At 55.9% G+C, this 126,306-nt stretch overlaps 6 protein-coding genes across 12 annotated transcripts; 4 read left to right on the plus strand and 2 right to left on the minus strand.

The window, feature by feature from the left end:
* Nucleotides 1-3,414: 3,414 nt before the first annotated feature.
* DCAKD (dephospho-CoA kinase domain containing) lies at nt 3,415-31,654 on the minus strand. 2 transcript variants are annotated; one of them, XM_045836952.1, is made up of 5 exons: nt 31,409-31,654; nt 12,940-13,161; nt 12,308-12,511; nt 8,678-8,765; nt 3,415-4,740 (listed from the first exon to the last, which is right to left on the minus strand). In XM_045836952.1, exons 2-5 carry the CDS (start codon nt 13,049-13,051, stop codon nt 4,449-4,451), a joined length of 696 nt encoding a protein of 231 aa, XP_045692908.1. In that variant the 5' UTR covers nt 13,052-13,161; nt 31,409-31,654; the 3' UTR covers nt 3,415-4,448. The 2 variants fall into 2 exon arrangements, with proteins under 2 accessions (XP_045692908.1, XP_045692909.1); XM_045836953.1 differs by lacking the exon at nt 31,409-31,654 and adding an exon at nt 23,300-23,412.
* A 135-nt stretch (nt 31,655-31,789) lies between these two features.
* On the plus strand, nt 31,790-63,348 carry NMT1 (N-myristoyltransferase 1). Its single transcript, XM_045836951.1, has 12 exons — nt 31,790-31,962; nt 46,308-46,416; nt 49,448-49,592; nt 54,506-54,624; nt 55,151-55,242; nt 56,051-56,167; nt 56,931-57,101; nt 57,919-58,027; nt 60,290-60,460; nt 61,051-61,218; nt 62,261-62,398; nt 62,987-63,348. The coding sequence occupies exons 1-12, from the start codon at nt 31,832-31,834 to the stop codon at nt 63,005-63,007; spliced, it is 1,491 nt and encodes a 496-aa protein (XP_045692907.1). The 5' UTR covers nt 31,790-31,831; the 3' UTR covers nt 63,008-63,348.
* A 134-nt stretch (nt 63,349-63,482) lies between these two features.
* PLCD3 (phospholipase C delta 3) lies at nt 63,483-86,367 on the minus strand. 3 transcript variants are annotated; one of them, XR_006785399.1, is made up of 16 exons: nt 86,069-86,367; nt 76,228-76,389; nt 75,899-76,127; nt 75,468-75,597; nt 74,275-74,503; nt 73,759-73,960; nt 73,440-73,584; nt 72,638-72,790; nt 71,201-71,344; nt 70,944-71,094; nt 70,126-70,242; nt 69,010-69,176; nt 68,699-68,834; nt 68,452-68,601; nt 64,768-68,255; nt 63,483-64,676 (listed from the first exon to the last, which is right to left on the minus strand). XR_006785399.1 is itself a non-coding variant. In XM_045836949.1 (15 exons), exons 1-15 carry the CDS (start codon nt 86,223-86,225, stop codon nt 68,167-68,169), a joined length of 2,361 nt encoding a protein of 786 aa, XP_045692905.1. In that variant the 5' UTR covers nt 86,226-86,367; the 3' UTR covers nt 63,483-68,166. The 3 variants fall into 3 exon arrangements, 2 of the variants coding, with proteins under 2 accessions (XP_045692905.1, XP_045692906.1); XM_045836949.1 differs by having other exon boundaries at nt 63,483-68,255; XM_045836950.1 differs by lacking the exon at nt 86,069-86,367 and adding an exon at nt 82,367-82,451 and having other exon boundaries at nt 63,483-68,255.
* Nucleotides 86,368-87,894: 1,527 nt separating this feature from the next.
* On the plus strand, nt 87,895-94,395 carry ACBD4 (acyl-CoA binding domain containing 4). 4 transcript variants are annotated; one of them, XM_045836594.1, is made up of 11 exons: nt 87,895-88,002; nt 88,098-88,246; nt 88,365-88,500; nt 88,746-88,866; nt 88,937-89,021; nt 89,302-89,422; nt 89,674-89,760; nt 90,065-90,135; nt 90,227-90,302; nt 90,997-91,133; nt 93,629-94,395. In XM_045836594.1, exons 3-11 carry the CDS (start codon nt 88,407-88,409, stop codon nt 93,752-93,754), a joined length of 918 nt encoding a protein of 305 aa, XP_045692550.1. In that variant the 5' UTR covers nt 87,895-88,002; nt 88,098-88,246; nt 88,365-88,406; the 3' UTR covers nt 93,755-94,395. The 4 variants fall into 4 exon arrangements, with proteins under 4 accessions (XP_045692550.1, XP_045692551.1, XP_045692548.1 ...); XM_045836595.1 differs by having other exon boundaries at nt 93,632-94,395; XM_045836592.1 differs by lacking the exon at nt 93,629-94,395 and adding an exon at nt 92,301-92,843.
* Nucleotides 94,396-97,843: 3,448 nt separating this feature from the next.
* On the plus strand, nt 97,844-100,691 carry HEXIM1 (HEXIM P-TEFb complex subunit 1). The gene has a single exon (XM_045837160.1). The coding sequence runs from the start codon at nt 99,038-99,040 to the stop codon at nt 100,115-100,117; it is 1,080 nt and encodes a 359-aa protein (XP_045693116.1). The 5' UTR covers nt 97,844-99,037; the 3' UTR covers nt 100,118-100,691.
* Nucleotides 100,692-107,715: 7,024 nt separating this feature from the next.
* Nucleotides 107,716-112,569, plus strand: HEXIM2 (HEXIM P-TEFb complex subunit 2). The gene is made up of 4 exons (XM_045836749.1): nt 107,716-107,847; nt 107,985-108,033; nt 108,871-108,980; nt 111,390-112,569. The coding sequence occupies exons 1-4, from the start codon at nt 107,716-107,718 to the stop codon at nt 112,179-112,181; spliced, it is 1,083 nt and encodes a 360-aa protein (XP_045692705.1). The 3' UTR covers nt 112,182-112,569.
* The last annotated feature ends 13,737 nt before the right edge of the window (nt 112,570-126,306 follow it).

Consider the following 126,306-nt stretch of genomic DNA (forward strand, 5'->3'; position numbering starts at 1 on the left):
GGGCGGGCAGCTCGGTGGGTAGTTAGGACAGTTCTGAGAAGGATATGATGAGGGGTGGGGGAGGGCACGAGGCATCCAGGTGCAGACAGACAGGAAGTGGAGGGGTTTCATGAGGGTGGGAGTTGGGAAACGAGGCCGAAGGGCTGGGATGGTGAGTCAGGAGGCCGCTGTTTCCTCTCATGCCTCTGTGCCCACGGGCTGGAGTGAAAGAATGGCTTCCACGCTCACCCCCGCGCCACGGGAGGCTGCCGCCGGTGCACTCAGCTGCAGGCTGCAGCCCCTTCCTTCCCTCTCCCCCTTCGACCCGCTCTGCCCTCCCCCAGGGTCCCCTTGGTCCAGGGCCGGGTGTGGCAGCGCAGGTCATGCCCCAGAGTGCCCCAGCCTCCAGGTGATCGGACAGCCCTGCACAGCTCCTCTGGACCAGGGAGGCCTGAGGGCGCCCCCGTTCCAAACACAGGGCTCTGGGGGAGACTGGTCTCCCCTTTCTGCCCCCCTTCTACTTCCAGCGGTTGCCTCACAACCCCCCAACCTTCCTCACCAGCCCGCAGCCCCCACTTGTCTCTCTCTTTGTTGCTTGGGGCACCGGTTCGTCATCACAGGGAAGCTGGATCCGGGAGCCTCCCCGTCCACCACGACTCTCCCTCCCAGCTCCTCCCAGGGGCTGCCGCCTCGTTCCCGGCCTCAAGCCCCTTCCCAGCCTGCGAGCCGGGCGCCTGCTCCCTCACTTTCCCATCCTCCTTCCCGCCCTCCCCCCAGGCGCGGAGCTGTGGAGCAGAATGATTTCCTGTAATTGGCCAGCAATCTGGCTGCCCGACTTGTTCTATCGACATGCTGGTTAGCTGGAAATTGTATTGGAATCTGAGCGACAGGGCGGGGAGGGGCGGGTGGGGAGCAAAGAGAAGAGGCTCTTTGGGCCTCGGCTGGGTGCAGCCTCAGGTCCGTGGGTGGGACGGAGGAGCCACAGCCACACCACCCCTTTCTGGGAGGAGCAGGAATGCAGCCCACAGGGCTTCGTCCCTTCACTTTGCTCTTTCTCTCTCACCATCTCTGAGGTGGGGGCGGGGGGCGGGTGAGGGGGGTCTCCCCCACCCACCCCTCTGTGCCCTTTTGCCAGTCATCACTGCCACCCCATTCATTCCCACTCCAGGTTGTAGGACTGGTTCCTCCTGACCTGCAGTGTCTTAGCAAGAACTAGTGGTGGTGCCCAGCAGGCACGGCTCTCCCTCGCATCCGATTTCCAGCTACGGACGCTCATCATGGAGTGTCCCTAACTTCCCCCTGCCTGTCCCCAAGCAAAGAGAGGCTAGACACCCAGAGAGGTGAGTACTAGAGAGACAGGGTGTCACTACTGGGAGCAGTGCAGGCAGTGGGAGCACTGTATTGGGCGTCCAGGAGCTCTGGACCCCATGGATCAGCCTCTGAGCCTTTGCAAAATTCTAGCTCGGCCTCCTTCACAGAACCGGGAGATTTCAAGTGGATCACCACGTGAGCACGCTTTGTAAACTGTAAAGCTCTGAGAATTATCCTAGGACCAGTTGGGCCGGACGGGGGAGGAAGGCTGGCGTGGGGTGGTTTCAGGGCCTGCCTGCCCACTTTGTCCCCCGCAAAAGTCCAGTCTGCCTGCCACCCCACTGGAGTGTCCACTGCTCCACATCCGTGTCGGGGTGGTCAGGCCCCGAGTGGAGAACGGAGCGCAGTGCCCAAGCACGAGGCTGCAGGGTGAGAGGGTGGAGGCCCGGGGTCTCTCGTCCTGGGAAGGGGGGTGGGTAGGGCAGGATGGGGACACCACCCTCTGCCCCGCAGTGCTGGGTGAGCAACACGGCTTAGCGCCGGGGGGCCAGGCAGCCTGCACCCTTCCCCCAGCCGCTCGGTGGGGGATCCGAGGAGGCTCAGCCAAGAGGGAAGCAGCAGGACGCCACAGGGACTGAATAACCATTTCAACAGCTCCCACCACAGAGGTCGGACCCCCAGCCCGGGTGGGTGCTGCCACCTGCTGGCCAGAAGGGACGACGCCCTAGAGGGCGCGGGGCTGGGGCTCCCGTAGCAGCTTGGCGCTCGCTGCTCCCGGGGCTTCGCAGCCCCACAGGGGGCCTACCCATGGCGCCCCGCCCGGCGGGAAAGTCGGCCTTCTTCTAAGCCCGCCTTGGGCCACCGAGCCTGGGAAAGGGAGGCGGTGAGGAAGGCGGCCTGAGGAGGCAGAACGGGAGCTCCGGGGGACCGGGGCACCTGGGAGCGCAGGATCCCGATTTGGCCGTCCTCTGGCATTCTTGCGCCAGACACGGCAGACTGGGTCAGGAGAGAAATTCCTTGGACTTCTACCGTCTGCAGAAGGTTTTTACTGTCCTGCACGAGGTCCTTTGACGTGAGTGTCACGATGCCCACCTGGTGGAGGAAACGGGGGCCGGGACGCAATCCCAGATCTGCCGCTGCCGGGAGGGAGCTCGGGGGTGCAGTGGGCAGAACCCTGAAGCCTGGCTGACCCGAATCAGGTCCCCCCCAGCTCCCTGGGCCTGGGGCTGGAAGAACCGATGTTATGTCTCCTCTAGGGCAGCGATGTCCAGCTCTTCATCTCATGGAATGCACAGATTACTAAAATTCTCTGGCACACCAAAATACATTTTTTTGTCAACCTGACTAAAATTGGTTGTCATTTTTATGATTCATTCATACCAGACAAATTATTGTGTTGGCTGTTGCCATTTTCTCATTTGACCATCTAAGGGAAAAAAGGTCAGTGTCCCTGACTAAAACAGTCAGGTATTTATTTGCACGTTTTAAAAATTCTGGCAGCGCACCAGGGGAAAGCCGCTGCTCTGGGGTGTTACACACCCAGCAAAGTATCTGACACACCACAGGCATCCGTGAGGCCCTTTTCTCAGTGACTAGGGTAATAGGATGCCCTGTCACCTCAATGGGGGGCCATACCTTTCTTCCTTTCACCCTGCTCGCCAGGTCCTGCTAAACCTGGGAAGCAGCGGCCGGCCTTTCTGGTCCTGCCCTGGCCCCACCCCGAGGCCCACCCCAGGCCGGCACAGTCTTTGCACCTGGGGCTTGCAGGGAGTTAACGATCTGGTCTCTGAGGCACGTGAGCAGCTCTGGGAAAGGGGGCACTAACTACGGCCACCACAGCACTCACATCTGTCACACTCACTTCTGGCTTTAATAGGCTGCTGGCCACAGGACCGCCACATCAGCGCGTCTGCCGGCTCTGGGGGCGGGAGCTGGTGTCAGCCCTGGTCTAATTGGGCTGCGGAAGGAAGATGGACTACACGGGCGTGATGCTGCCCCAGCGCCTCCACCCGCCTCTCACAGGGGCACCTGCAACTCAGGGAGCCCGGGCTTCAGTGCGGGAGGAGGCCAAGTCTGCGGACTCGAATTGGTCCGCGGTGCTGGGGGAACAGCGGCAGCGCCAGGCCCTCCAGATCAACACACTTTATTATTAAGCACCGACGGCGATGCATGCTCTGCACCGGGAACAGACATAAATAAGACAGTCCCTGCCCTCAACGGGCGTCCAGTCTAGTGAGAGAGACCAGACCAGCGGTTTGGGGCTGATTTACTACACTGCGGACTCAGATAGAACAGGGGGACGGTGGTATCCCAGAGCACCTAGCCCAGCCTGGGGCTTCAGACCGTGCCTGAGCTGGGAGTCAGCCAGTCACAGGAGGGGAGAAAAGGGAAGAGCGTGGTGAAGGCACGGAGGTCAGAAACAGTCCGATGCACGTGGACTACCTACCAAGAGTTCAGGGCTAGGAGTCCGTGGAGGGGAAGGCAGAGAGGGTGGGAGGTGGCGAGCAGGGCGAGGGGAGTGCCGGACAAACGCCGAGGTGGGACAGGGGGTCCTCCCAGAAGGGGCCCGGCCTCTGCCCACCACTGCATCACCCGCAGGGAATCTCACTGTACCCTGGCCAAGGGCGTCAACCTAGGGAAGAGTCGGGTTTGGGGGTGGTAGCCCGTGGTCCAAAATGATCTGCCATGATTCACGAAGGAGGTTTTGCCCACAGTGGGGCGTGTGCTAGAGAGGGTCCAGGCCCAGGGAGCCTCCGGCTTTAAACACTGACGAGGGCCAGACAGACGTTACCCCCGCCCACGTGCAACAGTTTCCCATGATTGCTTCCATGCCTCATCGCGGACACTGTTCCATAGGTGGGCCCAGAGCGAGGGGTCCCGGGGAAGGTGAGAAGGTGGGAAGGAGTATCTACCGACAGCTGTCTCTTGGCCTCAAGAGAGAATGTGCTCCGAGAAAGGGGCAGCCCAGTGCAGGGCTCCAGCCGAGAGAGAGAGAGAGAGAGAGAGAGAGAGAGAGAGAGAGAGAGAGAGAGAGAGAGAAGGAGAAAGAGAGTGTGTTGAGGGGGTGAGTGGAAACGGGAGGCATTCGTCACCTAGCTTCAGCCTCCGAGGACACTGAGGCTGGGGCTCCCTGCCCCGCCCTGCCGTGCCCTGCCCAGCTAGGGGGAAGGCAGGAGGTAGCGGGTGAGCAGGTAGAGGAGGCTGGCGATGCCGGCCAGGCCTGTGAGGACCCCAAGCCGCAGCGGCAGGTACTCCAGAGAGCGCTCCAGCTCGGCGTGCAGAAGGATGACCTGGCGTTTGGTGATGCTCCACTCGCCCGAGTTGTCCAGGACGTGGCGGGCCATGCGGGCTTTGTCCTTCAGGGGCAGCTGCGCGTTGATGCGAGCCTCCGCGTCCTCGCGGTTCAGGTTGTTCCGCCGCATCAGCCGCGCCAGCTGTGTATCCCGGTCACTGCAGACAGGGCAAAAGGGCTCATCAGGTTTTGGACGCCCCAGCCTCCTCCGCCCCAGCAAGTTACAGGGGTGGGCATCCCCTTCTCTCAAACCAATTTAGGGTCCCACAGCAGGGAGGGAAGCCTGCTCCCACCTCACCCTGCTCTTGGAGGCCCCGGTAGCACGACGGGCTCAATGTGCAGGGGAGGCGGGGAGGCTGCAGAAGCCGCTTCCTGCCAGCTGGGAACTGTGCCTGGCCCCCAGACTGGAGACTTCCCAGTTACAGGACGGGAGGGTTTGATCGCCCGGAATCAGCTACACTCTGGATCCCTGGGTGCCTGACCTTTACCCAAAAAGGCCTGTGCCTGTAAGCTGCGTGCTGCCTGCACGCTCCCAGGGGCCCGGGGCCGCCGCATCAGAAACAGATTCCTGGGCCGCAAAGACCCTCTCCTGGCCTCCCCACTCTCACGTTTTAGAGCAAAAGGGTCATGATGAAATGGTGGCTGCTGTGCTTGAGGCCACCAATGAGGAGGGACAGGCAAGCCCCAGGATGCTTCTAGGGGAGCAAGGACTTGAGAACGGGGTCCCCTCGGTCCTGGGACAGGAGAAAGCCCTCCCCGCCCGAACGCTGAGCAACCCCCAGTCTCCCAGTTCCAAAGGAACCTCAAAGGGCGCCCCTTGGGCCCACTCCGGTATCACCGCCCGGGCCCTTCCTCTGGGAACTCCCTGTCCCGTCTACGTCCAGAGGAACTGCCCGCTGCGCTCCAGGACAGGGTCATGTCTAACTTTCCTCCAGCTCCGTGACCACCTAAGCCCCTCAATGGGAACAAGGGGAAAGGGCGGCAGGCGCCACTTTCTGCCATCGGGGCCCCTCTGCTTTGCTGCTGGGCCTGAGATTTCCCAGGTGTACGATGGAACGATAGATCCCTACCACCTGGTCCTCTTTAGGTGTGGCCTACACCTGAGGGACTCCTGGGATGTAAAGACAGACCTTCTAAAGGACAGACATAACCTGAACACCAGCTAGTTCCATTTCAGAACAAAATGCTGCGGAAAATCATTTCTGGCTGGCTAATCAGGGGAGACCTTTCAGAAGAGATGGCATTAGAAACGTGAGTAGGACTTCTGATTCCCTTTGTTACAGCGACAGCGTGCTGTGACGGCCACGGGCCAATCCCTGCCCGGCCGAGACAAGAACTGTCTCCAGCCTTAGGAACACCTCCGGCCTGGGGCTGGGGGAGCGGGCTGAGGGCGGAGGTGGCGCAGGGCTGCCCAAGGGTGCACTCCTCCGAGGGTGCAGCCTCGACCAGAGGGCCTCCGGGCTGCGCAGGCAGAGCGCTCCACCGGCCTTCCTGGGGCTCAGAAACAGGCCCGTGTGGCTGCTTAAAGCTTTGATGCTACTTATGGTAATGAGATTTTTAAAGATTTATTCATTCAAGCCCTGGCTGGCGTAGCTCAGTGGATTGAGTGCGGGCTGCGAACCAAAGTGTCCCAGGTTCGATTCCCAGCCAGGGTACATGCCTGGGTGGCAGGCCATAACCCCCAGCAACCGCACATTGATGTCTGTCTGTCTGTCTGTCTCTCCCTTCCTTCCTTCTCTAAAAATAAATAAAATCTTAAAAAAAAATATTTATTCATTCATTTCTAAGAGAGAGGAGGGGAGGAAGAGAAACATCCACATGTGAGAAAAACATTGATCGGTTGCCTCTCGCATGCCCCCAACCAGGCGGGGACCTGGCCCAAAACCCAGGCATGCGCCCTGACTGGGAATCGAACCAGAGACCTTTCAGTGTGCAGGCTGGCACTCAACCCACTGCAGGACACCAGCCAAGGCGGTAATGAGATTTTTATCAATCGCTTATTCCATAATTAGCACATTCCTCGAAAATACGAATTATCACATTTTGGTCTAATCATGCTTTAGTAAATGCCCCGTGTCATTTCAAAGGCACCGGGGGCAGTGCGCCAGTTACAGGAGCCCACGAGGAGAACCTCACTTCTGTCCAGTGCGGATCCCTTTTATGATGGGCGAATCCTCACTCACTCATGTCTCTGGCATCCCCCTGGAGTCACATACCCACACGTGCCAAAAGTGGGGAGAAAAACAGCAACCAGGACTTTGGCAAAGGTTCTCTGGCTGGTGGGCGGGGCTGGAGGGTCTGCCAGAGAAGGGGCAGATCCACGCAGCCCCACGCACGCATCTGCCGGGAGCCACGGCTCTCTGTGCCCCTGGCCACAGGCGGGCCTCGAGGGAGAGGGCCGGAAGGGGGAGGCGTGGGGTACGGGGGGACCGCAGATGCAGCCTGTTCCCTTCTGTCCTCTCCCCTCCACTCAAGACCCATTTTTCTGTCTGCATCCCTTGTTTCCAACTGCACTCAGACTCTGAAGACTCCAGGGCCAAGAGAATTCCAAGTCTTCACGGAGCGTGCTTGGCCTCAGGTCACAGTCTTTCACAAGCGGGGAACAAAGAACCCTGAGAGGCCGCAGTTTTACACGGAGACACGTGGGGCCGAGCGGGAGCCACAGGAAAGCCTGAATCTCTAGCCAGGCTCGGCAGACTAGGGCAGACTAGGTCGGTGTTTTTCTCTAGTCCTCACCTGAGGGCATTTTTAAATTGATGTGAGAGAGAGAGGAAGGGGAGGGAGGGGGAAGAAGGGGGAGGGAGGGAGAGAGAGGGAGAGAAGGGGAGAAACAGAGAGAAGGGGAGAAAGAGAGAGAGAGAGGGGGAGAGAGAGAGAGAAAGAGAGAGACAGAGGGAGGGGGGAGAGGGGGAGAGGGGGAGAGAGAAATCAAGAAATCGCCCCGACTGGGGCCGGGACCCACGGCCTTTCGGTCTAAGGGATGATGCTCCAACTGAGCCACACCAGGGCCAGACTGGGTTTTATTTTGTTTTAAAGATTTTATTTATTTTTAGAGGGAGGAAAAGAGGGAGAGAAACATTAGTGTGTGGCTGCCCCTTATGCGCCTCCTGCTGGGGACCTGGCCTGCAACCCAGGCATGTGCCCTGACTGGGAATCGAACCTGCGACCCTTTGGTTCGCAGGCAGGCGCTCAGCCCACTGAGCCACACCAGCCAGGGCCCGACTAGGTTTTAAATGACAGTTTATGACGGGGAGCTGGGGGGCAGGGCAGTGCTCAGGGCCCTGTGCGCCCGGGCCCCGTCTCCAGAGCGCCGGAAACCTCCCCTGCACCGTCTCCTGAGAGCCGCCAGCGCCACCTCTGAGCCTGCCGCGCTCGTGGGCGGCACCCGGGGAGCTTCCGGGAGGCAGACACACTGGTCCACGCTCTCACCCCGCTGGGACTGGGACTCATGTGCTCTGACAGTCTGATCCCCCTCTGTCAACCCTGGCTTCTGGTTTGCTCCATGCCCTCGGGGACTCCGAGAACAAAGTCCCTTCCTTAGCTGGGCTCTGACAGTCCCTCCCTGCAACCTTCCGTCCATAGGCGTTGCCAGCGGGAGACCCTGGACAAATTCGGTTACCTCTCCATCGGCCTGCCCCCCAATTTTCCCTTCTCTAGCTCAGGAGTATCAACCAATGACCGGAACACCTCATGTGGAAAGGTAAATTCGGCGAAGTAATAACAAGCGTGGAGCTGCCTGCAAAGCTGAGCAGTGCCAGAGCAGGGAGGGGGACCCAGCGAGTACAACACAGCAGCCCAGGGCAGGGCCGGGCAGGGCATCCGGGGCAGTGCCTCCAACAGCCAGCAGGCGGAGCCCTTCCCAAGCACTAGGGAAGCCTGGGGGTCGTCCCTTTCCACACCTGCACGGGGGCATATCTGGACGGGGCAGAGGGGGTGGTTTCTGCAGGCTCTGGGTGCTGCTGCCCCGACCCCCCCGTGCTTCCTGGCTGCCCTGTGGGGACAGGGCACAGCGGTGCGCGCCCTTTCTCAGGTGCGCGCCTTACTTCAGGGGTGGTCCTCTCCAGCCTGCCCAGCCAGCGAGTGCCGCTCACTCACCAGTAGACGACCACCGTGTGCTTCATGTATTTAAGCAGTTTCTTGGTCTCAAACAGCAGGGGGATATCCAGAATCACGTAGCGGTACCCTGGGGAAAAGCCGGGAAAGCCACAAGGTCAAGTCTGTGAGTGCAGTGAGGACTTAATCATGTGTTGGGCACGGGAGCAGAGTCGAGGCCACTGTCCCCACCCACTGAAAGCTCCCAGCGGAGGGGCAGACCTCCCCAGGGTAGGTGTGATTCCAACGCCAGGCAGAGGAGATTGCTGCAGAAAGCCCTGTTGGACTGGAGGAGCAGGTCAGGCCTTGTACAAGAAATGTCATTTCTACCGGCCTTGCAAGGCAGGCAGGCAGGACTCCTGACACCTGAAAACGAGTGGGTGAAAGGCAGGGTTTCAGGAACGGGGACCGGCGAGGTCCTACCGCTCTGGCTGAAGTGGGGGCCCTGGGCAGTGTGAGGTGAAACTGGTGAGCTGGGCAGGGGAGGCACAGAGCACTGAGTTCACCTTGACCTTGAACCCAAAGAGTTATTTCTTTCTTTTCTTTTAATTAGTTAATTTTTAGAGAGAGAGAGAGAAACATCAATGTGTGGTTGCCTCCCACGCATCCCCCCACTGGGGACCTGGCCCACAACCCAGGCACGTGCCCTAAGAATCGAACCGGCGACCCTTTGGTTTGCAGTCCGGCACTCAATCCACTGAGTCACCCAGCTAGGGCGAGAGTTGTTATTTCTGAGCAGGGGAATGACACAGCCCAAACTGTAGGAGACTGAGAAGAGTTTCCAGGAGTGAGGGCCCTTTCTGCCCTACCGCACCCACCTTTGCTTAAAAAAAAAAAAAAAAAAAGTCTCTCTCAAGAGCCAGTCCAAGCCCAAGCCCGACTCCCTGCTGGAGAAGAGTCCCGTTGGGCTGTCTGCACCAGCTCTCCACGAGGGGCTCCCATGGGTGGCAGCGGCAGCCGCAGCCCCAGCAGGAAAGCGCTGCTGCTTGGACAAGTGTGGGGGTGCCGTGGTCAGCATGACCGATACCAAACCACACTGGGGTCAGAGCGCTGGCCGCCCCCGCACGCGCTGTGAGCGGGCACATCCCTGGGCGGCCCGCCCGGGACTGCCGTGGGCCCCGCTCCCGGTTCCCTGACTGCCGGCGACCCCGAGCAGGTGCAGCCAGGCCGGCGGGGTCCCGGAGCAGGAGGAGGAAGGAGCGAGCGCCGCCCACGCCCAGGGACCCTGCCGGTCTGGCCTGGGTGGTGTCCACTGCCAACTCTCGGCCGCAGACCCAGACACACACGACACCGGCTCCAAGAGAGTCCCAGTGGAACGGGTGCCCTCGGTGATGCGGGGAACAGAGGTGCCAGCCCGAGCGGCGGGGTCCCCTGCTCCCCAGAACCTGTCGCCGAGGAAGCCTTCCGCTGAGCGAGGGGTCGAGAGAATGCGCCCTGACGACAACGACGACGGGCCTGGGCTTGCGGCCCCCATGTTCTCACCTGTGACTCGGGCCCCTGACAAGCCCCCTCCGTGCGAGTGAGGGCAAGGACTGCCTGCTGCCCAGGAGCACGGGTGGGGGGGGGGGGGACACGGACGGGACTGCATGGGTGAAGCCGGGCAGCCCACGCGCCGCCCCTCGCCCAGACCCTCACTAGGTGCTCCGTAAACGACGGTCGTTATTGCTGCTGGTCCCCGAGGAGGGAGCCTGCAGTGCCGGCACCCCTGCTCCCCCCACCCCCCCCAAACTCGGCGGTGCAGGGGCCAGGGCCGCATCCTCCCGGGGCCGCTTATCTCTCCTCCCGGCTCCGCTCCCGCCCCCTCCTCTGCCCTCACTGTCCTTTCTCCCGGCCCCTCTCGGGAGCCCGTGGCCAGCTCTTTGGTTCACCGGCAAAGGGTATTCGGCTGTCACATTCCTCCTGCCTGATAAGCTCTGCCAACTATCCCGACTCTATTAAGACATCCGTCTGCCTACACAGAGACCTCCCCAACAGCTGGTGATCTTATCTGACGTTTGATTATACCGACTCTGACAGTTGTATTTGTTCCAGTCATCAGGGAGAAACTGGGATTGTGGAAGCCACAGCTGTCGCCCCCATTTTTCACCTTATCGAGCTGAAAAGAGCTTGCTGGCTTTTATTTAAGTGGCGGTGGCTGGAGAGAGGGGAGGCTGGGCGGGCGACACTGCGGGAGAACTTTGGAGCGGTGACATTATCTGATGTTTAATTTCATACCGGGAGAGCCACGGTCGCCTCGAAGCCCTGCAGAGGTGCTTGCCGCTGGCCTGGGAGTGCGTGCGAAAGGGCGGGAGTGGAAGGCAGAAGGCTCTGCTCCCGGGCGGGCGGGGGGCAGGAGGGGCTTCTGGCACAGATACAAGGGGCAGGACAAAGGAGGAATCTACACTCTCCTTGAGGGAGGGAGCCCTGGGGAGGGAGGGAGCCCGGAGGCGCGGTGCTGAGACGCAGAGGAAAGCGTCCGGCAGGGAGGGTGCCTGGAGCCAGCCTCCACCCTGGCCAGAGCTGGGGGGAGGGGGGAGGGGGAAGGGGGGTCCCCGCATCATGGATGTCTATCAAGTCACCTCTCTCCATCTGGCGGAAGGGTCTGGCCAGAGCGGGTGGGGTTCCCCACTCTCTCTCTGAGAGCTTGGCACCCGAGGAAATAGGGGGTTTGGCCAGGACCGCAGAGCAAAAGCCCGAAGAAAGCCCAGAAGCCGTGCTCGTCCCCCCCCAGCAAGGAGAGGCTCAGCATCAGAGCGGAAGGAGGGGAGGCGAGCAGCCGGGCCTTCCATTCTGAGGCCCGGGCCGGAGGCCGCGCACACCCAAGGCTGCAGGGGCCCTCGGCCGGCCTCCCACCGGGCCCAGGCCACTGCCCTCCCCCAACCACTGCGGTGACGGGCCCCGTCATGGACAGTGACAGGTCAGCCCTGCCCAACGCCGTCCCGAGGAACAGGACCTGGACTGTGGCGCACGGCTTGGGAAGGGCAATGGCTGCAGAAGGTTCCTGCCAACTGACCGCAGACCCCAGCTGTTCACACTCTCCCCTTCGTGCAGCCCCGGCAAGGCCCCTGGCTGCCCCTGCGCGAGCCAGGCTGACTCCCCACTGAGCCCTGTCCGCGAACTCACCGTCCTGGGCGGCTCGACCAGCCAGACATGACTCTGACTGTGGTCTCTAGGTGTGGGGTGACGGACACTCACTGACGCGGACTCTCAGTCCCCCGACAATTCTGCAAGGCTGGCATTAGCAGCCTCACTACGCACGTGGGGACACGGACAGAGGGGTCTGGTGCCTGACGAGGTCCAAGAGTGAGAAGCTGTGAGGGCCAGGCCACAAACTCAGGTCCTGCAACCCCGTTCCCTACCAGCTGTTATCACTCCCACCCCTACTAGGAAAAGCACCTTACTTCCTGAGGATCACGGCCCAAAAGCCTCAAGTGTCTGTTCTCAATAAACTGTCAACCTCCTTGAAGAGTTGAGTGATACGTGCTTCTTTCTCTTGGGGCTGGTGAGACTCTGCGTGGGGGTGGGGGCAGGGGCCAACGAACCGTGTGAACTCTGTAGCCTGGCTGCCCAGCTCCCCGTCCACCCCCCGCCGGCCGTTCGGCAGAGAAGGGCCCTGGCCCTGGAAGGAGAGGGCTTTGCCCACCCCCGTCTTACCCCGAAGGAAGTACTTGAAGGTCTCCTTCATCATTTCCTTGCGGATCTCAGGGTGGGTGATGGTGTTGAGCAGATGTCGCCGGTCAGGCTGGTTAAATATCAGGTCCCCCAGGACCTTGCGGTTAATGTCACCGTTCTCCAGCAAGACCTCGGTGCCGAAGGCCTCCACGATGCGCCGGTGGGCGAGGCATCCCGGCTGGACAACTGTGGCGTGAGGAGGAGGCCGGGTCACTCTGCAGCCTCCCGGCCGGCCAGAGGACCCCAAGGGACTAGAAGCAAAAGGACAGAGGGACCCAGGGGCGCTCCTCTCAGTTGAAACGGAAATGGAACGAGGGGAGGGGAGGGGAAGCGGTTCAGGAAGAGAGCAGAGCGCACAGAGCCCCTCCCGTCGGTCATGGGGTGAAGTGAAGGAGGGAGACGTCGAATGGGAGGCGGCAGCAAAGAGCTGGACAGGCACGGGGCCGGGGGCATCAGACAGGGCGCAAAGGAAAGCCTTCCCACGCTCTGGGGCCTCGGGAGGCCTCACGAAAGCGGGGGAGTGGCCTCCTCTTCCTCGGGGAGACCTTAGAAAAGGAAGCACGGGCAGCCGCACACCCAAGCCCACGGCCTGACACCCCCCCCCCCCGACTGACCTTGCCGGGCGATGACGTCGACGTCGACCACCGCGCACCCCAGCTGCTGGAACACCTGGATCACGGAGCTCTTGCCTGAGGCGATGCCCCCCGTCAGGCCCACCAGGAACATCTTCCCAGGGAAAGGTGGTCAGGGAGACGGAGACCCAAAAGTTGGACAGTCCCTGGAGCAGGGCGGGCTCAGCCAACCAGGACGGGCCGCCGCAGGAACGCCAGGAGGACCTGCCGGTCGGACAAGAGCAGGCCCGATCAGTGCTGGGGAGTAAGGCAGAGGAAGGGCAGGGAGGCGGCACGGCCGGGCGGTCAAGGCCAGAGCCTGGGGAGCGCTGGGTCCATCCTGGAACAGAACACTCTCTCAGGAAAGGCCTCCAGCATTCTTTTAGAAACACCCATGCTGCCCTGGCCAGTGTGGCTCAGTGGATTCAGTGCCGGCCTGCAAACCACATGTCACCGGTTCGATTCCCAGTCAGGGCACATGCCTGGGTCACGGGCCAGGTCCCCAGTTGGGGGTGCGTGAGAGGCAACTGGTTAATGTTTCTCTCTCTCTTTTCCTTCCTTCCCCCTCTCTACAAATAAAATGTTAAAAAAAAAGATTTAATGTATTTATTTCAGACAGAGGGGAAAGCAGAGAGAAGGAGAGGAAGAGAAACAAAGTATGTGGTTGCCTCTTGCGCCTCAGACTGGAGACCTGGCCTGGCCCCCAACACAGGCATGAGCCCAACCGGGGAGTCTGGCTCACAGGCCAGCGCTCAATCCACTGAGCCACACGAGCCAGGGAAAATAAGTAAAATGTTAAAAAAGAAAAAACAAACAAAAAAAACCCCACTCGTAAAGAAGGCACACTAAGGCAGCCGGAACTCAGCAAGGTGCTGAGGAGGCAGAAGAGGTAAGGTGCCGTAAAGCAGAGCGTGCTTTCAGGAGGAGGCAGGAACGGACGCGGGCACGCTTCCATAGCAAGGGGACACCTGTCCCTCTGGTGAACCCGAGGCACTTTCCAGATGCCCACGGAAGCCACTCGCCCTCGCCAGCCTCCACGTCCTAGTGCGGGACACGGAGGCCCACAGGAAGACACGGCCTGCCCGGCCCACCGACGACCGGCATTAGGACTGAGCGGCTCGTCTTGAACAAGACGAGTAATCCCCCCCTCGTCAACCCAGAAGCGGGTCAGATGGGAGCCGAAATAGCTGGGGCGGGGTAGGCAGGGGGAACTCTGAGCCTGGTGCAACTTGTGGTTCTTGGACGGCGGCAGCAGCACAGCACAAAAGTCAGGTGCACACAGGTCAGGCGTACAAAGGTCAGGCACACGGACCTCTTCAAAGCCAGCTCCCCACTCACATGCTGTGCAACCCCAGGCAAGTCACCTCCTCTCCAAATCTCACTTTTCTCATCCTTAAGATGGGGATGACTGAATCTGCCTCATTCACAGGCTGTTGTGCAGACAGAGTGGGAAAATGCCCATGAAGTTCTTGGTGCACTGCCTGACCCAGCAAGGGAAGTGAGGGTGGAGGTAGGGGTGGAAGGAGGGAGCAGTCAGATTGCAAGAGAAAAAGATTTTTATGAAGTTATGTCCCCATTCCTGAAACCGAGACTATCCAACAGATTTTCTTTTCAACTCAGGTTGCATTACCTGGAGTAAACAGGGTTAGCATATCTTGAACTTTGCTCCCAGACTGAAAGAAATTTAAATGGAAGGCCAGGTCTTCCCATCCTTCCTCCGGCATCAAACCACGTCTCCAGGAGCTTGAAATCTGCCACAGGACCTTGTTGTCATCGTTGTTGCTAAGGAGCAGGTTTACTGTCCTAAACTACACTCTTCTAGAGCTCACACTGACATGACTTTGCTCCCGAGGCCACACCAAATGACGGGGGGAGGCAGCGGTTCAGATGTGAGCTGAGTGGATGGGTGGCCTAGAGCAGCGGAGGGACCACCCCTCAAGGTTTGGACTTGCCCAAGCTCATTCTCACCCGGGGAAGCCGGGGGCGGAGTGGGGAAAATATCCATCGGCTTCACCGTCCAAACAGAGACACCTAACTAAGTTATTAGCCCATTTACAAAGCACGGCTTCTTGCTCTGAGACTGGAGGCATCCCCAGGTGGTCCCCCCACTCCAGCTTAAAAAAAAGGAAGAGTTAAGGATAGGGTTCATCTGTCCAAAAGAAAAAATCATCTACTCTGCTGAAGTTTGCCATGGAGAAATCAGCAACAGTGTATTTGTTTATTTATTTATTATTTAAATTGATTTGAGGGAGGGGGAAGGGGGAGGGAGAGGAGGGGAGAGAGGGAGAGAGAAACACTGACTTATTGTTTCATTCATTTGTTGGTTCCTGTACTATCCTGACCAGGATTCAAACCTGCAACCCTTGAGCATCAGGACAACGCTCCAACCAGCTAAGCTACACGGCCAGGGTCTCTAGCAACAGAACTTTTCATTCCAGCTCCTTCCTGCTGTCTCCACATCAACGAGTCTGCTGCTACTCTTTTGCTGAGGCCCAATCTGGAACAACGGGAGTGGGACTTGAGAACAGGGTGTAAAGGGGCAAAGGCCAGTCCTCGTCCGGGCCCCAACCTCTCAACAGGGAAAGCAGGGCACTGTCACGGGCCCGTGGGGCTTTGCTAGAGTTGGCTGACAGGGCCTGGGGGGCCGTGTGGCTAAGACGTCACCCCCTGCCCACCCCCGGGACCAGGACACTCTCGAGACCTGCTGAGCCAGAACCCTGCGGATGGAGGCGCTCAGGCAGTTGTGCCACGACCACGGCTTGGGGCCGACTCCAACTCTTCCCTCACGGCAGCAGCGCTGCAGCTCGGAGAGGGGAAGGCACTTGGCCGGAGTCGCGGCTGTGAGCGGGGCCTGGATGGAATATAAGGCCCCCAACTCCGAGTCTAGACCCTGCCTTTCTGCACTGGGGAATGAAAACTAATTTACCTTTAGAACAGGACAAATAGGACAGGCAAATCAGTTCAGAGCCCAAGGAAAACGATCCTTGAGCACAACGGGATCCCCCAGCAGAACAAAGGTGGGGTCCCCCCGCAGGAGCAAACAGGGCACGGAGGAAAATCCAGGCTCAGTGCTGCCCCAGGCTCCGGGGGTAACCTAATGCGTGTCTTCCCTTCCGTGCGCCCTGCACGACCACCTGCGGACACAGACCAACAGCTGCTTGGCCTCCGCCGGGAGGGCCAAGGGGACGGAGCAGCACGGGTCCAGGGAGGCCCAGGGCCCCTGCTCACAGCGGCTGGACAAGCAACAGCTGCTCCCGTCCAGCAAGCCCTCCATAGCTCATTCCCTCCCCCACCTGCTGACCGAGCTCCTCTGGGCTTCGCAGCACGATGCCAGGGACCTCCCGAGCAATCGAAGGACGACACAGGTCTCGCCCCTCAACGGAACTGGAGAGACAGGCAGTAACAAGTGAAACCCGCTGACAGGTGAGCAAGAGGAGTCACCTGGTACTATTCCCGGGCCCGGGGGTGTGTGTGTGGTTTGTCCACCGATCTGCCCAGGAGGGAGCTACCACCAGCAAGAGCCCGGTGTCCCTCATAGCTTACCAAGAAGAAAACAAAGGCTTAGGTTCCAAGCTGCCTCCAAGCCCCACCCTACCCTGTCCCCACAGCTCCTCCCGAGGCACCCGTGGAGAGGTGGCCGCCTCTGCTAACCTTCCACGACCCTTTTCCTGCTCGGGCTCGAAAATCATCTCTCCAGAATCTGTTCCCTTCTCCTCGTTCTACCGCCATTTCCACACAGGCACTCCTATGCCCGGCTCTGATCTGAGCCTAGGAAACTCCAGAAAAGGTTCAGAAGCTCAGGCTGCGCCCCGGCCCACCGAATCCGAATCTAGGGTGGGACCTCGCACCCCAGCCAGCCAAGCACCGGAACCCCTGCTAAAAGGGGAAGTCATGGGCTGGAAGTGGAGAGACCTGGGTCCCAGTCTCTGAACTGGGCCACAGAGCTTCCTGCAGGACGTGGCCTCCCCAGCCTGGCCCAGGGTGGCAAGGTTGGGGTGAGCTGAGCCCCAAACATCTGCCCTTCTCTGAGCCTTGGTCTCCGCACCCATAAGCGAGGGAGGGACTGGACTTCCAGGGCTAATACCAGCATCAGCTCCTAGGGGAGGTAGAGTCACACTGGTGCCCTCTTTCTTGGAAAGTGCTCTTCCCAGAGCAATCAACAAGTGCTCGCTGGAGTAACCAAAGAATGGCATGGCCTTGGGGGCCCAGGAATCTCCCCACCAGCACCCAAAGGTGTTCAGAGAACTGGCTTGGCTGCGGGAGGAAGGACAACACCGAGCCCCGTGGTCAGAAAGAAAAGCTGATGCCCGGCGCAAGAAGAATGGCAGCCGTATTCCAGAGCCCTCCCCAGGCCTGGGATTCATCGGCCAAGCTGGGGCTCCAACCCCAGGGAGCCACGTGCAGTCCTTTCTCTCCCCTCATTCTCCACGTGCGGGGAGGGGCAGCAGGGCGCAAAGAAAGGGAAGGACTGGAGCCAGAAGCAGCATCTAGACTGTGAAGCTGGGCCCTCTGAATGAGCCCCTCCAAACTGCCTTTCGGGTTTCACCCCTTGGGCCCCAACAGCCTGGAGGAGACAAAGAAAACCCTTTCAGGGAAGAATGGTCTTTCTTAGAATCTCCCCTGGCCATGTTTCTTAGGGGAAAGCAAGAGTGGACGTGCCACGGGCTTCCAGACAAGCGCCCTGCCGCGCACCGTCTGCGGAGATCTACCCGCTAAGCGGAGCCACCAGCACCTCACGCCCCGCCCTCTGCAGTCTCCTGTGCCCTGACCCCCGGTCCCTGCCTGTTTCTCCCAAGGCAGCCGTGGTCTGGGCTTAAAGGACACCTGATCACGTCCCTCTCCTACGTAAAACCTTCACTGCGTTCTTCCTCCTCCACCTAGCCCCTCCCGGAGGTCTCTGGGCCCCACGTGACATGCCCTAAATCACTCCTGTGCTTGTCATGCACCTGCCTTCTGTCCCTGAAGGGGCAGGCTCTTTCGTCCCCCAGAGCCCCCTGCCCCCCACACTCACCATCCGGCTAACTCGCTTCGTTCCTTCCACCTGTCCGGCCCCAGAAACTGTTCAAAACAAGAGCGCCCGCCCCCCACAAAGCTTCTACCCTTCCGCCCAGGAGGGGTGGGAGGTGGTGCTAATGTGCGGGGGAGGGGAGGGGATGGGCGCCTCAGACGAGGGACAGGGGTCGCTCTCTGAGTGAGGCCCTAGAAGCGGCAGCGAGCAAGCCACGGCCCCTTCCAGGGCAGCCGCATCCTCCCTCCCTCCCGCCCAGACCAGGCCCCGACACCTCCCACCTCCTTTCTTTCCCGGGCACCCATCAGACTTTGCACACTGATAATACTTGTGTCACCGTTTCCAACACGGTGTATAAAACCAGCTCCGCGAGGCCACGAGCTGTGTCTGTTCTGCACCCCTTTGTCTCCAGCACCCAGCACAGCGTCCGCCGTCTGTGTGCCGCCTACCAGGTGAGAGACACTGGTTACGTTACCGCGCCTTTCTGCAGTTCAGGCTCTTCATCTGGGAGACGGAGCTCATGGCACCTACTCTCGGCTGCCGTGAAAAATAAATGGGTTAATACACGCCAAGTGCCTAGAACGGCACCTGGCACACTCTAAGCACTCAACCAATGTTCCCCATTAGCTCCGAGAGGGTGTTTGAGAACTACGGTAGAACGAATGACGGATGCCCAAGGAAGGAGAAGGGAAACACCTGGGTCACGTTCTCCTCTCCGGGGCACAGGGGAGGCCGGAAGCAAACCCCCGGCCTGCTCCTTCTCCCTGCAGTCCGGGCTGCTCGCTGCCAGTGAGTCCCTCCTGGGGGGCAGGGAAGGGAACCACACACAGAACCAGAACAAGGAATCAGCATTTGAATGGATCCTCTTTCTTTGCCCTCTTGGGACTTAGGTTGGAAGTGGTTCTGTGGCTTTGCACCCCCCGCAGCAGCACACACCTGTGGGCGCAGGAGCCGGGCCTGGCTCCCTCATTAGCCGGCGGCTGCCCTTCCTCCTCCTCCACGGCCTCTCAGGATCTCATACTGGGCACGTCTGACCAGCCCAGTGCTTCTCCTCTGAACTGCACTCCAAATGGGGGAGGTAGCCATTTTGCGCCAATGATCAATATAATCATTCATGAACAGAGTCACTCCCTGCCTTGGGACCCAATTATTTTCTTGTGGAAGCAGTGGTTGCAAAAATATATTGTTTTCCAGTTAACTAGTAAGCGCTATTTTTAGCTATGATCTCCCCACTCCTAATCCTGTATTATTGGTGAGAGGCTGCTGTTTAAACCCACGACCACGTCCCCTCGTCTGCTAAGTTTATTAAAAGTCACCCCCCTCTCCAGACTGCCCATTACTCGAAGGTGCTGGCAGGCAGTCTTCCTCTCCCTTCTCCCCTTGCCCACAGAGGGGCAGGGGAGGGACAGGTCTTTCTTCTGGAGCCCTCGGCGAGCACACACCAGCACGCCAGGGAGTGCTCGCAGGTGAGCGGGGAGGCTCACTGGCCGGACTACTATGCTACTATGCTGGCAGCATCAATACCGCAAAAGGGTCAAAGGGAATGCCATCTCTCAGGAGCTCTGAAGCCATCATCGGGGCCTTGGCTGCCACCTCAGCTCCATCCCTTGGACAGCCGTATGGCCTTGGGCAGCATGCCAGCACTGTGGGCTTCCGTGAACGTGCGTGTAAGATGGGATCAACCGTGACTACTCGCAGGGGTTTTGTCCAGAGCAAATGAGGTAACACACGTAACGGTCCCCTCATCTTCTGCAGCTCAGTGTGTGGTCGGTCTCTGAAGTCAACTCCATTTCCCCAAGTAACACCTCCATCCTTTCAATTGCTCAGGCCAAAAATGTGCGTGTCCTCCCGGCTCCTCCCTCAAACCCATCAGTGCCCCCGCCAGCTCTGCTCCCACCTTCACAACCAGGTCGGGCTGCCAGCCTGGTGCCACCTACCACTGCCATCTCGCTCCTGGATTGCTGCAGTAGCCTCTGCTCCCAACAGTTTGTTCATAAAACAGCAGCTGAGCTACTGTGACCCTTTAAAAAGGCAAGTCTGATCATGTGACTGCTATGCTCAAATCCCTCCAGTGGGTCCCCTATCATCACTCGGAGCACAAGCTAAGTCCTTCCAAGGTCCTATGGGGGCTTCGTGACAGCCGTGGGGACTTCCTCTGCAGGCATCTCCCGCCACTCTCCCCCTCCAGCGTGCCCCTCCTGACGCGCCAGCCGCCTTACTGCTCCCTGACCGTGCTGGTGCACGCCCACCTTGGGCCTGTGGACACGCTGTTCCCTCCGCGTGGAAAGCCCTTCCCCCAGGGGCCTGCGTGGCCAACCCCCTCCTGTGCCCCACTGTCACCACACCAGAGACTGTCCTGAACATATCAAACAGCACCCCCACTTTTCTCCTTTCTCCTTGTGTTCCACTTTTCCTCACAGCACCTCAGTTCCCCTCTGCCCAACACACTGAGCACCTGCACTTATTTACTGGAATCGGCCTCTCTCCCCAGAACCCGGGCACAGCTGCAGCCAAGGTGCTCAAAACAGGGCCTGCAAGTAGCAAGCCCTCGAAAGACCTGTTGAATACGTAAAGCCTGGAGCAAAATTTCCAGCTAATAGGTAGGCAGGAACTCAACATTCATTATTTTAATATATGGTTAGAAAACCCACTATGAGAATCGCAAAATCTTTTCACATCACTTCCCACCCACGCCTCCCTGGGCTGACAGTATCCTGGGCTCACAGATAAGGAAACTGAGGCAGAGTGCCTGGGAAGGTATACTTCCCACCAGGCAGGAACCAGAACAGCCACGCACGGAGTGCTCTCCATGTGTCGGGGACGTCCTTGACGCCACCTAATCAACAGAACCACCAATGAAGCCAGTTCTTCGATGTATTCCCATTCTAAAAGTGAAGAGACGCAAGTTCAAAGAAGTTAGGGATTTGCCCACAGTAGTTCCAGGTGGCCCTCATACCGGGGAATGAGAAGCCGGGATGCACTGAGATGTTGCAAGGGGCACAAATGCACAGCTTAAAAGGAATCAATTTCAACTCAGTTCCACACCTTCTTCCTATGGGAACAGACCAGCCATGGTTTTTGCCTGTAGGCTCTCCTTTCCCAGGCTCCCCATTCCTACTTACCCACCTCCTGCTGCTTCCAAAAAAAGGGGGGGGGGACATAACTACCCCCCCTAGGGCAAATCTTACTAAGGTGCTTTGTCCCACTGTGCAAAATACCCCTGGCCCCACACAGGGACAATTCAAAACATCAGTATTCAGGCAGAGACTGTGACTGCCTAGAGTGACGATGTCATAAATCCTCCTGCTGAGTCAGGTGGTTTCCAAACCTTTGCTTTCAATCAAGTTAAAGGAGGACCTAAAAACTGCCAGCTGACAAGTTGTTAATAAATGATTTCAATGATAGATCACTGTGATTTTTCTGGCCCATAACTCAGAAGGTGTCCAAAGAATTGAGTAATACTGCCACGGCAAAATGCCTTTAATTCCTGTGTATTTATTTACATGAACCAACTTTGTCTATGTGTACAGCTACAGAGTAAAAAAGTGGTGCTGATTCCAGCAAATACATACGCGTGAATGCGTGAACTAAAACAAGAAGTTCCACTCAGCGTAGGAAGAGAAGCATTTCATAGAAAACTTTTTATGCTTAAAAATGATCAAAACTAGTAATAGATTTGTTTTGATCAACTGTGTATTTTAAATTCTAAAACTCAATCTCAAGGAATATGTTTGCTATGACCACAACACAATTTTCAAAAATGTTTTAATTTTTGTAAGTATTTGTGTTGCAGATTAGTAGGGCGACAAATGAAAGGCTTTCAAGCCTAAAATCTATTCTACTAGAAAATATTCTATGGAGGAAATAAAGTGGAAATATGAGTTCAAGGGTGAAAAAGGAACAATGTAAACCTTCAAATGTTAAATAAAAACTGATCCATGGATTCCCCCCCCCTCCCAAAGAATGAGGGAAATCAAATCACTCTGGTGTTTAGGTTCCACTGAAGATTCCTGATGTAACAGTTCTATTTTTCAAATGTCAATATTTACAATTAACTGCAAGTCATGTCCTTTACAACTACTGAAACCTTCAGAGAAAAATTTTAGCTACCTAGAAAGGTGTAAGCGGGTAGTTTTCAAAACAAAGTCAAGTCCCCACCCCACCCCAGCATGCCTGCCTTCAGCTGTGAGCCCTAATATTTTCTTCTAATGGTCCAGGCAGAGAAAGGCTCTGAACCCTGGAAACATTGTATCCAAGGCAAATTCCGACTGCTCTAGATAGAAGAGGATTTGGTGGGAATTCAGGGCCCTGCTAAGATAAAACCACCCAAACTGGCCTGTCCACTTTCTCTTCATCTGCCGGCTCTCTCCAGCACTCCACCGGTTTTCCGGCCTGGGCTTGCAATCGCCAAATCAATCTGATTTGTTTACGTAAAATCAGCCCCCCCATCCCATATTCAAAGTCTCCCATTTCCTGAAGTTTAAAACTAGGACTTAATGTGAACATTAATTTGGGTGATGATTTCCCCATAAGTGGCCATAAGTGAGGTAGAAAGAAAAATATTTTAAAACTTCATGAACAAAGTCAACGCAAAAAAAAAAAAAAAAAAAAGTCCACGCCAGAGGTGCTAACGCCTCCATTCGGGAAGCTGGGAAAGGACGAGAGGCTGGCGGTTTGGCCGCCCTCTTCCTAGTCGCCAAGGGCGGGGGGGGTCTTCACTAAAACTTTGCAAGCAGTCTAGCCTGGGGGGGGCGGGAAGCGGAGGGGAGCCCGTTCTAAGAGCGAAGATGACCACTCAGCAAAACAGCACAGAACTTTGCATCCATGTGAACATTACCCGGAGACAGGTATCATTCTCATTTTTTTCAGATGAGTAAATTCAGAGTCGGAATGGTGCCCAAAGTCAGAGAACGGGGAAGGGCAGAGACTGGATTCAAAAATCAAGTTTAGGAATGACCAGAAAGCTCTACAATAAAATGGCTCTGGTCTGAAACTGGGTTTGAACCCACGTTTTGCGCCTCTTTCTGCTTGTAAACCTTTCTCCGCAGCTGTGAAACAGGGAAAAATAACACCCTGCTTAGCAGGGTTGCTGCTGTCAAGGCGGTGAGCCGTAGATGTAAAAGAGATCCAATGGCTGCTACATAGTAGGTGCTCAATAAATTGTAACCAAGGCTTGAAAAAAAAGGCGCGTACTCTAGACCCCACCACGACTGGGGCGCCCAGGGCCCGGCCCAGCAGCGGGACGCAGGCCAAGCGCGGGAGAAAACAAAGCAACCCCCGGGGCCGCCCGCCGGCCCGCCCACTTCCCGGGGCTCGGGCGCTATCACCCACACGCCCACGCGGCGCGCTACCTACCCGGGGCCTCTGACCCGACCTGGGCCGCCGCCGCTCTTCCAATCTTAGGAACGCTTACTGAATGACTACCGTGGGCAGGCGGGGCTTCGGGAGCACGCGCACCGGAAGTCCTGTCGGCGGAAGGGGCGGGACCTCTGGCAGCTGGGCGTGGTCGGGTAACAGTAATCCGAGACCTGGCCAGAGTGCGGACCTTGGAGTAATTCCTCCCTCGAAGCCAGAGGCTTCCCACGCGGGAAGCTAGGGGGCGACTTGGAGTGCACTAGCTTCAGGTCCAGGCCTGGCCATCGTTGGCTGCGCGGCCTCAGGCAAAGGTAATGAAAGCTATGGTCGTTAACCGAGCCCCCCTTACCTGGCAGATCCTAAGAGCCTACAGATTACCTACCGATTCTGTAGGAATCATCTCATTGAATTTCAACAGCCCTTGAGATGGATACTGTTACCATCCCCATGTTACACAAGAGGAAACTGATAATTTACAAATTAATCAGTTCGCTCAGTCTTACAAAGTCAGTTGGCTGCAGAACTCAGATTCTGTTCATAGAAGTCTATCAAGTCATTTAACGTCTCATCCCGTCTCCCGTAATAAACCGAGTAATTGCTGAGTCACTTGTTGAAAACAGTGGAAATACAGAAGCCCCCCTTTATCCGCGGTTTTGCTTCCGTGGTTTCAGTTGCCCATGGGCAACCTCAGTCTAAAAAGTATTAAAGGAAAAATTCCAGAAATAAATAATTCATGTTTTAAATTGCATGCCTGTAAGTAACGTGATGAAATCTCACGTCCTGCTCCATCCCACCCAGGTTGTGAATTATCCCTTTATAGTTTATCCACACTATCTACATGTAAGGCACTTAGTAGCCAACTCAGTATCAGATCAACCGTCATAGTATCACAGTGTTTGTGTTCACGTAATCCTTCTTTGTTTTTTTGCAGTGGAGAAATATTGGCTATTTTATTCTAAATGACACCATCCAGGAGAATGGGAAGCTAATGTTCAAAAGCCCAAAACTCCCCAGTGGTATATAGGTTGCAAATTATAAAGGGCAACAATCACAAGACACCTTAGGATAGGGGTTTGGGGTCATGTTGGGAGCTGATCAGTCTTAAGTAAGGGTAATAAATCATTCCTTTGGGTCTGGAGAACAGTTCTGACAGCTGTTCCAATGTTCCTCTGTCTGGTTTCATGGTAAAGTAGCCAGGGGTCATCCCACCTTAGGGCACAGGAGCTGAAACATAATTTAGGCCAAGATGTTATCTGTAGCCCTGGCTGGTGTGACTCAGTGGATTGAGTGCCAGCCTGAAAACCAAAAGGCCGCCAGTTTGATTCCCAGTCAAGGCACAAGCCTGGGTGGTGAGCCAGGTCCCCAGTGTGGGGGCGGGGGGTGGTGGTGCAAGAGCCAACCGCACATTGAAGTTTCTCTTCCTTTCCCGTCTCTCTAAAAATAAATAAGTAAAATCTTTTTTAAAAAGATGTTATCTTCAGCCTGACAGAGGTCTGGCCCTTGTGACCATTAGTCAGATCCAGGCACTGTCTTTTGCGGCCTAGGGGGTTGCTGATCAATCCCAGGGAAAGGCTAAATTTCTAAGGGGCATTGAGAGAGAGAGATAAGTGATTTCTAGAGCTATGATTTAAAGCTAAAATTAATCAGGTTTCAGGTTTGTCTAGTATGGAGCTGATCTGTTACTTCAAATGTTTAAAAGCTAGCACAAGGGTCAGAGCATGAGGAAGCTGAGGTGAAGCCATCAACTAGGATAGAGGAGGTGGTCTATCCTGGAATAGCGGAGGATCTCAGCTCTTCCTCTGCGGCAGCCTCACCACTGAGGTCTCTGCCGTCTGGCTTGCAGTTCAGTGATGCCCGCTGACTCCCACCTACGCCCTGTGCACCAGGCACTGAGCGTATTCCACATTCCCCCTTTGCTCCCAACTTGAGCTGTCTTTCTGCTTTGTCAGAGGATGTTCTTCAACTTTTATCTCCACATTTGTTTCCGTCTTAGATTTATAATAGAACCTATTCAATTTTCATTATCTGTTCTTTTGCCAAAATTTCCCAGTCATCTCTTAATTGGGTGAAACTTGACCCCTAGTAGAATCCTCAGCAAGAGTTCTTGAATAGAAAATGTCTTGAGAGCCCTGGCTGGCATAGTTCAGTGGATTGAGCGCGGGCTGAGAACCAAAGTGTCACAGGTTCGATTCCCAGTCAGGGTACGTGCCTGGGTTGCAGGCCACGGCCCCCAGCAACCGCACATTGATGTTTCTCTCTCTTTCTCTTTCTCTCTCCCTTCTCTCTCTAAAAAATAAATAAATAAAATCTTAAAAAGAAAAAAAATGTCTTGAGTTCTGAAAGTTTTAAACTGAAATTCTTAGCTCCGATTTTTTACTGGAGTCTTTAAAAATGTTTCTTCACTATGATCTTGTTGGTAGTCGATGCCACCTGATTTTCATTTTTTAAATAAGTTTTTATTTTTCAATTACGGTTTAAGTACAATATATTAGTTTCAGGTGTTCAACCCATATAAACGGTTAGACATTGACATAAATGATGAAGTGCTCACCCTGATAAATCTAGTACCCATCTGACACCATAATATTTAATAATTACTTAATAATGGCCCCAAAGCCCGAGAGTAGTGATGCTGGCCATTCAGATACACCAAAGAGAAGCTGTAAAGTGTTTCCTTTAAGCGAGAAGGTGTGTTACGTACAAGAAAAAACGTAGTGTTCTGGTGCTCTCTGAGGTTTCAGGCATCCGCTGGGAAGTGTCCCCCACAGATAAGGGGGGGCTACTACACATAAAAGCATCTGATGGTGCCTCACATACAGTAGGTGGTCCTTAATGAACTCCTGCCCTGACTCCTTTCCCTCTACCTAAACTGCACTTCTGTGCTCTGCTTCCTTTACGATAGGAATCATGTCTACCTTCACCCTCAGTATCCCCAGTGCCTAGCACAGTGCCCAGCGTGGTGGGGAGGGGCCCAACACACTGAGGAATGAAGTGATTCGACATCTTCCTCTGCTCACTTCAGTTACTGAGACCTTTCTCCTCGAAATCAACAGCACGGGCAGCACCACCCACTAAACAGGACTGCACCCCATGATCACAGGGCCCATTGGGTCCAAACACCTTTTCGGTGTTGGACTCCCCTCCACGTCATGGTTCCCGTCTGTGCTTGGATGCGTCCAGTGTTGGGAGGGAACCCCCTCGATGATTTTGGAGACCACTTCGTGCTGTCTTCGAAGTCCAGCCCTGTCAGAAAGCTCTGCCTTAGACCTTCCCTAGTTCTGACCCACGGGGCCCCGCGGAACAATTCTAACACCTGCCCCACAGAACCAGATGGAGCGGCTCGGCCCCCTCCCTGCATCACACAGCTCACACATAACCGAGGTGCGTGGTTCCGAACCTCTTCCCTGCTCCAGGCGTATCAGAGGGATACCCCGATTCCCATCGGTACTAGTGGGGGTTCCGTCTTCTCAGGAGGCATCCTCGTGGTCCAGTCTGTCCACGGCAGCTGCACGCGGCTCTGGGGCGGCCCCAGAGCTAAGGCTGCAGGGCTGCTGCGGGCGCTGCCACCACCGGGACCTTCTCAGCTGGCACACAGAGCCTCCATCAGTCGGGCCGCAACAGTGAACCCTGAGCTGGCTGTAGCTGCTCCCACGATCGCACTGCACCCTGACAATGACCTGCGTCTCGGTCACCTCTGTGTCCTGGGCCTCTAGCGTGATGCCCAGAATAGAGTGCTGCCCCCAGTGGCACGTGATGCGCAACCCTCTGCATCCAGGAGGGATGACTTCTTTGACTCCTGGTTCTTATAATTAAACTTACTTTTCGGATGTTTACTTTAAATAAATATTAATGTGCAATTAAACTTACACTGTACCTTACAAATACCATTAATATTTATCCTTTATTAAACAGCTTCAAAAAAAAAAAAACTCCTAAAGGTTGTCACCAACTAGAAGATAAAGTCCAAACTCCTCAGCCTGAAACCTAAGGCCTTCTATAACTCGGCCCCCGATCTCCGTGGATGTCTCCCCACGTTCCCCTTGGGAAAGGCCGAGGAGGATGGGAATCTAGTTTTTGCACCAGACTTCTTGCTCAAACATCGGGGTCGAGTCTGGACTCACGCTAAGTAGCCGTGAAACTTGGGGCAAACCATCGGACTCACTGTTTTCTCGTCGTAAAACAGGACTAACACCTGCCCTGCTCACTGCGGAGGGTCGGACAAGGCAGCTGGCGTCAGGGGTCACACAAGACCGTGCGTTAGTGCACGTTGTGGGCAGTGCAGCCTCGTGCAAACATCAGGGGCGACTACACGGTGTTCCGGCCTCGACCCTTTGCTTGCATCATTTCTGTCCGCTGAAGGTTCTACCCCTTCTTTCCCACCACTCACTCACTCACACACACACTCACACATTAATTAATCCAACAAAGACGGAGGGCCCACGGGGTGCTGGGTCAAGGGATTCAGGGGTGAGGAAAATCGTCTGTTCTCTGCCCCCACAGAACATAGGGTCTTGTGGGGGGAAATGGTTACAAACAAAAGTAAAGCTGTGACTTAAGCGTAGGAGCGGGTCCACAGGACCTGCCCTCAGAGACTATAATGGAGGGTCCAGCAATTAAGCTGCCTCCAAGGCCACGTTCAAAGTCTGCTTTCTCCAGGAAGCCTTTCCTGACAATGCTGCCCCAGAGAGCTGTGCCCCTTGCCCTGCCCCCAATTTCAATGAACTCATCTATCTAGCTCATTTCAGCATATCCCATCAGGCCTTGTTACAATACTTCCTTTTCAAGTGAGCCTGGTTGTCAGGATTTCACTGTAAGTGAAATTCTATGTCCCAGAATTCCCCTCTGGGCAGGGAAGGCGTGGCACACTCTCTCGCACAGGACAGGACAGCACGAGCAGAAGGCGGGACCCACTGTGCTCCAGGCTCAGGTGGCAGGGGATGTCATAGGAAGGAAGGGTACCCGGCCCGAAAACAAGCTGCAACAGAGACAGGACACCGCCGAAGACCATCCCCCCCCCCCCACTCATCTCGTGCCTGAGCCCACCAGCCCTGTTCTTCTTCAGAGGAGAAAAACTCTTGCCTAGGACATCCCGTCAGCTCCCTAGAGCACCATCTTCCTCCAACAAAAACGGGACCGTATCTGTCCCCAGCTAACAATCGTCCATGGTCCTAAGTCTTCAGGACGACGCCTGAACTCCTCAGCGTGGCACCCACGTGCCCTCAGGGTCTGATTTCTGGATACTCTCCAGCCTCAGCATCCAAAACGCTCCTCACCTGAAGCCCCAGTTGCAGCGTTCTTTTGCAGCGCCTCGAAAGCACCTTACGCTCAGGCAGACGGACTTTGCAGACCATCAGCCTAGAATATCCACTCCAGTTCGTCTGCTTTCCCTACGAAAACTCAGCTGTCTTTTCCTCCAGCACCCCTTTCTCCACATTAGGAGTCCCTCCTGCTACCTCCTGTGCCCCCCACTCTCCTACACACTCTTCTGTAACAGTCTGGGCACTGACCGACTCAGGGAATGGAGCCAGGGTGGGGACTGTGTTGTTCTAGCCCCGTTCTCCCGGTTCCGATGCTACGAGAGAGTTTTCCTCTGATTATTAACAGTAGTAATGCTGACTTCCTGGGAAGGGAAGTGATTCACAGGTATTGTGGGTCCCAGACACTTGATGAAGAGTTTTGTGTGCACTGTCTCGTTTTACAGATGACAGTATTCAGGCTCAGAGAGGTTCAATGACTTGCCTAAGGTCACTCATTAGGCAAAGGCAGAGCCAAGATTTGGAACCCAGGCAGCTCTCAGAATCACTCTAACCTACTGCGCCCAGGAACTACCGTGACGGGATAATGGAGGTGCCCTCACTAGGAGCCGATTCTTCCAGAATCTGCAGAGTTTCACAGGCGCATCCCTCCTTCTTACAACGCTCCTGCCAGAACAGGTGGGTAAGAGGTGGCTGGGGGACTCCTCAGAGCTAGGTGGGGGAATCCCGCTATTCTAGTGTGATGACATGCTCAGAAAGCTGGGAATGTTCACCTTGGAAAAAAATAAGAATTTTAGGGAAGCAGCTATTAACTGTAGAAAATGTAACAACTACCTACAAGGACATAGAATTATATGTTTCTACATAACCCCATAAAGCAGAACTTGGCCAATTTTCCACCAAGAAGAGCTGTCTGAAAGAGGAAGGCTGTCTTTTAGGAGGGAGTGGGGAAGGACACATATGAGAACTCTTGAAACCCCAAGAGAGCATTCATAGACCAAATGTAGGAAACTCTACATTGCACTGTGACTGTGAGCCCAACAACAAACTCAGGCACCAAAATCACATATGGTGATACTCAGTTACCAAGTGGTCATTAAATAAAAAAGTCACATACATTCATTTTTAAAAACAAAAAGTTTACATTTTATTGCAGAGACATCATGGATCCTACAACATTTGAGAAGATTCTAACCTGAAAAATCCTAAGAGAGAGGGAATGAGAGCCTCTCTTAGATCCCTTCCAATTCTGAGCTTCTCAGCGGTGCTGCATTCCAGGACTTTGGCCTTGTATTTGCATTCTGAGCTCAGTTAGGGTCCCACTGCCTGCTTGCTTGCCTGCCTGCCTCCCAGGAAAGGCTCACCACGGAGCAACGCCGGCTCAGTTTGCAGCAGCCACGCAAGGCAGACTGCCTCACTCAAGCTTCGAACCACGAGAATGGCAGAGTCCACAGAAACCAGCACCTTTATTCCTGCTGTCACGTGTCATTAGCCTTCATGTAACCTCTGTGTGTCTGTGAGAAAGGAAAACGCAGGTCTGGAAACTAGAACACCAGATGTTCTAGTTCTGGTTCTGCAACTAGATATCATTGCGATTTTTTTTCCCCCAAGCACAATTTTCTTCAAGTCCCATTCCCTACCTACTTCACAAGGTCACATGAGCTACAATAGGCGAAACTAACACATGGAAAGCTTTACTATGATCACCTCTGACCTCCTCCACTTGCCCGCAGCTGCAGGTAAGGAGGCAGGTAAGGAGTGTGGGGGATGGCTCTCAGCCTGAGCAGGTGTCTTTGACTGCCTTCCAAAGTCAAAGATAAATAATTGGAGATTACCTGATTTGAATCATATTTACTTCCACTCTGGCCACTGACATAAAAACTAAGAGTTGACAATACTTAGCTCTGTTTTATTTGTTTCCTTGAGGCAGAGGGGAGCTGTTTCTTACCATGGTGAACGTTTTTCCAAAGCAAAGATCATTTCCCTTTTTGGCCAAGAAGTTCTCTGAGGTTAAGAAGTTCCTTCCCTCATCACCCACTGCAACCCAACCTGAACAGGAAACTTCCTAGAACTGGAACCACGTCTTGGGGCTGTCTCCTCAAAACTCACGGTATCAGAGCACACTTTCGATTTTCAGCAGAAGCTGTGTTTCCCTGGGTTGCAAACTATTCATCTGAATCAAGTTTCTAAACAACCAAACAAAACTCAGGTGTGATTAGTCAATCACAGGGTGAGACCCAGGAGGCTGAAGCATTCAATCAGGGCTAAAAACAGATTAAGACGTTGCAATTACCTTCTAATTCCTGGTTTCCCCGGGTAGATGTATGAGACGATGGAATTTTTGTAGTGGTAAGGAATTAAGCAGGCCTAAGGGCAGATTAAGATTCATATACTGATCCTGTCACTTATTAGCTATGTGACTGCAATTTACCAACTAATCTGAGCCACGTTTCTTCGTCTGTAAAAAAAAAAAAAGGAACAGAGCCCACATGCTAGGTTTGTTGAGAAGATTAAAAAAGAAGCTCGAAAATCTTTACCACAGAGCCTGGTATATAAGGGCTCATTTAAGAGTAATAGTGGAGGGCTGCCGCGGAGAATGAAAGCAGCGCTGTGCGCGGAAGAGCTTCGTGGACCGATACCTGGAGGTCCAGAAGAGGGTAGGCTTGACGGGGCAGTCAAGTCTCCCGGGTCTGAATCAGGGCTCCGCACACCACCATCCACCATCTCGCGGGAGGCCTTAAGGAAGGCGGCCAGGAGCCAACCTGGGTTCTTGCAGGAAAGCCCCTCTAAGAAGGCCTGATGCATTCAGGCTGCCGGTGGGACACGCCCCCGGGTCTCAGGCTCTCTTACTTACCCGGAAATGCTAACAGTTCTTAACGGCAGTCAATAACGGCTCACCTACGGCCCAGGCACTAGCAAGGGCAGGCTGAGGTCAAAGCTCGGATTTTGGAGCCTCCACGGACGAAACCCAAAACGAGCATGGAACTACAAATCCCAGCATGCTATACGATTCACGGGGTCGCAAGGGTTAGCCTTTAAAGCGCGGCGGAACGCACCGGGCTTCCGAGCGCCGCGGGACCCCGACCCAAGACAGCCTCCCCTCGTAATTTCTGGGTATTGTAGTCCATCTTGTTCCGGTTTCCCGGGAATGAGCCGCGCCTACTTACGGCTCTCTTCGCCACAAAAACTACAAAACCCAGAATATAGCGCCAGTTTCCCTCGTCCAATAGGAGCCCCCCATGTAGCGAGGCTTGGAGGCCGGCCCTCGGAACAGAAGATGGCGGACGAGAGTGAGACAGCAGTGAAGTCGCCGGCCCCTCCGCGGCCGCAGATGATGGAAGGGAACGGAAACGGCCATGAGCACTGCAGCGACTGCGAGAACGAGGAGGACAACAGCTACAACCGGGGGTAAGGAGATTCTCGGAGTTCAATTCCTGTCCAGCTTCCCACAACCTGGTTCTCTGGGGTGCGGGGAAGTCACCGGGAGCTTAGTGTAACCCCGCCCCCATATTCTCATTGGCTGAGACATTGAGATCCTGCCCGGTGATTGGTGTTTGTCCTTGTCGTTTACCAGAGGTGGATGCCTAGTATATTAAGGGCCGGAGACATTCAATACTTTTATTATATAAAAGTTCTTCTGTGTGCGCTTCAGGCTCGTCCTGGGAAAAGAGCCTGTAGGATGGTGGTTTTAGATGGCACAACACAGGTCAGTATAACAGTACAGTTCAAAGGGAATGTTAACTTAGAGAGGTATTGTGCGAACAACGTGACCAGCAGTAAATGAGTAATAAAACGTTTCGCTGCAGTTCATCTTCAATGAGGAAATTCAGGCTATACAAACCATAATTATATTGTAAAATGTTGCTACCAGAGGATCTCAAGGTTTAAACTCACCTTATAAACCCTGCGTAATTACTATATGATAATGTTTCGAGGTATACAGTGCCTGTTGCTCCAAATCCATGTTTCCTGAACAATAGATAATTAGGTCTTCCAGCATATTGCTTCTGTTAAGTTTGCAAAGTAGCCTCAAGCTGCAAGAAATTGAGCGATGATACTTCTTGGAGCGTGTTTGGAGGTGGGTTTAGCACTGCATCTCCTGTACTATAGGGTGTTGCCTACTAGTAACTATTTGTTCCTTCCGCAGCAAAAATGTTTCGAGTGTTCGAGTGCTGAGCTCTGTTCCCAAATCAGTTTTCACTCTTGTGAGCCACACCCTATCATTCCTCTTTCTTCACATTGTTACAGTGGCTGAAGCTGGCGCTCACTTTCTCTATATGTGTTTTTTTTAAAGGTAAGGTCAGGAGAGACTGTTTTGTATGTATAACCTCTGCCCCGAATCTGTGGTCTGATTTTTGTAGCCATCTTGTCATTTGCGGTATTAATGGTATTCTGGAGGTAAGGTAGGGTTGAGACCTTTGGATAAACTTTCTAAAAAATCCTGCTGTCTTGTAGAGATGGGAGGACATAGGATTATTAAAGCGGTTTATAATCTTCCAGTGATGAACTCTTAGGTTAAAAGATCTTTTATGTCCTGGCTGGCGTAGCTCAGTGGATTGAGTGCAGGCTGCAAACCAAAGCATTGCAAGTTCAATTCCCAGTCAGGGCCCATGCCTGGGTTGCAGGCCACGGCCCCCAGCAACCGCACATTGATGTTTCTCTCTCTCTCTCCCTCCCTCTCTCTCTCTCTCTCTCTCTCTCTCTCTCTCCCCCCTCCCTCCCTCTCTCTCTCTCTCTCTCTCTCTCCCTCCCCCCCTTCCCTCTCTAAAAATAAATAAATAAAAAATTTAAAAAAGATCTTTTATGTTAATTAAAAAATTAATTTATTTTTTAATTTATTGATAGAGAAAGAAACATCCATTTGCTTTTCTAGTTATTTATGCATTCATTGGTTCATTCTTCTGTGTGCCCCAGGGAGATTAAACTGGCAACCTTGGCACATTGGCAGGACACTCTGATGGGAAGGTAGAGGAAAAGGAAGCTTGTCAAATTTGATTTCATGAGACTATGTTGTTTTGGTGTAAGTCACAACAGGTTTAATGCGGTAAAAGCCTAATTGTGAAGTTTGAAATTCCTAAGAAGGAAAAAACTGAGAAAGAGGAAGTAGGAGGAAGAGGAAGAAGGGAAAGTGTAGCCCTTCTGAATAGAGATCCCAGTCATAAATGGGAGTTGTTGAATTAGAAAGTCATTTCAGAAGTGAAAGTCCAGTTTCTTTGCTCTTTGTGTAGTTTTTTCTCCTGCTAAGCTGTTCTGACTAGTGTCTGTAGCTCTGTAATGGGTTCTGTTCTCTATAACCTGTGAATCATTTTGCAGAACTGCGTGGCAGAAAGTTCTGTTTTATTAAAGTACAACAACGTGGTAACCTTAGAAAACTGAAGGCGTTTCTTTTTTCAGTGATTTTTGTTTTGTGTGTGGTCGTGGTCTGGGTGAGCAGACCCTGAATCTGAGGGTCTTTCTGATAAAGGAGTTCGGAGGTGGCAGGTGGGAAACGGAGGACCCAGCCTAGAGTGCAGAGTCTAGTCCTGGCACTTAGGTCCCGAAGGGGAGTCGGCATGTTTCCATTGGTTGTCGGGGCACAGGGTGCTGGGGAGAAGCTGCGTGGCATGGTGGGGAGGCGCACACTGGGGAGTCATTCAAAGCCTGGTTCTGACACTGAGCAGTCCTGTGACCTTGGGAGAGTTGCTCAGCCTTCAGTTGTAGGGATTAAGTGAGATAAAGTCTGGAATGCAGTCTTCCCCTCCCTCCTAGTCTGTCTTCCGCTCTTCCCTGTCCTCCTCCCAACTCGCCTCCCTGCCCTTGTCACAGGCAGTGTGCTTCGGAGCTTCTGTCATGACACTAGTTCAGTGACACGGGGGTCCAGTCCTTGCCTCACCTGGCTGTAAGGTGCCTGAGAAGAGGGTGCATGTCTTTGCAATGCCTGGTACTTAGTTTGCATTAACAAGTGCTCGCTGGCTGGTTGAATGGCCAGTGTTAAAGTTCTTAGCCCAATGTTAGTGGAGTTTCATTTCTCCTCACCAGGGGGAAGGATGTCAGATTTTTCCTATACACTTTCTTTCCCCAAATAAATCTCATTGTAAACCTTACTACAGTTTTTGTGAAATACGTACAGAAATCAAAGATCCTTGAGTTTACTGTGGTATTCCAGTTTTCCACTGCATTTTGGCTTCTTGAACATTTTCTTGTCTTGTATTATTCGAAATGTTTTCAGAAAATGTTTTGAGTTCAATGAGAGCATCTCCTTTTGATGCGAATGACTCTCGAGTATAATAGGCAATTAGCTAATGATAGTCCAAACCAACCCTTACTCTCTCAGGCTTTTCTTTCAGGGTGGGCTCCCAGTGCTTTGTGCTAACGAAATGAGCTGCGTCCGTGCCCTGGAATAATAGAAAATGCAGCTGTGCCAGCTCCTTAGGTTCCTTCCTGTGTCTAAGTTTGGTTCTTGGCTTTTCTTGTCATGCGTTTCTCCCCTGACCAAACATTGGGTGAGTCTACATTTCATATGCGTGTGAGAACATAGGTGTGCACATGCGCACATACATAGCACGTGTGTGTATCGATGCGTCCGTCTGCAGTGTTTGTGTCAGCTGCTGTTTTAAAAATTCGCTCAGCAGAGGAAAGGAGCAGCATTTTCGCCGCGGTCACCTGCCTGACGTGGTCAGTCCCTGACAACTGAGAGGAGAGGCAGGCTGAGGTGACTTGTATGCCACATCCTCCTGCAGCTCCTGCTTCACCTGTCGGGTTTAATTTGCTTGCTTGTTTTCTGTGAAAGGCTTTCCAAGAAGTATCAACTACGGAATAAACCTTGTCAGCTGGCAGATTGTTTTTAACCTCTCTCTGTGGGGCTTGGTCTTATGACTTCCCCTGGCAAAGATTGTATCAGTCGGTTGGGGTGCACCCGGGAAAACAAGCTGCAGGGGGCATTCCAGGGAGAGGGGCTGACATGGGGGTGGTTGGCCAGGTGGTGGGGGCCGGTCATCTTGTTACTGGAGGTGTTGGCTGCGAGGTGGCACCAGTTGTTACCAGAGAGGTTGGACCTTGGTTTGTGAGTTTGGCGAAGAAAACATTCAGACTCAGGAATTCATATTGTGAGGGAAAATTACAGAGGTGGTAGAAGGGGGCCAGCTGGGCTGCGTAGGCTCGGGAAACAAGCTGCAGAAGCAGAAGGAGGGCCGCGGAGCTCTGGAGGGAGGACAGCGGAGATAACGCTTCATGGGGAAGGGGAGGGGGAAGGAGAGGTGCGGGCGTGTTCCCGGAGGGAGAGTGCACTCAGCTGGTGGGTTTTAATTTTTTAAATATTTTATTTATTTATTTTTAGAGATAGAGGAAGGGAGGGATACAGACGGAGAGAAACTGTGTGGTGTGCGTGCGTGTACAAGAAAAACAGATCAGCTGCTTCTCACATGCCCCCAACCAGGGACCTGGCCGGCGGCCCAGGCCTGTGCCCTGACTGGGAATCAAACCGGCAGCCTTTTGGTTTACAGTCTGGTGTTCAACCCACTGAGCCACCAGCCGGGGCAGATTTTAATTTTGGAGTACCAAATAGGTGGAATTTATCTGAGTGTTTGGAACAGGAAAGAACCTTTAAGCTATTTTGTTCCTGGGATTCTTTTGGAGTCTGTTTTGCCGTGTCGTGCACACTGTTGAGAAGCTGCTAAGCCCCGGGACAAGAACCCTTTGGGAAGGGGTGTCTGCTTTCCACCCCGCTCCCGTACTCACCCATGGGGGTGGGTTCAGATGTGTCATGACAAGTCTTCCTCACTTCCCAATCATGAGTTACTATCCCTTATGAATAAACTTAAGGGAAAAGGAAGGTCTTTTTGAAAGGAATTCCATAGGCTATCCTTATTTGCTTTTTTTTTTCTTATTGTTCATATTCTCCACGAGTGGTTCTTTACCTATTTATTTGATGGCTTATGGCTGCATCTAGCTCTTGGCAAGAAGAAACCTTTTTAGTTTCTTTTTCTTAATCTCTCCCTTCAGCTTTGGTTTTTCAAAACTAGATCAAAGCAGAAATGAAAAGAGAAACCTCATCACTGATATCAAATAAGCGTTCTAATTTTATTTCCCAATTAAGTGGCAATTAAAAAGAAACTAATCAAGAGCTGCTTCAAAGAGAAGAGACTGGAAAGCAGAAGAAATGAAAAATAAATGAGAGCCTATTTCGGGGAGACCGCTGCTCACAACTAACCAGTTTTGCTGATTTGCCACATTGTTTGATGGGCTCGCTCCAGAACTTCCCAGCTTTACTGAGTCTGCAGTTAACCCTTCCCCTGCGGGGTCTGTCGCGTTTGGGACCATAGATTCAGTCACTTTGGGAGGATGACTCTTTAGTTATCCCGTCCTCTTTAACTGTTTTTTGTTTTTTGTTTTTTTTTTTAAACCTGCCCTGCTAGCCTCTCTTCTAATTCCTCAAGGAAGGTGCTTTTGTGGTGGTTGCATTTAAGGCACACAAAACATGGTGTTTTCTATGGAGAGTGCACACACAGAGAAACTAAAATTCTTCAACAGGGCTAGTCCTTCGCAATTTTTTCTCCTGCTGCTGACTCTCAGAGGCCTCTGAAGAGGATTCGCTGTTAAGTGTCCAGTAAACGTTATCTCTTGTCTCTCGCTGCTGTTACGGTGCACGGGGCACGCGGACACTGTGCTCGGCCCTGTGCGTGGATTGTCTCCGCTCGCCTTCCGTGGTAATTGGTTTAGCTTTTGCAGCGAGGCTTGGGATTTGCATCCCCACCTCTCCCTTGGACACCCTGAAGGACCCATTCTGGATTTAGAAATTTCTCTTCCCTGCTGTGATTGACCCGTTCATCCTGACTCAGTGAGAGCGTGAGTTTTGTCTTCGGATGTATTCTGTCACCCGTGGACTTCCCCTGACTGGGGCGCCAGTTGGTGATGGATGTGGCTGGCCCCTTTAAACTCTCCTTGATGGACCAATACCTATTTCAGGGGTCATTCTACGGTGTGAAATTGCTGTCAGCATTGAGACTTTTTCAAAAAATTACTGAAAGATGGTCTCCGAGTAGCATTTGATTTGACCTGAGTTGTCAGTGTACAGTCCGGCTCCCCACGCCAACCCAGAGGATGTGGTGTTCACATTTCTGTCTCGTTCCTGTTCTGTTGAGTATTGTCAGAGCTTCTGTGGCCCTTAAAAAAAACCACAAAAAGTGTTTTCTTCCACGACAGGAATTGCCTTTTTCACCCTCAGAACTGTAGCTAACTACCCAGGAGGGTGGAGGGTGGGAGTGAACGCAGTCTTCTGTGATCCCTTCCCACCCATATCTGCGGTTCTTCTCACAGGCCCCTAGGGTGCCTTGGTGGCTGTACGAAAGTGTTTTCATTTCCCCTGCCATGAGGGTTCACAAGCAGGATTTTCTGTGAATAACTGGTGGGTAGGAGTTTGCAGAGTGTGCACGAAGTGCGATCCTGCGGCCACAGCAGGAGGGCGGATAGGCCACTGGTGCCGATTCACGCCCCGTGGCTCCTACCTGGGCACCCCTGCAAGTGCCACTGCGATCGTCCTACCTGGGCCTGCCGCGTGCTGACGGGACTGCTGTTGAACGCGTGCACCTCGTGAGTGAGCTGATCTGCAGAAGGATGTCTTGGTGTCTGAAAGAACCAAAAGGATATTAGAGGCTAGAATTTACTTAGTAAGCTTCTGGAAATTTTGAGTTTTAGCCCAAAGAATTGCTTTCCAGTTTTTAGGAGTAGAAAATGAGTGACTGAAAAAGGTGAATTTTATTTTCTGAACTCTTTTTTTCTGTTAATCTCATGATCAAAGATAAACCTGTGGTCTGTGTTTAAGACATCAGAACCATTTGATGTAGTTGCAGTGGAGGGAGGAGAGAGCAAATAAGAAAATTGATGAGAAAGCTGCTAATTTGAAATCTTAACCCAGTAGTTCAAAAGGACACGGCTTGTCCTGTGGAAACATCACTAAAGATGTTTTCTGACCCTCTTTTAAGCTCCAGCTTTTCAGAGTTTTATTTTAGTCTGTTATACCTGTGAAGCATCCTTCTAGCCCGGGTTTATTGAACTCTCTTCTTTAAAAAATGTTATTGAACTCTTTCACAGAGTTTTTTAATTTCCTGATTAGAGAGAGCGGGAGGAGAGAGAAACATCGATTGTTTTTTCCATATTTATTGGACTCTTTAAAAAATCCTTATTGATTGACTAGAGAGAGGAAGGGAGAGAAATATCAATTTGTTGTTTCATTTATTCTTGCATTGATTGGTTGTTTCTTGTGTGTGCCCTGACTGGGGATCGAACCCGCAACCACTCCAGCCCCAGAGCTAACTGGCCAGGGCTTGTTGAACTCGTAACTGTGTGCTCAACTCAACTGGAGATGCTGTGGGAAACGGCCGTATAACATGCGGTCCCTACGCTTAGGAAATTTTCATCTCACTGAGAGCCAGGAAGCAGCACGTTATTATATATATATAAAGTATTAAATTACTTGGGAGACCATAATCTTAAACCAGGCAGACATCAAGGAGAGCTAGAGTAAGCAGGGGAGGAGGCTTTCTGTTTAATAAAATGTGGCTCGCTCTCCTCGTTGCCTTCCGTGCTCTCCTGATACATTTGTTTGGGGCCCTGCGGGTGAACAGTGTTCTTCCGGCTCTGGAGACGCCCAGGTGAACTCGCAGGGGGAGTGAGGCTGTCGTGGTGGGAGCAACGGGCCAAGTCTGCGGGGGTCGACCGCTTCCCCCCCGGGTGCTGTTGGGTAGTTGGCAACCAGTTTGCCTCACGCCTTGGGTCTCGGTTTCCTCTTCTAGGGACAGTGGGTTAAGCCAGATGGCGCTAAGGTTTCTCGCAGCTCTGGGGGTTTAGCGCGCACAGTAGCAGCTTGTGGTCCCTCGGCCACGCACCTGCGAGTGGACCTGGTCATCCAGGGGCGCTGAGGGGAGGCCCGCGCTGCGACCCTCGCTGCTCAGGTCTGGGAGTTTGCTGCTCCTGTTGCTCGTCGTCCGCTTGCCCTTCCCTCCCGCCTGCTTCCAGACCCTGGCCCTGTGTTCTGTTTCTAGGAAGGAATGCTGGAATTTCGTTCCCACCTCCTTCCCCAACCCTCACTTGCTATCAGAGCGCCATAGGGTTTCTTCTTCTGTGTTCGAAGTTAGACTATTTTGGCCTTCATTTAAAAAATGACATTTCTTCATCGCTTTTCTTCCATTTCTAGGGCTGTCATTCTGCTCATTTATCCCACATTCACTAGGTGGTTCGTTGATGACTTGGGTTGATCAACTTCACTTCAGAATGTAATTCCCAAATTTTTAAGGCAAACACCCACCTCCCTTTCGATTGCATGCACACATCAATCCCTACCCCACTCCCCCAAAAAGAAGGCAAATTTCACTAATTCCCTGCTCATTTGTTTGGAATCAAATGAACCAAAGTTGGATTTTGATTTGCTGTATTCCAAGGTATGTTAAGGTAACTAGCAGGCTTGGAGAACTGGAGAGATTTGTGTCAATTTGCAGAATCTCAGAATGCCCTGTGACAGCTACCCAGTGAGTATGGACTTAATGTCCCTTTAAAAATTATGTTGAGCCCTGGCTGGTGTGGCTCAGTGGACTGTGCGCCAGCCTGTGAACCAAAGGGTTGCTGGTTTAATTCCCAGTCAGGTCACATGCCTGGGTTGCGGGCCAGGTCCCTAGTAGGGGGCGTTTAACAGGCAACCACGCATTGATGTTTCTCTCCCTCTCTTTCTCCCTCCCTTCCCCTCTGTCTAAAAATAAATAAATAAATAAAATCTTTTTTAAAAATTTTAAAAAATGATGTCGAATTCTTAGAGAAGGGCTAGCCTGGCTTCTGTGGAACCTCAGTTTTGAGAACCCCTTCTGAGAACCTCAGTTTTGGTTCTCCCCAAATCCAGATTGAGGTCATTCTTTTGTGAAATGATGCTGGCTTCCTAATGCTTCTTGAAAACCTACTCTCAAGGTCTCTGAGCTTGGTTCCTTGTGAATAATTACAATCACCTTAAAAGCTGACCCGAGTGGACTCCTCGGAAGCCCCATCTCTGAGTCTGTTGGGGGTGTTCACTGTAAGACCGTGGGAGGCTCATCATGTGTTCGCATGGGTGTGGCTCAGCACCTGGTAGCTCAGCAAAGACGACTTGAAAAGAACTTCCCTTTGTTCTTGGGCTGTCTCTGGGCTTGGTGTGCGAGCTGGAACGGGGCTGCTTCAGTGGCTGCGTGTGCAGCGTGAAGCCAGAACAAGGAAACGGTTTTAGTTTGGGTCTTGAACTTTGGCAGGTACTTGTACTAATAACTCATTAAAAAGAGCCAGAGTTCAGCTCAAGATCCTCCCATCAGAATGGGGTTGTTGAGGAGTGTTTCCTCTGAATGGTTTTTTAGTGATTTTGCGCACTCGTGAAGACGTCTTAGGTTGAAGGAAGTGACGTTTTCTCTTTCCCTCATGTGAACTGTATTTAATGGGTATCCTGTTGATCAATATATAACAGTGTTCACCTTGACCTTCTTGGTTCTTTTTTCCATAGAATTATAACGATTCTTATGGTAATTCACATCCAGGGACCAGAGAATGCATTCCATAAGCTGAAATGATAAAGGATTTATAAATTGTATCAACAGTGGGATGCTGGTTTGTCTCCAAACGTCAGCCAATTTTTAAACCTTGTAATGCTGCTTATAATCCCGAGATCAAAGCGAGAATGTCTCTGGAATAAGAAAACCACGTAGAGTTGTCATAGGCTACAAATGGGCCTGTGTGTGATAACAAAATTGAGTTATTAAGAGAAAAAATTATCTTCAGGGCGTAAATGACTTACGGTTCAGTGCCTATTCTTTTTATGCCCTTGGGGGCTTTGCTGCATGTCTGATTTTAAGGAGTTCACCTTAAAATCCCCTTCACCCCTCTGAATTGTTATCAGTTTTTTCCACGTTGTGCCTTCTATGTCTCATTAATATACTTTGGAGGAGGGTGCACTTGCACATGGACTTCATGACCTTACGTTTGCACTAAACGAGCCTCCAGCTTTCCCTGGATCTCCCTGGTTTCACAGTCTGTGCATCAGGGATCCGATGAGGGGCCTGGCCAGGTGGGCGCAGGCAGTTACTCCCAAGCAGGAGGGGGACAGGGTGGGTGAGCTGGACTGGACCTCAGTGTCATGGCCCAGGGAGACGTTGGGCTTTCAGGCATGGGAGGGACACGTGGTGAGTCCTGTTTCCACAGAGGGGAGTCTCGCAGCTGTAAGTCCCACGGACGTGGTTCTGGACGTTGCAGGAAGGTTGGGAAGTCAAAGAGATCCAGGAAATAGGGGAGGTGACTTTAGCCCACGTGTAAGGTCACGAAGTCTGGGTGTGAGTGCTCTGCCGGGGTGAGGAAGAGAGCAGCCTGGAGATACCGTGCAGCAGGGAGAGGCAGCGCGTGGCCGCAGGCTGCCTTCTCCTCGCACGGCGTGGCGCGGTAGTTAGTGTGCACAGTCACCCCGGTCATCGTGAGACCGTGACGGCTCTCTGAATTACAAAGTGAGGTTTCAGTGGTGTTTACCACAATGTGTGGAAAAGGTATTTTATACTGTCTCAATCCTTTGACACTTGGTTACCCAGATCTATGGCCAGGACAGTGCTCTGAGCTTAGCCGGTCCTGCAGATGAAGGTTCACGGTCCTCTCAGATTGGACTCCGGACTTGAGAAGCTATAAAATACACAGGAGACAACTACGGTTTGTAAATTGTACTTGTCAGTAACGGTGCATCTGAACTTGACAGAACAACCAAGTTTCTTGTGTATAAAGTTCAGCCATTGAAGTGTTTGGGGTGAGAGATGTAATGCCTGTAACTTACTGTGAAATACATTGACTGAGGTGGATGAATGAATGGAGGGATAGGTGGACTGACATGTGATAAAATAAATATAGCAAAAGAACCTAGGTTAATTGCAGAATCCAAGTGGAGACGTGAGTATTTACCGTAAAATTCAACTCTTGAATGTTTGAAAACTTTTATAATAAAATGATGGGGGGCACCTCTGCTGTTTGTTCTGCAGACTGTAAAGACATGTCAGGTGCCTTCACGTTTTGTCTCAGACAATCCAGTGAAGATGACATCAGCCTCATTTTACAGGTGAGAAAACTAAGGTGCAGAAACATTGAATAATAAGCTTGAGGCCACTCAGCTAGTGGGATGAGCTGAGCCTGGAACCGAGGTCCCCTGATGAAGGAGAGACTGTGTTGGGGTAAAAATAACGCCCAGGCCCCATTGGTGATCATCTTTGGAGCCAGGCTCGGAGAAGCAGCCTGTTCAGAGAGGCGTGTGAGTCACCCGCCGCCACTCCTGGCACGCGGACGCGCCGAATCTGCCCACCTCCCTGCTGATTTCTTCGCCGGGTTCTTGTTCTAAAGCACGACTAGCACATCTGAGTGGGTCAGGACGATCTCTGAGTTGCTGACGTGTTACAGAAAGAAATCAGACTGAAGAGACTATGTATGCCTTCACATTAACTCCAATTACAAGTAATTTACTCTTTTTCTTTTTTTTTTTTTAAGTCCCTAACCTTACATATTTCCAGCTGCTCTGGCCCAGGAATACATCTTTATTCAAAAGATGTGAAATCCCCTGGCTGGCGTAGCTCAGTGGATTGAGCGCAGGCTGCGAACCAAAGCATTGCAGGTTTGATTCCCAGTCAGGGCACATGCCTGGGTTGCAGGCCACGGCCCCCAGCAACCACACATTGATGTTTCTCTCTCTCTCCTTCTCCCTCCTTTCCCTCTCTTAAAAAAGAAAAGGAAAAAAAGATGTGAAATCCAGAAAACATGCAGCTATCTGCAGAAGAAAAAACATTACAATAGCTAATTCATAAACGTTTTGGAAAAAACTAAATTCATTAAGCTGAATACTTCTGCAGGCTGTGCAGAGTGAGCGTGGGGCCAGAGCTCCCCACCTGAGGCCTCCTGGCTCTCCGAGGCCGCCTCTAGGTCCCCACGACCGGAGTGCCAGCAGTGGCTCGCCACCACCTGGGTTTCCTTCCCGGATGTCTCACTCGCACAGATCAGCAGGCAGAGCCCTCCTTGGATGAGCTCCCCCAAAGTGGGACAGGTCCAAAGTGTGCCCTCTGGTCCGGGAATCCCGAGTGGGTGCCTGCCCCTTTAACAGGTTTTCATGTCTAGGGGACCCCAGCTCTAAGGAACAGGAGAGAGAGAGACAGACCAGAGTGCTCTGAGGGAGAGAACACTCCAGAAAGAAGACCCAGTTAGGTGAAATGTTTGCTGTGCAGTAACCCCAAGTGGGACTTGGAAATGCGAGCAGAAACCTCAGAACGTGGGTTCAGCCCTCAGGTGGTGGGTCACTCGGATCCCTTTCAAAAGCCCTCCTCTGCGCGTGTCCTCACACAGAGCTTTGTTTTCCCTTAGCGCCCACTTCCTCTCCTCACCCCCCAACACACAGACGCTGCCTCTTCCCGTCCAGAGGAAACTCGGATCATCTCCCGAGCTCTGCCCCCCATGTCACTGGGAAGTGTCTGGGAAGTGCCGGAAGTGATCTGGGGCACCCCGGCCCCCCCACAGGAGCTGGCCGTGAGAGCTCCTCTGCAGGCTGCTGCCACCCCGGGCTCTCGCCACAACGATGGGCCCACTCGTGGGCTCCCAGGCTGTGCTTGTGCTTGACGCCTTCCCCACAGTCCGCCCCGGAAGGGCGCTGTTAGAGCAGACCTGCTGGTGACTGAGGAGAAGAGGGGGTGAAGCAGAGGCCACAGTCGGGGCGAGTGGTGCCTCTCCCCTCTGCGTGCGCCTGTGGACAGCCAGCAGAGGGGTGCAGGCAAAACCAGTGCTGCAGCTGGGGCAGCTGGAGGGCTTTGCACCTGCACGCCTGTGCTGGTAGGCGGCCAGCAGGTAGGGCTAAGTCAGGGCCTGGGTATGGCTTTTCCCCAGTGGGAGCCTGCTTGTGGGGGGTCCGGGGAGCCTCTGGCAGAAGTGTCGCCCACCATCAGCAGGAGTAGGGCTTTCCACCTGTGGGGACGAATTACACGAGAGACGGGCCTGACCCTGGTCACAGGGAAGGGCTGGTCCCCAGAGTGAACCCACGTGTGGTTGGCCAGGAGGGAGGGGTAGCTGAAGTCGTAGTCACGCAAGAGCAGGTGGTCTTCAGGGTGGCGTGCCCTTGAGCCAGGCGTGATGGAGCTCCACCTAGAGTCCCAGTGGAGCTCTGGGCAGATGGCTTTGTGATTGGGGCCAGCTGGCGTGCCGGGTGGCGGCCACTGCTCGAGGGACACTCCCATGGTTCATCTCCTTTTGTCTGGGCTCTTCTTCAGCCCTTCTTTCTCCTCCGTCCCGTCCCTGGGTCCCGGGACCTTCCCCTCACCTCTGCCGGCAGCTGCGGGGCTCTCACCCTCTGGATCCTGGGGCTCCCGCCTTCCACTTCTCCCACCCAAGAAAGAGCAGGCTTGGGGCCTGAAAATCCCAGAGGGAACCCAGATGAGAAGCTGGACCCCACAGCGTAAGAGTCCAGTAGATGATGATGATTTTTGACTTTTTCGTGGGAGAGTTCCAAGGAGGATGGCAGAGCGACATCAGTCATTACTCCCAGGCTGACACTGCCCGCTTCCGTCTGCGGTAGCGGGAGCTGGCGACGGCGGTGGTTAGGGGAGCGGGCCGCGGGGTGAACCTGAACATTCGTCAGTCAGGTGGAGAAATCCCAGAATCGGAACTGCTGTCCTAAAATCAACAAGAGCCAGAAGAACCATTTGGGAGCAAATGCATTGAAAATGTCAGAGAATCAGTATAACGCATGATTGGTCTCTCAGTAAAGATACTGAGACACAACACAGAAGCAGTAAGAAACGGTAGGAAACGTTAATGTGGCCAAGGACCTTTCTGCTGCACTCAGTGGCTGTGTCACAGAGAAGGAAAAGGGCACGAGGAGGCCCCCATCACCACGCTCGCTCGCTCGCTTGCTGCGCGTGAGCTCTGTGGCGGGGTGTCTGGATGCTTCACTTCCGCCGAGATTCCTGGTGCTGGGTCCTGCCCGTGGTGCTCGCCCGGTCTCGGCGGGCCCACAGTCGTCCTCAGTCCTGCAGGCCTGCTCTAGGCGTTCCTCCGGACCGGTGGGCGGTTTTGCCCGCAGAGCAGAGCTGCGTTAAATCGCCTGTTCCCCTGTTGCCCCCCTTTCCGGTACTGCCTGGCGCTTTGGGTCCAGCTGGGGAAACTCGTTAAACCTGGGGCACTGGGAGGCTGGGAGTGCGTGTGGGGAAGGGTTTCCACAAAGACCACTCTTGGCTGTCATCCTTTTATTTCGCTTTATCGTATTTTTTACATTGGTTTGGGGTGGGCATGGATTTGTGTTCCACCGTTCGTGCATTCACTGGTCGATTCTTCGTCTGTGCCCTGACAGGGATGGAACCTGCGACCCCGGGGGGTCGGGACGCCCTGTCACCCTGCTAAACTTGGGGCCCTAAGGGTGTATCGGTGGTGTGAGTGCCCTGGTAACGGTTGTCATTTGTCTGGTGCCAGCAGCCTGGGAATCTGAAGAAAATAAACGTATAAATAGGAACATTCCTTTCACACAATTACGACATTCCCTGCACAGCGCTCCCTCCCTGGGAGCTCCTGGGAGTCGGGGGGAAGCCGTGTCTTCTGGTGTCCCCCACACGCCCCTCTGGGGACCTGGGTTCGTTCTCTCGTCGGCTTCTGCAGCCAGCAGGCGTGATGCAGGAAGGTCTGGCTCTGCCCAGAAACTTCTTTGTCAGTGCAGCTCAAAGCAGATGATTTTTTAACACATTCTGCATTGGTGTTTCCTTGTTTTACAGTGGTTTGAGTCCAGCCAATGACACTGGAGCCAAAAAGAAGAAAAAGAAACAGAAAAAGAAGAAAGAGAAAGGCAGCGAGACAGACTCAGCCCAGGATCAGCCTGTAAAGGTAACGAGGAGGCTCTGTGTGCTCGTGGCTGAGAGTCGATTTCTCACGTGAGAGCCTTAGGGAGTGCATGTGTAGGGGCAGCTTGGATCGACAGTCCCCACGGGCACTACTTCAAGGTTGGAGGCGTTGCCGCCCTCTGTCCCCCTAAGCCCAGGTGACGAATCTGTTCTTACACCTCAAGACACGGCAGGTCAGACACTCGCTCCCAAGCACGGTGTCCCCTGAGTGTGCGCAGGCCCACCCCTGCAGGTGGTGCTGCGTGAGGGGCCAGACGGAGAGGTGAGTGACTGCGCTGTGCAGTCCCGTGGCCTGGGGCCGCGGTTCCCAGCCCTTCGTCTCACGCCCCCTCCCTGTGGGAGCACAGGCCTGTTCTGGGTAAGGCGGACCCACAGGTATTGCTTGAGTTCCTTTACTGCAGTGTGAGTCTTTGTCACGAAAACCCTGGGTCTCCGAGAGAGTCACTGACCCACCCCAGTGTGTGACCTAGGACTCATAGACCTGAAACCCAGAGGCATGGGTAAGGGTTGTTTTGTTTTGTAAATAAAACTACATTAAAAAGAAAGAAAGCCTTTTATTTCAGGTAAGCACTGTCCTCTTTAAAGCAGGCCCTGGGGGAAGTTTAAAACATACCCACAATTCCTTTTTCCGCATTGCCTCCCGAGCAGTTTGTAAGCCGCACAAGAAAATCGGTCTCATTCTAGGTCCATACACTTGGCTTCATGCTCCAGCTTCAGTCTTCTTATGGAGATAGATGGGGCTTGAAGTAGCTTTTACTTTTGTCAACATCAAATCCCCTGTGAAAAAACTACCACCCTCACTGACCGCAGTGTTGGCTGGGTTCTTGCCAGGCCGGTATCCCTACAACGGTATTAAAATGAGAGTCTTTCCATTTTAAAGATGAGAGAGGTGGCCCACCCAGGTCTCTAGTCCGGAGTTCTAGTCCAGCTCGTGCTCTGGCTTGACGGATTTTTGTTTGGTCGGTCTTCTGTTTGTCTGCGGGCGGGCGTTGGGTCGTCCGGGGGAGTTTGAGCTCGATCCTGTATCAGAATGGTTCCCTTTGAAACGAGAAAATTTTGACAGTACTATTTACATAGCTCTTTCATTTTCCTTTTATAAGAGTGATGAAGTTCATTGTAGAGAATGTGGGGGGGAAACTTATCAAGAGGAAGAAAACTAAAATCAGCTGTAATCCTCTGGACGAAAAAGGGGCGCCACATTAAACCTGACACGCTCAGGGGAGGCCTGCATGGTGGGCCTCCCAGACTCAGACCCAAGTGACTCCACAGGAGGGTCCGAAGTGAAAACTTCCTAGCAAAAAGCAGGTCACAGCGAGTAGTCAGGTCCAAGGCCAGTGTCTCCCTGACAAGGTCGGTCTTTACCTTAACTGAGCCTTTTGTCTTTTTGCATCTAGATAACAATGGAAAAAATACCACCATTATTGACCGCAGGGTGGGCTAGGTTCTTGCCAGGCACCTCAGTGTCCCTCCAACGGTATTAAACCTTCGGGACGTCAGGGTGGTTTCACTCCACGCCCTCCCCACCCTTCCCCTCCCAGCCCTCACTGTACCAGAGCAGAGACCACAAGACCCCTCATTGTTGTTGTGGGTTTTATTGCTAACTGTCGTATACCCACAAATGTAAAAGAAGTGTGTGACTTTTCGTTTTACTTTTTATCCAGTCCCAGAGATTTCCCTGCTTTGCCTTCCCTGCGTCCCTAATCTAATTATGAATGGATTTCCTGTAACCCCATATGCTTCCTCCTCTGATTGTAATGTATCGAATAAGGTGCAGACCTGCTTTCTCTGGGGCACTTTCTCCGTTGAGATTTTGTTCCTTGCCCATTGTCCTCCGTTTGGCTCAGATGAACTCATAAAAATTCTCTACAGGCTTAAACATTTATTATGTCGACAGTCCTGCCTCCCAGGAGTCAGCAGTGTAAACATACTGGTTTATAACCTTCCTTCCCTTCATGATTTAACCAAAAAAAAAAAAAAAGAAGAAGAAGAAGTAAGGTATTGGAAAAAATTACGCATTTTTAAAAAAATTATGCATCTTTTATAATCATAAGCCTGACATGAGACCCAGAAGCCGTAAAGAAAACTTGACAAATTTAAACTTCTCTGTAAAAGTCAAAAGATAAACAGTAAACAGGGAAAATATTTGTAATACATGAGTCAGTCAATTTAAAGTAATGAAATAAGTTGGCAGTTCACAAAGAAAAAATATAAATGCTCAGTGTATGAAAAGATGATTAAATTCACAATGAAAGAAATGAAAACTAAAGCAATAATTTTTTTCCTCCTAGATTGGCAGAGATTAAGATTTGGCAAATCTAATGATAAGAGTCTGGAGAAACACATGCTCTCATAACACTATTTGTTGGTTTATTAACCACCAATTATAATTTCAAATGTGCGTATCTGTTGAGCCAGCAAGCCTCCTTTCTTAGACCTTATCCTGCAGGAGTTCATGTCCAAGTGAACAAAAATCGATGGACGAAGTTCACTGCAGCGTGTCTGCAACACTGAAGAACGAAACCGCCAAAATGCCCGTTGCTGGGGGTTGGCTACATACTCTGCGGCCCACGCACAGCGGTTAAGATGGGCAAGTGCGTGTGGCCACATGGAAAGGTCTCTCAGACACAGTGTTTGAAGAGGAGCAGCTTGTGTGTGTGTTTGGAACTTGCAAGCAAAAACATCTGAAATTATATCTGCCTCTTCTCTCTCTACTTCCCATATTAAGACAGTTGATGACAAGGATTATATTTGAGGGATGGGATTTTTTTTTTTTACCTTTTATGAGTATTATACTTTTCTGCATCGTTTGGAACTTTGCACTGAGCACGTAGTACGTCTGCCGTCACATCACAAGAAGGGGACAGACCCTGTAGGGAGCACCCACGTCATGGTGCTCTCTCCAGCTGTTGCAGCACGTGACTGGCCTCTGGGATCAGAACAGGAACCATTCCCCTGTGATTGATCAGAAATGCTTGTTAACAGAGTGGGCCTTTTCTCTCCCCAACTTTGTCCAGATGAACTCTTTGCCAGCGGAGAGGATCCAGGAAATACAGAAGGCCATCGAACTGTTTTCAGTGGGCCAGGGACCTGCCAAAACAATGGAGGAGGCTAGCAAGAGAAGCTACCAGTTCTGGGATACACAGCCCGTCCCCAAGCTGGGTATGTATGCGCTCTCTTCCCCAGTCACGGGGGCAGGGGCAAGGGGCGGGTCGTAGCTGTGCCGAGGGCTCCTCACTGAGTTTGTGGGGGAGGACAGTAGAGTCCTGGGGTGCCTTGGTTGTTTTTAGAGAATAGTCTTTTTTTTTTTTTTTTTTTTTTTAGGTTTTATTCATTTATTTTTAGAGAAAGGGAGAGAAACATCAACATGTGGTTGCCTCTCACATGCCCCCCAGCTGGGTGCCTGGCCCACAACCCAGGCATGCGCCCTGACTGGGAATTGAACCGGTGACCCTTTGGTTCACTCACTCCACTGCGCCACACCAGCCATGGCTAGAGGGTAGTCTTAAAAGTGCAGCGTAGGAAAGGCTATTGTTCAGGGACCTTTTCTCTGCACGGTAGCACACACTGATTCTAACACATAATGATTCTTTCGGCCCATCATCATTCAGTATAAATCTACGAAGAAAAATGATGCATTGGCACATGACAAGTGGGGATGTCTGCCCAGGGGTGTATCTTTTCACACAGATTTTGTAAAGAGACTGTCTTGTTTATCTGGGCAAATGTTGACTCCTGGAATGGCCAAGTCCCCAGTCTCTTCCCTTAGTCTCTTGCCAGTGCACCCTTACTAAATGCAAAGGAATTTGACATTTGGCTTAGCAGCGATGGTTCAACAGCTGGAATACCGTATGTAGGTTTGGTTGCCACCCCTAAGAAAGCGATAATGAACTCTTAAAGGCTGGGACAGGCAAAAAATCTGAAAGAATCTCAGAAGGGACTGGACGTAGCGGAGTTGGAGATGCCTCCTGGGACGGAGCCCCAGCTAACCTGGGCAGCTCACTTTGGGGGGTCCTGCTGACGCAGTTCCAGGAGCCACAGCTCCTGGCTCTGGACCCCCCGAGAGCCCCGCTCCCATTTTCTGTGACTGGGAAGGTTAGCACGTTGGAAGAATGCGTGTTCCGGCACCAACTGTGAGTGACTGTCAGGATGTGCATGTTACTGCTCCCGTCCAGAAACAGTGTGACTGGACAGTGTATTTGGTGGAGGAGAAGGAGGGGAGCAGGGCCAAAGACTGGTGAGGGACAGCTGTGCCCGAGGAGGTTCGTCTCCAGAGGTGGGGCGTATGCAGCACAGAGCCTCGCTACTAAAGTGTGGTCTCAGGCCAGCAGGGTGGCATTGCTTGAGGGCTTGTAGAGTGCAGACTCTTAGGCCCCGCTCCAGGTCTTTGGAATCAGAACCTGCAGGGGATTTGTGTCCACTGAAAGTTTCAGGAGCTCTGCTGTAGAGCTGTGCAGTTCTTGGACAGCTTAGTCGCAATCCAGAGATAAGCTGAGGTGCGTCCCCTGCAGGCAAAACACTGCCTGGAGCGCTATGAGCCGTGAATCAGCAAGCAGGCAGGCACTATTCCAGAACCCTGTCCCCAACCCATTGACCCTGTCTCTCTCGGGCTGCCCCAGGCACCTAGGTCCCAGGCCCACCAGCTAAGCCCTCCAGCAAGGCTTTGGGTCACAGTAATGCTGCTCCTTGGGCGTTACTAGTAGCAGGGCCCAGTGACCTCTCCCTCTAAAGGGGGCAGAAAGAATGCAGAGCCACACGCTGTGTCTCTGAGTGAAATGCATGGAGATTCATTTTTTGGTGACTGGCAGACATCTTAGTCCAGTTCTCAGATGGGGTTTGGTTTTATTTTTCATTGGAAATTTGCAAGTGGGTAGCTTAGCCCCATTTTTTTACAGACAGCGGGACTTGGCGATGAGGTGAGTTAGGTGATGGGTTTCTGTTCCTCTTCAGTCCAGTTACTCTTTGTTCTTCGCCTCGGTTTCTCCACTTGTCCTTGTAGAAGGTGCGGCTGTTCTGTTTTCAGCAGGTGGAGAGAGAGCCACGTGCTTGCTCACGGGGGCCCGGCACACTCGGGAGGTGCAGTGGGCCCAGTGCTGTTCGTGCCGCACGTGCCTGCGGTGCACGTGTGTGGACGAGCCCGCGCCCCGAGCGTCTCATCGGTCCGCCTTTCAGGCCCTCGGCCCGTCACGGAGGGTGCAGGGCTCCTCTGTGGCCGCGAGCCGCCGGCAGAGAGCGCCGCGGTTCAGCTGCCCGCTGGGCTGCGTGGCCGAGGTGCCTCCCTCGTTCTGCTCCAGAGTGCCCCCGGGGCTGTGTGATTTGTGGCTCCTTGCTTTATGTTTTCCACTGAAATGGGGCTAATGGTTTTAAAATACAGGCATTTCCAGTGGAACTGTGTTTTTAGCACTGCCACCTTGCTGCGAGAGTTGTAATTAGATTGTATTCCACTGAAGAGACCCAGAATTCTTTAGAAATTGAAAGTCATCCTAAATGCCCCATTAAAGGCTTTCTAAACAGCAAGTGTTTTGGGCTATGGAACAGTTCTGTGTGCTCCCAGGTAAAGTTTATACCTCCTTTTTCAGATCATGCCGCTGTGCTTTTTAAGTCACCTGTGTCCGTTTCCTGTGCCAGCTCTTGCCACGGAACTGGCGTGCTCTAGATTCCATGAACAGGTGGTGCAGGAGAGAAGGGGAATGCTTGTCGCACGCGGTGCCGGTCCTGTGACCAGCCCTGATGACAAGGGTTGGCCTGGAGATGATTGTAATGCAGCCAGCTGTGCGCCACATAGTAACCTTCTGATCAGCAGCAGGTCACGTGTGCGGCGGTGGGTCCATGAGACTGTGAGGGGCTGAAAAAGTTCCCACCCCCAAGTGGCATCGCCGCATGGCGAGTGCGGCTGCTCCTGTGCTGCCTCTTGTGTAAAGTGTAGTGCGTGCGGCTGCGTGTAGCGTGTGCAGCTGCGTGTAGTGCCTGATACTTGATGGTGGAGATAAATATCAGTGCTGCCGATTTCTGTGTTTACTGTACTGTGTATGGTTGGTTATTTGAGAGTATACTCTATCTATTTATTTATTTATTTATTTTTAGAGAGGGAAGGGAGGGAGAGAGAGAGAGACAGAGACAGACAGACATCAATGTGCTGTTGCTGGGGGCTGTGGCCTGCAACCCAGGCATGTGCCCTGACTGGGAATCGAACCTGCGACACTTTGGTTCGCAGCCCGCACTCAATCCACTGAGCTATGCCAACTCTATTTATTTAAAAGATTGTTTGCTCTGAAATGGTTCGCCGCATTACGCTGACAGTAGCCTCATACGTCTAGTGTTTACATCTCGATTCCGTCGTTTTCTCTGGTGCCTGACCTAATGCCGAGTGGTTTTGTGCAGCAACGTGCCGTATGGGCTGGTGGCTTAGGGACAGCGGGCTGTGCCCTGGAGCCTCAGCGTGTAGGAGGTGACACCGTCTGGGTCTGTGCAGTTGCAGAGCTCTGTGCTGTTTGCACGAAGACGCGGTCACCCAGTGACACCTTTCTTAGCAGGTGTCCTTGTCATCGGTGGTGGTGCCTGTGCGGTGGGGAAGCCGCCGGTATCCCGGCCGTGGAACTCACTTAGGAAGACAATAGTAAAAGATTCTGAAGTTAAATGTGTTTTGGAAGAGGTGCAAGTTCAGTATATGACAGGGAACAGACTAGCACCTACATGAGGTGACAGTAGCGATCCTTGGTGCTTTCCAGGGTCTAGCCTTTGGCTTTGTAGGCTCAAAAAATTTTACATGGTTGTGAATTGGAAGCGGATTCACTTAATATTAAACTGCTTTGCTTTATGAGTAAATTAAAAGGTCAGTTTCTAAACGAAGCAAGAAAATGTCACCTCTGTCCCAAGCAAACCTTCGAGGGGCCAGATTGCGGTGGGTAGCCAGCCGCTCCCCTGCTGTGTGTCCCCGTTGTTGCCTGTAGTTTCCAGGTTGTGACCCTTCGAGTATTGGTGATCTCCCGTTTCTTGCATATTTCCCCAGAAGACGGTACACCTTGTGCGGGTGGGGACCCTGTGTTTCCTCCTGGCTGTATTCTAGTGCGCGATGTCGGGTGCACCTCGGTGACCAGTAAACGTCCCTGAGTGAGAGAGAGTTGGGTGATCAGTGCCGGTGGCCTGTCCCCAGCTCACAGCCTCAGGTCACCATTCTGCTCCTGGGAGGGTCTAGAGCTGCCCATCGCACGTAGGGACGATACGCTTGGGCCAGGAGTCTGAAAGCCAGTCAGCGTGAGCTCAGCGTCTGGTGCAGACAGTGCCCTGTGTTAGGGGTGGGTGGTGTGCTGAGTGGGTCCTTCCTGAAGACTCCGTTTTCAGAGTGTACTAAACACTGCATTCTTCCAAGTGTGAACAGCAGCGAGCTCTGGATTATAGAAACGGAATAACACCAATGGCCAAATCTAAGTGATTGAGTCGTCTAGCATTTATCAGATGAGTCTGATTTGCCTGGGGGTGGGAGCTGGGGCTGTATCTTCTGAGCACCCCCAAGCACCGCCCACGCACCCCGCAGAGGAGGGGTGCCAGAGCCTAACTTCCCGGCAGTGTTGGGAGGACTCGGTGATTCAGCCCAAATGTGCTCTCAGACTCTGCAGAGTCTGGCGGCAGCCGGGAACCGGCCCACGGTGCTGAAAGCTAAGGCTGGTGGGGCCAAGACCCAGCCTGGCGCCTAGATGCCGCCGTCTGGTCCGGGAATGGGCCCAGGACATCATCGTTGCTGCTGACACAGAAGCAGCCTTGTTGCAGCTCCTTACAAGTCCATCTGGGTCAACGGGCCAGGGCCATGGCAGCACTGCTCGCCCCAGCCAGGAGGCAGGAAGCCAGATCAGTCAGCTGTCACTCGGTAACCAGAGGGAGATGTAAGAGGATTTCCAACCACCCAGCCGCCTTGGACCCCAGTGATTGTTCTGAAGTTTTGCCGTGAATTGGCCCTCAGTTAGGGGCCAAGGGTAGCTGGAGAGACGGTCTGCAGTTGCCAGGCACAGGGTGTTCTTCGGGGTGGGGGGGGCTCCTGGGGCTGGGCAGCGAGGCTCATGGCTGTGCTGTTCTTCCAGGAGAAGTGGTCAACACGCACGGCCCCGTGGAGCCTGACAAGGACAACATCCGCCAGGAGCCCTACACGCTGCCCCAGGGCTTCACCTGGGACGCCCTGGACCTGGGGGACCGTGGCGTGGTGAGTAGGCCGGGGCCCCCCTCTCACGGGGAGCCCTGCAGTCACACAGAGACAGCTCCTACCCGGGCCTTCTTCCCGGGCTCTCTGCAGAGCTGAGCCAGACAGCTCGGAGCTGACGCCCGCGTGGCTTGCCCCTGGGGCCTGCCCGCGCCTTTGCAGAGATGGCCCTGGGCTTCCCTCTGCAGCCCCTCGAGGTGGATACCCTCCTCTCACGCTTTCATTCTTCCTGTTCGTTCGTTCACTCCCTTGTCTTAACGAGGGAGTGGTTGGTTGCTTGGGTGACATTCTTGGTCGTCTGCCACTCTGTGTGCCTAAGTCTGCCGTTCTGCCCCGTGATGGCTCAGCTTTCTGCTCCAGCCAGGGTGCTCCTTCCGGAAGAGTCCCTGCCATGCTCGTATGGCTAGGGTCCTGAGATCAAACGTGGTTTCGGTAGTTGGCCCTGTCCTCCGGCAGACCCGGGGCCCCGGGGTAGTGGGGTCGGCCCGTCCGGCAGAACGCCTCTGAGGCAGCGCCTGTCTCTCTGCAGCTGAAAGAACTGTACACCCTTCTGAATGAGAACTATGTGGAAGATGACGACAACATGTTTCGGTTTGATTACTCCCCGGAGTTTCTTTTGTGGTGAGTTGTGAGGGCTTTCTCACAGCTCTCCGCCGAGGCAGAGCAGACCCACCACGGGGCGTTGGAGTTTGTACCCCCCGAGCCAGCCTTTGAGTGGCACGTGGGTGTGTGACTTCTGAGCTCCCGCGTCTGGAGCAGACTTGCTCCCAGTGGGGCTTGGACTAGAGACCTTACTTAAGACAGAATGAGTGGGTGAGGGGGCTTTGTGGAATTGTTACCCAGGAGAAGAGATCACCTGGTATACAGTGATTTTATGTAAGAAGGGAAGGAGAGGCAAAAGCCACTCAGTTTTGTTTGTTTTTTTAATTAGAAGAGCCCTTTTCCACGCAGTTCCAGAATATGCTCAGTTGTGTGAGGCCGGCCTTGCCCGGCTGAGCCGTCCGTCCTCCTGGGCCGCCTCACTCAGTGTCTGGAAAGGCGGAGGCTCGCGGCTGGAATGCAGAGGGCTGCCCGGTGCGGGCGGGTGGGCAGTGCTCCGGGGGCTCCCCGGTCGGCTCCCAGCCAACCACGGGACCCTCTGGACTCGGAGCCAGGGCGGCCTGTCCTCTGGCCTGAGCTGTCGGACTGAGGGAGCGTAAAGAGACTGGGTCGGGCACGAAACCCCAGTGTGGCAGGCAGCCTTGCGTTGGAGGGTGAGTCGGCCACGAGGGCTGAGCGGCGAGAAGGGGCTGTGGCTCAGTTCCGTCTGTGTCCGGGCGGCGTGTCCCTCGAGAGAGTCCAGGTGCTCACCCCAGGGAGGCGGGAGCAGGAGTTAGCACCGCCCTCAGCTCTGCGGGTCCTGAGCAGCCACAACTCGTGTCTGTTCCAGGGCCCTCCGGCCGCCGGGCTGGCTCCCGCAGTGGCACTGCGGGGTCCGGGTGGTCGCGAGTCGGAAGCTGGTCGGGTTCATCAGCGCCATCCCAGCAAACATCCACATCTACGACACGTAAGCACCAGCACCGCCTCCCAACCCCCACGTCCCCACCGTCCTGCTCAGGCTGGGGGGCGGGCGGGGGAGAAAAACAGGCACACGTGCCTTCCCCGAAAGGAAGAGGGACGGCCCTGTGAAGGGAGGGGCCTCGGGCCCCGGGAGTGGACGCTCGTAGTAGGAACCGCCCGTTCCACTCTGAGTCGTTGCTGGTTCTCTCGTCTGGGCGCTGGGCTGGAAGAGGGCCATGCAGATGGCCAGTCCACTCAGCGTTCACTGTCGTACCAGCTACATGTCGATGCACTTGAGTGGCTTCAGCGATAGGCTGGAGCCGGTGTGACTCTCACTGAGGGGGTGACGGGCCTTGGAGCTCCTCCTTCTCCCTGAAAGCACCAGAGCCGCCTCCCATGGCCTTCTGGGTTCGTGGGCCGTGGGTTCCTGTTGGTGTCAAACCCTCGCAGTCCTAGAGTAGCCCTTGACTCTGAGTCTCCCTGCCTGCCAAAGGTGGGACTCCCGCAGCCTGCTGCCGCAGCATCGTCAGGGAGATGCTGGCGGTGCCTTCAGACAAGCAGCTTGCTTGAGTCCCACTTGACCCTGGAGGGAGGGTCTGTGTTGGGGAGGCAGCGGCTCTGCGCCCGGTGGAGCACTGACCGCCGAGAGTAGGTGGTGGCAGAGCACCTGCCCCGGCTGGAGGCCCGTCCCTGCGCGGGTGGCGGGGCGTACTTGCAGGGGCTGCCTCACCTGTTGAAAGCCTCGTCACTTTTCTTTTCTCCCTCTTTAGGGAGAAAAAGATGGTGGAGATCAACTTCCTGTGTGTCCACAAGAAGCTGCGCTCCAAGAGGGTGGCTCCAGTCCTGATCCGTGAGATCACCCGGCGGGTCCATCTGGAGGGCATTTTCCAAGCCGTTTACACTGCCGGAGTGGTGTTACCAAAGCCTGTGGGCACCTGCAGGTAGCCGTCCCTCCCTGCAAGGCCCCGGAATGCTAGGCGGCTGCTCTGGGCGAGGGGCCGCATCACTGTCCGTCTGTCACGGCTCTGCCTCCGCCCAGCGCTTGGCGAGAGCGTGTTGCTTCTCCGGTGTTGGTGTAGGACCAGAGGGGCTGTGGGTGCCCCCTGGAGCCAGGGAGGGAGCGTGGAGAGGGGAGGAGTTTGTGGGAACAGCAGACTGGGACGTGCGTGCCCTGTCCGAGAGGGTCAGTCTGCCAGTGTTTGTTTTAGGGTAAGCCCAAATCTGGATTTTCATGGTAAATGTGCGACAGTTTCAGCGGTTGGCTCAGGTTTGTTTTGAGTGTTGTGTGGGCCCAGGAGAGCGTGTCCGATCCCTGTGTGACCCAGGGAGAACCTCTGACTCAGAGAGCTGTTTGAAACAATCACAGTCTGTACCTCGGGAACTTCAGAAGAGAAAGCGGCAGACAAACACCGCAGAGGAGGGAGGAGGGGGGTGAACACTCACGGAGAACAGTGCTGCTTTTCCATGGACTTGATTCCAGGAGCAGGGGGAGTGCTCTTCCCAGACAGCTCCTGTGACGGGAGGTGTTTGCAGCCGAGAAGTAAACACGGGGAGAAAGGAGATCCAGGAAGAGCTCTGGCAGCTGCGTGTTCTCGGCAGCCAGCGGCCTGGTGGGGTGATTGGGGTTGGAGAGCTGGGCACTGCTGCTGGCTCAAGAGACGGGTCTCTCGCGCCACCTGCTGGCCATCTGGTGGCCATTGTCCTCTTAATGGCACTTGCCAGAATCCTCTGAGGACAGTGCGTTTTGTGGCCCCACAGGTACTGGCATCGGTCCCTGAACCCACGAAAGCTGATTGAAGTGAAGTTCTCCCACCTGAGCAGGAACATGACCATGCAGCGCACCATGAAGCTCTACCGGCTGCCAGAGGCCAGTGGCGCCCGGGGGCGGGGCGGGGGTGTGGTGCAGGGAAGGGAAGGGAGCGGCCCTTTGAGTGGGTGAGGGGGCGCAAAACTGGCTCGCCCCGTGTTCTCCAGATTCCCAGACTTTCCATTTCCGTTGCTTCTGTTGTTTGTAATAAGGGTTTCTAGTTTGACCTTCTCGGTTCCCCTGCACCTGCAGCTGGGCTACTTTTCTGTCCTTGTGGATGGGCCGAGAGGATACCTCTCCCCTGCACTTGCAGCCTAAGTGAGCCTGAGGAGGGACGTGAAGCCGCTCACTGGGTGGCACTACATCCCAGGGCCCCCTGTAAATCAGCCACAGGGTTTCTGCCGCTCCCTCGGCCGCGCCAGGGGAAGGACGGATGACCCGGGCTCATGAGAGAGGCTCAGACTCCAACCCCAGCCCCTTCCAGACTTTGCCGTTGAAGGACTGGCCACCTGCAGTGAGCTGGTTCCTGTTCCGGGCCTCGGTTTGCCTAGTTTCCCAACAAAACATGCTCCACGTTCCCCAGCTGCCCCTGGTTTCGGCGTCCTGATGGGTCCTCGGATTGCTTCTCTTCCCTTGGACCTCCCGCAGGGGGACCACTGAGTTACTGGGCGCCTGCTTATCGGGGGGCTGGACTCCTCCGCCACCCAGCCGGTCACTCCCCCTGGGGTCGGGCTAATCCACCAGTGGATTGGGGTCATCAGCGTCCCGTTTTGAGGGACCCCTGCAGCGCAGTTAGACACTGCCCCAGTGAAAAGAGATTCAAGGGGCCGTGGTGGGTGTCATCTTTCTGTTCTTACGACAGCTTTGCCCTGATTCCTAGGCAGGCGGAGATCATTCTTAAGGTGCGTAGCAACCAAAGAATAAAGAACGTCTCTGGATCTCTCTGCCTGTGGGTGCAGACCCCCAGCATGGCTGCGTTGTCAGGCCAGGATTTGAGGTGTCACTGTGGGAGCTGCCGTGTAGAAACAAGTCAGTAAGCGTTCCCTAGAGACATCAGGATTAGCAAGGAATTTTGGCAGCGAGAGGTCCTAGAAGTGCTGTTCTGAAAGCAGTTCCTACGCAGGGAAGCAGTTACATCAGGCAGTGGCTGAGGGGCGAAGGCTTAACTGCCCCATTTTCAGATGTCCTGGCCCCACCTTTGCAGATTGCGCCTTTGGGGATGCTCTCCCAGCCCCAGTGCTTCTTTCAGGGCACCACACAGCTTTGTTCCGCTGAAGCACTCCCTAAGAAAAGCTGTGGGCTGGGATTCCGGTTTGAGATTAAGTCCCGGGAGTTTGGTGCTTCCCTTCTGAATTTAACCTGCATGAATGTCCTGCCGAGGAACTGCTTGCACAGGGGGGTCCAGGTGGGCAAGGGGAGCGCCCAGTGCCGGTGTGCTGGCCCGGGGACTCCACAGCGCCTGCAACTGGGAGCCCGTCCCAGGTGCTCTGAGTCTGCAGGGGAGGGGCCGGTGCAGCACGAGACCAGCGGTGCTGTGGGTGCAGTGGGAGAAGCTGGGGAGGGCTCAGAGGGCAGTCAGGAACGGCTTTGCTGCAGCCCAGGAGCAGCGCTGGGGTGCATTCATTTTTAGACAGGGGAAGGGAGAGAGAAAGAGGGGGGGAGAAACGTCAATGTGTGGTTGCCTCTCACACGCCCCCTACTGGGGATCTGGCCTGCAACCCAGGCCTGTGCCCTGATGGGAATCGAACCGGCGACCCTTTGATTCGCAGGCCAGCACTCAATCCACTGAGCCACACCAGCCAGAGTAGGCCAGGTGCTTCTTTGTTCTAGCGACTCTCCTGGGCACGTAGGATGTTCTAACAGCATCCCAGCTTCTGGATGCCAGCAGCACATTTTGTGACAACTAGAAATGTCTTCCGATGTTACCAAATGTCCTCTGGGGGCAAGAGGCACAGTCAGAACAGCCAGCCGGTCCGGGTGGAAGGTCTTGTGCTCTGTGTTGAGTTTGGAACGGGGAGGGGTGGGGGGGGGGTCATGTTTCTTAGGAAGACGGGGTGAGCTGTATGGGTAAGAAGTCGAAGCAACAGCCTTAACTAGGAGGGAAGGGCCGAAAGACACTGGAGAGGCAGGCTTTGTGCCTGATGGACATGGGGGAGAGGGCGTCGCCAAGGGTGACCAAGGAGTCTGTCCTGAGGGCCTGGGCTGATCTAGGGTTGGGTAGGAGGGGGTCGGCGGGAAGTTTGTGGTGCTCCCAGGACCCGAGAGGAGCTGAGATGCTCGCAGTCAGCAGTGCGTCTGACGCGGCCTTTGTCTCCCTTGCAGTCTCCCAAGACCCCTGGCCTGCGACCCATGGAGAAGAAGGACATTCCAGTAGTGCATCAGCTCCTCACCCGGTACCTGAAGCAGTTCCACCTGACGCCGGTCATGAGCCAGGAGGAGGTGCAGCACTGGTTCTACCCCCAGGAGAACATCATCGACACGTTCGTGGTGGAGGTGAGCGGGGGCGGGGGGGCATCCTCAGGCGGCTGGGTTTCTAGGCTCAGTGACTGCGGAACCAGTCGGTGGGAGTGTGGGCGCCCCAGGCTCCCTTGACCACCCGTGCGTGACCCTCCCTAAATCAGAGAGCGGAGTTGTAGTTCGCATTTGCTAAAATGATGCCCTCAGGAGTTAGTGTGGGCCCTTCTCCTTCCCCGCGCCCCGTTCCCCATTGGTGACCAGAGAACAGAGCTCCTCTTAGGTGAGCCTGCAGCCCCTGCCTGTCCCGGCTCGCGGTGGTGCTGGCCGAGCATTTGGGTCACAGCTTGGGGGACTGTGAACTGCAAGGTGTCCCTGGCAACGCTCAGGCCAGGAAAGACGGCGGATGGATCCAGCCCACAGCCTGGCCGGGACTTTCCTCCTGGCTCTGTCCTCAAGTGCCCCGGGCGGTGTGTTTTCCCCTCCCTGCGTACTCTGTTCCAGTCTCCGTCCGCTCTTGCGGGGGGCACCCGTAGGTGGTGTGAGAGCAAGAGGAAATACTTTGTTCCCAGACTGCAGGACTTTTGTGCCTGCGTGACATTGCTTCCTTTCTTTGTCTTCCCTTTCAGAACGCAAACGGTGAGGTGACAGACTTCCTGAGCTTTTATACGCTTCCCTCCACCATCATGAACCATCCGACCCACAAGAGTCTAAAGGCTGCTTATTCTTTCTACAACGTTCACACCCAGACCCCTCTTCTAGACCTCATGAGTGACGCCCTTGTTCTCGCCAAAATGGTGAGGGGCGGATCGGAGGGAGGGCCGGGGCACCCGTGGGCAGGGGCAGGGGCAGCGGAGTGGCGGTGAGCACAGCTCAGGGCGGCAGCTGCCAGGGGCTGGGGGCTGAGAGCCCGCCATGCCTCCTGCTCCCCTCCGGGAGGACCCAGCAGGTTTCAGCAGCGAGAAGCTAGGAGGGAGCAGGGAGCATCCGTGTGAGGTGAAGGCATTGAACTCCTCCTGATTTATTTCAGTGAGTTTCGTTCTCACGGGAGGCGCTGCCAAAGGAGCCTGAATAGCCAGGCCTGCTCGGGCAGGAAAGGGGTTCTCCTTGCGACTCCCCCCACATGGGAATGGGGAGATTGGTCTCTGTCGTGGTGAGTCATTGGAGCTGCTGACCGGAGAGCGCGGGGGAGGGTCCAGGCGTCTCTCACTCAGCGAGGTCACCTCCAGTCAGCCCTCCACCACGGGTGCCGCCCGTAGTGAGCCCACCCACCCACCGTGGGCCGGCCAGGCGACGGACACTCCCGTCCCTGCCCTGGGAGCGCTTCAGATCAAAGTGGCCAGATGGAGGAGGCACCTTCCCACGGCCTCAGAGCCGGCAGGCGTATCAGGTGTCGTGAGGTCACAGGGTGTGCGCCCAAGGCCTGAGAGTTGGGTGTCCAGGGAGTGAGAACAGCGCAAGTGCCAATAAGAGCAGCGCAAGCGCTGATAGGAGCAGCTTCTCCGAGAAGGGGGTTCGGGCTCGGTCTGCAGAGAGGACTGTGCAGGCTACTGGAGTGTCTCGGGGACTCAGCAAGGAGCGGCGGGAGCAGGGGCCTGGACAGGTGTGCTTGGAGGGGCACTACGGAGAGGCCAGGCAGGGTGGCCGCGAGCGCCCTGAGAGCCGTCACTAGCGAGCGGGCCCTGGCGGGAGCTGGGATTTAACGTGAAGGCAGCCAGAGCTTCGCAAGGGAGATGGCTCTCTGGCCGTCTCTAGAGCGTTCTGGCAGGACAGAAAAGGGCAGGGGATGAGGCAGCCCTGACCTCTCATCACCGGCTCTCGCTCCCTGCCGCCCCGCAGAAAGGGTTTGACGTGTTCAATGCACTGGATCTCATGGAGAACAAAACCTTCTTGGAGAAGCTCAAGTTTGGCATAGGGGACGGCAACCTGCAGTATTATCTCTACAATTGGAAGTGCCCCAGCATGGGCGCAGAGAAGGTGGGTAAGCAGCTGGGCCCACCCCGTCGGGAGTTGGTGGGGCAAAGACAGGGCCCCAGGTCGGGGATCCCGCATCAGCCTGGGCCCTGGTTAGCGGGTGTTTGGGCCCCCCCCCCCCAAGTCCCCTCCCTCTGATGGCCAGACGAGCAGGGTCGGCGCTGCCCTTTTAGTGGCCGGTGTGAGGGTGGCAGAGGGGTGAGCTCCAGGGCTACCCAGAACCATGCAGGCCGAGTTGCCTACAGTTAGCCGGGAAGTTTAGAGTTCAAGGTTTGAAGACCTTTTCCCCTGCTGGGCTGCTGGACCCCCGCCAGCCCTTCCTCCACCGGCTCCCAAGGGAGCCTGGGGCCGTGGGCGTGGTCGGCAGTTGCAGAGTAACTGCCTGCTGGGGGGAGGCCCGGTGCCGCTGCGGCTCTCCCTGTGGGGTGCGGTGAGTGCTTGAGGCCTGGAGTGGAGGCTGGCTGTGCCTCTGCTCACACGGCCCGGGGCGCTCTGTGGGCTGGCGTCTGGCCCTTCGGGTCGGAGTGGGGCAGTGGGAGAGGCTCCAAGCTCCTGTCACTCAACCCCGCCCCTCCCCATTGGCTCTCCTAGGTTGGGCTGGTGTTACAGTAACCAGTTGCCAGTGAGATTCTGGATAAAGCCACTGAGAATTCCAGCTGGGAATGGAACCCCACCACTTGTTGGTCCAATTTTCACAAACGTGAGAATCCCTGGCAAAGGGAACAGAAGCGAACCGGCTTTACCAAACAGCCACTGGATTTGACAGTTGTGTTGTGACGGCCGCGGGCTGCGCGATGCCACCTCGGCCGTGTCTCTGGTCGCCCTGTTTTCCAGTTAATCACACCCTCACGCAGCCGCGATCAAGGGAATGCAGCTGCTGGGAACTGGCTCGTGATTGGCATATTATGGAGTTAACGGGTGAATAATAAAAGTATATATATTATATATATAAATATTTTAAACATCTTTCCTGTTCCAAATGTACAAGGACGTTTGGTCTCCAGTGAAAAGCTGAATCCAGGTCACTCCTCAAAGTCAGAATCAAGGACAGTGCCGTACGCACACATTGGTACAGCGACTTCCGTCCTCCTGAGAGCAGGCACTGGCGCTTCTTGGGGGAGCAGGAGAAAGAGGATGCGGGGCGTCTACCCGGTTCCCCTTCCGAATCGGCTGCACTGGTTGGCTTCGAGAGCGCGGGGTACGGTGGAGGGACTGCGCCAAGCTTCGGGGCGGGGCGGGGGGGGCGGTGCTCAGATCTCGCAGACCACAGGCGCCGGCGTCCTGGGTGGGGCCGGCCCTACTCAGGCTCGCCCGCAGGCCCTGGGCGTGTCCCGCACTCGGAAGCCGGGCGCTGCGGCGCCCTGGGGACGCAGAGTCTGTTGAGTCCCTCCCTCCATCCTCTTGGCCTGCTCCCTGGCGGAAGTCCTGCCGACTCTCCAGCCAGCTGTTGCCAATCTTATGGTCACGGGCACCCTGAGAGACTGTTTTTCCACTCCCACGGGTGACTGGCACCTTGAAGGGGACTTTTGACCTCCTTGTAGCATTTGGGACCTTGAGGAGACCATGTCAGTGCAATCCCTGGTTAGCTCGTCTTCGAGCAGAGAGCCAGCACCCTGGCGGCCCTGGGGCTGGCTGGGCAGGGGCGGCGTGGGGCCGATCCCAGGCGCCTTCGGCCACCAGTCCCTGGCTTGTGCCTTCCAACCCACTGGCCACCGCTTGTCCAAGACACACAGAGTTCGAGGAACGGTGGTTACGCCAGTCTGGACTTGGCAACAGAAATGGTTCTGTGTTGCCATGGTCCCAGCATGACTTTCACGGAGGCTGTTTGGTGGGTTTTGTGGTGGTGGTGGTGGTGGTGGTGACGTTTATGGATGCTGCCAGGTTCCCCGCCACGGGTGGGGCCCCCAGGCACGTGGCCGTGCAGGCACCCCCCGTTTGTGCCCAGCCCAGTGTTGGGGAGGGTCGGGCCGTGGAATTGTCAGCAGCCCGAGTCCTGGCTTCTGTGTGACTTGTGCTGTGGGAGAAAGTGAGTGGGTGGGCTGCGTGGCCTGGGGCTTTCCTGGCTGCTTTCGCCTCCCGGCTGCTTGCAGGGGAGAGGAAGTCGTAGCCGGGCGGCCGGGCTCGGCCTGGCCTCCTCACTGAAGCCAGGCCCCGCAGGCCAGCAGAGCCCGGTTTCAGGCTGTGGGTTTCGGTGAGGTTCGCCAGAGGCTAGTTCTGCGGCCCGGCCCGGACTCCCAGCGAGGCCTGCAGGGCCTCCCTTCTGTCGTCCCTGTGCTGCAACCTGCGGGCACCAAAGATCACGGCTGACCTTCGACTCCTTGACTCCAAGATACCCAGACCAAAGAAGCTGCTGTTCTTAGCAAGAGACTCACCGCATTCCGCAGACAGGAGGAGTCGGAGAGGCCGGGGCTCACCTTCCAGCCTTGCAGGTGTCAGGCCCAGCGCCCCGAGTCACCCAGCGGCTCGCCCTGTTCGGGCTTGAAGGGTATCAGAGAACAATGAGCCCGCCTCTTGGCTGCCTTGGGCAGGACCTGGGACTTGGAAACACTCCCTGGCAGAGGCTCGGTCAGCTCTGGGCCAAGCCCCAGCCTGCACTGCCTGTGTAGTGCGGGGTGCTCGACCGCCCCTGGAGCGACCTTGGCCTCGGTGGGCCCAGGTCACGGGATGGAAACTGCGAGGCCCGTGGCTGCTCCGGAAGAAGCAGGTCTCCTGGAAAGGTCTCGGTGTCCCCTCCAGAGCCGCGCGGCCTGCTCCTTGGACTCTGTTGTTCGTGGTGGGGACCCTGCCCCACCCTCAGCATCACCCCCGGGTCTTTGGGGGTTGGCTCGGCAGCGGCTGCGTCAGCCTCCTCTTTGTCCACACAGCCCTTGGGTTCTTCACTCAGCCCCTTGCAGGACTTCAGGTCAGAGCACTCGGAGAGAGCCATCGTTTGGGGTTCAGGGCCTCCCCACAAGGAGCCTTGACTGGGGCAGGGCAGTGCAGCTGTGGCTGGTAGAACCAAACAAGGGAAGGACCCGGGGCCTCCTCCCCCAGGGACCTGCCCCGGGCGGCTACTGTTGGGCAGCCTCCTGGGTGCGGCCCTTTTTCTGTGCCACCAGTGCTCCGTGCTGGCGCCGGGCGGGTGGACTCCCGTGTGTCTGAATGTTATTTCCTGCCTTTGGATTGACTGCATTTGACCCCTGACGCCGAGACCAGTTCCCACGGCCTCCCATCTCTGCTGGGAGAGGCCTGGGCTCTGGACGGAGGTCTGTGTGGGGCTTGTTTCCCGACCCACGCCCAATTCCGTAGATGCTGACCTCTGGCTTGGAGGCTGGCCCACACCCAGCCACTTGGGGCCCTGCCTGCACCTCCCTTCTGATTGCCATCCCCCCCCCCAACCCCACCCCCGCCCTTACTCCCTGGCTCACTGAGGCCCGAGGCTGCGTGACCCAGTGGTCTTGAATTCTTTGCTCAGAGATGACCAGCATTTAGCCAACCCAAGGGGTGGCCCAAAGGCCTGGGCAGCTTCAGGGCAAAGTGGTCTAGAAGCAGGGGGGAGGTGCTGCCTGGCCAGGGGAGGGGGCTGGGAGTGTGTCTCTGGCCCGGCCCACCTGCCCCGACAGGAGACCGAGGCCGGGGCTCTGCCCTGCTGCCGAGTGAACGCAGCAGCCCGGCCGGCGGGCTGCCCCCAGGAGCCTTAGTGGGGCAGCTGCGTTCAGTTCAAGAACATCGACTGCAGGCAGGTGCGGCGTCTGGGACGGGGAAGCTTCACCTTTCTGTCTTGGCTTTTCTCTGGGCTGCGGGCGGGGCATCCATTTCCAGGGTGGGGGAGGAATTGCCTTGTCCGCTCGATACATCTCACTTGTTTCTAATAAAGGAAGCAGCTGAATAAACCCCTCTGCCCTCCTGGTTTTCCTCTGCACGGCAGGTGGGGCGGGGGGAGGCTGGAGGGCCCCCTCCCTGAGAGTGAGCGTCCTGCAGGGAAAGGCCCTTCTTGTGGCCGCAGCACCTGGCCGCTCCTGAAGACGCTGGGCGAGGCCCTCGGGGCAGACTGGGCGCCGTTCCCCAAACCCCTGCCCACCGCCGAGGGGCCAGTACTGACCCAGCCTCTCGGCGGCCGGGCTCTGTGCCCGCGCCGGGCACCGTGGCAGAGGCGCCAGTCCCGGGCCGGGCTTCCGCAGCCGGGGGATCCGCCCCCTCGGTCCGGGACGGGCGCCGCCCTGCACTTGTTCAGATGCCACATCTCCCCCAGGGCCAGGGGTCCGGCGGGTCTGTGGAGCCACCGGGGCCGCTCCCAACGCCGCAGGCCAGCCGGCCCACGGCCCGCCTGCGGGAGGGCCCCAGGCTCTGCTGGGGACTGCCCGCTCCCTGCTGTCTTCCTCTGGGACTTCGGAACTTTTAAAAACTTTTTAAAATATGTTTTTAATACATACAATATTTTATCCTCACTGAGGACATGCTTATTGATTTTAGGGAGGGGAGGGGAGGGGAGGGAGGCATCAGTGAGGGGGAGAAAAACACTGGTTGGTTACCTCACAGGAGGCCTGACTGGGCACAGACACCTGCGGCTTCGGTTTGCAGGGCAATGCCCCTCGCAGGTGAGCCCCGCCCAGGTGGGCCCCGCCGGCCAACCAGGCCGCCTCTGGGACTGTTGATGCTGTCCCTGACCCTGTGCTCCTTCCAGACCCCGTGGCTGGTGCCTCTGAGCCCCCTTCCGGGGAACCTGGGCCCTGAGCTGCAGCCCGAGAGGGCACCACCTGTGTGGGGAGCTGCCGTCCAGCTCTGCCCTTGTCCCGGGTCAGTGTGTTGCCTGACAGGACCCAAGGGGGCAGGGCTCCACGTTTAACCCTAGAAAAACACCTCTCTGCCCGTCTTCTCTGGATTCTGTCACCCGGTGTCTCCGGGGCTCCGGCTGCTCGCGTCTTGGGAGGCGGCGGGGCAGGCACGGCCTTCAGGCCTGCATCTGAAAGGCTGCTTGGCTTGGGGGAGGCAAGCTCCGGTTTCTGGAGTCTGTCTGCCCTGCCCAGTCCGGAGAGTCAGGGGCCTGCCCCCAGCCTGCAGGGCCGTGAGAGCTCTGTCCCAGCCGAAGGCCGTCCAGCCGCCTCCCCACGGGAGGCCCCTCCGAGGGTTGGCGCGGGCAGCTCGTGGTGGGTGTCCTCCGTCTGCGACGCTGGCGGCAGCGTTAAGCTGAGAGGGCTGGGGGCTATTTTGAGCCATGGGGTCTCCAGCACCCCCAGTCGTCTTAGACGAACTCACACCCGCTTGTGTGGAAGGGCCCGAGGGGCTCCAGCCCGTCCCTCCTCATGGGCCTGGCTGTGGCCTCAGGTGCTTGGGGTGGCAGTGGTGAAGGAAATTTCCTTCTTTGTTTTTAAAAATAGTCCTGTTCTCCTGTCCTCTCCAGGACGCTTCTGTGTCACGAACTAAAACCTACTTCTTGGTGTCCCCAGGGCACCCAGCCTCTGCTCCTCTCTGGCTTCAACGAGAGAAGCGAGCTCAGGTGAGGCACTTACGTCCTGCTCCCAGGTCTTCTGGCTCCTGGCGGGAGCAGGCCTGGCTCTGGGTGGGCCACAGTGTGGGTGGGCTGAGGTCTCGAGCTGGGGCCCCCCCCAGGGCTGCGGGGCAGAGGTCAACCACCGGCTCTGCAGGAGGGGCTGCGGCAGAGCCTGCCCGGCAGGCGAAGTGGCAGGCTGGGTGGGCTGGTCCTCCCACCGCCCAGGGGAGAAGGCCTCCGCGGTGGGCGGCATGCAGACTGGTGTCCGCAGGCAGGTCCCCGAGGTGGGTCTGTCGGGCCTTCAGGAGCGCTGGACTCGGATATGGACGAAGAGCGTGGCTGGGGACAGGGAGGCCCCGTCCTTGGAGAGCAGGTGGATGTGACGGTACCCTGCGGGGAGAGTGGCCGGGCGTCAGGTCTGCCGCCCACCACCCTGCAGGGCTGTGCAGGGTGCGGCCCCCGCCCCCCCCCCCCCACTGGGGGCTGGGTCCTGGCTTGGGGGGACTCCTGAACGGCTCTCACGGGAAACTCGAAGCCCCGAGGCCCAGGCGCCTGTTCCTCCTTCATGCCCACCCTCCCCACCAACCTGGCTTCAGGCTGCTGAGAGGCAGTGTGAACTGGCCCACAAAGTCGTTGGGGGACGTGGTGTCGTAATCTTCGACCACGAACCGCACCAGCGCCAGCTCTGGCACCCGCAGCTGGAACTGCAGGGTCTGCCCCCAGCGGGGGTTGAAGCCTGGGGCGAAGACGGGTTTGGCGGTCAGAGCCGGCGGCCCCGCCCAGCATCCTCCGCGGCCTGCCCCTCCCCCTCCCCCACCAGCAGGCCCACTCACCGTTGTTGAGCACGTAGGTGGTTTCCTTGCGCGCGCAGTCCATGGGCACCCCGTGGATCTCAATGCGCACCAGGGGGTCCACGATGGAGCTGGGCTTCTCTGCGTTCAGCTTGGGCAGCTGCTGTGCGGTCAGCACCTGCGGAGAAGGGGGCGGGGTGGGCTTCAGCATGGCCTCCGCTGTTTCCCTGTTTGCCCTCAGCACCCACCCAGGCCTCCAACCGCCCTCCCGCCGCTTCAGGCCGGCGCCCCGAGGACGAGGGCCTCCGGAGCCAGCTCCGAGCCCAGTGCAGGGCGCGGCCCAGGCTGCCAACCTGCACGGTGAGAGTAGTTCTTGGGGGCCCCGGGCTCTCGGGGTCGAAGTCCGTGTCGGGCTGCCGCAGGCACTGGGGTTTCAGGACGTAGCCACACTGCCCGTTGACGAGGAAGCGCCCGGCGTTGAGGTCCATCTCGTAGCCAGGCGTCTGGAAGTTCAGGGCCACTGTGGGCACAGCGGGGTCAGGACAGGGGCTCTTCTTAGTGGCCCTCTCACTGACTGCCCAGTTTCAGGAGCCTCGCTGCGGTCTCCCGCAGACAGACCGCACGCAGAGGACTCAGTTCCTGTCTAAGGAGGACCCCTGGGCCCTACTGTCTGGGGAGTGCTGCCCCCCCACACACACCGTGGTGTGGCCAGGGGGTCCAGCCCCACGGCCAGCTGGTATCACTTGAGGCTGGAATGAGGGACTGAGTGGGGCGCCCTGGAGAAGCGCCCAGAGCCCAGGCCTGAGGTTTCGATGCCTACGCAAGGGGACCACACTGCCCCCCAATCCCCCACTTGGGGGGCTCAGCATGGGATCACATGTGTGCAGGTGTGTGCCGAGGGGGCATGTGAGGTGTGGGGAGCCTGCTCATGATTTTTTAAAAATTTATTTTTAGAAGGGAAGGGAGGGAGAAAGAGAGGGAGAGACACATTGACCAGCTGCCCGCGGCCTCTCACACGCCCCCAGCTGGGGACGTGGCCTGTGCCCCGACCAGGAATCGAACTGGCAACCTTGCGGTTTGCAGGCTGGTGCTCAATCCAAGAGCCACACCAGCCAGGGCCCTGCTCACAGTTCTTTAGTAATTGTTATCATCAACAAAACACTCTTGGCCCTGGCCTGGCAGCTCGGTTGGTTAGAGCACTGTCCCAATACACCACGGTTGCGGGTTCAATTCCCCACCAGGGCACATGCAAGAATCAAGCAATAAATGAATAAATAAGTGGAACAACAGATTGATAGTTCTCTCTCCCTTCCTGTCTCTCTAAAATCAGTCAATAAAATTTTTTTTAAAAAACACCTTTTCCACCTGGAAAGCTGCGTGGCCCTATCCCTGCGGGGGGCTGCCCCACACCCCGGAGGCCGCCCACAGAGCATCGGCCCGCCCGCGCGCCGCCCTGCAGCCGCACGCACCCAGCTGGCAGCCCGAGTTCCACATCTCCTGGGGGCTGTAGTTGGCCGAGTTCATCCGAAGCCCCAGCGGGTAGACACGGGTCAGCTGGTGGGTGTTGTGCCTGACGAGGCTGTTCCCTGGGGGGAAGTCCGGGTGCGATTGTTACAGGCTCCTGGGGTGTCCCTCACCTGGAAGGCCTGTGACCCCTCCCCCAGTGCGGACAGCTGGGAACGGCCGAGTTCCCATCCCTGGCTTGCCCTGCTCCAGCTCCTCCTCTCTGACCCGGGGGTGGGGGAGCCTCCTGAGGAGGCTGCTGAGTCCAGGGAGGGGCCGGTCCGCCTCCTGCTCTCTGACTCAGCGCCCGGAACACTGGGCTCCAGGCTGACACCCCTCGGCTCTCGTCACTCACCCACACACGCCCTCTGGCCCACCGCTTCCCGGACCCTCCCTGTGCGCCGTGCCCCGGGCCTTTGTGCAACCCAGCCACCCTGCTGCTTCCTCGTCCTTCCTGCCAGGTGTCTTCTCCGCCACGACTTGTCGGGAATCTTCCCCTGATCTCACCCCCTTCTGCTGCACCCCCGCAGGCACTATCGTGGCCCCACTGCCCCCCTGCATCGTAATCACCCAGCGACTCTGGCGCCACCACTAGGCCGTGCGCCTGGGGAGGGCAGACAGCAGGCTCCCAGCTCCCTGGGCCGTCTCCCCGCCACGCCTGCCGGGCCTGGTGCTGGCCACGTGCTGCGCACCCGGCCCCTCTCTGGTGTCCCCCTGACCTCTTGACTGCCCCAGACCCTCTCAATTTCCTTCCCGACCATCGTCAGGAATCCCCAGCTCCTACCCGCCTCTCGGATGAGCTTCTTGGCCTTGCGCTCGCTGAGGGAGCTGACGTGGCGGGGCTGGGGCGGCACGGGGGCCGGGCTCAGGGTCCGCAGGCGGGCGGCACAGCAGTACACCACCAAGGCCGACAGCTCCGGGGAGATCTGCTTGGCCTGGGGGACGGGCCTCTCACTCAGGGGGCGTCCTCCTTCCTTCCCTCCCCTGCCCCCCGCCCCAGGCCCTGCCGCAGTCTGGGGCCGTCCAGCCCACCCCACTCACCCCTGGCTTCTGTTCCACGGCCTCCATCCCCTCTTCTTCCTCCTCCTCTTCCTCGTCCTCCTCCCGGTCGGAGAGAACCCGACCGTCCTCGGCCTGAGCAGCTGGCAGCTTCTTCCCCTTCACCAGGACCCGGCCCTTCAGCTGCTGTAGAGACCAACAGGGGAGGATTCAGGCCTCTCGCCCCGGTGTCGGCCGGCTGGTCGGCCATTCGGCCACCCCAGTGTGCGAGGCTGGCTGGGGGTGAGAGGCCAGAAAAGAGACACAAAGGTGGGTGGTTTCTAATAGAAAAAAAAATAAAAAGGGGAAATGGTTAAGGAGGTCCCAGCAAGCATCAGAATACCGCACAGCAGCCAGTGACATGGGGGAGGCAAGTGGGGAAGAGAAGTCGCCCTCTTCAAACGAGACCTCACGCGAAGGAAGAAGTGCAGAACGTGGGGTCGCGTGGTCTTCCTCGTGTGACATTTGAAAGGGGAGGGGGCTGTGGGCCGGGGTGCTTATGCGTGGGAACCTCTGGAGGAGACCACGAGAAGCTGCTGAGGGTGGTCGCTCCCCGTGAAACACGATGGGGGTGAGTTCGAGTGGAAGAAAACTCCTTTTCCTTTGCATATGCTCGTGTATAGCTTTTTTTTTTTACCATATGTATGTTTTTTATATAATAAAAAATTATACACCCAAGCCCTGGCTGGTGTAGCTTAGTGGATTGAGTGTGGGCTGTGAACCAAAGTGTCGCAGGTTCAATTCCCAGTCAGGGCACATGCCTGGGTTGCAGGCCATGACCCCCAGCAACCGCACATTGATGTTTCTCTCTCTCTTTCTCCCTCCCTTCCCCCTCTAAAAACAAATGAACTCTTAAAAAAAAATTATACACCCAGAAGGTGAATCAACATTTTTTACATACTTGAGATTCGGAGTGAGAGGAGAGGTTTCTCAGCAGCCAGAAAAGGATAAGTGTCCTGAGGGGGGCAGATAAAATGCCTGGGGTTTGGGAGGGGAGGAGGCAGGACCGCCTCCGGCCAGAATGTGGGGCTGTGTCTAAGGCCCCAGGAAGAGGCTGGGATTCTAAGCAGGTGGTGCCTGCAAGCCCAGGTGGCTGGGAAGGGAGCTCCAGGTGCAGATGGTGTCAACCAGGGACTAGGCGGCGGACTGGCTGAGCTCGCAGGGACTCTGTGGGCGGCAGCCGGGCAGAGCAGGGGGGTGAGGGCCAGGTCACGGAAGGCCTTGAAGGCCAGGTGAGAGGTTGGGGGGGGGGGTTGGTCTAGTCCAAGTTGGAGGGCGGGAAACTGCTAAGACCCTGAAGCAGCAGATGTCTGATGAAGGGAGGGGCAGGGGAAGGCAGAGAGGGGGAGGGGCCGGACCCAGGGAGCTGGCAGGAGCAGGGTGGACGCTGGACTGCAGACAGACCCTTCCCCGCCTACGCTGGGGCTCTGGGAGCCTCACCTCCGGGGAGGGCAGCTCTTCAGGATTTTGGGCGTCCAGGGCCTGCGTCACCAGCATGTCCCCCAGGATGGTGCGGAGGTGGCGAGCCATGACAGCCTGCTGCTCCAGCCCACAGTGGTTCTCAAGGGACAGGATGACGGGGTATGGGGACAGCTGTTGGGGGGAGAAGCCCCAGCTCAGAGTCCCTCACGCCTCTCCCCCTCCCAGCACAACCAGACCCCCTGCGACATGCAACCCCCACCCCCCGGCAGGACAGGCGGGGAAGGCCGGGCTCTGGAGAACCCTCGGTCGGGGGCCAGGGGGGAGGGACGACGACTGAGTCAGCGGGACGTGGGACACACGCTGGGGTCGGTGTGTTCCTGGAGGGGCAGAGGTCAGGTATGGGGCCTCGGGAAGGGGTGGGCTGCCTGGGAGGCTGAGGGCGGCTGCAGGAATGGTTTTCTCTTCTAAACGCTCTTTCCACGGCCATGACATTGACCATGTCACACTGTCCCCCCAGTTCGTTTGTTGGCAGTAAGATTTGTGCAGCTCTACCAAAACGGCAGTTTTCCGTCGGCGCCGCGCTGCGTTTCTCTGACGGCCTGCTCTCTGGGAGCGATGCCCGAACCGTCCTTCCCTCCCCCAAGGGCTGCCTCTGGAGATCGTGGGATTTTAAACATTTCCTGGGCAGGAGGGTGGGAGAAGCAAGCCCCTCGCTCAGCTGTGTTCCGCCCCGCTGGCCGGCCGCTCGGGCGGTGCCTGGGGAGCGGGCGGTTCCCCGCGCGGAGGGTTCCTCTGCAAGGACGCAGGCGGCCGGGCTCACCGAGAAGGCGTGGTCACGCACGACCTGGACCACGTCCCGGAAGAGGATCTTGGAGGTGAGCGTGTGGCCGTGGTAGATGATGGGCTCCCCTCCCGGGCCCTCCCAGCAGTCCAGCTCCACGCAGCGGCACCCCTGGGCGAAGGCCCTGCAGACAGACGGACGGACAGACAGACAGGCAAGGCGTCACGCGGATGTGGATGGCACAGAGGCGGGGCGCAGGCTGAGCCCGGTGGGCTGTGCCCGGCGGGGGCTGAGCCCCGCCTCCCCACCCAGCTGGGCCCCCAGGAGTGCTCACGGCTTCCATCCCCCGACTAGGTACCTCACGTAGGCCTCGGTGCTGCTGGGCCCCCCGATCTGGGAGTCGGTCAGATAGGTGTTGTGCGAGGAGGAGATGAAGTAGTGCGCGAGGGGCTGGCCCATGTCCTGGAACACGCACGTGTGGGCCGGGTCCAGGGCAGCCCCCTCGGGCGACAGCAGGTACATCATGAAGCCGTCCAGCGTCATCAGCTCGTGCTGCTTGGCTGCAGGGACGCGCAGAAGACGGCGTCAGGCCCCAATGGGGGGGGACCCCGCACCCACCCCCACCCCCACCCCTAAATGCCCCCAGAGTTCACTGCACTTGGTAATTACGGGCTCCTGTCTGCTGACTGGACTCGACAAAGTTACCCCACTTCATCTCTAGCCGAGCCCCGGGAAGCAGGTACGTTAATATGCCATTTTACGGATGTGGCGGCGGAGTCTGGAGGAGGCGGGACAACTTCCCGCGACGGCACCCACGGCCAGGGACAGCGGAGCCCACTCGGCGCGGCCCGTGGCCCGCCCGCCGGACGCCCACCTGTCTCGTTGAGCTCATGGGTCTGGATGAGCCGCCGCGCGCGGGCCAGCGTGGCGCCGTCCTCGCCCTGGTCCTCCAGGAACTCCAGCAGCTCCGGGGCGCTGAGCACGCGGTCCTCGCCCGAGTACCGGTGGAAGATCTCCTCCAGCTCCGGGCGCTTCAGCAGCCGCAGCAGGAACTCCTCGATCTCGGTCCCCTCCAGCCGCTCGTTGTTGGAGCGGTCACACTCCTGGGAAACGGGGGGGGAGAAGCTCAGAGGAGGGGACACCCCGGGAAAGCCGGCCTGCACTGGCGCGCCCGGCATCTACCTCGGCCGGGGAGGTGGGGGGGTCCCCCGCCTCACAGGTGGGCCACCTGAGGGCTAGCGAGGCTCTGGTCTTGCTCAAGCACACGCAGCTGGTGACTCGCAGGGTCGGGGTGCTAAGGGCGGTCCCCCGGGTTCAGCGCCTATCCCTCCGTACCGGGACCTAACCCGAGCATCCAGGTGCGGGAGGAGGAACGGTGACCCGGGGGCAGGCCCGAGCCCCAGGCCACAGCTCCCCCTTGGGTGTGCACACATGACCACCCTCACACCCCACAGTCACACCCGGGGTCCACGAGCAGCCCCAGGGCCAGGGAGGGTCCACGTGGAGCTGCTGGACCGGGGGGAGGGGCGGTACAGGTGTCACAGGCTGGTCACACAGTCAACATGCACACGGGGGCCTGCCAGGTGCTCTGACTGGGCCAGGGACGCAGGGCCCGAGCTGTGCGCCCCGTCTGCACGGCCACAGGTGTGGAGATGCCGCACGGGCCACAGTGGGGTGGGGGGGGGCCGTGCACACACGTGCCTGGGAGCCGGCTCCTCCCTTTGCTCCCGGGGGGAAGTCACACACGGTCACCCGTGCAAAGGGTGTGCTGTGGACTTAGAGGAAGGAAAACTACGGCTTCACTGCTCACTTGGGAGGGGCGGGGAGGACCCCGGGCCCCTCTGCCCTGGGGGCCTGCCTGACAGGACGGAGAGAAGCTGGGCCAGCGCTGCCTCCATAGCCTCAGGCCAGGGTCAGAGGGTAAGTGGGCCCAGCTGTGGCCTTTCTGCTGGGAGGGGCCTTCCCTCTCTCCACAAAAGCTGGGTGGAGAGGACAGCTAATGGCTCAGAGGACCGGGCCCCGCCCCCCAGAGCAGAGGTCAGAGGCCACAGCGGTGGCAGGGCCCACCTTGAAGAGGCGGTAGGCGTACATGTCGTTCATGTCCACGTTGAGCATCCTGAGCAGGCTCTTGATCTCCTTGAAGCTCATCTTGCTGTCCTGATTGGAGTCCGCCCGGTGCAGGTAGGAGTGGATCCAGGTGTGGGTGCTCAGGAAATAACCAGCAACAGCTGACGGGAACTGGCAGGCGTGTCTCCCCCACCTGGCTTTGGGGGCTTTCCGGGGCGGGGCCGTGGGCGGCCTGCGCACGGCAGCGGGCTGTCCTCCGCGGGACTGGGGCTCCTCAGAGCCGGGAGGCGCGTCACCGCCCTTAGTTTTGCAGACAAGGGGCCAGGGACTCCGGCTCAGGCTGTGGGCCTCCGAGGGGCAGGGCATACCTCCCCGCGGCTGGGGTCCCCAGGGACGGGCTGGCCCCACCCCCACTCTCCAGGGCAGGATATTGATCCAGGCGCTCGCGCTGGCTCATGGCGTCCAGGCGTGTGCGCAGCTTGGCCAAGCCGCGCACCCAGCGCTGCGCCTCCTCGGCCGTGGGCGCCACCAGGTCCAGGTTCTTGCGTCGGCCCTTGAAGGCGATGGTGAGGCAGCGCTCGGGCGCGAAGGCACCCCCGAAGCGCCGCAGGCCCTCGGACTGGTGCCCCTCGCGGACGGCCTCGATGTGCTGCACGAAGACTGCGGGGAGGGGCGGCCGGGTCAGGCGGCGGCCTGGCAGGGCACTGTCCCGCCCGGGCACTGTCCCTAGCCCACCCGGTGCCCGCCCCACCCAACTCACAGATGTGCTGCGACGGCGCATGCGGGACGCGCCGCTGGAACCACACACTCAGGCCGTCCTCCTGCAGCCGGTACAGCCGCTCCTTCTGCCACGTCCGCGAGCGGATCTTGCAGAGCCGGGAGCCCCGCAGCATGGCGTGCACGTCCTCATCCTCCGTCAGGCCTGGGGGCGCGGGACCGGGGCATTAGCGCCGGGCCCCCCAGCCAGGACCTCCTGCCAGGCTTCCCCCCGTGGGAGCTGTGGCCTCCCTCCCTGAGCCTCTTCAAACCCACACAGGACTCTCTCTCCTTAGTGGAACGTGCCCTCAATACCGGGTTTCACCCGAGGCTTGGTGCGCCCCACCCAGGTTCCCCTGGGAGGTGTGCCAGTCACAGGCCGTTCCCGGCAGCAGCAGCCCCAGGAGGCCCTCAAAGCGGAACCACCCCTCTGGCCGGTCGTGGGCCTCGGGCTGCGCGGTCGTCCTCTCTGCCGCCCTCCTCCAGGGCGGCCTCCGGCCTCCAAGCCCAGCATCTGTGACCTCCTCACAGGATGTGAATCCCTGACCACCAGCAAGAAAGCAGCCTCCTTATCTAACCTAGATCTCTCTCGCTGCAACCCAAGCTCCTCACCGCTGCTTCCCCAAGGAGAAGGGACGGCAGAGGCCACGCTGGCTCCAGGATCACAGATCAAAGCCTCCAGGACCTGCCTCGGCTGACCAGAGGCCGCTCTCCCGCTGTCCTCTTGGTGCCCCGGTGGGGCCCCGCTGAAAACACCGTCTCCTGTGACCGCCGGCGTCTGCCCAGCCACCGTCACCACCCCTCTGCCCACGTGTGCTCTCTGGCCACAGTGTCCGCCTTCCCTAACAAAGCGAAGTGCTTACAACGCACCTACGGCGCACGCCCCGGGCCCTGCTCGTGTGTTAACACGCGAGGAAACAGGCAGGGAAGCTCCCGCCACCGGCTGGGGTTCTAAGGCACCGACGCAAGTGGTGGGAACAGGCTGCAGGCCCCGGAGGTCGGCTGCAGAGCACACGCCCCTGGGCACCGCACGGGACCCCTACCCCTCTGCTCCTACCGCCCCCTTCTCCCCTGCCCCACCCGCCCCTGGGCAGACGGGCAGGGAAGAGCAGCATTTAATTAGTTGTTTACTTTATATTACATTTATTCTAATTAAAAAAAAGTGCACCCATTTCTCCTACCCACCCCAACCACCAGCCCCACCCCCCTCAGGGAACCACCAATCTGCTCTTTGTATCCTGAGCTTGATTGTTTATTTTATTTATTTAGTTTTAGATTGCACAGATCAGAGAGACCACGTGGGTATTTGTCCTGCTCTGTCTGACGTGTGACACTCAGCACAGCGCCCTCCAGGTCCAGCCATGTTGGGGCGAAGGGCCAGAGTTCGTTCTTTTTCGTGGCTGAGACCGTGTACCGTAGACATACACCACATTTGTGTGTGCACTTCTCTCAGCGGACACTTAGTTTGCACCTTGGCTATTGTAAATAATGCTGCCACAGGTACAGGGGCGCATCTGTCTTTCTGAGTTCGTGTTTTCATTTCCTTTGGATAAATACCCAGAGGTGTGAACGCTGGATCGTCGTAGGACAGTTCTTTTAGTTGTTCCCAGGAAACTGCACACTGTTCTCCACAGGGGCTGCTCCAGCTCCCGCTCCCACCAACACCAAGTTCCCCTCTCCCTGCGTCCTCGCCGATACTTGTCGTTTCTCGTCTTTTGGATGACAGTCCCCCTCCCAGGCGGGAGGCGAGATTCTGGTTTTGGTTGGCGTTTGCCTGGTGGTCAGGGACGCTGAGCTGCTTTGCACGGACCTGATGGCCAACTGTGCGTCTTCTTTGGGAAAATGCCCAGTCAGATCTTTTGCCCAGTTTTAAATTAGATTGTCCGTTTATTTATTTATATTTTTTGCTATGGAGTTGTTGGAGTTTTTCAAATATATTTTAGATAATAGCCCCTTATCAGATAAATGACCTGTAAATATTTTAGAAGGAGCAGAATTTCCATGCAGCCTTCTGGGGAGTCAAGTCCTAACTCACTTCCCAGGAGCGCAGCCTTGGTGGCACCAACCTGTGACCGTTCTAAGCCTCTTGTTCTCCATTCGTTCGCCGGAGACCACAGTAGTGCCTGCTGCAAAATCCGAAACCCGGCCAGGGTGCTGCCCGCCCTGCTTGGGCCCGCCTCTGCGGGGGCCGGAACCGCAGGTCTAGGCGTCTGGGGACAACTGTGGGAGCCCGGCGAACCCTGGGGCCCACACCCTGTGGGAGGAGGTGGGCAGCCGGAGGTGGACGAGGGCCCAGAATTTTCAGAGAACCAAAATCTGGGTTTGTAGTGAGGCCTCCTCCTTTTTCAAGGTTCACAACTGAATCAAATTGAAACAACGAAAACCCCAAAACACCACTGTGTGGGCCTCTTGTCCTCCCTTTATTTCAACGAGCCCCCCCAAACTGGGTTTGGTGTAGGCTGTGTGCCCCAAGGCCCCTGCGTGCCCGGCTGTGGACCCTGGAATCGGGTCTGAATCCCTGGGCCCTCCTCTCCCTCCCCCTCCCCCCCTCTACCCCCCCCCCTCTCTCTCTCTCTCTCTCTCTCTCTCTCTCGTGCTTCGAAGTACCCTCCCTCTTCTGCTCCTCAAGGTCCAGGGCAGATACGACCTCCTCCAGGAAGTCTTAACAGCATGTTTTGCTTTAATTAAAACAAACAGACATCCCGCCTACACTGTCATTTCAGGGGGCTTGCATAAACTCAAGGGCAGGGATGAGACCGAGGCCCTCGCCCCAGCGCACGCCCGAGAGCCAGGCCCGCAGCCCGTGCTCTGACAGGGGCGGTGGAAGGACAGACAGCTGTGGGTACTGAGAGCACCGCCCCCAGCCCTGCCCCTTCTGGCCGAGTTCAGAGCTGCGGCCTCGTGGGTCCGGGTTCTCAGCCCCAGCTGTGCCTCACTATCACCTGTGAGAGGCCGCAGAGCCCACGGGCCCGAGATTCTCATCAAGCGGGAGTGGGCGGGGGCCTGAGCACCTGTGTGTTTAAAAATCCACCCTGAGACTCTGAGGGCAATCGGGGTATCGGGGGCAGGAGAAGTCTGCCATCCTTAGGAGGCTGAGGTCCCCCCTGAGGCCAGCCTGTGGCCCCAGTGGCTCCAAGGGGGTTTCTCAGGGTTTAGACCGTGGCCCTCTGGACGCGTCAGTGCCCACTCGGTGCCCCCTAGCCGGGAAGGGCAGGTGGCATGTAGCACACACCAGGCCAAGAGGCTCAGCGGGCCCTCAGACCCCCATCCCCACATCTGGGCAACCTCTGAATTCTCTCCTCCTGAGACACAGTGCCGGGGGGGGGGGGGGGGCAGGATGGTCAGGGGAACCTGCCACTGGGCCCAGCGCCCTGCCCTGCCCCTCCTCAGCTGCAAGGAAAGGGCGCTCATCTCCGTGACTACCAGACTCTGCAGCTGCAGCCCCTCCCCGACCCCGCCAGCCCTCCGAGGCAAAGCCCAAAGGCTGGAGGGCAGGTTGGAAGGGAGGGGCGCACAGTGAGTGACTAAGGCCAGAAATGGAGCTGAGTCACCGGGGCCTGCTGTGTCCAGAGCTGTCTGCAAACAGGACCGGAGACGGGGCAGCCCGAACTCTCTACCAGCGCCCCCGCTGGGACACGTTCCCACGCTGAGGAGGCCCCTGCTTCTGGCCTCGGCCCAGCCGCCCCATGGAGCTGCAGTCTGTCCACCCAACAGCCGCTGGCCCCCGGGCCACACCGCCTCTTGGGCCACACCGTCCCTCAGTGGAAAAGCCAAACAGAATGAGGGTGTAGGGCCGGGCTGGGCCCGGTGCTGAGTCTGCTTCCCATTGCTTGAGCCTCTGAACCGTGGGGTAGTGAGGGGCGTGGGGTGGCAGACAAAAGGGGCGGGACCAACAGCGGTGAGGGGGTGCCCCAGGTCTGGGCAGAGATGCCGGGAAGGGCCTGGCTCTCTGCCCAGCTGCCCAGTAAACCTTCGCAGGTCCCGCCAAGCCCGAACCCAGGCGTCTCCTCCACCTCATTCCTACCTGCTCCAAGCAGGCGCACGAGCGGCCCGCCTCCTGTGATTTCTGGGGGCTCTCTGTCCCTCCGTGTCCCCCTGGATGCTGGGCTGGCAGCACCATGGCTGCCTGGACCGAGCAGGCGGGGGACAGATTGTGACATGACAGCAGGAACAATGAGGACAGACAATGGCCGGAGTGTGGAAACCAGCCGGGTGTCCGCTGACGAACAGACAAGCATTGTCCATACAGTGGAATATTATTCCAACATAAAGGGAGCGAAATATGACCTAAGCTGCAAGGATGAACCTCGAGAACATCATGTTGGCCCTGGCTGGGAAGCTCGCTGGGTCAGAGCATCGTCCCAACACGCCAAGGCAGCGGGTTCAATCCCCGGTCAGGGCGCACACACAAGAAGCCACCAGTGAATGCACGAGTAAGCGGAGCAACAAATCAACGCCTTTCTCTCTCTCTCTCCCCTCCCCCCTCCCCCCACCTTCCCCTTCTCTCTAAAATCAATACATAAAAACATAAAATAACAAAACAAAACATGATGCTAAGGGAAATAGGCCAGACCCAAAATGACACACGTTGTACGATTCCATTTACATGAGGCACCTACAATGGTCAGAGTCATAGAGACAAATCGGATGTCACTTATACTTCAATTAAAAAAACACCCGAGGCAGAAAGTGGACTGGAGGCCCAGGGGCCGTGGGACGGAAGGAACAGGGAGTTACTGCTGGATGATTGCGCGTTTCTGTTTAGGGCGACAGAGAAGTTTCTAGGCTAGATATCACACCGTTGTGAACTGTAAATAATGCCACCGAAAAAGCCACTTAAAAGTGGTTCCCATGACCAATTGTATATTATATACCTATTTCAACACGATGTTTAAAGAGCCCTGATGTGCTATGTCAGAGCCCACTGCACACGCTGAGTGGGTGAATGCGCAGTGTGAGGACTCCGCAGAGAAGTCGAAGAGGCGTGGAGTGGCCGACCCGTCCCGGGGCGGGGCGAGGAGGAGCCGGAATGCCCGAGAGCCGGGGCCGCCTGACCCCAGTGAGGGCCCCAGTGAGCTAAAGCGCATAAACACTCCATCCAGGGCCTGGCCCACAGCGGGCTCCCGGTAAACGAGCACAAAGAACGAAGCCGGGCCGCGGCCCGGGAGGGGCGGGGGGCCCAGGTGTGTCCCACCACGTCTGTCCCCCTCGGCCCCGCGGCCTCCAGCCGGCCCCTTCCCTTCCTTCCCAGCGCAGACAGAGGGCAGGGTGCAGAGAGCAGGGTGTGGGAGGAGTGGTAGGTTTCCGGTGAGAGTGTGTGCAGGGTGGTGTGTGCATACAGGGTGTGTGCCCTGGTGTGTGTGTGTGTGTGTGTGTGTGTGTGTGTATGTGTGTGTATGGGGCTGGCGGGCGGGAGGAAGATGGGTCGGCCCGGGAAGGAAAACAGACCGTGTGTGTGCGCGCGCCAGTGCACACTCAGGAAGCGCACACGGGGCTCCAGCAGGAATGTGAGACGCGCAGGGAACCGCGGCAGCCGACAGCTTCATGCCAATGGGGGAAGGGGAGACAGAGCAGCTTTTCCTGGCGGCTGGGGCCACGGGGCTCTGGAGGGGACACACAAGGGCGAGGGGCCCCAGACATCTTCCCAGCCAAATCCTCTAGCCCACAGGCAGCCCCGGCACGGGCACCGCAGGCACCGAGCGTGCCCCCCTGGCCCCCGCTTGCTGCCACACCCAGGGCGAGAGCCCAGCAGAGCTCCGCGCCAGAGTCCACAACATTCCTCGGAGAATCAAAATAGCGAGGAAAGGCGGGTGGCGCTACCCCTGCCCCTGGGCCAGGCACGGTGACAGGAAGCTGGCAGCACCCTGCCTGGCGGGCCTGGAACAGGCGTGGGGCTGGTTTGGGGGCTGAGGTGGTGGGCGGGGACTCGCCAGAGCTGAAGAAGGAGAAGAGGCTGAGGTGGGGGGGAGGGGGTCACAAGGCAGGGCACAGTCAGCCCCCCTGCAGTCCTGCCTGGAACGCTCCTGCCCAGCCAAGAGGGACGCCCTGACCGCCCCCCGCTCCAGCCCACCAGGCCAGGCACCCACCAGCACGGGGGGCCGCTCTGCAGACCCCCACCTGCCAGCCAGGACAGCCCCACTCACCCCGCAGCAGACACCCTGGGCAGCCCATCGGCGGACCCTTCTGCCCTGTGGCACCGGCCGTGCGTGCAGGCCGGGGAGGGCGGGGAGCGGGCTCCTGCCCACTCAGGGCTCTGCTCACTGGGCGGATTAGGGACAGGGACAGGGTGGGGGCGGGCGGAGCTCCCAGTCAGAAAGGGGTTCTGGGAGACGGGGTTGTCAGATAAAAGTCAGGGTGCCCGGCTAAAGGCGAATTTCCAATAAGCCCCGAAGCCTATTTTAGTATAAGTTGTCCCAAATCACTCGTTTATTTGAAATTCCCATTTAACAGGGCATCCTGTATTTCATTTGGTGAGCCTATGAGGGCACCCCTGGGGGCTGGCGGGGCCCTCCCCGGGAAAACTCGCTCATCCATTCATCGCGTTCGGGGTCTGGCCTCTGGGCCGGACTGCCTGGGCTCACGTCCCCCCTCAGCCACTTCCCGGCTCAGAACCTCTCTGAACCCCAGTCTCCTCACGTGTGAGACGAGGCTCATCCCATCGCCTCCCTCACGAGATCCTGAGTGTTGAATGAGCTAACGTGCGCCACGCCTCGGCCCAGCGTTGCAAAGGTGCGGATTGGTATCCCTGCATTCTGGCAGTGGAGAGACACCATGGAAATCTAGGCTTCGGCGGCCGGCGGGCAGGCAGGCAGGGCAGGCAGAGGCTGCGTGGCCTGGAGCCAGCGACTGCACCCCTCACCTCGAGCTTCTCCTCTGTGGGGCGAGGACAGCGGCAGTGCCTTCCCCTCGGGGCCGACGCTGCCGGGATTACGCCCCACCTGGGCTGATGCGGCCTCAGCACCTGGCCGACCTATGGCAGGTGCTCTCGGGGCTCTTCTCCCCCCTCTTCGGCTGTGCCCTCGCTTCCCGGGGGGTGGGGGGCGGTGGGCCGAGGCGGCAGCCATCGTGGGGCAGGGACAGGAGAGGGACCCCGGGCTCCACAACTGACTCCCACTCAGCGGAGGTGGCCCTGCCCCCCTCCTCCCCCTCGTCCTGGTTCTCCCAGTGTGGTCCTAAAGGCCCTTGGTTTTTCAGGCCCCCCCGCGCCTCTAACCTCTGAGCCACTCCCTGACCAAGTATCTATCTCTCCTGACCTGATCTGAAATAAAATACGTTCTGTTAGCCTAAGGGGTGTGGCCACGGCCATGAGGGTCATCTCGGGATTACCGTGGAGGTGAGTCGGGGCCTGGGTGTGGACGGGCCGAGGGCGTGGGCCCCGGACACCTGGGCTTCCTGGTCGCCCTGTCCCGAGACTCAGTGGGGCCGGGGAAGGGGCATTCCCCCCACACACTGGACATTCCTCTCTGAGCAGTCACGCAGCAGGACACGGCAGTGGCGAGGAGGCAGGGTGGCCAGGTGACATTCTGACACCCACACAGTGTGACGGTGTCACAGTGACGGTGTCCCGTGCCGTCTTACACAGCCTGGGCTCGGCTGCAATTATTCGTTTACACGTGACTCCTGCCACTGAGCTGTGCGCCCCCTGAGGGCAGGGCACTGTTATTCGTCCCCGAGGCCCCAGCCCCTGGCCCTGCCCCGGTGCCCTGATGGGGCTGAGCAAGCGGGGGCAGAATGGAGAGGCAGACAGGTGTGCAGGCCCGCCCCTCTGCCCGCCCCCAGCAGCCAGAGCCTGTGGGAGTGGCTGGCCCCTCTGGCTCTCTTCAGTGGCACTTCAACTCCCCACGGCCTTCCCCGTCTCCCCAGGCCACCACGGCTCCTCCGCCCAGAGGACGGAGGACACTGACACCCGCCGGAGACACCTGTCCAATCCCGCCGACTGCAGGGTCCAGCCCAGTTTAAATCCTAGGTGGTCCTGGAATCCGTGTCCGCTGCACCAGCCCAAGTCTGCCTGCCCAGCTCACCCTCAGCCTCCCTCCTACGGGTCTCTCCGTCTCAGCCCTCCCTGTCTCACCCCTGCCTTCATCCAACCCAGCCCTGCTGGGCACAGCTCCTGCCCTCCAGAGACAGCCCCTGTAAGGAGGGGCCTTGAGATCGGGCCCTCCCTGCCTCTCCCCTTTTGCCTCACCCCGGTCTCTGGCTCTTGGGTGCAGCCAGAGCCCTCGCTGCTTCCTCAGCACCTCACTTGCCCCTCCCCTTCCTAGTCGCCTGTCTTTGCTTCATTGTCTGACCCCCTTCCTGGTACTCAGGTCTCCAAGGGCCAGGGCTGTGCCTGTCCTATTCGTCGCTGAACCCCCAGGGCAGAGCATACGACAGGCACTCAATGAGTGTTTGTTGAATGCATGCCTGACTGATGGAGGGAGGGCGGAGATCACGTCCTACGTCTTCACGAGGAGAATGCCAGTCATGTTGGTAGAACATAGGGCTCAATAAACTCAATGGAATGAGTGACAGGAAGTTGCAGTAAGAAAAGCTGGGCAAGCCCTGGCTGGCGTAGCTCAGTGGATTGAGCGTGGGCTGCGAACCAAAGTGTCGCAGGTTCGATTCCCAGTCAGGGCACATGCCTGGGTTGCAGGCCACGGCCCCCAGCAACCGCACATTGATGTTTTTCTCTCTCTCTCTTTCTCCCTCCCTTCCCTCTCTAAAAATAAATAAATAAAATCTTAAAAAAAAGAAAAGAAAAGGGGGGTAGAGCACAGTAGCACAAAGAAGGCAAGACTGGCAATTGGGACGTCTGAATTCTGCTCCCGATTCACGCCGGTCTCCCGGGCAGCCCTGCCCGCCTGCCCCTTCCACTCCCCCCACCCCGTGTCTGTGTCTCCATCATTCACTGTTCTCCCAACGGCGGTTCTGACCCACCAGTGTCACAGCACTTCACCTTTGACAAAGTACTCACACCTGTGCTGCCGTCTCTCAAGCCACCTGACCACCTAGGCAGCCCCCCGCTTTCCCAGACGCGGAGGGGACCAGGCGCCGTGTGGAGTAACACTGCCTGCGGGCCAGCCTCTGCCTCTTACTAGCTGTGGGGTTGTACACAAATGCCTCAACTTCTCTGAGCCGGTGTCCTCGTCTGCGACACGGGGACTGTACCCTCTACCTGTCGGGAAGGTGAAGACTGGACGACACCACACGTGGAACTACCTACCCAGTGCTGCCTGTCTCTGGAAGATGCTCAATAAGCCACAGTTCTGTTCCCTTCCCCCAGGGGTTCTCCCCAAACCTGAGATGGGAACTCTGGCTTTCCGAGACAGTGTTCTCACCGGTTAGAACAGTCCCACCAGCGCTGTGCTGCTGCTGCTGCTGCAACCCCTCTGGGGGCTGCCAGGTTGGAGGGCTGGCTTGAGAGGTCAGTCTCGTCCACGACCCTTAGGCCCTTCTAAGGGCGGCCAAGAACCCGGGGTGCCCTGGGACCCTCGCAGACCCCGGAAGGCGAGGGGCGTTGGAAAGGTGGCCGCCCCAAGCCTGTCTCCCTCTCCCCTCTCCGGCCCTCAGGGACCCCCAATCGGCACCCCTCGCCCAGGCTCTCACTCCAGCACGCCCCGCGGCCGCCTCCTGGTGGGAAACAAAGGCCATACCGGGCGCCAAGCCTGGGCCTGGGGACCGCGGGTGGCCGCAGGTGCGACCCCCAGATGGAATGATTCGGGCTTTGCACACTTCGCCACGACCCCCTACAGCCTGGGAAGCCCCCTAGCGGCTCGCCGGAACGCTCCGCCCCCCGCCCCGCCCCCCAGGTCTGCGCCGTGGGAGACAGTCCGTGCCCACCCGAGCCGCCCCCTCCGGTCACTGACCCATCTTCTTCAGCGCTCGAAGCCCGGGCCTCTTGGTGCCGCCGTCCTGGGGCGCCGGCGGGGACGGGAGCACGACGGACGCTGCGACCTGGGCCGGCCCCGGGGGCTCCCGGCGCCGGCAGCTCCTCCAGCGGCTCCTCCAGTGGCCGCACAGCATGCCTCGGCGGGGGCCGGGGCCGAGGCCGGGGCCGGGCCCTGTGTCTACGCGCTGGGACAGGGCAGCGGGGGCGCCGCTCCGGCCCGGCCCGGGCTCTGCGCGGTTCCAGTCGAGGAAACTTAGCGGCGCCGGGAGGGAGTCGGAAGGAGTAGGTGTCGGGAGGAGGGAGAATAGAAAGGACGAGGTTCTGGGAAGGAGGGACACAGAGGGAGGGGGCGGGGCGGAGGATCGAGCAAGGGAGGTGCGAGGGGAGGGGGCGGGGACTCCAGGCCCAGAAGGGGTCGGGGGAGGGGGCCCACCCGAGTCGGCCCCCTTCCCCCGAGTCTCCGTTTTCCGCCCCTGCTCGTGACTCCCCATTTGCCAAGCGGATCCCAGCCTCGTCGGTGACCGGAACCTCCATTAGGGGCACCGGAGGAGGGGACGAGGGTCGTCCTCCCGCACAGACACCTTTCCCGGGGCCCCGAACTCAGCACAGACTCAGGACTCCTCCCCACCTTCCCCAGTCCCACCCGGAGGCCTCAGAAGGGAGCCAGGGGGAAGACGGGGTCTCCAGGGCGACTCGTCCCGGGTCAAGGGTACTGGGTCCCGGAAAGCCGATAGGGCCCTGGGAGCAGAGCCGGGCGGGAGGGCAGCCCGAACCGGAGGAGCTGGGGAGCGGGAAGTGGTGGGTGGGTGGGGGCGCAGGAGGGCTCATGCTGTGACCTCCTAGGATTAACCCTCTCAGCGCCCGGCCAGTGGCCGACCCCTCGGTTGTAGGAGTCTCGAGAGGTGGACTGGTCTGGAGTCTACAGTCGTTGGCAGAACTGGGTTCTGGGGTTCGAGGCTTGTGTGTGTGTGGGGGGGGCGGGGGGTTGACACCCTCACCGGGACCTTAATCGTCCCGGGACAGCCGCTGCACTCTGCATACATGTCAGTAACATCAACCCACGGTGGAGCGTCGAGTGCGGATTCTAGTGACAGCGTCCAGTATGCACTTACTGCATGTAAAACCACTCGCGCACTTGTGCATGAAGGGTAGGATGGACAGGTGACTGCATGTGCGCGCACGTCTGCGTTGTCCATTGAACGTGCTCTGGCTCGGGGGCGAAGACCTGGTCGCCCGCTGCCACTCCCCGCGGCCATTCCGCAGCGGCCCAGAGCGTGACATCGGCACATAGATTTACTAACTTTTTGCCTCAGGTTCCGCCCTATTTTTAAATATCCTGGACTCAGATTCCACATGCTGGTTTGGGTCCCCGTCCCTCTCTGGATATTCTTTCTGGGATGTCAAGTGTTCGCCTCTGCACTTTTGATCCTGCAATTCCTCCCTCCAGAATGACCTTCCTCATTCTTCTCCTGGCTTAAGCCTTCCGAAACAGCCCCGAGGCCCCTGCTCCAGAACTCCAGACGCCGGGACAGGACTCCCTATTGTATCCACAGCTACTGGTGTCTGAAGAGACCTGGGCTCAGCTGACAGACGTGATTCCACCAGGGGGCGCGAATGCTCCGCGTTATTTCAGTAAGTCCACCAGGAGGCGCTTCCGCCCGCCTCTGGCAGCGCAGGGCAGGATTCGGCCCGCCTGATTGGGAGAGGCGCAGCTAACTATTTGCATAATCTTGAAAGGGCCTCGCTGAGTGGCTGGGGTGTAAAAGCCGAATCTAAGATGGGCTCTCTCATTGGCTTAAATTCCCCTTCGCCCCGCGTCCCCATCCCGGCCACACTGGGCCGGGAGGTCAGTAGGAAGCTTTCGGCTAGTGGCGAGAAAGGACCCAGGGTACGGGCAGGGGGCTCTGCGGGGTGAGTGCCGGGCTGCCGGGCCGGGGTGCGGAGGCCGGGGTGGGAGGACTGTTCGCCCACCTGACTCCTCTTGGCTCGCCCATTCCCTTGTCTAGGAGTTGGAGATGATTTAAAGGGGCACTGAGACCCCTTACCACCTACTTCTCTACCCAGCCGCCGAGGACGGCGCTACCCACCCCAGCCGTACCAACGCTGCCTTGGGGTAGAAAAAGGAGTCTCCAGGCACAGCTTCTGACCTCCACGGGTATCTCAGGCCTCTCAAGAGCTTAGTTTGCCCCTCTGGAAAGTGGATCAGTGGCTTACGGAGGTGCATGCCGGGGTGGACTCTGGAGGTCTGCTCACATAGAGGCTTGTTCTTGCAGAGTTGCTCAAAAGTAGGGCCTCGGTGCTCAGAGCAGCTGGGAATGGGTACCAAGAATGAAATCCCAGAACCGGAGTGCCAGGAACAGTTCCAGGCCGCGGTCAGAGTCATTCAGAACCTGCCTAAGAACAGTGATGGTGAGGGCACCGGGACCTGCATTGGGGGGTCAAGGTGGCTGGGGTCTGCCTCCCAGGAGGTTCTCATCCCTCCAGTTTTTGCGGACAAGTCTCTGCCTGGGTCACTCGGTGGGTCCCCTCTGCCTCCTGCGCCTGGTAGAACGCTTACCATCTCTGCCCTCTCCTAGGGTGGCTCTCCCCCCCACCTCCATCCTCTTGGAGCTGGGGGTGATGCTCTGCCCTCCACTTCCCAACTTCCTGCCCAGGCTATTACCGCCCCTCCTATGAAGAGATGCTTCGATTCTACAGCTACTACAAGCAGGCTACCATGGGGCCCTGCCAGGTTCCCCGGCCTGGGTTCTGGGACCCCATTGGACGATATAAGTGGTGAGCTCCCTACTGGCTGGGCAAACAAGCCTCAGCTGTCAACCAGCTTCTCATAGCTCTCTGCCCTCAGGGATGCTTGGAACAGCCTGGGCAAGATGAGCAGGGAGGAGGCCATGTCCGCCTACATCGCTGAGATGAAGGTGGTGGCACAGAAGGTAGGGAGGGACACGCTGTGGGCTCCTCTCTGTCCCTAAGCTCCCAGCTAGGTGGCCTGCCCCTCGTCCTTCCAGTGCTGCTCCCATTATGTTTCCTGACGTGGGCCCCGGGTTGGAATTACCACCTTCATGCTGTCCCCTCAGCCCTGTCTCTGGCCTCTGACCGGGCACAAGGTGGAGGGTAAGCTGGCAGGAGCAGGGTGGAGGGGCCCAGCTCAAAGGGACAGGGGGCAGGGGTGAAGGGGCTAGCTACTCCCTCAGTATACCTTATTCCCCACAGGTGATTGACACAGTGCCACTGGGTGAGGTGGCGGACGACATTTTCAGTTACTTTGAGCCCCTGTACCGGCTGATCCCTGACATGCCAAGGCCCCCAGAAACCTTCCTGAGAAGGGTAACAGGTCAGGCCCCAGAATGGGAGCTCCACAAGTGCTGAGTGAACTGTCACAGGTTCAGGCTGAAGGGGCTGCTTAGCTGGAGGGGGATCCGGGGGCAGAGGGCTTCAGGTGATCTCCCTGTAAGGACCCCAGCCACTGCCCGAGATGGAGCGGGTTTCAGGCAGAGTCCGTGTCTAATGGGAAACCGAGGTCTGATCTCACTGGGAGGTGCCAGCCTTTTACCACCTGCATCCTTGGGTGCTGTGTCTGTGCAGGTTGGAAAGAGCAGGTACTGAATGGAGATGCTGGCGTTGCCCCAGAGCCTCCCTGCCTCCTCAAGGAACCAGCAACCCCAAGCCCAGGTCAGTGGCTGGGCAGGAGGGGCAGAGGGCCAAATGCAGGCCAGGGTTGGGGAGACCTCCAGGTAGGTGAAAGGGAGGCTGGGTGCTATGCTGTGCCCCTCACACTGCACGCCCACAGACAGAGAACTCCTATGCTCCAGGGGAAGCCAGGGGGAAGGTTCTGGAACTCCTGTTCCAGGGCCTCGTATCTGGGACCCATCTGTGCCTCTTGCAACAGTATCTCTATTGCCTCTGCCCAGTGCTTCGCTCCTCCCCTCCCTCCATAGCCTCCCTCTTGTCGCTAACCTCCCTACGCCCTCCCTAGAGTCTCCGCCACCCAGGGACCTGGACTCTGAGGTTTTCTGTGATTCTTTGGAGCAGCTGGAGCCTGAGCTGGTGAGCTAACCCCTTGTCCCCTCCTTCCCCTCCCTACTGCACCCCAGTTGCTCTCACTGCTCCCTTGGGACCTTGTAACTCACCTTGCCAGGTCTGGGCAGAGCAGAAGGGCGCCCCTGGAGGAGAGCCCGACAACAGAGACAGCCCCGTGCCCCCAACAGAGAAAGGTGAGCCACTGCTTGACCCTTAACCCCCTTCTGCCCTTCCCCATGGTTCTAGTGCCCCAGGCCTCCCCCTGGCTGCCCTCTTGGGGCAGAGATGAAAGTCCAGCTCGGCACTGGAGAGAGCAGCCTCTGCCCAGGAAGGGTTGCCAAACAGCCAGATGCCAGCCTGGATGGGCAAAGTCCTTGCCCCCCCTCCTCTTGCTGAGGGCCCTCAGTCAGGAGCCATCAGGCCCTGAGTAAGGGCAGCTGGGGCAGGAGGGGTTAGCCCCACCCACAGCTATGGGTGCACGGCTTTGGGAGTCATTCTCTTTCTCTGGGCCTCCTGTTTGGGACTCTCAAAGGACAACAGTGACTTCTGCCCTGTCCCTTTCTATAGTTTCCAGTGTGCCATGTCCCATAAAGGGCACTTTTCATAAATATTCTTTTGAACCAGCAGCCCTGTGAAGGGGATGACAAGGTCTCCTAATCTTCAGATGACAAAATGAGGCTCAGAAAAGTTACTGACTTGCCCAAAGTGGCACAGCTACCCTTGGTGGCCGGTTACTCAGCCATGCGGACGGGCTCTACCAAAGTCACACTTGGTACAAAGGGTGGTGCCCTGCTCTCAACTTTCTCCTGGGCTGGCCCCCGCCTGCCCCCACCCTCCCCTAGCTGAGTTCCTCCTGAGTCCTCCTCCTTACGTGTCTGCTCTCCACAGAGGGGCTGAAAGGCAGCCTGCCCGGGCCCCAGGAATTGGACACGTGGCTGGTGGGGACAGTCCGAGCACTGCAGGAGAGCATGCGGGACGTCCAGGGGAGGCTGCAGAGCCTGGAGAGCATGCCTGGCCCCACGCAGGTGAGCCCCTCTCCCCCAAGACCCAGGGCAAGGTTGGGGCAGAGCTCCGAAGGCCTCTCTTCCGGGCTCTTCTTCCAGCCACTTCTCTGAACCCACACCTCCACCTGCCCACGCTTGCCTCCTCTGGAGAACCGTGTAACTCTCCAGCAGGGAGCTCAGGCATCTGAAGTGCTTCCTCCTGGGAGAGTGGGGAAGCACGACCCACCCCGCCCTTTGCCTGCCCTGCCTCCTGCCCTGCCTCCCTTTGCCTGAAGAGACACTGAGCAGGGGAACTGATTCCAACAGGATGTGTCTGCTCTTTGCATTGGGGCTGGGGGCCCCTGTTGCTCCTCAGTTAGGACTTCTGTTCCCAGATTTAGGGTTTACCCCCAAACAATTCAGCCCTTACATCCCTTACTCCCTCCCCTCAACCAATCCCCAAGATCCGTTTGCCCCTTATACCTCAGCCTCTCGCATTTCTGAAGTCCCGGCTGTGTGCTAAATACCATTAGTTGCATTAGCTCACGTACTTCACAAAACGACCCTAGGAAACAGATGTGCATTTCCCTGTTACTGAGGAGGAAACTCAGGCTCTGAGAGGCTGAGTGACCGACCTGGCGGCACACAGCCTGGAAGAAGCTCACAGAGCTGCTGTGCGGGTTAGATGAGGTCATGCATATAGGTGCTTCTCCAGTGCCTCCTGGAATGTGGTTCATTGTTATTATTAGCATTATTAGCAGCATTAAGTGACAGAGCTGTACTAGTATTAGTAGCATTAAGTGATAGGTCCTAGGTTTCTCTCCGTCCAAAACTGACACCCACCACCACCTCTGAGTGGGTCTGTTCTCGAGGAGCCTGGGGTGGTGGGGGCAGGCGAGGGCTGAGTTGCTGGACAAGGGGGTCACTTGGGTGACCCCTGGTACCCCTGGCACAAGGAGTATCAACGAAGGTGACAGGAATTTCCTTACATCTACGGTGGCTAACATTTCAATGCCCCCTTCCCTGGCTTTTTAAAAATTTTGTGTACCTTTTCCTAATTGTATATGCTGACAGCTTTAAAGATTTCCACCCTGAAATACTTGGGTCTGCATCTCTAGAAATAAGAACACTCCACTACCTCATTTTATCACACTGCGTGCCTTCATGCCATCACTTGGCCAGTCCAAACCTCAGTCTCTCCCCTTCCAGCTGCTCTGTCTGTCCGTCCAGCCCAGGAGCACATGCTGCAGCTGGTTCCTGTCCTTTCAAGACCCCTGTAGTCCAGACCAGTCCATGTTCCTTGCTGTCGACTTGCTGATGAGACTCAGCCAGTGGTCCTGTAGAGATGTCTCATTTTTGGGGGGCTGCCTGCATCCTGGTGTCTAGTTCACATGACCAGGTTTCATGAGAGGTGAGGTCCTTCACACCAGGGGATGCGTATCCGGATGTACGCCCATGAGGGATTCTAACGTGGACCACTCCCATGGACGAGGGCTGACAGTCTCACCCCACCACTGTGAAGCTGTTTTGCTCGTGGAAGAGGAGCCAGGGAAGGTCCGGCTCCCTGTCCAGCCCGTTTCTCACATGGGCTTGGACAACACTTGATAGGCAATCCTTGTCTAAATCAATAATTTATTTAGTGGTTGCCAAGGGAGTTTACTTTTAAATTCTTTTATTCCTTTAAAACTTATTAGCTGTTATTTTCAAGTAGTTGCCTTGATCGAGGATTTCCCTGAAATACAGTGTCTTATGAAAAAGCAGAATAAGTGCTTAATCCTCTTTAATTCTCTTTAAAGTAAGGAGTTGCTTTAACAGCCTCAGTGGTGACAAATCTCCAACCTGCCCCCTCTTTGGGTGTCAGTGCGGACTCACGGATTTCACACTCAGTGTTTCAGGCAGCCCCAGCCACCCTTCTTTTCGGTGCTCAGATTGTCACAGCTCTGGTCCGAGGAGACCCTTCGGGTTGGGGCCTGTCGTGACCTCGCTCATGCCTAAAAGCTTCCTTGCTTTCTGGCACAAGATGTCCCACATTCACCTCTGCCTTTCCTGCCCCAGACCTGGAACCAGCCACTTCTCCAAGGAGCCCTGGCTCCTTTGAGCAAAGAATATTTAGAGACTGAAATCGGAGCACTCAGATCCTCATTTGAAATATGCGGCACATCCTTTACAATGCGGGGTCTCAGGCCACACCAGCAGGGCCACTGCTCTGCGGCCCAGAGGAGACAGCCCAGAAGTCAGTCCTCCACCCCACCCCCCTGCAGCCCCTCCCTCTTCCAGCCCTCTGGGCACCTGGACTGTCCTGGAAGGAGGACATGGGAGTGAGTGGAGCTAATCTGTCAGGGACACACCAGGAACCCCAGGATCCCTTCCCTTCTAGTGGTGCGGATATGGGGGTAGGGGCTTCTCTGACCCAGTCCTCACAATCTTGAGGAAGTGGAAGCTCCCACTGAGTTCTGCAATCGGGTTCCTAAGGAGGGCCCAGTCAGTGCTGAGGCATGGGCTGGCCCCTGACTCCCTCCCTCCCTCCCTCTCGACAGCAGAGGCCCCCATCCGGTGCTCGGCCTTGGCCCCTCAGGCTCTCTGGTACTACGCTGCTCTTCTTCCTCCTGTGGCCCTTCATTGTCCAGTGGCTCGTCAGACAGTTTCGGACCCAGAAGAGGTGACTCTCAATGAAGGAGTCTCCGCAGCCAACAGAGGAGGCCGAGTCCCGTTCGGCCGTGCCCTGAGCCTCGCTGGGTTTAGGAGAACCACATTAATCCCCGCCCCCACACCACCACCACCAATCAGTGTTTGCCTTGGCACCCCACCCCTACTGGGGGAGGAACAAATAAGACCCCACCTTCCTCCCCCCCCCCCCCCACCGTAGCTTCGCTGGGATGCTTCTCCCCGCCCCCAACCCATCCCAGTTTTCCCTGGAAGGTTGCTTTTGCGGTGCACTTCTTGGGTTCTGGGTTGGCCTGTGACTCAGGGGCGGGGCTGCCGTGCCTCAGCCTCTGCCCTCCCCTCCCCACCCCCTAGGTCACCTGACTCCTCTACCCCAGCCTCTCTCTGTGGAGGCTTAGTTCTTGGGCAAGTTGGGACTTGGGCTGGGTCCTGGGATTGGTTGGCTGGGAGGCTTCGGGAGGGAGGCCAGGAGGCCCCGCCAAGCTGGGGGAAGGCAAGGGAAACAGGCCCCAGGGGAGGGGCGTGAGCTCCGTGTGCTAGCCTGCCTCTCCCCACACACACTCAGGACATCTTCGCGGAAGATTCGCTTACACATGAACGTTTCACTAAATAAAATAAAACCTTAATCTTCTGTCGTCAACGAAGTGAAGCAGAAATCGAGTCTGGAGCGCGCGAGGCACAGTCTCTTCCCCCCCATCCCTACCCCTTCGGACAGCACAAGACGCTACTGGTTGGTGTTTCTAAGGGAGGAAAACTGTCGCTCCTCTGTGGCCAAGTTTAGGAAACACAGAGCCCGAGGTCTTGAGAAAAGGCGGAAGCAGAGGAGAGGGGGGTGTCACCAGAGGGGGGGAGCTGGGGCTTTGTGGGGAGGGGCACAAGCCACACCCACCACAGGGTCCCGGCCAAGGGCTCAGCCCTACCCGCCCCTCCCTGTCCACCGCCCTGCGGGCCCTGGCGTTGCTCTGTCAGCACCGCAACACTGGGACGTCTCCCTGCTCCCCGCATTGAGCTTAGGGTTGGGGTCCCGACATCCTGGCCACAGAAGTACCCATTGCTCCCCCCTCAGCTGCTCGCTCCCGGTGCCCCCTTCCTGTGAACCCCATAGGGAAGGGACATTTCCCAGGGAACTTTCTGGAAGGTGAAGACCAAGCGGGAGCCTCCCCACGCTCCTGGCCTTCGGGGAAGGGAGCTGGGAGCCCCAGTCGGGAGGGCCAGAGCGCCTGTGTGGGCACAGACCTTTGGGTGATGCTGTCTGCTCGAGTACTGAATTTTCCTCACTGCCTGGCAACCCTGGCCTTCCTCTGGCCAGCACCAGCCCTGCTGTCTAGGCTGTGTTGGCGCCGCAGAGGCCACTGGCCAGGGTCTCTACCTGTGGAGGGCTGCAGCAGCCTTGAGCCCCCTGTAGCTGCCACCACCTGGGACCCAGGGCCTTTGTGCCCCGGGGTGAGAAAGAGGCAGTTCTGAAGGCCCTTCCTTGGAGATCCTTAAACTCCTGAGTTATCTGGGTCAACCCCTGTCCCTGCCAACTCTCCCAGGCTCGGCCATCACTTCCAGGCTTGGAAGCCGGCACTCTTTGATCCTCGCTCCTTTTCTCAAGGCGGCAACCCCCAGAACAGGCACGAGGCCCTGTGGCTCCACAGTTGGCCCCGTGTTACGAGCAACAGCAAGGCAGCGAGGCAGGGACCAGAGTGGTGCCAGGGAGGCAGGTGTGGGGCAGAAGCCAGCTCCACCCCTAGCGCACCCTAGTTGGATGACTTCCGCAGGACTCAGGCCCTGGGTTATCTTGTTGGCAAAATAAGGATGGTGATGTCTTTATGGTAAGGCAGTTCTGTGTTTAAAATGACCGGGGCATCCAAAATACCGGGCAAAGGGTAAAACACAGCTAACAGTAAGGTGCCTGACCTCCCTTTTGATAGAATTCTGGAATTCCACAACCTAGTAGTCTGGGCACCCCTCCCAGTGTGCCAAGTGAGCCCACACAGCTGAACCCCGTCCAGTAAACCGAGGCTGGGCTCAGCGGCACCTTCCAAAGCCCTGACTGAGAGTACACACTAGTCCTCTGGAGTCTGAAAACTCGGTGACAGACTGGAGGCCCAACTTCCAGGGTGAGGGGCAGCTCTTGCTCCTTCCTAAGGAACCATGTGTTTGACTGATGAAGCAGCACAGAAGGCAGACTGTTCAGATGGGCTGGAGTTCTCGGGAGCTCAGGGGAAACAGGCTGGGATGGTCAATTTAACACGTCTGGCTGTACCCCAGGGCCACTCCTGCGTGCCATCTCCTTTGGGGCCCCCCCCCCCCACCACTTTCTCACAGAACCAGTCCTGAATTCTCAGACTAGTCCTTTCTTTGGACATGATGCTTGCTCTTCATAAAATGCCTCTCCTTCATACCACTTTGCCCGAAAACGATTCAGCCTTCAGAGACAGCCATAAGTTACTTCCCCTTCAAACCTGTACGCAATTCCCAACTCCTAAGCAGCTTGGCTCACAAACCCTACTGGACTTTTGTCACTCGCCATTTTGGCTCACTGTGATTTGATGGCCTCTCTACACAGTCCATGAACAGCAAGGATGACATTACTGGTCCCTCCTTTTTTTTTTTTTTTTAAAGATTAAAAAAAAAATTATTTCTAGAAAGAGGGGAAGGGAGAATAGGAGAGAGGTATCAATGTGTGGATGCCTCTCGCATGCCCCCAGCTGGGGACCCGGCCCACAACCCAGGCACATGCCCTGACTGGGAATGGAATAGGTGACCCTTTGGTTCACAGGCTGGCAGCCAATCCACTGAGCCACGCCAGGCAGGGCATACCCTCCTCACAAATCTTTGTAAATGAAGGAGTAAGGGCCTGACTTAGGCTGAAGCTGTTAGGAATGTAAAGGAACTAAATGCAGAGTTCTTGAGAAAGAAGGGAATTTTGTGTTTGTGACTGCAAGAAAAATGGCACAGGAGGTCACAAAGACCTTCACACTAGCCAGAGTTGCCACTTAATTGTCATGTGATCTTGCACAAGTCACTTAGTTCCTATGAATCTTAGAAACTTATCTCTAAAATGGAGACAGTAATTCCGACCCTGCCTGGGCAACAGTGGAATGCAGTTGGAACGTCAGCCCTTGCTATTCAGGAAGAAATAAGAATGGGTCAATACGAATGTGGCAAAAAGGAGAAGTTAAGATTAAACCGGATTTTAGGCCTAAGTGATTAGGTCCAAAGGTTTGGGCTATTCCCAGGCTCTGTCCCTTGAGCAGATGCTTGGAATCTGCAAATTTTTCTCAAGAACAAGTTGTTTCTCTCTCCCCCTGAGTCTACCCCACAGTCATGAGCCAAAATCTCCTGCCCCCGTTTCTGGGCAAGGCCTCCTCCTTACTCTCTGGTTCTGCTTCCCTCCCGCTGTTGCCCAGTGATGAGGAAGAGCCTCTGTGGGTGATATCCCCTTCTCTCTTTCTCTCTGTTAGCCAGGAGCGATTATTTAAATTCATTATTAATTTCAAGCCCCTCCCCAAATACAAGGTTCACTGGAGCGACTTCCCTGTCCATCTCAGGTAATGCTCCAGGTGGGATTGGAAATGAACAGACCAAGACATCCCTAAGAGGCCATTTTCTTCGATGGAAGCTGAGGCCCTTGGGTGTCGCCTTCCCGCCTCGGGCTCCCAGGGAACTCCAGTCGCACACCCCCCGCTTCCTGGTTTCCGGCCCAGGAGAGAGGCTCAGTCGCGGCCCACCATTTTGCACTGATCCCTGGGGCGGCCGCGAGCCTAGGCTACATATGGCTGGACTCGGTCATTTTCGCCCATAGGTCTGGAGGCCAGTGTGAGGGTGGACGTCACTCAGGACTCGAACCTGCTTTCTCATCTTCTGAGGCCTAGTCCGAGATTGATTGCTAACAGTCACACTATCCCTTTAAGGCGGCACTTTTTATTCCTCATTTGTTTACTTCTTCATGCGCTTTTCCCTATTTCACAAAATATATTCAAATATCCGTCCGCAAACGTCAGTCCCAGGCACTAACCACACACTTTGAAACCATTTCTGTAATATTAAGAATCGAGAGTTACCGTCCCTGTGCCAACATATCTCTTTATTAGATTTAATTTTTTTTTCCATTTTAGGGACTACTTTTTAGGAATAAACCATTTTTTGTTATAGTTAACAAATGTTTATGACTTTCAGAACCCTTCCACTGAGAACAGAAAACGATAACAGGCTTTAAGACGCACCTTTTCATGAAAATATTCTGTGCGGGCCTTCTTAGATCATGGAATCTTCTCGTATTCCTGAAGGATAATGGTATGGTCCAGAACCCGCCCCATCTTCTCTGTGATTGGCATTCCTTCCTCCGCGATACTTGTGACTCTAAGCCAATGGTCGCTCACGTTTCTCCAGCGAGGGCTAAGGGATGGAGGAAGGTGGCCTGGAAGTCGCCCCCCACGCGTTCTGAGATTGGCTACGTCGCACGGCGCGCGAGGACGGCGGGCCCAAAAGATGGGAACTACGAGTCCCAGCTTCCTGCAATGGGGACCCCGTTACGCATGCGCATAGGCGGGGCGGACAAGCGTCTATATAAAAGTGGCGCAGAGGGCTGGGAGACAGCAGTTGGAAGTTGGCAGGTGGAGAGGCAGGTTGGGAGGGGAAGTTGGGGAAGGAGGCGGAAGAGGAGCTGTGGGAAGGGGGAGGGAGGAAAAGAGGAGGAGGTGGAGAACTGAGCTGAGCAGAGCATCGAGCCAAAGGGGAGATGAGTTTGTCTGTCCTCGGATGAGGCTCCGGCCCGGCCTAAGGAACTGGAAGCTCGGGTTGGAGCGACACCCGTGGAAGTGGGAGGAGGTGGCTCTGGGACCTTAACCCCTTGTGGGCTCTGCGGCAGGGGATTTAACCCTTTGTGGATCCAGCCCCTCGGAGGCAGCGTCATCGGGTCGTTTTAACCCTTTCGGGGCTGGGTTTAACCCATTGGACTTGACCTCATCTTCTAGCCCAGCAATCCCTCCTTCGTGGGGGCACTCTGAGGCGAGGCTTGAGGCGGACCCTCTCCATACATTACGTACTGTTCTGCTGCTGCACCCCCTTGGACCTGCTAGCTGGCCGCGCTGTGGCGTTTAACCCTTTACTGTCTTGAGCTCCCCCAAGTTGCATTTGGAGTTTGCTGACAGGACTGGCTAAAGGCATCACTGCGGGAATTACCGAAGTGGACTCTGTGTTGGACATTTTTTGAAAGAAAAGAAAAGCCTCTTTTTTCCTCAAGGACTTCCAGCCAAAATTCTTCAAACTTCAAGAAAAGGACTCTGTTAGCCATGGCCGAGCCACTATTGCCGAAATATCAGCACCAGCCTCCAACCAGCAACTGCACAGGTGCTGATGATGCTGTCCAAGAAGAGCGGAACCCCGATCGCCCCCCAGACGCTGAGGAGCGGGTGCCAGCGGACAACAGTAGGTGGCAATCGAGAGCGTCCCCCCAGTCGGATGGCCGTCCAGGGCAGGAGGGGGAAGGGAGCCTGGAACCCCATTCGCCTGTGCAGACCCAGGTCTGTCCAGAAGCTGACTGCCCGGGAGCGGACGAAAGGGGTCAGAATGGAGACGAGTTGTCCGCTGGCGGAGCACCCCTGCTGGCAGCAGGAGGGGAACCCAGGCCTGAGGCCGAACAGCTCGCCCAGCCTTGTCATGACTCCGAGGCCAACAAGTTGGGGGCTCCTGCCGCTGGGGGTGAGGAGTCGTGGAAACAGCAGCAGAGACAGCTAGGCAAGAAAAAACATAGGAGACGCCCCTCCAAGAAGAAGCGGCATTGGAAACCATACTACAAGCTGACCTGGGAGGAGAAGAGAAAGTTTGACGAGAAACAGAGCCTGCGAGCTTCGAGGATTCGAGCCGAGATGTTCGCCAAGGGCCAGCCGGTCGCTCCCTATAACACCACGCAGTTCCTCATGGATGATCACGACCAGGAGGAGCCGGATCTGAAAACCGGCTTCTACCCCAAGCGGGCCGCCGCCAAATCCGACGATACCAGCGATGAAGAGTTCATGGAAGAGGCCGGAGAAGAGGATGGGGGCAGCGACGGGATGGGAGGAGACGGCAGCGAGTTTCTGCAGCGGGACTTCTCGGAGACTTACGAGCGGTACCACGCGGAGAGTCTGCAGAATATGAGCAAGCAGGAGCTCATCAGGGAGTACCTGGAGCTGGAGAAGTGCCTCTCGCGCATGGAGGACGAGAATAACCGCCTGCGGCTGGAAAGTAAGCGGCTGGGTGGTGACGACGCGCGTGTGCGGGAGCTGGAGCTGGAGCTGGACCGACTGCGCGCCGAGAACCTCCAGTTGCTGTCGGAGAACGAACGGCACCGACAGCAGGAGCGAGGACCGCCGTCCAAGTTTGGAGACTAGACTGCAACTTTTTGGGGGGGAGGGGGCAAAGGGGACTTTTTACAGTGATGGAATGTACCATTATATCCATGTGTATATAAGACAGTGGACCTTTTTATTATGACACATAATCAGAAAATGCCCTGGCTTTGGTTGGTTTGGTAAATCTAGCTATGATGTAGCTTGCGTAATTTCTCCTGTTCTTTAATTATGTGAAACTGAGGGATGCTTTACTTTTCCTTTTAGATTTTCTTTTGTGTGTGAGTAATTTGACCAAGTTATAATGCATTTTGTTAAAAATTCTCCTTAAACAGAGCTATAAGGTGGCCAAATCTGAGAACCATTAAATTCATTCTAGTTATAATAAATTTAATATTCGTTAATGTTACATAGTTTTAAGTGTGATTTCTAGAGCTAATAAAATATAGTACTGACTTATGCGACTGCATTTGGAGGGGATAAAGAAATAAAATTTGTTAAGTTTGGGAAAAAATCTTTAATGGAAGACTTTTAAATCTGTAGTTTCTACTTGAATGGGTTTTAGTGTGCTACAATATACAGTTCAGGCAAATATAAAGATTTAAATAGCTTCAAACTGAAGTGTGCTTGCTTCTAGTGCCTTGGGTTTTTTTCTTGATGTTGGAGAAATAAACCAGTGTTGGGTGTTTGGGGAACAGAGTGGCTCCAATCAGTAGCTTAAAATTTCTGTTTCTCAATAGCCATTCAAGAGTCTTAACAAAAATGTAAATCTAACTTGGCAGTTTGTTAGACAACTAACAGCCTCATTTCATTCCTACAAGTAGGTTTTTAGTAATATCCCCCTCCCCACTTGAGGCAGGAAGGAGTTTCTGGATGCCTGGAAGAGGCTCTTGGTAAACCTACTGCTTAGCACAAGCAATAGTTGGGTAACTTTGTGGGGCAACTCTTTACATTATGTTTAGACTAGGGGACATTGGATTTGTGGAGGAAATAGCTGTTTGGGGCATTCCAAGGACATACCCTAACTATCCAATATTGGTGTTCCCTATACCAAAAAAGAACAGGAGCTGTTCACCTTTCCATGAAGGTCAAGTTAGAAATGCCCCTTTACTGCAAATCAAACTTAGTTTCTGGTAGAGCTAAATTAACTCCTTGGGGGCAGAGTGGTGACCCTGCACATACTCCCCATATAGCTGCTATTCTGTCTCCTAAACGGTGCTGATGGCAGCAGATTTTGAATAGTTCTAGTCTTGAAAATGCATCGAGGCCCTGGGAATTAATTTCTGCCCCCAAAATCAAAATAAGAAATTACAAGGCTCTTCCCTCCTGTCACCATGGATAGATACCTCTGCCCATCTTCACCTGACCTGTTTCCTTAGGGCAATTGCATTACTCAAATCTTTAGCACAGGAGTTCCTTAACTTGGGGTCCACAAACCCCACAAAATTACATATAGACTCATGTTACATGTACACTTATCTGGGGAAAGGGTTCCAAAGAATCATGAGACTGTCAAATTTGCAGGTTAAAAAAACCCTGCAGAGAAAGGGAAAAAAGCCTCCCATTGAAAAGCTTCCTTTTGCAGCTAAATGAAAGAGGTGAGTGGAATGCTCCTTATGATGCAAAAGGAGCATACACAAATCAATGAATCAAAGGAAATTGATGGTCAAGCCTGGCCCTCAAAGCTGGATTGAGCTAGCCTTTTTCTGGCAGATGGTTCACTGGAGACAATGTATGATCAGTTTTTTCTTTGGCCTAAAAATGACATTAAATGTCTAATTTGAAAGTTTTCTTCGTGTTTTTAATATTCCTTCTATGACATCATGCAGTAGTCCCAGAAACCTGGTTGCTAGGTGGAAAAGCAGCAACACTGCCCTCTGGCTTCACAGTGCAGAGCAGAACCCTCATTTTGATTGCACTAGGATGCAGCAGTGTTAACCTGTGATGCTTTCAGAACCTCAGTAAGTATTTTGTTTCCCTTACATGTTTCCCTTGGAGAGACTCTATGTACATTTTACTCCTAGGTGACAAATGCAGTGCTGTTTTTAAAAAATACAAATATTTCGTTTTAAGTAACTCATAAATTATTTTACCTTGAGCTATAAACTTTCTGGATTCTGCTTTCAAAAGGATTGGCATTTTACTATATTTATTACATTTATCTCCTTTGAATGATGCGGTTTATGTGAAATGAGTTTCCATCAACACTTCTATGTTGAAACACTTGATTAGCATACTGCTCTCAGGGCAGAACACTGAACTACCAGGGGGTTGTGATGACAAATGATCCTGAAGTCCACGCTAGCCTTTCACTGAAATGCTCCCTGCCAAACATTTCAACTGAGTTGCACAAAAGACCATACTCACACATTAGCAATTTCAGTTTGTTCCCTTTTTAATACTAGGGCCTGGGTATCAAGCCAAGGCATAACGCTTCCCAAACTTTGAGACAGCTTGTTGAACAGCTAGTAATTCTTTGAGTAAGGAAAACTTTTCCAAGGCTAGCCTGTAACATAAAAAGGGCTCTCAGGAGACAGGTCCCTTTAGATTTCAGTTTGGAGAGAAAAAGTCAGGGAGTCCCAGTCTGGTTTAGTTCTGAAAAACAGACCAGGTATCTCTAAAGAGAGGAAACATCATAAAAAAATTACACCAAACTAGAGGTCAAAGAAGCAGGGTCCCAGGCATACCTCTAACATACTAGTAGTGGCAATCCTGGACACATCTCTCCAACTCTGAGTGTCATTCTTCATCAGCTAAATGGAGCTATGCCTACTTTACATAAGGATTAAACAAGATAGTATAAAGTGTGCTACACATGCATACAGCAGCTTCCCATTTGATCAGTATTTTTAAATTTTCACTTCATCCAGGATTTATAAAAATGTTATATAAATTTAAAAAAATGCTTTGCTTGGGGAAGTGCAAATAAATACATTTTATCCTAATGGCTTCATAAGAGAAACCAGGGTGAATCTAAGAAGTTAAAAAAAAAATCCACAACCCAAGAATTTGCTATCAGAGAGTAAAGAACCAGCTATACCCCTGGCTGGATTTCTCCGCTGGTTGGAGCACCATCCCATGCACCAAAAGGCTGTGGTTTGGTCCCAGGTCAGGGCACAAACCTAGGCTGCCGGTTCAATCCCCTGTCCGGGCATCTATGGGAGGCAACCAATCAATGTTTCTCTCTCCCTCCTTTCCTCTCTAAAATCAATAAAAAAACAATCTCAGGTGTGGAATAAAAACAATAAAATGGACCATATTTAGTCAAACATTAGGTAATATGTTACAGGTGTCCCTCTGGCCACCTACATGCAGAACAGCTGGCAACCAATATTCATAACAGTTTGATAGGAAAGTTGGTTAAAGATAGTACTTGTACCTAGTTAGGTACCCTTGCACGTGTGTGGGTTTTTGGTTTTTAATTTTTTAAGATTTTATTTATTTATTTTTAGAGGGAGGGGAAGGGAAGAAGAGAGGGAAACATCAATATGTGGTTGCCTCTTGCGTGCCCCCAGCCGGGGGCCTGGCCTACAACCCAGGCATGTGCCTGATGGGCAACTGAACTGGCAACCCTCTGGCTTTGGTTTGCAGGCCAGCGCTCAGTCCCTTGAGCCACACCAGACAGGGCAGTTTGGGGGTTTTTTAAATAAATTTTTTCACATTTGACAAGATCACTGGAATAAAATTCCACTTTACTATTCTTACATAAAGTGTAAATTATTGATGCTAGGATGAAAAGTAATTTTTAAAAGAGAGTATCAAATTCAGGATCTGAACACAGTGGGGCCTGCTGACCAAACTGTAGTAGTCATACTTTGCAAGTGGAACAAAATCTGTGGTCTAGCAGGCAAAGAATCAATCTTTGCCAGCTGTCGTTGAATTTGGAAAGCTGACCACCTCATTCTCTCTCTTGTTGAAAAAAACAAAGCCTGGGTTTAGACAGATCAATGCTGTAGCTCTCACAAATCCTCTGGACTAAACTTTTTTTTTTTTAGGGACAGTTCAATTATTAAAATTCTTTCAAATGGTTGAGATGCTACAGGAAACTCTCAGTCTTTTGAAATAGTGTGATCATTCAATACAGCACCAAGAGGAGTTAACATTGGCTTACATAGTCTTTTTTTCAAGAGCAAACATTCAGAAGGGAATTGTAAACACTCGTCTGAAGTCGTATTCTACTTGACATATTCACTGACTCTGTGTGAAGTGTTAAAAAGCCCTGGGTCTGTGGTGAGCAAAAAGTATATCCCTGAAGGAAAATGTGGGAGCTTTACAGTACTCCGAGCAAAAAAATTTCAGAAAATGATAGCTACTCTTGTAAGCTACTCAGATGAACTTGTCCTAACCTCCACAGTCAGCGGAGGTTAATTTGAACTTCTGAAACCTGCTCCAAACATTCAATTCTGCATATATGGATAACTCTAGTACAACTTTCAGGCAAGGGCAGAAGACCAAATTGGAGGATGGAGAAGAATGTCTGAGAAGTTAGTTCCACCCTCCTCTCTAGTTACTACTGAAGGTGTACTTAATAGTAAACATTTAAACAACTTAGACAAAAGATAGAAAAGAATGGTAAAAGCTAAATACAAAGAATAAAAAATTGTGGAAATCAAATAGTTCAGAAGCAAGCACCTTCACCCTGAAGAGGACTCCTACAAAGAATCAATGAATCCTGCACACAAATAGCCACTAGTCCCCAAGAGTGGGCTGTCAGGCAGATGTAAAATGTCCAGAACTTCATAGTAACAACTACTTGGTACCCTGACAGCCTGACCCTCCTTCAGCCTGTCCGAATGGGCACACTCTGTACTGCCAGGGGCACATTTCAGTAGGGCAGGCCTCCCAACTACCCCAAATAACCTTTGAAGTGTAAGTTCTAAAGTGCCCAAATAACAAAGTTATAGGGGGTTAGACAGCTACTGAAGATTACTCTTCAAGGTATTTATGAGGGAGGCAGCACTGATTCCATTTTCAAATTAGGAAACTGAGGCATACCCAATAAACTCAATAAAAAAATAAATGTAAAAAAAGGAAGCTCAGGCATATACAATACAGTCTTGTAGAATTTGTCATAAACTGTAAAGCAACTTGTTTGAAAGAGGAGGAGGGAGTCAAAGGTCTGGTTGAACATTAGATGAGTAGACTCAGCAACAGAAGTTTGGCCTAATCTTCAGGTTTTGGCCTCCTGCCAAGCCGACCAAGTCAGTGGCAGCACACACAGAAACAGAACTTGGAGTTCCCGACCTCCAATCCTATGTTTTGTTCCGTCAACGAACTTGCTTTATTCCCAACTTTTCTTATTGAGGAGTGGAAAGCTTATTGGCCAACTTTAAAGAGGATAAGCTTTCATTTTTATGAGTAACAAATTTCTGTCCCTGGTATGCTCCACTTAGTAACATCCAAAGGTTTAATGGAGGGTGAATCACAAGAGTCTGGGATTCTCCTCCATTAAATTCTTGACAATCTCCAGACTCCCCTTTTTAGCTCCTATGACTATTTAACTTAACTCCTACCAAGTTAGTGTCAACTTTTCCTAACTTAAATCTGCTCATCTTGAAGAACAGTGTAAAGTGAACATGACGTTAAGCCAAGTCAACCTACACTACAAATTGAGTGTACTAGTTCCATTTCGGACTAAGTGGTTCAAATTTTGGATTAAGAACCAGTCGATGGTGATCATATCTCCACAATCCAGTTCTAAGACTGCCTCTGAAAATACTCGGTGGGTGGGGAAATAGTTAAAGCTACAGAACTGTGACTCTCACAACTTTTTAAAAATTTCCTTTATTAATAGGAGGCACAAGGATTCAGTTCTGAAGAACCTTTCAATGTTCTTTCTACTGAGGCCAAAGGCCCAGAAATGACCTATCTGTAACTGGCACTGGGACTCACTGTAAGGTATCTTCTGCCTGGCAGGGGAGCTCGGTTAAGAAGGAGCCTCATCCTGACACGCCAAGGTTGTGGGTTCCACCCCCAGTCAGGGGACAGACACACACGAGCCAACAAGGTACCCTCTCAAAGACAAAGTTCACTGCTCAGTCACTCCCCTAACTTCAGAATCTACCTATATGTATTTTTAAATGACATTTTTGCAGAATTAAGCTACCCGTGAGCTATAAATCTCCCTGAATTGAGATTCCCAGCAGTAGGACACACGGTAGTTTAATCTGTAATTCAAAAAAGACTTTCACATCAAACATCAATCTTTAAGAAGCTACTACAGCTGTACTGCCAGGCTATTTTCTTCAGAGCGGGTCTCCCCTACCTCCAAACTGCAATTTCTGCTTGGGCAGCATCTAGGATCTACAGAAGAGTGTTTTGTTTTGTTTTTTTAAATTACTTGAAATTTCAAAATAGAGGTTTCCTAGTAACAATGCACTAGTGGCAAAATATTCCCCCATTTAGTTTAGTTTGTGGGAGAAAAGTTCTTCAAAACTGGAAAGAATTTGTAGTCTTATAAAGATTACAGTGGAATTCGTTCGTTTTTTTCCCCTCCAGGAGGGCAGACATTCCTCCAAAAGTTTAGGGAGAAGTTATGGCTCAGATTTCAAAATGCAAACAGATGTTCCTGAAGCATCCGAAACGGGCCCCTCCCCTTTTACTCCCAGAGCCATGGCAACTCTGAAGTTATTTTGTGTCCCGACCCTGTAAAGGGCAAACACCCATACCCCTTCGGTGTCACCTTTCAAGACAAGTGGGACAGCACACTTTTCGGAGTTTCCCAAAGTGGCTGGCAACGTGCGAGCTCAGGTCGTTCAGAGAATGGGCGCTGATGGGATGAACCCTGAGGACCAGCGTGCTCAGAGATCTCCAGGCATCGGGCTCGTGGAGGTTCCCACGTGCCCCTACCTTGCTGGTCCCAGGGGAAATTAGAAGTTGTCACAGTAGGAGGAAGGCTGTTTCGCAGCCTGGGCCGCGGGACAGCCTTGGCGTATGGAGGAGGCGGGGGATGGTGGTGGGTGCACCGGGATGTCTCGGAGTCTCCACCTGACTGCCAGGCGAGAGAGACGCGCGGCCAGTGCCGCGACCTCCACCCTCCCCCGCGGCCCATCTTTGGAATCTGGCCTCTTCCCCACCTCGCCCGTCGAAGTTGGGGAGGGGTTCCCGCTACGCTGGGCCTCGCCGCCATACCCAGGCCGAATGGGGTTGGGAAAAGAACTTCGCAGAGCTGGGCCGCATGATCTACGCCCCAGTGGGAAGAGAGCCGAAGAGAACCGTTTCACTCGGCCTCTCCCTAACTGGGGTCTCGGGAAATACGCGGTAATTACCCAAGAACCCCGCCCTCTGTGAGAGGCGAGGCTGCGGGGCTGCCGGGACGGTTTGAGGACCAGGCCCTGCCGGGGAGACGCCAACCTTCACCCCCCCCTTAGGCCCCCGGTCCCACTTCCCGCCGTCTCCCGGCGTCGCCACTTCAGGCAGCCCACTCGGCCCGGCCTCTCCCCACGCCCGGACCACCCCCCACGGGGTGCTCTCACTGTGCAGCGAGTCCCTCCGCTGCCTCCTCCCAGCCCAAAATGGCGGCGGCGGCAGCCACAGAGCCTTCTCGTCGCCTTCCTCTAGAATTGAGGATCCCTCCGCGCCCACAGCCCCTCCCCTCTCAGCCGGATCTATTTTCTGCCTAGTAAAGATTAACGCCATCAATGAACTCTTTAATTGAGCTTGGAAGGCGGATTCCGATTGTGCTTCCGCCAGCAGACGTTGACAAAACTGCCTTATTGGCAGGCGAGCTGACCAATCAAAACAGGCAGAGGAGACCGCGGGACAACTCCCGCGTAAGGGTAGTTGGGTTTTGAAGTACCCGGCAGAGCTGTTGACGTGACAGAATGTGGGTTCTCCTTCCAAGGGCAGGAGAACTACAATCCCCAGCAGGCACCGCGCTGTCAGGCCGTTCCCTTCCCCCCAACCTTAGTGCCTGAGCGGCTTGACCAGACAGCTGCTGCAACTGCATGCAGCAAGAGGTAGGGCTGAGGCGTTGGGAATTGCACAGACAGGCGATTGCACAGAAAGGCACACGGGTGTAGTCGTGTGTATAGCCCTTGGCAGCAAATAGGTCAGTTCCGCCTTTGCAAAACCTCTTTCCCGGACCATTTCCTCTCTTCCAAGGACTCCATCCTTATCCCAGTTGGGTTTCCCTCCCAGCTGCATGTCATGTGAAGATCTCGTCCCCTTTCCCTCCGTGTCCCGTCCTGAGAGGAAGGAGGGCGGCAGGCCAGGCCCCGTGTGTGGAAGAAAAGGCCTCAAGTCCCAGACTCAGCCCAGGCCCCAGACATGTTTCCTGAGGCACCGACGACTTCTGGAGCCCAGCCTGGGGAGGAGTTGGGGGCTGCAGTGAAGGCTGAGGCCTCGGGAAAGGACCCCCCCTTTTGTGGGAGCCACAGACCCAGTCCACTCCGAGCCTCTCCAGGCCGTTGCCGTGCGGACTTGGTTGGCCTCCGAGGCCGTCTCCTCTCCCACGTTGGTTGCTGGGGGAACAAAGCTCAGTCCCACCTTCCCCGGAGCCAGCCTGGGCCTCGGTGACTTCCAGGAAACAGTACAGGGTGTGAGCCTGGCCCTGGGGCCTGGGAAGCAGGACTGGGGAGATGGCTTCTTAATCCCCATTCGGCCCCCCGGCGGGCCGGAGGTGTGAAAAGCGGGGCGTGGAGGCGGCCCTCGGGGCCCTCCTTGGAGAGGGAGGGTGTGCAGGTCGGTCCGGGGCCACAAAATGGCTGCCGCTGCCTCGGTGAGAAGTTGCCGGGCAGCCGGTCTTCCTGCCATTTCTCCTTTGGCGCTTAGGTTTCTGTTGTTGTTTAAAGCAGGTGTCACTAGTGAAAGGCATCTGCTGAGAGATCTGGAGCCGAAGAAGGTGGGCACTGGGAAGCAGACCGACCGTCATACCGAGTCAGCAGCAGCCCTGGAGGAGGCCAAGGTAAGCCTCGCCCTTCCAACCCCCCCGAGTGCCCCGTGCGCGGAGCCTGCTGCCCGGGATCCCAGCTTCTTATCTCAGATGTGTTGGCAGATTTGGAAAACCAGTATTTTTTCAATGAGTCCCTACTATGTGCTGGGCAATATTCCAGATGCTGAGTCTGTGCCGTCTCATGATATCCTAGTAGCCCTTCAAGGTTGGACACTTCTTATTTCCATGTCACAGACGGTACGGTTCTGAGGGCTGAAATACCTTTTCTAGAATGTGCAGCCAGCAAGCAGCAGATCCGGGGGTTAAACTTAGGGCCTTCCGACAGCAGAACCCTGCCTGGTGTTTTGTCCAGGCTGAGAACCAGGTTATAGCAGGTAAAAGAGTCTCAACAATTGGTTCCGAATTTGGGTTGGGGTGGGCTATAGGGTATCACCCAGGACAGACGGAGAGACAGGTTGTATCAGGCCCTCAGAATGTCACCTTCTGATCGGGCAGCAGGAGCCCGGACCCTCCTGGCCTGTGCTAGTGCTCACTGCTGCCACCTTGCCCATTCTTCTCCCCTAGTCCACAACTCCCTGTGGGTGACGAGGGAGCTCAGCTGCTCTGACTCACCCTGCCCAGCCACTTCCAGTGTTTCCTGGATTTATTTAATTTGGACTCGATGGCGTGCCAGGGCTAGAAGATTCAGAGAGGGCACATAGCATGCCCGCAGTTAGTGGTCACGGTCGTGGAGGGGCAGGCCTTTAGGAGGGAGGCAGCATGTGGGGCCGAGGGCCGTGCTGGCTTGGGTGAGGGGCAAGACCGTTAGGGGCATTTGCTGACGGTGGGGAGCAGGTGAATTGCAGAGCACCCAGAACCAAGCCACTCTGCCTCAGAGTTCCCACGGGCAGTGGCCCGCCCCTTCCCGTGTGGGGCAGATCTCCGTCTCCTGTGGCCGAAAACATCGATGGAGACAAGGCCGGTCTCCCTTAACTGATGGTCTCCCTGCAGGTGAAGTAACAACACAACACAGGCACTCCAACATACCTCCTTTCCCCTGCAGTTCCCTCCATGGTCTCCAAAACCCACGTAACACACCTCCAGCTCTTACAGAGCTGCATGCACCCCCAGTACGTGCCCTATACTTGTATGGAGCCAGGCTCAGATGTCTCTGAACCGGGCTGTGCACCATGAGACAACGTACCAGTGGTAGTGGTTATTATTAGAATTCCCCAAACCACAAACTTAGAGCAATTCATTCCCCACTCCCCACTCAGCACTCCCACCCTCACCATGACAGATAACCAGATGCCCCGAACGCACACTCTCTTGACGGAATCCTTTGCACCTCTGAGATAAGTTCTAGAATTCTCTCAGCTGCAGACTGGAGATTGACCTTTCTTCTCCCTAGTTAGATCTTCTTTCGTGCTCGTCGTGTAGACGGATGGGAGCGACTTCTGCCCGGAATAAACACACTCCATCTTCTTCACCCTCGAATGACAGGAGAGCCTTGGGTTCCAGTATCTTTTGGATCCCCCTCTCTTATGGGCTTTATGTCATTTCACGTCTGTTTATTAAGCACTTACGTTGGGCCATGTACAGGGAGGGACGCAGTGGTGAACTGAACAGGCAAGACACGTTCTTATAGGAGGAAGTCAGATGGTAAATTGGAATGTACTAGTGCAACGTGGGATGCTAATTTTCACGTGATAGGGAGTTAGTGGGGAGGGGAGATTGGGGGGCTACTTTAGACAGGGCGTCAGGGAGGGCCGTTCTGAAGAGGTAACATTGGAACAAAGGAGGAAGGATGAAAGAGTTAGCTATCTAAATATCTGGAAGCAGGATCAGCTACATAATTTGTGGGGCTCAGTGCAAAGCGCACTTTATTCTAAAAGTAAGAAGAAGTTCAAGCCCTGGCTGGTGTGGCTCAGTAGACTGAGCGTTGAGAGTGCCAGCCTGAGAACCAAAGGTTACTGGTTTGATTCCCAGTCGGGTCACATGCCTAGGCCAGATCCCTCGTTGGGGTGTGCGAGGCAACCAGTCGATGTCTCTCTCCCTTTCTTTCTCCCTCCCTCCCCCTGTCTCTGAAAATAAGTAAGTGAAATGTTTCAAAAAAAGATTTTTCAAGGCATGACAGCCGAGTGTTAAGCAAAGCATGGGGCCTTTCTGATGGGGAGGAGCATCGAAGTTACAAAGTGAATGCACAGGTGAAATTTCTGCTCTCCTTGTGAGTTTGCTTGGGGCGTGTTGGGGACAGACAGTAGACAGGTAAGCGATAAACAAATGAGTGGTCGCAGAAGGGCGAGAGCTAGAGAGGGACAAGCAGCAGGGTGGGAGAAGGTCAGTTTTAGGTGGGGATGGGGGTGTGGAGGGGGCACGGAAGGTGTCCGCCACCAGGGAACGACTGGCCGTGACCCATCCTCCCTCATGTTCTGTCTTTAGACCACTGGCTCGTCTGGGAGCCCAGAAACACCCCCTGAGCCTCATGACCCTGGCAGTTCCCTGCCCCTGACACCCCAGATGGAGAGTCACTCAGAGGAGGAAGATCATGGTGGCCCGGGCCAGAACGGTAGGGGTCCTGGGGCCCACAGCCCAAGGAGCTACTCAGTGGAGGCGGTGCTGAGCCGGAAGAAGCACCGCCGGCGGCCTTCCAAGCGCAAGCGGCACTGGCGGCCCTACCTGGAGCTGAGCTGGGCCGAGAAGCAACAGCGAGATGAGAGGCAGAGCCAGAGGGCCTCCCGGGTCCGAGAGGAGATGTTCGCCAAGGGCCAGCCTGTGGCGCCCTACAACACCACCCAGTTCCTGATGGATGACCGAGACCCCGAGGAGCCTGACCTGGATGTGCCCCGGGGGGCCTCCCACCCAGGCTCCAGTGGGGAGAGTGAAGCTGGGGACAGCGACGGGCGGGGCCAAGTTCACGGCGAGTTCCAGCAGAGGGATTTCTCCGAGGCCTACGAGCGCTACCACACGGAGAGCCTGCAGGGCCGCAGCAAGCAGGAGCTGGTGCAAGACTACCTGGACCTGGAGCGGAGGCTGTCCCAGGCCGAGGAGGAGACGAGGAGGCTGCAGCAGCTGCAGCGGTGCGCCAGCCGGCAGTCCTGTCGCCTGGTGGAGGAGCTGGCCGCCGAGGTCGAGAGGCTCCGGACGGAGAACCAGCGGCTTCGGCGGGAGAATGAGATGTGGCGCCGCGAGGGCAGCCTCGGCGGTGGTGGCGGCGGGGAGCCGGGCACCTAGGAGTCCCCCCCGGCCAGGGTTGCCCACGCGGACAGTTCCGTTTCCCACGCGCTCAGGCCGGCTGGGTCTCCGGGGCGGCGGGGGGCCAGTGTAAACCGCTGCGGGCACCCTGCACTCCCTGAGAACAGCCTGACTTCCACCTCGTCATTTCCACAGTTTGTTCTTTGATGTCATCTTATTTTTCACAAAGAAAATAAATGGTTTTGATGAAATCTGATGTAAGTGGCTGGGATTGATTTCACGGGGGCTCTGAAGTTCAAAGCACCTTCATTCCACATAGGTTCGGGACGTGGGGCCCCAGGGCCCCCTTGCCCCAGGCCCCCAGGCCGGGGAGGACAGCAGGCGTCTGCGCTGGGGACCTGTCAAGATCTCCAGGATGCCCCTGGCCAGTGTGGCTCAGTTGGTTGGAGTACTACTCTGTAAACTGAAGGGTTGTGGGTTTGACCCCCAGTCTGGGCTCATACGGGAAGGCAACCGGTTGATGCTTCTCTCTCGTACTAATGTTTGCATCCATGTCTCTCTCTCTTTCTGTCTCAGAGAAATGAAAAAATATCCTTGGGTGAAGATTAAAAAAAAAAGGTCTTCAGGATGCCTGAGTTCTGCTGTGTGTCAGGGACCGTCAGACTACTCTTAAGGTTTTGTAGAGGGGGGGTGCAGAGGTGAGAGGGGGCTCAGGTAGGAGCCCCTGCCTTCAGATGGAACTTGACTTAAGATGCCAGATCACTGGGAGGAGCTGAGACTTTGGGGAAGGCCCAGGGTTTTTTCCCCCAGTCTCTGTATTCTCCCCATCTTCCCGTAGTTAGGGGACTGGGCTAGATGAGGTCTGGGTGCCTTGTGTCTCCTTGTCCTTGACCGCCCCCAACCCCCCACATCTCCTAGCTAGGGGTTGGGCAGGAGGGTAGTCATTCATTTGCCCCCTTACCTCCTGGAAGGGCACTGACAAGTAAGCACTCAAGGGACATTTTCTCTTAATGGAAAATCCGTCCAACAGGCAGAGCGGGGCAGTGAGTCAATCCTGAGCAGAGCCGGTGGCCTGGCCTGTCTGGGGCCCTCCGTGCACCTGCGCACCCTGCTCCAGCCTAGACGCCTGTGTGGTTAATTCCCCCCGAGGGGAGCCCCTCATCCGCCTGTGCCTGAGAGAGCTGAGTCAGCCTGGGCCGTGCAGGTGCCACCAACATCCCAGCAGTACTGGGCTCCGGGACAAGCTCACACTTGGGCCCGCCCTTCTGCAGACGCCAGTGCCTCTTCCATCGCCCTCCCCAGGTGTAGCCCACAGAACGTCAGGCTGCGGTGCTGGAGGAGGAAGTCGGTCAGATCACCAGTGAGCCTGTGCTGACGCTGCCACCGTGCCCGGGGCGGGGTGGAGGCCTGGCTTAGCCCATTCCAGGAAAGCTCATCGCGACAGGCTACGCCGAGCAAGAGAAGGGCTCGGGCCTGGGACCTGCCCGGTGGAAATGTTGATGAAGCCTGTGTGTTTGCCAGGACAGCTTTCGTGTCTGCCCCGCCACACCCAGGCCTCAGCAGCACCTCCTCCGTCGAAGCCAGGCGAAAACAGCTTCTAGGAAGGGACGGGTTTCAAGAGAACACCATCTCCCTTTCCTGTGGGGTCTGCCCCTGGGACCCTGGCGGAGGGTTTTAGCCCCCCCATTCGAGTCATCAGCTCCGTCAGGAGGAACCAGAGAAATGATTGTCCCCACTTTGCAGGTGGGGAGCCCAAAGCCCAGAGAGGGAGTGGCTTTGGGGGGGCTCCAGGAATGCAAAGCAGAGGCCTGCCTTCACCTGTGGGGTGCCAGCCAGGGATCCACAGGCCCCTGGGCAGGCTGGGCAGCCTCTCTGCTGCTGCATTCCTCAGCTGGAGCCTGGGGGAGGGGGAGGGGGGCCATGGGCCAGGAGGAAGGCAGTTTACCTGGAGGGGTGTGAGTGTGTGTGTGTGTGTTGTGTGAGTAGAAGGGAAGGGAAGATTCCAGAGGGCTGCTGGAGTAAGGGGGATGGGTGTGGGTGTTGGGGGATGGGCGTGGGGGTGTGTCAGGAGGTGGCTCGGGCCAGTGCGTCCCTGAGTAGGCGAGAGCTTCACACGGGAGGGGACAGGTGAGAAGTTCAGCCCTTCTTGGCCTAGAAGCTTGAGGAGCCTGGAGACAGAAAAGTTGCCGGCTGGCCCTCCCCACCCCCAACACACACACACACACACACACACACACACACACACACACACACGCAGTGGCTGAAGGGCTCTAGGTCAGGGCTGTATCCAGGTGGGTGACTATCCCCAAGGCTGGTGGGGGCAGGACGGGGTAAGAAGAAAACAAAGGAGAAGGGCGTGAGCTGGGAACTGGTCGGGGTGCTGAGAGAGATTAGTGAAGAGTCAGTGTCACCTCTTCCCACTTCTGGTTCCCTGACCTCAGTGCCCCAGTCCCCGCCCTGCGGAGCTGGGGGGTTTTCGGGCTCAGTCCGGGGGAGAGGCAGCTCAGCTACCCGCAGTGGCCAGGCCCGGGTTCATTTTGCTTCCCTCCCTGCTCCCCGCAATCCCCTGCCCCCCCTTGCCCTCTCCCCTGCCTGGCCCTGAGGGCTGCGGGGCTCCCTACCCACCACAGTGATATAGGCTCCAACTGGCAGCCCCCCGCCTCGAGCACACGTTCCCCCTTCAGCGGGGAAGAGGGGCTTGGACTACTCCCCTCTCCCCCCCCACCCAGCCTTTCCAGAGCAGATGCCCAGTGCCTGCCTTCTCTGGTGTTCATCTGCTTTCCAGGACCTTCGTAGTCCCCTGGGCCAGGGCCGGGAGGCCCAGAGACGCAGATAGCTCGCAGGGTGATTGCAGAAAAGCTTCCCGCCAGCCCCAAGTACTCTAGCCTAGGGTCCTCCCTTCTTTCCCACCCAAGACTCCCCGCCCCCAGGTGGAAACTCCTGTGTTCAGTGGGCAGACCGTGCCTTCAATGGGGTCAGGGAATGAGGAGAGGTCGTAGGGTGGGCAGAGGAGCTGAGGGGACAGGAAGAAGTGGGGAAGGGGGTTTGAGGTGAAGGAATTCAATACGATAAAAGAGGGTGGCCAGGTCCCATTGCCTCTTGGGTGCAGGCGAGGATGACACTGTCCCTTTAAGTGGGGGTGCCAGCCAATGCCCTCCCCCAGCCAACCCAATCCGTGGGCACACTGAGCATGTGCAGGAGCTGTGCAAGCAGAGGGGAGGGAAGTGGGGGGATAGATTCCGGAGGGAACTCCTCACCCCACTACTTCCTGTAGCTGCCCCACTCTCCTTCCTGGGTCTGACAAAGGAGCCATGGTGCTCCTCCAATCCCTTCCCCCTCCCAGACCCCCGTGAGTGCTGCCCTCTAGGGGCGCTGGGGCCTGCGAGGGGAGATGGGCAGGCCGGCTCTGCCCTGGGAATTCTCGGGCAGCCCCCTCGCTGCCCAGGGGTGGCACGGGAGCTCAGCCCTGTGACATCCTGGCTCCCCTAGTGTGGGCGGTGGGTAATCTCCCTACGGCTTAACACATTCGATTTCATTCCACCGGTGCCAGAGGCTTAGAAGATGCATGTGCCCGTGATGACTCTCTGGTCTGGAAATTAGAAACAGCTACAAAGATGAGGTCCCCGCACCGCCCACCCCCCGCCCCCAGGAGCTTCCAGTCTATAACGCCCGTCCGAGAGGAAGCGAACAGCTCGTGGAGGATGGGTGAAGACTGCCAGGCCCGCCCGGCCTCCGGCCTCAGCGCCCCCTTCCCCTGCCCCCCCTCACTTGGCACCTGCCCACTCTTCTCAGTCCTTCACTCTCTTGGCCACGGGGACCCTTCTTTCTGATGGAGATGAGTTTCACCTCGCGTGGAATTCACCATTTTAACGTGAACCATTCTGGGGCAGTTAGTTCCTTGACCATGGGCCCGACTGCCGCCACCCTAGCACCCCAAAAGGAAACCCCACCCCTACGAAGCAGCTGCTCCCCATTCCTGCCTTTCTCCAGCCCAGGCAGCCCCCCACTGTCTGCCTTTGGGCTCTGTGAATTTCCTTCTCCTGGATATTCTGGGGGTAGAGCCAGGAGCGGGGGACTGGTCTCTCGTGGCCCGCAAAAACGCAGATCTCCCAGGGCCAAAGCGGAGGGAGGGAGCACCAGACGGGCAGTCTTGCGGCCTGGGATGGGACCTGCTTCTGCCTCTAACTCAGGCCCCTCCTCAACTCCTTTGTTCGAGGGGCTGGGGGCTTCGGGCCAGTCCGGGATCCTGGGCCCTCCAGGGCCTCCCCCTGGCCAGGGGACTTCTGTCTGGGATTGTGTTACCTGGCCTGAAAAATGTAACGCCTGCCTCCGTGGTCCTCTCGGCTCACCCCTGCCAGGTCCAGCCAGTCAAGGTGGCCCCAGGCACATGTCTCGGGGTTTGGGGTCAGAGGCCTGAGATGAAGAAACTTGGGCTTAGAGAGGTTGAGAAACGTGCCCAGGGCCACACACGGCCTGTAGCAACCGGTTCTGATGTCATTTGAGCTCTTGACGGCCTCGGTGCCTCTGGTCTTCCAGGAGATAAGTTCAGGATTTAGCCCAGGTGTTGGCTGTCTAGGAGGCGCTGGCCAATGGACGCCGTCATAAATTTTACTACTTTTGGGACATTGCGTAACCGTCAAGTGAGTGGCTCCCTTCCAGGGTGGTTTGTGGGAATCCCTCTCGCCCCACCTTCCCTTATCTTTTGGAGAGAGTTTCCACTTTGCCCTCTGTACTGGCCTCCCTAGAATGACAGCTTCTGTGGCGGGCGGAGGGGCTGCTTGGAGCTGAACCCTTGTGGCAGGTGGGTGTGGGAAGCGTGGCTCCTCTTCCCCCAAAGAAGGGGATGTTATTTGTTGCCTTCACCTGGGGCTCAGTTCTCCCATTTCGCTACGGCTGAATGTTCACCCCTGCCCCCCACTGCCCCCCCCAAACAGGCCTCTGTGGACCCAGGGACTGGAGGGGCCCGAACAGGCTTTGCCTGGCAGGGGGACAGGCTGAGAAGCAGCAGCTGCTCCCAGTTGGCCACCACCGTGAACTGGCTGCCTGCGGGCATGGACATTCCAGAAACCACCTGTCCCAGAGATGCCCCCCCAGGCCCCACCCAAGATGGGGTGCCTGGCCATCCCTCCAGGCCTCCCGCCCCAGAACAGCCAGGGTGGGCCCCTCTCCTGCTTCGTCCTCACCCCAGTGACCCCGAGAGGAAGTTCCCAAGGAGACTACGTAGCGAGGAGCACAGTGAGAGCCACGTGGACTTCCAGAGCCGACCTCTGCCTCAGCCCCTCATTCCACAAAGAAGGAAGGGCAGGGGGGTCTCCTTGGGCCCGTAGTCTTCTGTGGCTCCTACTCCTTCCAGCCCCCTCCCTGGGGTTCTCCTTGGGCCCACGCACCCCCGGAGGAGCCGCTGGACTCCTTTATCACAGTGTGAGGACACGGGGGGCACTGCAGCCTCCCTCGCGATAGCAAGCCCTGGAGCCAAGCCCTGCGGCAGTCGGCTGTGGGGGGGGGGGGCTGGCTCCCTCCCTCACCATCGGGCCTTGGGCCCCACAGTCCTTTCTGGCTAGCAGCCCTTTCTCCCTCTGCTCCTCGGTCCCGGCCTCAGCCATTTCCCTCTTAGGCCTTTGAAACAGAGGATCTTTTTTCTCTAAGCCCCTGGCCCAACTGCTCTCAATTGTTACTGGCGTCAGCTGTGTTTGTAGCCACAGGCCTCAGCCTCTCCTTGGAGGTACCCCGCTCCCAGGACCCCTCTGAACAACTCCAGCTTCCCTGGCCTCCCTGGGCAACGCTCCTCAGCTGCCTCCCCACCTCTGGGCTCCCCCTCTGGGCTCCAGATGCTTGAGGACTTTTTTTTGTAACCCCCCAAATGGCTACACGAGTGTGGTCCTGATACTGTTGAAGAATTCTTTTTGCGGTGATTTGAAATTTGATGTTTGTGATGAACTCCCTTCACACAGGCATTTGTGAGTTTTCTGTTCTGCCGGTTCTCTCTCACTGATGGATACAATGATTACACTCTAAAAATTATTACAGCTGCATAATGTGCTCTAATGTCTGATAGCTCTATTCTCTCTCCCAACTCTTCTTTTACTAAAGACTACTGGGTATTCTTGGATTTAAACTTCTTCTAGGGTACATGTAAAAGCGGCTTGTCCAGATCCTTTCCCGAAAAGTCTATCATTATGTTACCAGACGGGGGGGCCTGAGCCGGCCTGCCTAGGGCCAGCTGTAGTGGGTGGGTGCTTGACTTCGTGTAGGAAAGACTTCGCAACAGGACTCCAGGGGGCTGTGCGGGTGCATGTACTAAAGCTGGGGACAGCGACACAAGGAAGGGCCGAGCACGGGAGAAGTAACAGGAGGGCGTAGGTCAGGGGCTGCCTTAGCTCGCTGGGAAGGCAGAGAAAAGAGGCCTCCGGGGGCAGGTTCAGGGGATGAGCCCGGGACAAGCTGCCAGCTGCCGGTTGCCTTAGAGTTTAGGAGACCCGTGCCTGTGGGGAAAGAAGTGGGGGAAGAAGAAGGGAAAGGAAATGGCTCGGGCTGCTCCCCAGAGGGAGAGGGTGTGAGTGGGCCCTGGGTCCTTTGTCTGGAGATTTCTTATCTCTTTTTTTGCAGGCAGGAATCTTAAGGGAGGGCTCTCTGGGGGGGGAGCAGTTTCAGTAGAACATTCTTCAGTTATGCCCTTTCGGCAGAACATTCCTCAGGTGTGTCCTTTCAGGGTCGTGGGCTCCCTTGATTGGTCAGTGACAAGGCAGGGTCTTTAGTCATTGCAGCTAGTACTGGCGTCACCCACCCGGTTTTGCTGCTTTTCAGGGCCTGGAGCGGACACACGACTGAGGCCCGAGATGGTATCTCCGGGAGGAGGAAAGGTCAGGGGAGGAAAGGTTACCCTGGGGGGGAGGTTCTTGTTTTCCCGGTTTTGCCCCCCCTCCCCCGTGGGACGCTTCCAGGGAGGTGGGGGGTGGTGCTTCAGCCTGGGGACCATCTGCACTAGGCTGTGAATTCCGCAGCCACTGTGTCCGCTGACTCAGTTTCCCTATTCCACTCGCCAAGGAGTTTTCCCCAGCTTCTGACTACCCTGTCTCATTTCCACCTTTACACAGGTGTGTGGCGTGTGTGGCGTGGGCTCCGACTCCTGGTGAATGCGTGCCGTCCACCCTGTCCTGTCCTCACAGCCCCGCCCGGCTCCCATGGACTCACGCCGGGGTGAGGGGGGGGCTGCTTTCACGGAGTCGGTGCGTCTCACGGTCCGTCTTCCTCTTTCCCGCGGCCTTCTGCTTTTCCAGCATCCCTGTCTTTTCCAAAGAGCCTGCCTCTCATGACGTGCCTGATCCAGGACAGCTGTTAGCTTTGTCATCTTTGCCTCCAGCGACGTTTCAGGCTTAATTTGCCCTAAAACCCACTTGTTTGTCTTTCTGGCAGGCCGGGGTACCCTAGAGCTCTCCTCCAACACCATCTTTCAAATGAATCTTTTCTTTCCTGTCGGCCTTCTTCATGGTCTAATTTTCACATCCGTACGTAGTGATGGGGAATAGGAGGGTGCAGGTGATCTTAGCTGGGTCTCTAATCACTTATCTTTGCTTTTTAGCTGCGTGTAAATACGTAGATAGTTAGCTGTGCAGGTGTGGACAGAAATACAGGTATGTTGAAAGGAAGCATGGGAAAGATTTCTAGATGTTACCTAATTTGATACTTTAGGCTGGATTCAATATCCTTCTAAGTCTGTGCTCTGTCTTGTATCTGAAACTGTTTTTAAGGGCAGTTGAATGGCATCGAGTCCATTCACATTGTGGTGCCACCGTCACCCCCACCCAGCTCGGCACGCTTTTCTTTTCATCTTTCCAAGCTGAGACTCTGCACGCATGTAACTTCCCGGCCCTCCTCCCCCAGGCCCTGGCAGCCGCCATTCTTCTTTTCTAGGAGCCTTTTGATACAATTGCATCCCTGCTGCTTTCCATCCAGCTGGAGTGCAGGTTCTCTCTCTTTGCAGAAATCCTTTGTCCAGTAAATTATTGCTTCTCAACTTGACTGCCTATTGGAATGACCTAGGGAAGATTTTTTAAAGTTCTGATGTCTGGGTGTCACCCCCAGAAATTCTGATTTCATTCTTCTGGGGTGTAGCCTGGGCACTGGAGTTTTTAAGGCTCCCCAAGGGGTGCTCCTGTGCGGCCAGGGCCGAGACCCAGGGTTCTAACTGTTCCAAATGTTCTCTCTGTCCAGCGTGTGTGGCCCGGGGTCCCACGTGTGGGGTGCCACTCCTCCGCCCACATCCCTAGGAGGACTCCCAGATGGCATGACCTCTAGTGTGCCGCTGCCAGACGGGGGAGTCAGGGTGTTCGAGGAGCCTTGGTGGCCAGACCAGGGGACGGGCAGAGCCCACGTTAAAGAGGAAGGAAGAGTATCTGCCAACCAGCTGAGGGTCACACGGTCTCCGGAGACTCCCGACCCCCATCCCTGGTTGTACCAGGCTTCTGTGAGGAAAGGCAGGAGATAAGACCGAAAAATGCTGAGGGCATTTTGGAACTCCGCCTGGCAAAGAGCTGTTGCTTCATGACGGCGGCAGCACCCCCCCACCACACACACAGTGTGAGCGGCGGGATGACGGCTTCTGCCCGTCTGCCCAGGGGGCCTCCCACTGGGAGTCTACCCGGACTGCCTGCTGCTGGCATCTGTCTGTGTGCAAGCGCTGGGTGCGAGTCTGCAAGGTTTTCCAGAACCAAATGCTAGTTTTGCTTCCTTGTCGAGTGCCTTCGTGATGGTCCCCTGTCCTGTTTCTTCTCGCACACCCAGTGGGGAGGTAGGAGGGGAGGGGGCTCCTTGGAGGCTAGGGCAGGGAGCGTGCTCCAGAGCCATCTGGGCTTCTGCAGTATAGATTAAGAGCACAGATTCTGCCCTGGCTGGTGTGGTTCAGTGGTTTGAGTGCCAGCCTGCGAACCAAAGGGTCGCCGGTTCGATTCTCAGTTCGGCACACGCCTGGGTTGTGGTCCAGGTCCCCAGTAGGGGGAGTGTGAGAGGCAACCACATGCTGATGATTCTCTCCCTCTCTTTCTCTCTTCCTTCCCTTCTCTAAAAATAAATTTTAAAAGTCTTAAAAAAAAAAAAGAAAGAGCACAGATTCTGGCATGGGACTACCCAGGCTCACACCCTGTCTGCTGTATTCTGCCCACTGCTGCTCCCCATGCCCCGCACGGCAGGACAGGCACCTTCCCCGTGGTCTGCCTGCACACACGTCCTCCGTCACTGTCGAAGATGCCGCGCGTCCATGCGGTCACCAAGAGCGCCATCTGTAAACTTCCAGGGCTGCCGTAACAAAGTCCCAGGGGCTGGGTGGCTTCAGAATGTCTTGTTCCACAGTTCTGGAGGCTGGGAGTCTGCAATCCAAGTGTGGGCAGGGCCATGCACCCTCTGACACCTACAGGGGAAGGAGCCTTCTTTGCCTCTCTTAGCTTCGGGCGGTTTGCTGGCAGTCTTTGGCATCCCTTGGTTGAGAGGGGTATCGCTCTAATTCTCCATCTTCCTTCTCTTGTGTATTTGTCTCCATGTCAAATTTGCCCTTTTGATTTATTTATTAAAGATTTTACTTATTTATTTTTAGAGAGGGGAAGGGAGAGAGAGAAACATCAATGTGTGAGAGAAATATCGGTCAGTTGCCTCTCACATGCCCACTACTGGGGACCTAGCCTGTGACGCAGGCTTGTGCCCTGGCTGGGAATCGAACTGGCGACCTTTCAGTTTGCAGGCCAGCACTCAATCCACTGAGCCACTGCAGTGAGGGCAAAGTTGCCCTTTTTATAAGGACACTACTCCTATTTGACTAGAACCCACCCTTGAACTTGATTGCCTATACAAAGACCCTATTTCCAAATAAGTTTACATTCTGAGGTATTGGGGGTTAGAGCTTCACTGTATCTATTTTTGGTTGAGGGGGATACAATTCCGTCCACACCATGGGGTGTCCGTGCTGCGCCTGGCACTGTTCTAGATCCCGGGGGCATGCCCGCGCACTCGGTGGACACAGCCTCTGCCCTCACGGAGCCTGCACTCTCTCCCAGTCTTCAAACCTGTAGCTCCTCATTTAACGCCAGCTCTTGCTTAGGAGTCACTCTCAGCTTTCATTCACATGAGTTTGTTCGGATGATATGATGAGGTCCTCATTCGCAGATAGGGAGGCTGGGTTTGGGAGAAGCGAAGTGACTTGCTCAGGGTCACGTGACTAGTGGGTACTAGCAAGTGATAACAATATTCAGCACTTGTTAGGTACCAACCTCGGGCAAGCTTTACATGCTTCATCTCATCCGATCCCCACAGGCATTTTTCAGGGTGAGGACACTGCGGCCAGTTGCTCAACGTCTTGAGGCTAACAAAAGACCGCACTGGGACTTGACCCCAGTGGCCTAGTTTCAGCATCTGTGCTCTGGGCCCCCACCGCATAGCTTAGCTTACTACAGGGAGACACGGCCTTGCGGCTTTGTCTGCGGTTCTCCACTCTGTACCTGCAAGTCCGAGCTGATTACTCAACGGGCCCTCCAGGCCCAGCAGAGAACCACCTCTTGGTTCTATTTGTCCAACCTCTCTAAAGCTCTTTCTCCCTTCCTTCTTCCTTCCTGCCCCTCTCACTCTGGACAGAGTTGCCTTTTCCTTTGTAAAGATTTTATTTATTTATTTTTAGACGGAGTGGAAGGGAGGGAGAGAGAGAGGGAGAGAAACCTCTATGTGTGGTTGCCTCTAGTGCACCCCCTACTGGGGACCTGGCCCGCAACTGAGGCCCTGACTGGGAATCGAACTGGCGATCCTTTGATTTGCCAGTGGGCGCTCAACCCACTGAGCCACGCCAGCCAGGGCCAGAGTTGCTTTTTCAAGTGTTTAATTTATTCTGCGATATCACAGACATAAAACAAGCACCCACGTACCCACCGCTCAGTTTGAGAAATAACAACACTGTTATTGTTGTTGAAGCCCCAGCGCCCTGTCACTCCCCAATGGCATTTCACACCCTAGAGGGGTCCCAGACTGTGACAACCATTTCCATGCATCTTCTGAAACACCGAGGTGCTTTTGACTGACAGTAAGGAATTTTTGAACTTGATTCTTTTCAAAAAATGTTTTATTGATTGATTTTAGAGAGAGAAACATTGACTCGTTATTCCACTTATTCATGCATTCATTGGTTGCTTCTCGTCTGTCGAACCCGCAACCTTGGCGTACGGGGATGACACTCTAACCAACCAAGCTACCAGGCCAGGGCTGAGCTTGATTCTTGACAAGGAAACAGACCCGGAGCTGGGGATCGAGGTGGAGGCGTACCTTGAATGGAATCTATTTTGAAAATATATTATGATGAAATATTTCAGACACAGAAAGGCATACAGAATAATGGAATGAGCCGCCTGCTTAAGAAAGAAAACATTAAACGTGTTCCCCAGGGTTCTCCTCCCCGATCGCATCCTCTCACAGTTGAACCACCCACCTGAGTTTGGGGCTCATCGCTTGGGATGAATCTCGGGGGAGGCCCAGGGCTGTGCAGCCCGGGCGGAGGTGGGAAAAGGTGTAACTGACAGAGAGAGCAGCAGGGCGGAGAGAGGAGTCAGTGTGGGCGGGGCTACTGGGCACGGCTGGCAACCTGGGGACCTGCGGGGCCGGGGAGGTTTGGGGCGGTTTGGGGCGGTAGGTAAGCGGCCAGCCCCGCTCCCCCGTCACCTCTGTCACTCCAGCACCTAACACAGTGGGTGGCACAAATGAGCTTTATTCAATATTAAACCGATAAACGAGTGAACAGATAACCGTTTAATTGATTTCACCCTTCCTTGGTGGGGCCGGGGTGCTGGCGACGCGAGGAACCGAAAGTCTGAACAAGAGTGATTTTGAAGAGAATCGTTATTTTATTATCATGAGGTACAGTACACCACTAACTTCATTGGTGTTGCCACACAGGGGAGACCTTGTTTTGATTTATTTTGTAATTTATTGATTTTTAGAGAGAAAGACTGATTTGTTATTCCACTTATCTATGCATTGATTGATTGATTTTTTTAAAGATTTTATTTATTTATTTTTAGAGAAGGAAGGAAGGGAGAAAGAGAGAAAGAGAGAGAGAGAGACATCAATGTGCGGTTGCTGAGGGTCTTGGCCTGCAACCCAGGCATGTGCCCTGATTGGGAATCGAACCTGCGACACTTTGGTTCGCAGCCGACGCTCAATCCACTGAGCTACACCAGCCAGGGCTTGCTTCTTTTTTTTAAAAAAAAGATTTTGCTTTATTTGTTTTTAGAGAGAAGGGAAGGGAGGGAGAAAGAGAGGGAGAGAAACATCAGTGTGTGGTTGCCTCTCACATGGCCCCCACTGGGGACCTGGCCTGCAACCCAGGCATGTGCCCTAATTGGGAATCAAACCTACAACCCTTTGTTTTGCAGCCCATGTCAATCCACTGAGCTACACCAGCCAGGCCATTGTTTGATTCTTGTACGAGCCCTGACCAGGGATGGAACCCCCAACCTTGGTGCATGGGGATGACGCTCTAACCGACTGAGCTACCTGTTAACAACGTGTGTCAGTAAGAATGAGAAGCTGCTCTGCAGGCGGGTGTCAGATGATGGGATGGATGACCAGCGGGCTTCTCCCAGCTTCAGCCGCCAGCAGTGTCGTTCACCAGTGTCCCTGGCTCTGATGGCAGGTATGCAAATAATCAGCTTCCTACAGAAGCGGGACCAATTTCCCCCTCTTAAAAACAGTCCTCCCTGGCTGGCGTAGCTCAGTGGATTGAGCGTGGGCTGCGAACCAAAGTGTCGCAGGTTCGATTCCCAGTCAGGGTACATGCCTGGGTTGCAGGCCATAACCCCCAGCAACCACAGATTGATGTTTCTCTCTCTCTCTCTCTTCCTCCCTCCCTTCCCTCTCTAAAAATAAATAAATAAAACCTTAAAAAAAAACCAAAACAGTTCCCAAAGCCTACGTGTTCCCTCTCGTGTGTTCACTCTTTGGCTAGCTCTGCTTAGGGCTGTGGAGGCAGCCCCTCGTTTGCATTCCCAGAAGCCCCTCTCAGAGCCAGGCATGCTTCGGTGGGTTCTGAGTGGTGAGAAGAGCTTTTCTCAGAGCCTGCATTCCACGCCGGGCCTAACAAACAGATAAAAGGCGCCTGCAATTAGTGGCAATTCTTTGCAAAGAATTAATGGGCTGGAGGCTGTTTATCCCCTTGCACCAAATATGCCCCGCAATCCTGTCTGACCCCACCTCGGCTTTCCTAGCCCGGGAAGCACACAAATGCACTCATAGAAGAAAGATAAATGAATTGAGCTATTTTATAAATATATCTTCAAGGACTTTGGATAAAGAGCAAGTTATTAAAAGGTTTGATGGTATGATTTGTAGACATGGAGGCCACCACATTCTGCATTTGCAGAGTTCTGTTTCATGAGGTCATTTGGTTCCTTCTCTGTGCCCTGTCATTTAGTTCAGACACAAAGAGCGTAGAGTGAGGCCGGGGCCTTCATCACTGCTGCCCCTCCCCAATGGTCACACCTAAGGCAGGGTGGGGAGCAGGGCGTGCGCTGTGCCCTGGACTTGGGATTTGGCGTGGGAAGACCTAACGTGGAACCCCGGCTCCGCTATGTTTACCGGCGGAGCACCAGGCACTGAGTTTGTGCTGGAAAAGCAAAGATGAAAGACCCAATTTCTCTCCTATCCCCTTTTTAAAAAAGGTTTTACATATTTATCTTTAGAGAGAGGGGAAGAGCACTGGATTGACCTGGGTCTTTGTAGAAGTCAGCTTAGAGTAATAGCGCCCGTCTCCGGTGGTCCTCCTGAGGATTTAAGGTGCTGGTGTTAGGTAAAGTTGTGGTACCTTGCACAGAGCTGGTATTCAGTGAGGGCTTGTTGGAGGAATTAGTGTACATATAGAAATGGGATGTCCTGGCTGGTGTGGCTCAGTGGATTGAGCACCGGCCCATGAACTAAAAGGACGCTAGTTCGATTCCCAGTCAGGGCACATGCCCAGGGTTGCTGGCCAGGTCTCCAGTTGGGGGCACTCGAGAGGCACATTGATGCTTGTCTCCCTCTCTTTCCTCTTTCCTTCCCCTCATAAATAAAATCTTAAAAAAAGGAAGAAAGAAATGGGGAAAGGAATGGGAGAACTACATACAATTATGGCCCTTCCTGGAGTCAGGGGGATGGACAGAGT

This window comes from Phyllostomus hastatus, unplaced genomic scaffold (genome assembly GCF_019186645.2).
Source record: "Phyllostomus hastatus isolate PE091 unplaced genomic scaffold, TTU_PhHast_1.1 phas_contig_210, whole genome shotgun sequence".
NCBI classification, from domain to species: Eukaryota; Metazoa; Chordata; class Mammalia; order Chiroptera; family Phyllostomidae; genus Phyllostomus; species Phyllostomus hastatus.

Coding starts and splice junctions, on each gene's coding strand:
- DCAKD (XM_045836952.1), bottom strand. CDS start 13,051: ATGTTCCTGGTGGGCCTGACGGGGGGCATCGCCTCAGGCAAGAGCTCC. Junction 8,766..12,307: donor CTTCAAGTACTTCCTTCGGG/GTAAGACGGGGG, acceptor GCTTTTCCCCAG/GGTACCGCTACGTGATTCTG. Junction 4,741..8,677: donor CACACGGTGGTCGTCTACTG/GTGAGTGAGCGG, acceptor CCCTGTCTGCAG/TGACCGGGATACACAGCTGG.
- NMT1 (XM_045836951.1), top strand. CDS start 31,832: ATGGCGGACGAGAGTGAGACAGCAGTGAAGTCGCCGGCCCCTCCGCGG. Junction 55,243..56,050: donor TCCCCGGAGTTTCTTTTGTG/GTGAGTTGTGAG, acceptor TGTCTGTTCCAG/GGCCCTCCGGCCGCCGGGCT. Junction 62,399..62,986: donor CCAGCATGGGCGCAGAGAAG/GTGGGTAAGCAG, acceptor TGGCTCTCCTAG/GTTGGGCTGGTGTTACAGTA.
- PLCD3 (XM_045836949.1), bottom strand. CDS start 86,225: ATGCTGTGCGGCCACTGGAGGAGCCGCTGGAGGAGCTGCCGGCGCCGG. Junction 74,504..75,467: donor ACGCCTACCGCCTCTTCAAG/GTGGGCCCTGCC, acceptor CCCGTTTCCCAG/GAGTGTGACCGCTCCAACAA. Junction 73,585..73,758: donor AGCACCGAGGCCTACGTGAG/GTACCTAGTCGG, acceptor GTCTGTCTGCAG/GGCCTTCGCCCAGGGGTGCC.
- ACBD4 (XM_045836592.1), top strand. CDS start 88,407: ATGGGTACCAAGAATGAAATCCCAGAACCGGAGTGCCAGGAACAGTTC. Junction 89,022..89,301: donor TGAAGGTGGTGGCACAGAAG/GTAGGGAGGGAC, acceptor TATTCCCCACAG/GTGATTGACACAGTGCCACT. Junction 89,761..90,064: donor ACCAGCAACCCCAAGCCCAG/GTCAGTGGCTGG, acceptor CGCCCTCCCTAG/AGTCTCCGCCACCCAGGGAC.
- HEXIM1 (XM_045837160.1), top strand. CDS start 99,038: ATGGCCGAGCCACTATTGCCGAAATATCAGCACCAGCCTCCAACCAGC.
- HEXIM2 (XM_045836749.1), top strand. CDS start 107,716: ATGAACTCTTTAATTGAGCTTGGAAGGCGGATTCCGATTGTGCTTCCG. Junction 107,848..107,984: donor GACCGCGGGACAACTCCCGC/GTAAGGGTAGTT, acceptor CCCCAACCTTAG/TGCCTGAGCGGCTTGACCAG. Junction 108,034..108,870: donor GCAACTGCATGCAGCAAGAG/GTAGGGCTGAGG, acceptor TGTTTAAAGCAG/GTGTCACTAGTGAAAGGCAT.